This window comes from Nomascus leucogenys, chromosome 11, assembly GCF_006542625.1.
Source record: "Nomascus leucogenys isolate Asia chromosome 11, Asia_NLE_v1, whole genome shotgun sequence".
NCBI lineage: Eukaryota > Metazoa > Chordata > Mammalia > Primates > Hylobatidae > Nomascus > Nomascus leucogenys.
The window spans coordinates 56,618,593-56,759,151 of NC_044391.1; the positions used below are offsets into that span (position 1 = coordinate 56,618,593).

The 140,559-nt window shown below is 47.2% G+C and overlaps 4 protein-coding genes across 16 annotated transcripts; 3 read left to right on the forward strand and 1 right to left on the reverse strand.

Moving 5' to 3' along the window:
* The first annotated feature begins 11,745 nt into the window (after window positions 1-11,745).
* NFE2 (nuclear factor, erythroid 2) lies at window positions 11,746-20,689 on the forward strand. Of its 3 annotated transcripts, XM_030823099.1 has the most exons (4): window positions 11,746-11,982; window positions 12,507-12,636; window positions 17,450-17,619; window positions 19,415-20,689. In XM_030823099.1, the coding sequence occupies exons 3-4, from the start codon at window positions 17,506-17,508 to the stop codon at window positions 20,420-20,422; spliced, it is 1,122 nt and encodes a 373-aa protein (XP_030678959.1). In that variant the 5' UTR covers window positions 11,746-11,982; window positions 12,507-12,636; window positions 17,450-17,505; the 3' UTR covers window positions 20,423-20,689. The 3 variants fall into 3 exon arrangements, with proteins under 3 accessions (XP_030678959.1, XP_003252932.1, XP_030678960.1); XM_003252884.3 differs by lacking the exon at window positions 12,507-12,636 and having other exon boundaries at window positions 11,768-11,982; window positions 19,415-20,685; XM_030823100.1 differs by lacking the exons at window positions 11,746-11,982; window positions 12,507-12,636 and adding an exon at window positions 16,971-17,206.
* Window positions 20,690-26,334: 5,645 nt separating this feature from the next.
* On the reverse strand, window positions 26,335-32,863 carry HNRNPA1 (heterogeneous nuclear ribonucleoprotein A1). 3 transcript variants are annotated; one of them, XR_004032298.1, is made up of 12 exons: window positions 32,637-32,863; window positions 31,956-32,072; window positions 31,517-31,663; window positions 31,148-31,358; window positions 30,960-31,052; window positions 30,781-30,873; window positions 30,571-30,645; window positions 30,211-30,366; window positions 29,486-29,641; window positions 29,132-29,191; window positions 26,695-28,900; window positions 26,335-26,471 (listed from the first exon to the last, which is right to left on the reverse strand). XR_004032298.1 is itself a non-coding variant. In XM_030822509.1 (10 exons), exons 1-10 carry the CDS (start codon window positions 32,649-32,651, stop codon window positions 29,136-29,138), a joined length of 1,119 nt encoding a protein of 372 aa, XP_030678369.1. In that variant the 5' UTR covers window positions 32,652-32,863; the 3' UTR covers window positions 29,131-29,135. The 3 variants fall into 3 exon arrangements, 1 of the variants encoding a protein (XP_030678369.1); XR_004032299.1 differs by lacking the exon at window positions 30,211-30,366; XM_030822509.1 differs by lacking the exons at window positions 26,335-26,471; window positions 26,695-28,900 and having other exon boundaries at window positions 29,131-29,191.
* Window positions 32,864-33,318: 455 nt separating this feature from the next.
* CBX5 (chromobox 5) lies at window positions 33,319-73,519 on the forward strand. Of its 4 annotated transcripts, none has more exons than XM_012510299.2 (5): window positions 33,319-33,448; window positions 56,485-56,663; window positions 62,593-62,779; window positions 68,299-68,396; window positions 72,618-73,519. In XM_012510299.2, the coding sequence occupies exons 2-5, from the start codon at window positions 56,527-56,529 to the stop codon at window positions 72,766-72,768; spliced, it is 573 nt and encodes a 190-aa protein (XP_012365753.1). In that variant the 5' UTR covers window positions 33,319-33,448; window positions 56,485-56,526; the 3' UTR covers window positions 72,769-73,519. The 4 variants fall into 4 exon arrangements, with proteins under 4 accessions (XP_012365753.1, XP_012365751.1, XP_003252930.1 ...); XM_012510297.2 differs by having other exon boundaries at window positions 68,296-68,396; window positions 72,618-73,077; XM_003252882.2 differs by lacking the exon at window positions 33,319-33,448 and adding an exon at window positions 54,598-54,675 and having other exon boundaries at window positions 68,296-68,396; window positions 72,618-73,077.
* Window positions 73,520-128,045: 54,526 nt separating this feature from the next.
* SMUG1 (single-strand-selective monofunctional uracil-DNA glycosylase 1) lies at window positions 128,046-136,914 on the forward strand. Of its 6 annotated transcripts, none has more exons than XM_003252886.3 (4): window positions 128,054-128,097; window positions 129,087-129,173; window positions 133,035-133,338; window positions 134,657-136,914. In XM_003252886.3, the coding sequence occupies exons 3-4, from the start codon at window positions 133,054-133,056 to the stop codon at window positions 135,182-135,184; spliced, it is 813 nt and encodes a 270-aa protein (XP_003252934.1). In that variant the 5' UTR covers window positions 128,054-128,097; window positions 129,087-129,173; window positions 133,035-133,053; the 3' UTR covers window positions 135,185-136,914. The 6 variants fall into 6 exon arrangements, with proteins under 6 accessions (XP_030678375.1, XP_003252934.1, XP_030678372.1 ...); XM_030822512.1 differs by lacking the exon at window positions 129,087-129,173 and adding an exon at window positions 128,763-128,917 and having other exon boundaries at window positions 128,070-128,097; XM_030822515.1 differs by lacking the exon at window positions 133,035-133,338 and having other exon boundaries at window positions 128,046-128,097; window positions 134,657-136,901.
* The last annotated feature ends 3,645 nt before the right edge of the window (window positions 136,915-140,559 follow it).

The window sequence follows — 140,559 nt, forward strand, 5'->3', positions numbered from 1 at the left end:
AAAAGCAATTCAAATTGCCTAGGGCCACACAATTCAATTAGATAAGGCTCTAGACACTAACTCCCAACCCAGGGCTTGCTTTGGCTCTTGCTATAGCAATCATAGATTGCTCCTACTCCAGCCACTGCATAATAGGAAACAGCACAGTGGTCATCACAGCAGAGCTGGGGCAACTACAGCTGTTGACCCAGAGATGTGGGCAAATCCCCTCCACAAAATCAGGTCTTGGGGAGACAATAGAAGGGTGACATTTTTTTTTGAGACTGAGTTTTGCTCTTGTTGCCCAGGCTCGAGTGCAATGGCGCAATCTCGGCTCACTGCAACCACCGCCTCCTGGGTTCAAGTGATTCTCCTGCCTCAGCCTCCCGAGTAGCTGGGATTACAGGCATGTGCCACCACGCCAGGCTAATTTTGTATTTTTAGTAGAGACGGGGTTTCTCCATGTTGGTCAGGCTGGTCTCAAACTCCCAATCTCAGGTGATTGCCCGCCTTGGCCTCCCAAAGTGTTACGATTACAGGTGTAAGCCATGGCACCCAGCATCTTTTTTTTTTTTTTTTTTTTTAATAAGACAAAAAAACCTCTGTTGGCCAGGCTGAAGTGCAGCCTCAACCTCCTGGGCTCAAGTGATCCTTGCACCTCAGCCTCCAAGTAGCTGGGACTACAGGTGTGCGCCACCACAGCTGGCTAATTTTTAAATTTTTTGTTGAGACAGGGTCTCACTATGTTTCCAGGGTCTCACTATGTTTCCCAGGTTGGTCTCAAACCCTTGGCCTCAAGCAATCCTTTTGCCTTGGCCTCCCAAAGTGCTAGGATTACAGGCATAAGCCACCGCACCCAGAGGTGGCATCTAACCTAACAACAACAGTCTGGCTTCGTCTCTGAGGTGCAGGAGGTGTCTCCCTAACATATGACTATGATAAAAATTAAGACCACAAAAAAGAAGATTCCTGGGGTTATGTAGTTGCAACTTTAATCCAGTAGGTTGAGGTGCTACATGGATGAACTCTTTAGACTGCCACCTAAAGATCCACCCCTACCTCTTAACTAATTTATCAGCCTTCCTCAGGACTACATCACACATAGTAACCTGTATAGAGAACAACGTTGCTAGGAGGCAGAATTGAATGTTAGCTATGCACCCAGAGGAATCCAATTTTTTTCATCCCTTCACAGAGCTGTGAGGGGATGACTTTCCTTAGGAAGAGGGATATTTTTTTCATCTTTTTTTCTTTTTTTTTGGAGAGAGGGTCTCATTCTGTCGCCTAGGCTGGAGTGCAGTGGCAAGATCTCAGCTCACTGCAATCTCTGCCTCCTGAGTTCAAGTGATTCTCCTGCCTCAGACTCCTGAGTAGCTGGGATTACAGATGCGTGCCACCATGCCCAGCTAAGTTTTGTATTTTTAGTAGAGATGGGGTTTCACCATGTTGGCCAGGCTGGTCTCGAACTCCTGACCTGAGGTGATCCACCCGCCTAGGCCTCTCCAAGTGCTGGGATTACAGACGTGAGCCACGGTGCCCGGCTGCCTTCTTTCACCTTGATAAGGTAGAAGGCCAAGCATGTGGGAATAGATACAAGTAAACTGGTGGATTTCGTATTGGAAAAAATGAGGTAGTCTCATCTAATTGCATCGATTTTATCAATGAAACATGAAGCAAGATCATCTGCTGAGACTGAAGTGGAGGTGGTATTGGAGATGTTAGAAGAGAGAAGGTGTGAAACAATCATTATGCAGGGTAGAGACGAGAATTTACCAGGGAAATACAGAATTATTTGGGAGTATTGAGTTTCAGGGGCTTTTTTTTTTTTTTTTTTTTGAGACAGAGTCTTGCTCTATCACCCAGGCTAGAGTGCAGTGGTGCGTCTCAGCTCACTGCATCCTCTGCTTCCCGGGTTCAAGCTATTCTCCTGCCTTAGCCTCCCAAATAGCTGGGTTTACGGGCATGCGCCACCACGCCCGCTAATTTTTGTATTTTTAGTAGAAACAGGGTTTCACCATGTTGGCCAGGGTGGTCTCGAACTCCTGATCTCAAGTGATCTGCCCACCTCGGCCTCCCAAAGTGCTAGGATTACAGGCATGAGCCACTGCACCCAGCTTAGGGGCATAAATTTAAAGTGATGCTAGTTAGCCAGATTCTGAGATTTTCTCCTTCAATATTCAGCTACCTAGGTATATATATGGAGAAGCTGAATTGTTGGATTTAACTAGAATTTGATTTTTTTCCGGGAAAGTTCTATGGAGGGCAAGAGGGACCAGGAAGTTAACAATGTCTGCAAGTTTATAGTTCTGGATGTGAAGGGGAGTGAGTGGATTATTTAAAAAATAAAAGGCCAGGCACAGTGATTCACACCTGTAATCCCAACATTTTGGAAGGCGAGGGTTGGGGGATTGCTTGAGTCTGGGAGTCTGAGGCTAGCCTGGGCATCACAGTGAAGCCTTGTCTCTACAAAAAATTTAAAAATTAGCCTGGTGTGGTGGCACACACTTGTAGTCTCAGCTACTTTGGGAGGCTGGGGTGGGAAGATCACTTGAGCCCAAGAGTTTGAGGCTGCAGCGAGCTATGATAGCACTGCTACACGCCAGCCTAGGAGTCAAACCCTGACTCTAAAAAAAAATTAAAAAACGAGGGCTGGGTGCAGTGGCTCACACCTGTAATCCCAGCACTTTGGGAGGCTGAGGCAGGAGGATTACCTGAGGTCAGGAGTTCGAGATCAGCCTGACTAACATGTAGAAACCCCGTCTCTACTAAAAATATAAAATTAGCCAGGCATGGTGGCACATGCCTGTAATCCCAGCTACTCGGGAGGCTGAGGCAGGAGAATTGCTTGAACCCAGGAGGCGGAGGTTGCGGTGAGCCGTCATCATGCCATTGCACTCCAGCCTGGGCAACAAAAGCAAAACTCCATCTCAAAAAATAATAATAATAAGCCGGGAGCGGCGGCTCACACCTGTAATCCCAGCACTTTGGGAAGCCGAGGCGGGCAGATCATGAGGTCAGGAGATTGAGACCATCCTGGCTAACGTGGTGAAACCCCGTATCTACTAAAAATACAAAAGTTTAGCCGGGCATGGTGGCAGATGCCTGTAGTTCCAGCTACTCGGGAGGCTGAGGCAGGAGAATGGCATGAACCTGGGAGGCGGAGCTTGCAGTGAGCCGAGATCACACCACTGCACTCCAGCCTAGGGGACACAGCGAGACTCCGTCTCAAAAAAAAAAAAAGAAAAAAGAAAATAATAATAATAATAATAATTTATTTTATTTTTTTTTAGACAGGGTCTCTCTCTGTTACCCAGTCTGGAGTGCAGTGGCATGATCACAGCTTACTACAGCCTTGACCTCCTAGGCTCAAACAATCCTCCCACTGCAGCCTTCTGAGTAGCTGGGACTACAGTTGCATGCATCCACACCTAGCTAATTAAAAAGAATTTTTTTTTTTTTGTAGAAGGGTCCCACTATGTTTCACAGGCTGGTCTCAACTCCTGAGCTCAAGAGATCCTCCTGCCTCAACCTCTCAAAGTGCTGGGATTATAGGCATAAGCCACCCTACCTGGCCTCAATTTTTATTTTAAATTCAGAGGGTACACGTGCAGGTTTGTTATATGGGTATATTGCATGACACTGAAAGTTTGGGGTATGAATGATCCTGTCACCCAGGTAATGAGCATAGTACCCAATAGGTAGTTTTTCAGCCCTCCCTGCCATCAGTAGTCCCCAGTGTCTATTGTTCCCATCTTCAGATCCAAGATTTGAGTGTAGGCATTTCTGACTCTGAAACTCATGCTCTTAGCCATTGTACTATGGTGCCTTAGACAAATTTTGTTCAATACCGCTTTTACCATCACTATTATAGGATGATATAATAAAATACAAAATCATGTGGTCCAAATAGAAAAATATTTAAATGACGTTATTAATTCTCTGGTACATATTATTGCAAAATAAGTTAGAAAAGAGGAATATGGGCCGGGCGCGGTGGCTCAAGCCTGTAATCCTAGAACTTTGGGAGGCCGAGGTGGGCGAATCACGAGGTCAGGAGTTCAAGACCATCCTGGCCAACATAGTGAAACCCTGTCTCTACTAAAAATACAAAAAAATTAGCAGGGCGTGGTGGGGGGCGCCTGTAGTCCCAGCTACTCGGGAGGCTGAGGCAGGAGAATGGTGTGAACCCGGGAGGCGGAGCTTGCAGTGAGCCGAGATGGTGCCACTGCACTCCAGCCTGGGGGACAGAGCCAGGGTCTGCCTCAAAAAAAAAAAAAAAAAAAAAGAAAAGAGGAATATGGCCAGGTGTGGTGGCTCGGCAGGCAGATCACCTGAGGTCAGGAGTTTGAGACCAGCCTGGCCAACATGGTGAAACCCCATCTCTGCAAAAATTGGCCGGGCATGGTGGCTCACTCCTGTAATCCCAGCAGTTTGGGAGGCTGAGGCAGGTAGATCACAAGGTCAGGGGTTCAAGACCAGCCTGGCCAAGATGTGAAACCCTGTCTCTACTAAAAATACAAAAAATTAGCCAGGTGTGGTGGCGGGCGCCTGTAATCCCAGCTACTCAGGTGGCTGAGGCAGAGAATTGCTTGAACCTGGAAGGCGGAGGTTGCAGTGAGCCGAGATTGCGCCACTGCACTCCAGCCTGGCTGACAAGAGTGATACTCTAGGCCGGGCGCGGTGGTGGCTCACGCCTGTAATCCCAGCATTTTGGGAGGCCGAGGCGGGTGGATCACGAGGTCAGGAGATCGAGACCACGGTGAAACCCCATCTCTACTAAAAATACAAAAAATTAGCCGGGCACTGTGGCGGGCGCCTGTAGTCCCAGCTACTCTGGAGGCTGAGGCAGGAGAATGGCGTGAACCTGGGAGGCGGAGCTTGCAGTGAGCCGAGATTGCGCCACTACACTCCAGGCTGGGCAACAGAGCGAGACTCCGTCTCAAAAAAAAAGACGATACTCTGTCTCAAAAAAAAAAAAAAAAAAAAGAGAGAGAAAGAAAGAAAAGAGGACTATGTGTATGTGCGAAAGTAGTCAGAAAGAGTGTTGTAGACCTAGAGCTTGAAATGAACTCTACTTGGACAGTAGATTATAAGAAGGGAACCAACATTAATGTGTTTCCTGTATAAGCACTGTATGTGCATTGCTTCATCTGATCCCTTACACAATCTGTGATGGAAGCTCTGTTCTCACTCATTACCAAGGGGAAACTGAGGTTCAAGGAGGTTAGATAATTTGCCCAAGTCCACGCTGCTAGGTGCTGAGCTGAGACTCAAACCCAGATCTCTCATCTACTCCATACTGCCTCAGATTGGTAGAACGGGCCAAGGAAGGCATTCCAGGTAGAGGGGAGCAGCAGGGGCAAAGATGGAGGTCTGGAATGAGAAGGATGCCTGTGAAAAGAAGTTGGTAAATGGCCAGGGATCTGACCTTCCATCCTCTAAGGAGGAGCAGAGGGTGGGACTTCCTAGGCAGCTCCACCCACTTTAGAGGGTTGCAACAGTGTGTGGTGGGGTGGAGGTTCTGGGGTTCCTGGAAGGTGACTGAAGCCCATAAGCCTGGCACTGCGCCCATGGCGTGGCTGGAACAAGCCCTGCCCAGTAGTGCTGGGATGGGAGAGCCATGGCCTGCAGGCTAGTTCCTGGAAGTATAGCCACCACCCCTCCCCGCCAACACTAGTGCAGCCTAGCTCTTGCTCTCCCCCAGAATCAGGCTCTTTACTGGCTTCAGTTTGTCCCAAGCATCTCTCTACCAGAGTCTGACCTCCAGATAGGGCATTCGAAGTTCCTCAAGCCCTTGGGTCACTCTGGCCTCCAGGTATCTAAGCTTTCATCTAATAAGTAACAGACTAATTTTTGTATTGATCCCATTTTATCTTCCTAACAACTTCACTAAGTGGGCGTTCTCATTATTGTCTCCATTTTTCAGGTGAGGAAATAAAGCTCAGAAAGGTTGGGATGGCCGTGCTTGGTGGCTCACGCCTGTAATCCCTGCACTTTGGGAGGCTGAGGTGGGTGGATCACCTGAGGTCGGGCATTAGAGACCAGCCTGGTCAATATGATAAAACCACATCTCTACTAAAAAAAAAATACAGAAAATTAGCTGGGCATGGTGGCACGCGCCTGTAATCCCAGCTACTCAGGAGGTTGAGGCAGGAGAATCGCTTGAACCTGGGAGGTGGAGGTTGCAGTGAGCCAAGATCGTGCCATTGCACTCCACACACCAGCCTGGCAACAAGAGCAAAACTCTCTTTCAAAAAAAAAAAAAAAAAAGAACAGAAAGGTGGGGTTACCCAAGGCTACATAGCCAATAAATGCCAGGACCCAAGCCCAAGTTTTTTCATTTGTTTTTTTAGAGATAGAGTCTTGCTCTGTCACCTAGGCTAGAGTACAGTGGTTGGAGTATAGCTCATTGTAACCTCAAACTCTTGGGCTCAAGTGATCCTCCTGGCTCAGCCTCCTGAGTACCTGGCACTACAGGTTCAAGCCACCACACTCAACACCAAGCCCAAGTTTTTTTTTTTTTTTTTTTTTTCAGACAGAGTCTTGCTCTGTTGCCCAGGCTGGAGTGCAGTGGCACAATCTCGGCTCACTGCAACCTCCGCCTCTTGGGTTCAAGCAATTCTCCTGCCTCAGCCTCCCAAGTAGCTGGGACCGCAGGCACCCACCACCACACCCAGCCAATTTTTATATTTTTAGTAGAGACAGGGTTTCGCCATGTTGGCCAGGCTGGTCTCAAACTCCTGACCTCAAGTTATCCACCTGCCTCGGCCTCCCAAAGTGTTGAGATTACAGGCATAAGCCACCATGCCCAGCCCCCAAGTCTTTTTATTTCATTTTATATTTTATTTATTTATTTATTTATTTATTTTTGAAATGGAATATCTCTCTGTCACCCAGGCTGGAGTGCAGTGGCACGATCTCGGCTCACTGCAACCTCTGTCTCACGGGTTCAAGCGATTCTCCTGCCTCAGCCTCCTGAGTAGCTGGGATTACAGGTGTGTGCCACTACACCCGGCTTATTTTTGTATATTTAGTAGAGACGGGGTTTCACCATGTTGGCCAGGCTGATCTCAAACTCCTGACCTCAGGTGATCCACTTGCCTCAGCCTCCCAAAGTGCTGGGATTACAGGCGTGAGCCACCGCGCCCGGCCTATTTTATTTTTGTGAGATAGGGTTTTGCTCTGTCACCCAGGCTGGAGTGCACTGGCACAATCACAGCTCACTGCACACTCAACCTCCTGGGCTCAAGCCATCCTTTCACCTCAGCCTCCTGAGTAGCTAGGAGTACAGGTGCATGCCATCATGCCCGGCTAATTTTTTTAAAATTTTTTGTAGAACCAGGGTCCCACTATGTTGCCCAGGCTGGTCTCAAACTCCTAGGCTGAAATGATTCTCCTGCCTCAGCCTCCCAAAGTGCTGGGATTAGAGGTGTGAGCCACCGTGCCCAGCCTCAAGCCCACGTGTTAAGACTCAAGATCTATTATGCACCGTGAAACTACTTCTCTTTCTAGATTTAGAATTAAGCCCCAGGCCAACATGGTGAAACCCCATCTCTACTAAAAATGCAAAAATTAGCTGGGCGTGGTGGCAGGTGCCTGTAATCCCAGCTACTTGGGAAGCTGAGGCAGGAGAATCGCTTGAAACCGGGAGGCGGAGGCTGCAGTGAGCCGAGATCGCGCCAATGCATTTCAGCCTGGGTGACAGAGTGAGATTCCATTTCAAAATAATAATAATAATAATAACAACAACAATAATAAAATAAAGTAGAATTAGGCCCCAGGGATTATTTCTTCTGGGACTATACTAGGTTTATCTATCAGACTTCATCCATTTTGGTGTTAGTACTAGGCTCTGCTAAAGGGCATAACTCTTAGATGCCAGGGTCTGGGAACCTCAGCCGTATCCAACTCCCTTGAAAGCCCCAAACCCTTTTGTCCTGAGAATGGGGTTCAGTCTCCCCTTAACTCCTGAGTCAATCGTCTAAAAATTCTTATCTGAGGAAAGAAACCTCCTCAAAGACTTTTTTTAATCCTATCCTTACCCAAACTGGAACACAAGGAACAATGAGTTAGATGCTTCAGGAAATCTAGTCCACCATCTGAGCCTCGGTGTATACCAGGGCCCCCCGCTAAGAGGGGCCTCACTATTCCTTGGTCCCAGACCCCTCTACCACCTCCCCCAACCATTGGGGTAACCGCCCAGCTCTGCTGCCTAGGATAACGCCCAGCCCTCCCTTTGCCCCCTGTGGCTGCCTCCCCTTTCCGTCTGTTGAGAGAGGAAGCCAGGGGGTGTTGGGTGCAACCCTGCAGGGCACTGATAAAGGGACAGCCCTGCCCCCACCCTCTGGGGCCACTGCGGTCAGACCAGCAGGCAAGCAGGCAAGGCAGCCAGCTCCCTCTGGGACCCATGGCCCTCCCCTGGTTCCACCTCTACCCACCCCGCCCTTCTCGGGAAGCCGGTTGCATAACTCAGTGGGGTGTTTGGCAACATTGCTTGTGGCTTGACCTGCTGCTGCTGGTGGTGTACACACACATTATGAGGGCGAGGGTAGGGGTGGGTTGACCAGGTGTGACAAGAAGTCAGTCTTTTAGGGGGTGGGTTAGCAGCATACATGGAGAATGATAAAATAGTAAAGATACGCGGCCGTGGTTTTCTCTGTGTCGTATTCTGTCTCTGCTACCTTTGATGAAGTGGGAGAATCTTGAGAACAGGAAAACCTTAGACATCCCTGCTTTACCAAGTCTTAGGCACTATCCAACCCATTCAGGCTGGCTCCTAATGTTTTGCAATTTGTAAATCAAACAAAGGAGACTTAAGGTAAAAGGGTGATTGGTCTGGATTTCAGGAATCTGAGAGGAAGGGGCTAAAGGAACCATCCCTTCCTTTGAGGGCTGTCAAGGGTGTTCTGGAGGCAGAACACAGCCCAAGAACCACAGTGAAGTCCTCTTTTTCTGTAGGAGAGTAGTGAGGGTGAGATGGGAGAGACATCTCCACCTAGCCAGTCACCTTATTGAAGGAAGGCTGTCTCTTCACTTAGAACACCCTACTTGACTATGTCTGTCCCCCCAAATAAGTAGTAGATGACCTCAAACACTTCTATGAATCCCTGTTGTTTATAGGATAAAGTACACTCTCCCTAGATTGACTCTCAAGACATTGTATAATTTAGCCCCTGTCAAATTTTCCGGGCTTATCTTCTCCTACTTCCCATCCCATACCCCAACCTAGTAAACCCAAAGTATTGCTCTGTATTTTATGCCTCCACGCCTTCACATCTTTGCTTGGAATACTCTTTTCCCCTTCTCTGCCTGGGAAATTCCTAGTTTTTCTCCACAGCCTAACTTAATTGTCACCTCCTCTGTAAAGCCTTCCTTGAATTTCACTAGGCGGAATTTATTTCCTCTTCTTCTCCACAGCACTGTATATACACCTTTATTTTTTTAATTCAAATTTTTTTTTTTTTAGATAGAGTCTCGCTCTGTCGCCCAGGTTGGAGTGCAGTGGTGCGATCTCAGCTCACTGCAACCTCTACCTCCTGGGTTCAAACGACTCTCCTGCCTTAGCCTCCTGAGTAGCTGGAATTACAGGCACATGCCACCATGCCTGGCTAATTTTTGCATTTTTAGTAGAGACAGGGTTTCACCATGTTGGTCAGACTGGTCTCGAACTCCCGACCTCAGGTGATCTGCCAGCCTCGGCCTCCCAAAGTGTTGGGATTACAGGCATGAGCCACCGTGCCCGGCCTATTTTATTATATACACCTTATTAATGTAATTCCCTGACTAGACTTGACTGAAGATACAGACTGTCTTGCTCATCTTTGTGTTCCTGGGATGTAAAACATAGTATACACTCAATAAATATTTGTTGAATGAATGAATGATGAGCCTTGTGTTATCCATAATTGTCTATGCAACACCAGTATCCTGAACCGATAATTCTTATTCAATAAATGTTTGTTGACTATCTGTAACCTGATATCATTATATAGTCAGCCACAAGTGTGACTGTTACCACTCTTCATCCCCTCTGAGTGGCCCAAATAAGTATGCAAGTGAGAGAATTATATCTGAGAGCCTACATATGTGACCCAGATTCATGCCCAAGTCTGAAGAGATTCTGAACCCACATGTAACATGAAATGAAGTCATTGGATTGCCTCCTGTCTTACCTTGATCATGCATGTGCAGTCATGATCTACCGGAAAAGGGATGGAATTCAAAGCATTTAACCATAGGTTTGGCATGGGCATTGGCCAATTCCAGCACAAGCAGGCGGCACAGAAGGCTCCTTATGGTACCAGCATTGCCTCTTTACTTCCATGGTTGTGTTGCTGGGTTGTTGGGGATCTTAGAGGAGAACTAGGCTATTGGTGGAGTCATGGGGGACACTTAGAGGGCTCACAGCAGCTGCCTTTTATCAACTAGGACAGAACATTTTCATTATTTTAACAGCAAACACAATCCCATCAGAGCATGCTGGTTGAATGCCAGTCCTACTCCAGAGTGGCACCTATCTGCTTCCCCAGTCTTCAGATGTTTCTAATTTAACTTGAACATTGTAAGAAGAAAAAATGTAAGCCGCAGATGTCAGGATTGAAGCTAGACATACAGAGTTGAAAGCCATTACAAATTAGGAGGAAGAAAGGCTCTTTTCTCATAGTCTCTGGAGAAAGATGTTTGACCTGGGGCTTTGGTTGTGTAGCTTGGAGGCAAAAAGATGAATAAGTGGGATGGGTGAGGTGGCTCATGCCTGTAATCCCAGCACTTTGGGAGGCCAAGTGGGGAGGATTGCTTGAGCCCAAGAATTCAACACCAGCCAAGGCAATATAGTGAGACACCACTTCTACAAAAAAAAAAAAAAAAATTAGCTGGGCATGGTGGCACTGACCTATAGAACCAGCTACTTGGGAGGCTGCGGTGGGAGGATTGCTTAAGCCTGGGAGTTTGAGACTGTAGTGAAACATGTTCATACCACTGCACTCCAGCCTGGGAGACAGAGTGAGCTGCTGTCTGGGAAAAAAAAAAAAAAAAAAAGATGAATAAGGGTACTTACTGGTCTAACAGAGTTGGGTGCCATGTGGCTGGGGTGCTTTGCCTGGGAGAAAGGAGGACAAAGGACACCTGGGGTCCCCTTTACGGGAGGTGAATAATCTCCCTGCTGGGCGGCCCCCCACCTAACTCCCCTCACACACTGACAAAAACCTGGCCAAGAAAGAGGCCTTTGTCCTGGGACATCTGAGGCTGAGGGAGGAGGGGAGAAGGCTACAGGTGAAAGGACACATCAAAGCAGCCAGTTGCCCCTCCTCCTCCAAATAGTTCCCCTGCCCTTGTTCCCAGAGCCCAGGTTTTCCGTAAATGCAGGCTATACCCTAAACGTCCAACTGCCTAGACAGCTGGGAAGCTAGACACCTGGTCCTTACCTTCAGCTGCCTTCCACCTTGATATGACTCAGTTTCCCTGTCCCTAGGAGAGCCGTGGGGACACAAGGCGACGACAACCTGTATAAAGTTTAAAGGTCACATTCGAGTGGACCATCAAGTTGGAATTCATCAAACGCATGGGAGAAACGCAGACCTGGCTGGACTCCTGGGCTGAAAAGGAGGGCTGGGAGAGGCTTGGAGCCATGTGTGCCCCCGCGGGCCAGGAGCAAGGTGGGGGCGGGGTGTGGGCAGAAACCACATCGGGCTCAAGTTTCCTCTCTTGGCCGAAAGGGGCAGGAGGAGAGGAGAGCCACGGGGAAAGGGGAGGGTTGGAGGAAGGACTGAGAACTCAGGCCGAGGGCTTCAGACGCTGGTGCGCCTGCTTGGGGCTCCTGTGCTCCACTCAGCCTGAGCTTCCACACTCAGCGCTCAGCTATGGCCCGGGGGCGGGGCGCGGTCCTCGCAGATTCTCAAAGGTAGCCGGAATCCTCTTCCAGCAGTGTCAGCTCAGGCTCAGCCTCCCCAGAGACAACACCGGGAGCCTCATCTCTCTCCTCACCCTGCTGTGACTCCACCACAGGTGCCTGAAAGGCAGGGTGTGGGGGGGGGGGGCGGATTCCAGTGGGATCCGAGGGGCAGGCTGGGGGGTGAAGGAGGTGAGGGGGGAAAATAACCAACTTTCGGTATCCTAGGAGACCTCAGACTTTCTAGATTGCCCCTGGTTTAGGAATCTGACATATTTGGGAACTCCTCTAGGACGAGACCTAAGTGGTTTCTTGGGTGCTCTGGGATCCTTGGGGTGGAGGCTGTGAATGGGGACCAGAGAGTGGTCTCCGGAGGCAAGGCACCGCTGAGGGGCTGGGGAGTAGCCAGGAGGAATCCTTCAACTGGTGGGCTACCCTGGGGGAGCCAATAGACTAACCTTTCCCCAACTCCATTCCATTACTCTGCCCTGTCTAGGCAGCTGAGAAGGTTTAGGGAAAGCTGAGGAATTGGAAACACTGGATATCTGAACCTCTGAGAAGTGTTGCAAGGTGGGGGGGTTGGATGGGAGCTTGCCTCTGGGTTCTCGCCTCCTTTGCCCTTTCTCTTCTCTGTGCCCAGGGGCAGTAGAGATCAGCTGGACCTGGAGGGAGAAGGAAGACATCCCAACCCCAGCATAGTTGCTTCTAACTGGAACTCTTGGCTGCTTAGGAAATAGGGGCTTGGGAAGCAGTGGAAGAGAAGAGAGGAGGTATCAGAACTGCTGGGGCTGGGATGCCCTAGACATCAGTACCAAAGGACTGGAGTTTGGGGTCCAGGGATGAAGTGACAGCATAGCAGAAACTCATCCCCCTCTTCTTTGTTCTCACACATTTGTTTGAGTCATGCATGTCCCTAGGGCACTGAGCTCACTATACTCAAATCTCTCTCTCTCCTTTTTTTCCCCTTCATTCTGTCTCATCTCTGTGTGTCTCTCTCTCTTTGGGAGTTCTCCCTAATCTTTCTAAATAGGTTGCTTACCGGTTAACCAATACCCCAAATTTTACACATCCCTCCTCATCCTTTCACTGTACCTATTGACACCTGGAGAGGTGAGGTGGTCAAATAAGCCTCAGAAAAGTGATCCTGAGGCAAGCCCCCTCTCATCGTTCCCCCTTGTTAAGGAAGTTAAGAGCCCTGGGGCAGCAGCTAAGGCCAAATGTATTCCTCTCTCCATCATCCCTCTCCAAATGGTCCTCACTCTGTATTCCTAATCTTGAAGCTCCACATCATTCTGTGAGTACTTAGGGATTACGATAAAAATCTTTCTGGGTAGGACCACCAGGATAAGAGTAAGGAGGATGGACTTTAGTCCCTGGTGACAACCCCATTTCTACCTAATCCATAATGTTGGGGAGTAAGAGAAGGAACAGACAACCCAGTGGGAGTAAGATGGTTGTGTGACCTCAAAATGCAAAAGCTAAACTGTAAAGTGGGAGCTTCTTATTGTAAAAGAAAGGGAACACAGGGAAGCCCACTTCACTTTCCCAGTATCTCCCCAGTTTCTATACCCTCTGTGGTGTTCTATTTGATCCAATTCTATCTCCCTGATCTATCCGACTGCCTGCTGGCTCTGCTGTCCTCTGAAAGGTAGGCTCTGGAGACCCAGAGGGACCCTATGCCTGGTGTATAGAACACCACCCATCCTTGAGCGTCTAGGGAAAAGCATCCTGCTCCACCTGCCACCTGGTACAAACTTGCTACTGCACCCAAGAGCTGGTTGGAATGGATCCAGAGGTTCTCCTCAACTCTCTCTCCCCCAAACTCCTGCCTCCCCTTGCTCCCCTTCTTTTTTTTTTTGAGACAGAGTCTTACTCTGTTGCCCAGGCTGGAGTGTAGTGGCATGACCTCAGCTCACCGCAACCTCTACCTCCCGGGTTCAAGCAATTCTCATGCCTCAACCTCCTGAGTAGCTGGGATTACAGGTGTGTGCCATCGGACCTGGATAATTTTTGTATTTTTAGTAGAGATGGGGTTTTGCCATGTTGGCCAGGCTAGTCTCAAATTCCTGACCTCAGGTGATCCACCCACCTCGGCCTCCCAAAGTGCTGGGATTACAGGTGTGAGCCACCACGCCTAGCCACTGAGACTTTTAAAATGCTGATTCCTGGGTTTATGAATTCAATTCGGTAGATTTGAAGTGGCTTTTAGGAATCTGTGTTTTTACATGTAGCCCAGGTGAATGTGGCACACAATGAAGTTTGTGACTCCCTGAGCTAGATGCAACCTACAGCCTTTAACAGCAATTAGGTTCCTAGTCCTGTCTCCATTTAATGGAAGGGGCTGAATGAGAAGCAGTTTGCCCAAGGTCATGTATCTTTTTTTTTTTTTTTTTTTATGTGGAGTTTCACTCTTGTTGCCCAGGCTGGAGTGCAATAGCATGATCTTGGCTCACCACAACCTCCGCCTCCCGGGTTCAAGCGATTCTCCCGCCTCATCCTCCCAAGTAGCTGGGATTACAGGCATGCGCCACCATGCCCAGCTAATTTTGTATTTGTAGTAGAGACAAGGTCTCTCCATGTTGGTCAGGCTGGTCTTGAACTCCCGACCTCAGGTAATCCTCCCACCTTGGCCTCCCAAAGTTCTGGGATTACAGGCATGAGCCACTGTGCCTGGCAAGGTCATGCATCTTAAGTGCCAGAGAACCTAGGTCTTCTGCCTCCTAGGGCAGGTTCTTTGTACTGCACCTTAGAGTCAGATCCAAGAAGATAAAAGGAGAGATAAATGGGGGGGTTGGGGTGAGTAAAGAACTATGAAGCAAGAGTCATTGTCTCTGCCCCCTAAACCCCTTCTCCATTCACTTTGCCTTTGGGCAATTTCCGCCAGAACCTGGGTGGAGGAGGGTGGAGTTCCGGTGTTGAAATGGCATCCTGGACAGACATAAACACCCCACCCACTCTGCCCACTGGCAGAGTTGCCTACACCAACTCACATCTCTGGGAATGGCAGTAAAACAAGGGGATGGAGGCAAGGGCTAGGGGAGATACTCTTTCAAAAGGATCATTTGTAGTTCCTACTAATTTTGTGGTAAGTCGAAGAGAAGATTCCGTATTAAATTGCTGTGGTGGGCCATCCTTGTGGTGAGTGGTCTAAGGTCATGCAATTTGAGGTCATACAATCCTATCCTCTGTCCTTCTTTTTCTTTTCTTTTCTTTTTGAGACAGAGTCTCACTCTGTCGCCCAGGCTGGAGTGCAGTGGTGCGATCTTAGCTCACTGCAACCTCCGCCTCCTGGGTTCAAGCAATTCTCCCTGCCTCAGCCTCCTGAGTAGCTGGGATTACAGGTGCACATCACCATGCCTGGCTAATATTTGTATTTTTAGTAGAGATGGGGGTTTCACCATGATGGCCAGGCTGGTTTTGAACTCCTGACCTCAGGTGATCCACCTGTCTCAGCCTCCCAAAGTGCTAGGATTACAGGTGTGAGCCACTACACCTGGCCTTTTTTTTTTTTTTTTTTTTTTTTTTTTGAGACAGGGTCTTGCTCTGTCACCCAGGCTCGAGTGCGGTGGCACAATCATGGCTCACTGCAGCCTTGACCTTTCAGGTTCAAGTGATCCTCCCACCTCAGCCTCCTGAGTAGCTGGGACCACAGACGTGTGCCACTATGCCTAGCTAATTTCTGCATTTTTAGTAGAGATGGGTTTTCACCATGTTTCTCAGGCTGATCTCAAACTCCTGGGCTCAAGCGATCCTCCCACCTTGGCCTCCCAAAGTGCTTCCCCTCTCTCATGTTTCCCTCATCCTAGCCTGCTTCCCTTTACTAATGTGGCACGGTATGTCTGTGTGCATGCACATACACACAATGTCTGACCGTAGAGATCAGGAAGACCTTGCCAAATCTACTTGGAATCTCTTGCTGACAGCAGGGAAAACAGATGCAAGGAAGGTGGGTGTCAGGGAGTAGGGAGGTAGCATGAGGAGACAGACTGACAGAGAAGAAGATAAAGGCATGGGTGAGGGTTTGCTGAGAATTCTAAGCTATCCAAGCAGAAAGGGACCTCCAAGGTCAATTTGTCCAGCTCCCTGGTTTTACAAATGAGGAAACAGAGGACCAGAGAAGTGAGATGGCTTGCCCAACATTACGCTGCTGCTTTGTGGCAGAGCTGCAACTAGAACCCAGGTCAAAAGAAAAGGGACTGGAGGGCAGTGTATATTCAAGGCTCTAAAGAGACATTGCCGAGAAGGAGAAAGAGAGACTGACACTCCACAGAAAGAACTGATGAATGTAGACTTCCAATAGAGGTTTGGAGTATGAAGATACAGGGGCAGGAGGGGAAGTTGCCTAGAAGACATTATAGTCAAGTACAGTCAGGTTCTAGACCTCATCCTGCTATTATTTATCAGCTTCAGTCTCAGTTTCTGATGTACCTTTACAATCTTTGTGAAAACCAGTCGGTTTTTTTTTTTTTTTTTTTTGAGACATAGTCTAACTTTGTCACCCAGGCTGGAGTGCAATGGCGCGATCTCGGCTCACTGCAGCCTTCACCTCCTGGGTTCAAGTGATTCTCCTGCCTCAGCTTCCCGAGTAGCTGGGACTACAGACATGTGCCACCCCACCATCCCCAGCTAATTTTTGTATTTTTAGTAGAGACAGGGTTTCCATGTTGGCCAGGCTGGTCTCGAACTCGTGACCTCAGGTGATCCACCTGCCTTGGCCTCCCAAAGTGCTGGAATTACAGGCCTGAGCCACCGCGCCCGGTGAAAACCAATCTTATAAACTAAGCTTGCAACACCAGCACAGTTCTTAACAAGTGCTTACTAAGTCTTTACTAAGGTTGTTAAATTACCTCAGAAGAGGAAAGACTTCTGGTTGTATGGGTTAAGGTATGGCCCAAATGACCCTGTGAGGACACAGGACAGAGGTCCAGTGTCTCCAGAGCCCATTCCTTCTGTGCCTCTGCCGCCTGCAGCTGATAAACCTCTTATCTGGCCCAGGCAGGGGAGCCCAGGGCCAGGATAGGAGAGGGCAGAGCTGCTATCAGCCACCAGGCCTGGGCCATATCTTGGAGAGGGGGGGGCTGTCTGCTTGCCTCTTTCCACAGCGTGCTCTTGGGGATCCTCAAGCATATACTGTCATCATCTTGGAAAGAAAAGGCTGAGAACGTACAACTGAGGACAGAGGAGGAAAGCAGGGTGACCCCTGATGTTGCCCTAGAAAATGGAAAACAAAACACAGCAAAACAGAAAAACAGAAGATCTGACTCTGCCTTTAGCCAGGAAAACAGTTTGGGGGAGTAAAAAGTAATAGGGAAAAGAGTGGGCATTTTGCCTGGAAAAAAGGTAAAGACCTCCTGTGCCGCCAAGGGAACTGACTGTGGCCATAGTTGGCGAGGTGGAGATCACACCACAGGAAAAGACTTTCCATCTTAAGGGATTGGTTGATGAATCCAGCATGAGTGAGGATGGGGAGGAGGCGGTTTCTCCTTCGCTCAGGGGAAGCTGGAGGGAGCCCCTCCAAGGAGGTAGTGCAAACTTGCTGACCCTAGCAGGTGTAGCTCTAACACGTCTTTTCCTTTGACACAGGTTTCTAGAGCCATCTGGGCTTTCCGGGAACCTGGACCAGACTCTGGCCCAGTAGGATGTCCCCCTGTCCTCCCCAGCAGAGCAGGAACAGGGTGATACAGCTGTCCACTTCAGAGCTAGGAGAGATGGAACTGACTTGGCAGGAGATCATGTCCATCACTGAGCTGCAGGTGAGTAGGGGGGGTTAGGGCAGGGGAGGCGGTGTGTTGGGGAAGAAAGAAGCAGGGAGTTGGCCTGGACTGAGGCAGAGGGCGGGAGCAAGCAGGGCTCAGGGCTGGTAATGCTCCAGGCCCTGGGAAAGGAAGGGCTGGGAAAGATCTGGATAGAAGACACTGAAGAACGTTGAGGAGGAGGAGTGGAGGAGCAGTGGCGGGGAGGGAATGATCTGATTGGGAGTGCAGGCTCTCTCAGCAGCCACTTGACTCACATATCTCTCTGTCCCACCTCCTGCTCTCCCTCCCTTGCTCACCTTCTTCTCTTCTGACCTGCCTCTCTGATCCTGCCATCTTCTTCCCTCATTACCTCTGCCTGCCCTTAGCAACTGGGCCCGTTTACCCCAGGTAGCAGAGCAGTAGTTCAGGGGCCTCAGGAAGGGGAGTCGGACTATGCCAGGGTCCTCTCCTCCTGCTACTTGGACAAAGGGGTGTCTGTTGGCTTAACAATGATGCCTTTGTCCCCAGCTGGGCTGGAGCAGGGTGGCTCCCCGATGTGGGTTGGGGGCCTTGTTTCTAGCATGTTCTCTACTCCTCGCTGCACCTGGGCAGGGACAGAGGGACTGAAGAGGAGAAGGCAGAGCTTGTGCTGGCTCCCCAAGGTGCTTCTTAACCCCCAGCACCCCCCCTTTTACTGCCCTGCTACCATGCTTAGCACCCTCAGGATCTGCCCTAGGCCCTCTTCCCACACAGCAGCTCCCTCTGCTGGGCATCTGGGGCATGGCCAGGATCTGAACTTGACCCTTTGACCCTAGATAACTGCAGCAGGAAAGGGTTCTGAGGGGTCATCTTGGATAAAAAGGCTTTGACTTCCTGAAGGAAATAAAGGAACATGAGCCATTTCTTTTTTTTTTTTTTTTTTTTTTTTTTTTGAGATGGTGTCTCGCTCTGGCGCCCAGGCTGGAGTGCAGTGGCTCAATCTTGGTTCACTGCAAGCTCTGCCTCCGGGGTTCACATCATTCTCCTGCCTCAGCCTCCCAAGTAGCTGGGACTACAGGCGCTTGCCACCACCCCAGCTAATTTTTTGTATTTTTAATAGACACGGGGTTTCACCGTGTTAGCCAGGATGTTCTCGATCTGATCTCGTGATCCGCCCGCCTTGGCCTCCCAAAGTGCTGGGATTACAGGCCTGAGCCACCACGCCTGGCCGAACATGAGCCATTTCAACCCAGTAAGAGCTTCTCCAAGGAGAGTTCATAATTGTTCCAATGTTAGGCAGTCTTTTCTGCAGTCCAACCTCAGTGACTTCCATTCTTGCTAAAGCTGCATTTTTCGTTTTTTCTTTTTTTGAGAGGGAGTCTTTCTGTGTCGCCCAGGCTGGATAGTGGCACTATCTTGGCTCACTTCAACCTCCGCCTCCGGGGTTCAAGCAGTTCTCCTGCCTCAGCCTCCCAAGTAGCTGGGATTACAGACATTCATCACCATGCCCGGCTCATTTTTGTATTTTTAGCAGAGATGGGGTTTCACCATGTTGTCCAGGCTGGTCTCAAACTCCTGACCTTAGGTGATCTGCCGCCTTGGCCTCCCATAGTGTTGGGATTGTAGGTGTGAGACACCGCTCCTGGCTTTAAGCTGCATTTTTCTTGCAACGACTGTATCATAACTTTGCAGGAAGCTTCCAGTGATTTGTGGCAACTTTGTTTCCTTGTTACTACCTCACTGGGTCTTTCAGAAGAATCCAGCTTGGTCCTGAGAGAGTGTTGGTTTCTCTTCCTTAGTCTATCTCCAAATCTCTTTGTGTCTTTCCTTGCAGGGTCTAAATGCTTCAAGTGAGCCATCGTTTGAGCCCCAAGCCCCAGCTCCATACCTTGGACCTCCACCACCCACAACTTACTGCCCCTGCTCAATCCACCCAGATGCTGGCTTCCCACTTCCTCCACCACCTTATGAGCTCCCAGCATCCACATCCCATGTCCCAGATCCCCCATACTCCTATGGCAACATGGCCATACCAGTCTCCAAGCCACTGAGCCTCTCAGGCCTGCTCAGTGAGCCGCTCCAAGACCCCTTAGCCCTCCTGGACATTGGGCTGCCAGCGGGGCCACCTAAGCCCCAAGAAGACCCAGAATCCGACTCAGGATTATCCCTCAACTATAGCGATGCTGAATCTCTCGAGCTGGAGGGGACAGAGGCTGGTCGGCGGCGCAGCGAGTATGTAGAGATGTACCCAGTGGAGTACCCCTACTCACTCATGCCCAACTCCTTGGCCCACTCCAACTATGCCTTGCCAGCTGCTGAGACTCCCTTGGCCTTAGAGTCCTCCTCAGGCCCTGTGCGGGCTAAGCCCGCTGCACGGGGGGAGGCAGGGAGTCGGGATGAACGTCGGGCCTTGGCCATGAAGATTCCTTTTCCTACGGACAAGATTGTCAACTTGCCGGTAGATGACTTTAATGAGCTATTGGCGAGGTACCCGCTGACAGAGAGCCAGCTGGCGCTAGTCCGGGACATCCGACGACGGGGCAAAAACAAGGTGGCAGCCCAGAACTGCCGCAAGAGGAAGCTGGAAACCATTGTGCAGCTGGAGCGGGAGCTGCAGCGGCTGAGCAATGAACGGGAGCGGCTTCTCAGGGCCCGCGGGGAGGCAGACCGGACCCTGGAGGTCATGCGCCAACAGCTGACAGAGCTGTACCGTGACATTTTCCAGCACCTTCGGGATGAATCAGGCAACAGCTATTCTCCTGAAGAGTACGCGCTGCAACAGGCTGCCGATGGGACCATCTTCCTGGTGCCCCGGGGGACCAATATGGAGGCCACAGACTGAGCTGGCCCAGAGGGGTGGAACTGGTGATGGGATTTCCTTCATTCCCTTCTGATAAAGGTACCCCCCAACCCTGAGACCCAGAAGGAGCTGAGTTCTCTAGACCAGAAGAGGATGACAATGGCAACAGGTGTTTGGAAGTTCCAAGGTGTGTTCAAAGAGGCTTGCCTTGAGGGAGGGCTGGAATCTGTCTTCCCTGACTCAGCTCCTCAGGTCTTCAGCCTCCACCACGTCTAAGCTTTGGTCTATAAAGTGCGCTACAGAAATGGCCTTTCACTGTGTCTTCCTTCTTGAGGGAGGGTGGAAGCTGAGATAACTATCTGTTTGAATTTTACAAAGTTCATTTCATTCTCCCCAGAGCTCTGTATGAGAGGTACCATAAAATTTGGGCTTGAGGCCGACCATGGTGGCTCACACCTGTAATCCCAGCACTGTGGGAGGCCGAGGTGGGCGGATCACAAGGTCAGGAGTTCGAGACCAGCCTGGCCAAAATGGTGAAACCCCATCTCTACTAAAAGTACAAAAATTAGCCGGGCGCGGTGGCGCACGCCTGTAATTCCAGCTCCTCAGGAGGCTGAGGCGGGAGAATCACTGGAATCCGGGAGGCAGAGGTTGCAGTGAGCCGCGATTGTGCCATTGCACTCTAGCCTGGGTGACAGAGCAAGACTCCATCTACATAAATAAATAAATAAATAAATAGGCCGGGTGCGGTGGCTCACGCTTGTAATCCCAGCACTTTGGGAGGCCGAGGCGGGTGGATCACGAGGTCAGGAGATCGAGACCACGGTGAAACCCTGTCTCTACTAAAAATACAAAAAAATTAGCCTTGCGTGGTGGCGGGCGCCTGTAGTCCCAGCTACTCGGAGAGGCTGAGGCAGGAGAATGGCGTGAACCCGGGAGGCGGAGCTTGCAGTGAGCCGAGATTGCGCCACTGCACTCCAGCCTGGGTAACAGAGCGAGACTCCTTCTCAAAAAAATAAAAAAATAAAAAAATAAATAAATAAATAAATAATAAATTTAGGCTTGAGCAGTATGGGGATCTATCACCTTCACCTCCTTTTCAGAGTGAGGGGCCATGGATGATCTGAAGAACCCCACACTCCCTGGTGGTGCCCTATCTGTACAGCTTGGAGAGCTGCCCAAACTAGCTAGACACCCTGTGCAAATGTTCCTGTTTACGTCTCTTTTCTCTCAATTCTTCCAGCACAAAAAAGCCCAGAATGACCATAGGCCTTTCTTTTTTTCTTCCCCTCCTGCTTACCTCTCAGCCTGGGTCCTCCTAATGTGCCAGAGTTCTCTCAGAAGACTGAATGGGCTGTTCTTGGCTGGAATTTATACATCAAAAGTTCAGAAGATTTCACACCCAAGCTTTGGTAAAACCTGCTCCACAATGGAGTAAAATATTCATTCCTGTGAAACGTTTTCTCTGGTTATGTTAGACAAACACTACCCAGATCTTTTTTTTTCTTTTTTCTTTTTTTTGAAAGAGAGTTTTGCTCTTGTTGCCCAGGCTGGAGTGCAATGGCACGATCTTGGCTCACCACAACCTCCACCTCCTGGGTTCAAGCGACTCTCCTGCCTCAGCCTCTGGAGTAGCTGAGATTACAGACATGTGCCACCATGCCCATCTAATTTTGTATTTTTAGTAGAGACGGGGGTTTCTCCATGTTGGTCAGGCTGGTCTTGAACTCCCGACCTCAGGTGATCCATCCGCCTCAGCCTCCTAAAGTGTTGGGATTACAGGAGTGAGCCACCACGCCCGGCCAACACTACCCAATTCTTGTTTTGGGGCCCTCCTTTTCTAGATCCTTAAAGATCTTTTTTGTTGGCTCAAGCTTGTAATCCCAGCACTTTGGGAGGCCGAGGCGGGCTGGTCACGAGGTCAGGAGATCGAGACCATCCTGGCTAACACGGTGAAACCCCGTCTCTACTAAAAATACAAAAAAAATTAGCCGGGCGTGTTGGCGGGCGCCTGTAGTCCCAGCTACTCGGGAGACTGAGGCAGGAGAATCGCTTGAACCCGGGAGGCGGAGCTTGCAGTGAGCCGAGATCGCGCCACTGCACTCCAGCCTGGGGGACAGAGCAAGACTCCGTCTCAAAAAAAAAAAAAGATCTTTTTTGTTTGTTTTCTTTGAGACGGAGTTTCGCTCTTGTTGCCCATGCTGGAGTGCAATGGCGTGATCTCAGCTCATCACAACCTCTGCCTCCCGGGTTCAAGCGATTCTCCTGCCTCAGTCTCCCAAGTAGCTGGGATTACAGGCATCCACTACCATGCCCAGCTAATTTCGCATTTTTAGTAGAGATGGGGTTTCTCCATGTTGGTCAAGCTGGTTTTGAACTCCCGACCTCAGGTGACCTGCCTGCCTCAGCCTCCCAAAGTGCTGGGATTACAGGCTTGAGCCACTGCCCCTGGCTTTTTTTTTTGAGACAGAGTCTCTGTCGCCTAGGCTAGAGTGCAGTGGCGCGATCTCAGCTCATTGCAACCTCAACCTCCACCTTCTCTGCCTCAGCCTCCGGAGTAGCTGGGTTTACAGGCACCTGCCACCACGCCTGGCTATTGTTTGTATTTTTAGTAGAGATGGGTTTCACCATGTTGGCCAGGCTAGTTTCGAACTCCTGACCTCAAATGATCTGCCTGCCTTGGCCTCCCAAAGTGTTGGGATTACAGGCGTGAGCCACCGTGCGCAGCCTAGATATTTTTTATTAGTCTATTTTGCTTCTTCTTGAAACAGAATATAATTCACTAAGTTTCAGATTCCTTAGCCATATCAGTTAAAGTCCAGTCAAACCTCCCTGATACGACCCAATCTCCTTGCTTGGAGTTGTTATGGTCTCCAATATTCCCAGTCACTGAATTACACAGCTTACCTTTTCAGAATATTTTATGTTTACTTTTTATTCAATTTCACTAGCTCCATTCCAACACTAAAATCTTATATCCAAGTTCTGATCTAGACACCACAGGCTGAGGTGGGAGGACTGCTTGAGCCCAGGAGCTTGAGACCAGCCTGGACAACATAGGGAGACCCTGTCTCTACAAAAAAAAAATTAGTGGGTGGGTACAGTGGCATATGCCTGTGGTCCCAGCTATGTTGGAAGCTGAGGTGAGAGAATTGCTTGAGCCTGGGAGTTCGAGGCTACAGTGAGCCAAGATCATGCTACTGTACTCCAGCCTGGGCGACAGAGCGAGACCGTCTCAGACGAAAATGGACACCACAGATACTGAGACCTAAAAGCAGCACAGTGATTAGGGAGATATGGAATGTGGTCTCTAGCCTAAGTTTAGGGAACAAAAACAACTTGAAGTGCTTCCTTTTTTTTTTTGAGATGGAGTCTGTCGCCCAGGCTTGAGGGCAGTGGACTGATCTCAGCCCACTGTAACCTCAACCTCCCAGGCTCAATCAATCTTCCCACCTCAGCCTCCTGAGTAGCTACGACTAAAGGCGCATGCCACCATGCCTGGCTAATATTTGTATTTTTAGTAGCGATGGGTTTCACCATGTTGGTCAGGCAGGTCTCGAACTTCTGGGCTCAAGCAATCTGCACACCTTGGCCTTCCAAAGTGCTAGGATTACAGGCATGAGGCATCCAATGTTTCCACATTTTTTTTTTTTTTTTTTTTTGAGACGGCGTCTCTCGCTCTGTCGCCCAGGCTGGAGTGCAGCAGCAGGATCTTGGCTCACTGCAACCTCCACTTCCCAGGTTCAAGTGATTCTCCTGCCTCAGCCTCCCAAGTAGCTGGGATTACAGGCACCTGCCACCATGCCCAGCTAATTTTTGCATTTTTAGTAGAGACGGGCTTTCACCATGTGGGCCAGGCTGGTTTCAAACTCCTGACCTCAAGTGACCCTCCCGCCTAGGCCTCCCAGAGTGCTGGGATTACAGGTGTTGAGCTACTGTGCTTGGCAATGTTTCCACATTTCTTTTCCTTTTTGAGATGGAGTCTTGCTCCGTTGCCCAGGCTAAGAGTGTAGTGGCACAATCTCGGCTCACTGCAACCTCTGCCTACTGGGTTCAAGTGATTCTCCTGCCTCAGCCTCCAGAGTAGCTGGGATTATAGGTGTGCGCCACCACATCCCGCTAATTTTTGTATATTTTTTTGGGCAGGGGGTACAGAGTCTCACTCTGTCGCCCAGGCTGGAGTGCAGTAGCGCGACCTCGGCTGACTGCAACCTCCGACTCCCCGGTTCAAGCAACTCTTCTGTCTCAGCCTCCTGAGTAGGTGGGACTACAGGCGCCCGCTGCCACGCCCGGCTAATTTTTTTGTATTTTTTAGTAGAGACGGGGTTTCACCGTGTTGCCCAGGCTGGCAACCCGCCCACCTTGGCCTCCCAGTGTTAGGATTACAGGCATGAGCCACCGCGCCTGGCCAATTTTTGTATTTTTAGTAGACATGGGGTTTCACTATGTTGGCCAGGCTGGTCTCGCACTCCTAACATCGTGATCCACCCGCCTCAGCCTCCCAAAGTGTTGGGATTACAAGCATGAGCCATCGCGCCCGGCCATCTTGTTTCCACATTTCAAGCTGCAAAGGGTAGGGGCTTGGGCTAGCTGTTCATAAATTAGTTTACCTAAGAGACGTCAGATCCCCCTGCTCTCATGAAAATCACTAGTGAGGTCTTATATACACACACACACACACACACACACGTTCAGTGTGCTCACCTAAACATGGTGGAACATAGTTTGAAAACAGAGCAATCTGGGTTATATGATCCATTGGTTGCAGGAACTTGGGACAGAATTTTACCTTGAGCCTATTTCCTCATTTAGAAAATAATGGAATTTACTTTTCACAATATTATAATATACAGCAAAGTACATGGAATAAAACAATGTTTCTCTTCAATAGGAATGCTTTTAGGAAACTATCCTTAGGAGTTGTCCTTTCCCTTCAAGGAAATGTGATTGTCTACAATAAAAAACTCTAGCAAATGCCAAGTCACAAACTGAGACCCCTGACATTACTTCCCCCAAGTATCAAAAGGCTGATGGAACTTAGTCCCACAGTTATTTCAAAACAGCATGGGTGTTGAGGCAAAAATTTCCCAAGAATCCTACCTCCACTTTTGTTAGGCTTAAAACTGAGGCTGGATAAACTTTCCTTGAAAATAACAGAAAAATTTTAGTGGCCAGGCACAGTGGCTCACACCTCTCTAATCCCAGCACTTTGAAAGGCCGAGGTGGGCGGGTCACCTAAGGCCAGGAGTTCAAGACCAGCCTGGGCAACACGGTGAAACGCTGTCTCTACTAAAAATACAATTAGCCAGGCACCTCTAGTCCCACCTACACGGGAGGTTGAGGCACAATTGCTTGAACCCGGGAGGCAGAGGTTGCAGTAAGCGGAGTGTCACTGCACTCCACTCTGGGTGGGAGGGACACTTCGTCTCAAACACACACACACAATAACCTAAGCATTTGCTAGAGGGTACAATTATTGCTTCCAAAATAGCCCTTACATTTTTAGGCTATCTTTGAGAGGCTAAGTCTTGCCTCCCATTCAGTTCACTTTCTTACTCCTGGCTTGAGAATTCTACTGAAGTATGAGACAGCTGGCCAATAAACCCAACTTGTTTGCCAAAGATGAAATCCATTATGTCCTTCTGCAACAGATGGTGCGCGTTAAGTCCCATTAGAGACCTACTGAGCTCAATGGCAGTGCTACAACTTGATTTTCCCTTGCCAGGCGAGCTAGAAAAAGGACATGCTCAATTGGATCAATAGTAAAGTTTACTTATAGTGAGCCAAGAATTACTCCTGCAGTGAGAACCCGTTTCTATTTTCATTAAACCATGAAGCTGAATGAGATGAATCTAAATATAGAAATTCACATTAGAATCAACCGTATCCTCTCTAACCTGAATTTCAACGTTATTAACCATAGATATCACAAAGGAGGACAAAACAAGCAGAACTAAGTTAAACACAGTTTATTAAAAAAAAAAAAACCCATTCACAAAATGGAATTTGAGCTGCAGAACAGCTCATATGAACTGCATGGCAGTGATAATGAAGTACAGTGGCTCAGATAAAGGTCTTCACAAGGACGTTCCTGCAAAAGGCAAAAGAGGTTATAAAGTATTTATATAAGCAGAGGTGAATGACTACACAATTATATCCACTGTCACTACTGGGAATACCTGGTTGGCTAATAACTTTTTGCAATTGGATGAGATTACGAAATGTTTTGGTTTGGGGTACAGCTTGTTATTCTCTCGTTTTACTTTGGGAACGCAGGGCATTCTTGTGCTGAGCGCTAATTTGTAAAAACTTACCTTTCTGCCACGAACTTGGACAGATGAGTTTCTGTTTTTAAGAGCTGATAAGACTAGTAGCAGACTCCTCCCTAGAAAAGTAAACAACCTTTAGAACTAGCTCTCTTCTAAGACCAAGTCCCATCTCAAGCTAAACCCCCCATACCTCCCATTAATAACCCACCCATCCCCCCACCATTTGGGGAAGAGTCTATTACTTTGAGCCATTATTTTAAGGAAATGGGTCAAAGGAAGATAAATAAAAGGGCAAAAATTTATATATTCACAGTACAAATAATGTGCTCACTTCCTTCAACTGGGAGCCACCAATAGGGTGTCAATTTAAAACAATTCATCTCCAGAAAAACCAAGTTCAGCTTAACTGGACTAGTTTTGGCTCAATATATTAAGAAAAATGTTTAACAGAAAACTGGACTTTAAGTAACTATATGGATGTAAGTAAAATCTGTTCTTACCTACCCGCATAGCAATAAAACCTTTCCTCCTGGTTCTGACTGCTAGTCCTAAGAGTCAGGTGTGCCTTACTCTTGTCTGCCTCCTTCCTTGCGATGATCACTGAAATTTCGCTCCCTCCTAGCTTTCATGGAGCGTGCCGTGGCCTGCCCCTGGCTTATCTGTACTCCACATACCACAAGTGTCTACTCTCAGCTGTAGAGTGTCTGAGCTCGGAGCCATTCGCGCTATACTTGCTAGCAGTTCCTAGTAGCTGAACATCTCTCCTGGATCTTTAAAGGCATTGTCACGAATCCTGAGGTATCTGCAAACTCCCTCAATAGTTAGGGTTCCACCTGCTATTGCAAACTCAGCCAGTATCATGGAACTATCACCCATGCTTTCCCACCCACCACCACCTCCCACCCACCTCCCACCACCCTCCTCCCCAAACTTCCAACACACCCATGGGATGGAATATACAGTCCTATTGATAGACAAATCTCTATGCTACTACGTACAACAGCACTGAAATTGAGTGCACCAAAGGTAAGGCTCAAAAGAATCTATGTACAAATAACACATTATTGGATATTAACTGTTAAAGGTTTAGAAATCATTTTCTATACAATTAACATTTTAGGTAGGTTGTGTGACCTTGTGCCATAAAGGGAAACTGCAGTTAACATGAAATTATGTAGAAAAATTTAGTTTCTATTGGTATGGTTTCAATCTCCAAATTTATTAGTATAGTTAACTGACAGAACCTCCTCTGAAGGCCCACCCAACCAGAACCCAGTCAAACTGCAGTTTTCCTTTAATGTAAGCCTATCTTTACGTTCATTAAAATGCTTTCTGATATTGGTTATTTTTAAAAGGCCTCCCAGACACTTCAAATCTGTGGATTTATGGAGTGGCATTAGCCAGCAGCTAGTTTCTATTCCCTGGCAGAGCTTTGAACTTGAATTGTGATAGAAGCATTCAACATTATCATCAGGGGGAGTGGGTAGGGAAAAGTCCAAATCTCTGCCAGTCCCAAATCCATACAGTTGTCATTTCATTCAAGAGAATTAAATCGTTTATTGATTACACATGATAATGGATGATACACAAGCTTCATTCCCATCTATAATTTTATCTGGTACCATTATTCAATTTAGATATATTGCATAGGATGTGCCAACAATCACTTTTATAACCAATAATTCCATGATTTTGCTTGGGTAATCCCTCTTAATGGTGAACTTCAGGTCACAACAGTAACTATCAGTTCAACTACACCAAGTTTTCCGAAGACAATGGCTTCTCCACCCAAGCAGGTTGTATATAAATTCCAAATAGAACCTGGCATCACCCTGAAGGAATTCTAACTTCACACTGTTGGGGAAATTTACCAAGATGGCTTCAGAGTAGACTAACTTTACACAGCACATTAAAAAAAAAGACATTTATTCAGCGTCACGATCAGACTATTACATTTAGCAATCAACAGCATGGGTGCAAAAAAAAAAAAAAAAAAAATCTACATTAAAACCCTTTGTTGGAATGCTTTACACTTTCCACAGAACAGAAACTAAAATAACCTGTTATACAATTAGTCACAAATACAGTCCTCGAGTTTTTTGCCCATACACATGAGTATTTGTCTAAAACATGTCTTCTTTGTAGCAGCTAGGCCCTGCCACCACTGTGCTTGGCTGAGTTCACAAATCTGTTGTAACCTGTAGCTTCCCTGTCACTTCTCTGGCTCTCCTCTCCTGCTAAGCTTTGTTTCCTGTTGAACAATATGGAATAAAGTTGTTAATCTAAACATATTAAGACTCAAGGCTACAATCCAATATCAAGTTTGTTTCCCACAAATTTTGCTGATCTGAATATTAACTTTATATCCACAATTACTGCAATTATAATGTTAACTATGTTGCACTGCTCAGCTACATTAGGGTTATTGGGTTCATCAGCAATTAAAAAAATTATGTCAACACACAAAAAGGTGCTTACTTACCTAATTAAAATCTTCTGCCACTGCCATAGCTACTGCTGCTGCTGGAACCGCCATAGCCACCTGAAGAGTACAATTTTTCTTTTAAAGTTTCGAAGTGCCAACAGTAATAATGTTTTCATATTTGAGATAATAAAAGTTAAATTCAAGTGTTTGGCCATTTAAAAATGGCCCCTACTACAAGGGAGGTGGTAAAGAGGTCCCATGATTTTTCTAATTTGTAATCAAATTATTACTTTCTGAAGGTTCTGAACTATAAATGTTTTGCTGCCCAGACATAGCAGTTAAAGGGCTTTCTTCCCAGCAGTAGCTGCAGACACTCTTTTGACATTATCCAAAATTACATAGATACCATACCTTGGTTTCGTGGTTTTGCAAAGTATTGGCCTCCACCGCCATAGGGGCCAGAGCTTCTGCCTCCAAAATTTCCTCCCTTCATGGGTCCAAAATTTGAAGACTGATTGTTGTAATTGCCAAAATCATTGTAGCTTCCACCACCTCCAAAATTGCTTCCTATGAATGGGAAAGAGGGCCTTTATCTGTTACCTGAGGATGATGTTAGTTTCCAATTCTGTTTAGCGGTCAGAATAAAATTGAGTTATCAGCCTTCCTTTCTCCCAAACTATGGTGACTCCAATCTTTGCATTTCATTCTCTGGGAAAAGGCATTCAGTTGAATAATCCAGTAATACAAAGAAAACTGGCCTAACTCACCATGACATAAAATAGATTTTCATAGTGGCACAAGCATACCCTTCAGCCTTGAAGGCCTTCATGGATCCAGGGCCACGGCAAGCAGAAGTATCTTGGATACATCAACTAAGCGCCTAAGGTCCCAAAGGAGTTAAGATACTAAATCCTTCTATGATACTAATCTAACTCAAAGACAACACTATCCACTTATCTCTACTAATTGGGAGTGAGGCGGCCCCAGCTTAAAGCTAGGAGGAGGTAGCATAGCAAGCCCATTTGTTTTTAATATACCATGCAGTGTACCACACAATGCTTTAACAGCACCAGAACCCAAGCTCTAAAAGGCTAATCTAGCTGTCACACCAAGTACTTGGATCACTGGATACCTACCACTACCACCGCCAAAGCCGCCTCCGCCTCCGTTGTTATAGCTGTCATAGCTGCCACTCCCGCCATAGCCACTGCCCTGGTTTCCATAACCCTGTCCACCACTTCCATAGCCTCTGCTTCCTCCAGTGTAACCAGGGCCGCCTCCTCCATAACCACCTACAAGAATACAATTCTTCTCAATAAGACAAAAGTATTTGACAATGAAAACTTGTGCAAGTGTAACGGCTGAAGGCCTGCTCACAGCATGCGTGTTACGGGCAAAGTTGAGTTCGTCATGCACCAGAATTTTAGTCTCTACTAACCTATTCTAAAGATCCAGGTTGCCGGGAATTTTTCTCTACTTATTCCTAAAAAACTTACCATCATTACCAAATCCATTATAGCCATCCCCACTGCCACCATATCCACCACCACCACGGCTGCCACCAAAGCCACCTGTAAGAAATAGTTTCAAGTTTTAAGTATGACTTGCACTTAAAAGTGACATTCTGAATGCACTTCCTGTGCTGTAAAATCTTCATAGCAAAGATGGCAAAAAGTCAGAGCTACATGTAGATAAACCATACATACCACGACCACTGAAGTTTCCTCCACGACCAAAGTTGTCATTCCCACCAAAACCACCGCCACGACCACCACCGAAGTTTCCAGAACCACTTCGACCTTAAAAGATGAAGTTTAAGCATTAAATCATTCATACTGGAGTAACTCAAAGTTACCTTTAAGGTTTAATTAAGCAACAAGCATACCTCTTTGGCTGGATGAAGCACTAGCCATCTCTTGCTTTGACAGGGCTTTTCTAACTTCACAGTTGTGGCCATTCACAGTATGGTATTTCTGAACTAAAAAAAAAAACCACAGATACAACATGGTATCAGGGTTTAGAATGCCACATGGATTGTGGAACCCTTACTAAATGCCACTATCTGATACTTACTGACAATCTTATCCACGGAGTCATGGTCGTCAAAGGTTACAAAGGCAAAGCCCCTTTTCTTGCCACTGCCTCGGTCAGTCATGATTTCAATCACTTCAATTTTTCCATACTGTTCAAAATAATCTCTTAGGTGATGTTCTTCAGTGTCTTCTTTAATGCCACCAACAAATATCTTTTTCACAGTTAAGTGGGCACCTGGTCTTTGAGAATCCTAATAGGAGAAAAACCATAGGTTTAGATTAGCAAAGCCTATACTCAAATCAAAAATTTTGATAAGTTTAGAAAACTCCCGAATCTTAAGTCCATAGCGGAACATATCCAAATGAGTTTAAGAAAACAACAACAACAACAACAAAAAACCCCACTCACTTCTCTCGAGACAGCTCTCTTTGGTTCCACAACTCTTCCATCCACCTTGTGTGGCCTTGCATTCATAGCTGCATCCACCTCCTCCACAGTGGCGTATGTGACAAACCCAAAGCCCCTGGAGCGCTTGGTGTTTGGATCTCTCATTACCTGAGAACAGTGTTAATTTATGTAACACAAAGTCTGACCGCAGAAGCTTTTGTCATTTTAACTTTGAATAGGGCAATAGGAAACTTTACACCAGCCTTTTATAAAAAACAGTCCAGTTTCCCATTACCCTAGATTTAAGAGGTAGCTTTTAAAATCAAAGCAGGACGTTCCTTTGTCAACAAAGCTCTAACTATAATGCTATTAACAACTTTCATAAGCATTCAGAGAGGACTGCACCAAGATAAGCCAAGGAAATCGGCTGTTTTACTGCTTTGTCCCTTCCAAATCTTACCACACAGTCCGTGAGCGTTCCCCATTGCTCAAAATGGCTCCTCAGGCTCTCATCGGTTGTTTCAAAGCTCAACCCTCCAATGAAGAGCTTCCTCAGCTGTTCGGGCTCTTTAGGAGACTAGAGTGGGGGGAGGGGGAAGTGTTAAATGGGCTACAACATGAAACAATTTCCATCGAGGAAAAGAAAAACTAGACACCAACTGGGTCCCTAGCACTTATTGTTCGTTCAGGTCACAACAAGACACGTGCTTCTCCCTACCAAGGGTGGCCCTATGCTGGGGGTTGGGAGTGCTGGGAAATCGCAAGCGCATGCGTCCCTAGTCGCTTTCCGACGCAGGCGCAACAAAGGCTTGGGCGGTAGGGGTGCGTCTCCATAATGGGACTAATCGCTCTTCAGAAAACTCGTTCACCAAGGCAAGATTTAAAAAAAGACAAAGATCCTGTGTGCCTAAGAATTTTGCTACGAGTAACCAGTCCCGCGTGGTAACTCATGGTTGGCGGAGAGCGGCCTCATGGTGATCAAGAGGACAAAATGGCGACTTGAACTTTGGGAGGGGTAGGCCGTGGCAGCGACCGAAGGAACTGTAGAATGGGCTGGTGCAAGGAACGAAACCAAGCAGCATCTTACCGATTCAGGAAAGGTAGAGGAAAAAATTCAAGTTGGAAAGCGCGCCTAACTCACCTCTGACTTAGACATGACGGCAGGGTGAAGAGAGACTTTAACGATGCTTCTTCGGCGGCGTCCACGGACAGAAAGGAGCAAGCTGACGAACGTATCTGCCAGCCTACCTTCGCCCTCTCTTTTTTACCCCGCCTCCTCTCTTTCGGCATTGGTAGACTCCGCCCTGGATCAGCTCTGATTGGATACTTGAAATCGCTTCCCCTGCTATTGGCCTCTGGTGCCACATTGCTGTGTAACGTCATTCCTTCGGTCGTTCTACGCCGTCTCCACCCTTTGGAGTCCATTGGTTCCCGAGTAATGTTATTGTTAACCAGCTTGATTGGCCAACCGACCAATCATTCATATTTGAATCTACCTTGGGTGTTTAACGCCTTTTTAATCTTCCACGCGCAAATATTACAGTCAAGTCGCTTGGCAAAGCATGATTAACGCTATGTATTAGACAAGCAGCCAGGTCACAATTTTTTTGCAATGAACGCTTGTTGACCGCACGTGTAGTAAAATGGCGAGTTTTGCGCAGGCGCATTAAGAAGTTCCACCTGCCTCTGAGAACACGTGAAATGGCGGGCAGGACTAGGCAGTGAATCTACGGCGCCTGCGTGTTGGCGGGAGTTGGTCCTAGCTTTGCGCATGCGTAGTGGGCGGAGAAAAAAAGGTCCGGTCCCAGGATTGGTTGCGCAGGCGCAGGGAAGGATCCGTTTTGGCGGGCGGTTGGCGTTGCGCAGAAGGCGGCGGCGGTGGTGGCTTGTGGTGCGGCCTCACCATACAGGAACAGGGCAGACGTTAGCGTGAGTGATCACTCTCAATCCCGGGTAAGTGGCAGACAGTCTTATCTACCCATAGTAGGTCTTGAACTGACTCCATTTGGGCCCGTTATTGTGTGAAATGAATGGACCGCGGGGTGGGGGGATAGTGAAGGGGCAGCGGTGGGTCGGGCCAACCAATAGAAGAACAGGGGGCGGGATGTTTTAATCCCCGTAGGTTCTTTGGAGCTGTGCAGCCGAAGACTTTGACTGGCTTGTGTATAGGCCAATTGGGTCTGCCTTGAGCTGCCGACTGATCGGCCCTTGGGCCATCGGAATGTGGGAGACGGGTTTTCCCCTTCTGAGCAGCGTCTCACTGAGCCAGTGAGCAGGAAGCGCGCGGTAGGTTGGGCTTCTCCAGGAGGCAGCTGTTTGACTCCAATGGGGAATGCGGGATCGGGCGGTTAAACGAATGGAACGAATCTGGAGCCAGTAGACGGACAGCCTAAGGAAAGCGCTGGGACCAGTCGTCCAATCGGCTCTCCAAAAGAGGGAGGTCTTCGATTTGGGGTTGTGAGGAAGGGGAGTCGGTGCCTGTAATGGCGTGTGAGGGTGGATGTTTTATCCACGATGACTTCTCTAACGAAGCCTTTAGGCCTCAGTCCCATAAACCTCTTTGAAAGCGCAAGTTTGCTCCTGTATTCCTCGACTTGAGCATTTTTTCCCCCGCCTCCCCACTTGAGGTGTGGGGAACGGGAGTTTTTTTGTTTTTTTTTTTTTAAATAATACTTTCAGAAGTCGCTTCTTTAGGAAGACTTAAAATATTAGAACGAATAGGAGAAATCTCTATGTACTGTCATGGAAAGGCGTTCGAGAAATATCTCCTTCCTGATAGTGCATATTGCTACTGCCAAATATGTTTGTAGGTCCATAGAAAAGTTTTGGAAAGCTACACACCAAAGTGTGTCAATCCTAGGGACACAGTAGGATCGAGGCAGGTTGGATCTTTAATGTTTAAAACTTCGCAAGGTTAATAATTTGTGATTAAAATTAAATAAAAAATGAAGTCGATTGTTTTGTGTTTCTAGTCATAATCACAAACTTACCACCCCTTTTCTGTTTTATGTAATCCATGTGCCCAGTGCTTTTATTTTAGTCTCTTTCTCCCAGGAACTTTCATATATTTCTTTTCTTTACACCATTAAAGATATCCTAAAGTCCCTCTTTTTGCTGTTCCTTTGAGGATATCTGACTTTGGAATAAAAAAGAAACACTTAAAGAGGGTAATATTTAGGGTTCTGGGGACAGAAGATTCATCTATCACCTGGATTATTCCTTGCCTTTTAATTAGATTTCCTTCGAAGTGTGTTTTACATGCAGTCTATCTCCTTTTGGTAATGCCCACTCTGCTTATTCCAGGATCTTTTGGAGAAATAAATAAATTTTGATAACATTGGCTGTATCAGAGTCTTACTGCTTTATTCAATAATTTATTCAGGATCAAGGGAAAATATTTAAATACTGAAAATCAACGACCTATGAAGTACACTTACAATTAGAGACCTTTCCGACTTTATACCAAAGACAGACGATTTTAACAGCAGTTTATGAACAGAGGAGAGATTTCCATGTTCTCTGGCACTAGCAAAAGGACAAACCTATAATTTATACCTGGCTTTAAGCCTATTTGTAGTATGCTAGTAATGGAGTTGCTGAGCTTCTGAGAACTAAAGTGATACTGGTTAAGGGTATCTGTCCTGGATTTATTTAGGTTTGAAAGGAATACAGTCTTGACCTACAGCAAGGTTTCTCAGCGTTAGCACTTGATATTTTGAGGCAGATAATTCTTTGTTGAGGGTGCTCGGGGTGTCCTGTGCATAGTAAAATATTTAGCAACATTCCTGGCCTCTACCCACTGTATGCCAGTAACATCGCATCTCTTGCCACATCCCTATTTGTGACAGATTGTTTCCAGACATTGCCAAATGTCTGGGGAGGTAGGGATGGGGGATAAAATCTCCCTCAGTTGAAAACCATTCATTTAAAATACTGGAGTATGCAGGGCACAGTTTCGTGTTCCTGTAGTCCCAGCTACTCTGGAAGCTGAGGCTGAGGTAGGAGGCATGAGTTCAGGATGTCAAGGCTGCAGTGTGAGATGATTATGCCTGTGAATAGCCACTGCACTCCAGTCTGGGCAGCACAACAAGATCCCATTGCTAAAAAAATAAAAATAGAACGCTAGAGTTTATTATTTTTTCAAAATCCGTTATTTTACCAATTGGAAAATAGGTAAAGGTGAGAGAAGATGGTTGAAATGTTTAGGGAGTGGCCTTTGGTAAATGGATCACTAAATCCTGATGTTTATCTCCTTAGATACAGAATTGATCATTGTTCCATTTAATAAAAGGACATTTTTATTAAAATTTTTACCACTTGGTCTGGCGCCGGTGGCTCATGTCTGTAATCCCAGCACTTTGGGAGGCCGAGGTGGGCGGGTCACTTGAGGCCAGGAGTTTTGAGACCAGCCTGGCCAACATGGTGAAACCCGTCTCTACTAAAAAACAAAAATTGGGCCGGGCATGGTGGCTCATGTCTGTAGTCCCAGCACTTTGGGAGGCCGAGGCGGGTGGATCACTTCAGGTCAGGAGTTTGAGACCGGCCTGGCCAACATCGTGAAACCCTGTCTCTACCAAAAATACAAAAAATTAGCCAGATGTGGTGGTGGGTGCCTGTAATTCCAGCTACTTTGGAGGCAGAGACAGGAGAATTGCTTGAACCCAGGAAGCAGAGGTTGCAGTGAGCTGAGATTGCGCCACTGCACTCCAGCCTGGGCGACAGAGCAAGACTCTGTCTCAAAACAATAAAAACAAAACAAAAAAACCCACAATAATTAGCCAGTCATGGTGGTGGGCGCCTGTAATCCCAGCTACTCAGGAGGCCGAGACGGGATAATCGCTTGAACCCAGGAGGCAGAGTTTGCAGTGAGCCAAGATCATGCCACTGCACCCCAGTCTGGGCGACAGAGTGAGACCTTGTCTCAGAAAAAAAAAAGTTTTTACCACTTTTTGCAGCTTAAACTTACACATATGATTGATTGCATCTTGTCCTTGCTTGGCTTCCTAAAATAACGGCAAATATGTTTTTGAAGAAGGTAGACTTTGCCTCACATCCTTCTTTTTCACTTGATTCTAGCTAGCCTCTTTCCTGGGATTCTTTTGGATCCATGTCTCAAAACTTTTTTGACCTCAATAAGAAATATATTTTACACTAATCCTGTACACATTGAAACAGATTTCACTAAACAAATGTGCAGAGTACTCTGATATTCTTTTGTCTGCAGTATACTGTTTCATTGTCTTAAGAATCTTAGCAGTCAGTTTCCACTGAACTGATTTCACAGCTGTTTATAGACCCAGGGTTTTGGGGGGAAAAAGACTGCTGATCTGAACAATAGGTCACCAAGTCATGCCACCTTTACTTTCTGAGTCAGTTCCTTCCATCTCCAGCCCCAGCCCCTTGTACAGATGGTCCCTTACTTGTGATATTTCGACTTAAGATTTTTCACCTTTACAATGGTGTGGAAAGCAATTTGCATTCAGTAGAAAGCATATTTCAAGTATCCACATAGCCATTCTGTTTTTCACTTTCGGTACAGTAATCAACCAATTACATGAGATATTCAACACTTTATTATAAAATAGGCTTTGTGTTAGGTGATTTTGTCCAACAGTAGGCTAATGTAAGTATTCTGAACACATTTAAGGTAGGCTAGGCTAAGCTATGATGTTCAGTAGATTAGGTGTAGGAAATGAATTTTCAATTTTTCATATTTTCAATCTGTGATGGGTTTATCAGGACATAACCCCGTCATAAGTCAAGGAGTATCTATGTAAACAGGTTTAGCAGTGACCCGTTATTTGGTGTTTTTACTCATGTGTTTTACTTTGAAAGATTATAGGAGCCAAACCGAGACTTTGTAGTTTACTGTGGTGTGCAAGTGAAAACTGCTTGTTTTATTGTGAAGTCTCACGATGCTTAAAGAGGGAAAACAATAAAAATATTGCAAAATCTCTCCCAATGTGATAGATTTTGTTTTTTTTGGGGGGGATGGAGTCTTGCTCTTGTTGCCCAGTCTGGAGTGCGGTGACACGATCTTGGCTCACCTCAACCTCCGCCTCCCGGGTTCAAGCAATTCTCCTGCTCCAGCCTCCTGAGTAGCTGGGATTACAGGCATACACCCGGCTAATTTTTAGTAGAGACGGGGTTTCTCCATGTTGGTCAGGCTGGCCTCGAACTCCTGACCTTAGGTGATCCGCCTGCCTTGGCCTCCCAAAGTGCTGGGATTACAGGCGTGAGCCACTGTGCCCAGCCTCCAATGTGATAGTTAATAGATATGATGAACTTTTCTCTCTGGTGGTGGAATTTTACTGGGTAATTTTTCATTGAAATTGTGGTACTATCACAGAGTTAGAAATCCTAACTTCCAATGTGATACGTGTTGGGCCTCCAATTACAGAAGTTATAACGCTTGTGATTAGGATTTAGAGACATACTGGCTGGGTGCAGTGGCTTATGCCTGTAATCCCAGCACTTTGGGAGGCCGAGGCGGGCGGATCATGAGTTCAGGAGATTGAGACCATCCTGGCTAACACGGTGAAACCCCATCCCTACTAAAAATACAAAAAATTAGCCAGGCGTGGTGGCACGTGCCTGTAGCCCCAGCTACTCTGGAGGCTGAGGCAGGAGAATTGCTGAGCCTGGGAGGCGGAGGTTACAGTGAGCCGAGATTGCACCACTGCACTCCAGCCTGGGTGACAGAGCGAGACTGTCTCAAAAGAAAAAAAAAAAAACTTAGAGACATACCTCTATTGCAACCAAATCTAAAAGGGGTGTTTACTAAAGGGGAATATATTTTTTCACTGTTGGGTCTGAAAACTAATAAGTGGAAAGCTTCAATTTGGGTAGTCGGTAAGCAGGATGATAGTTGGGGAAAGAAAGAGAGCCTACATTTGAAGCGGCTGGATTTGTATATGGCTAGGGAAATTCTGGAGATTCTCAGAGCCCTTAACAATACTCTAGAAAAGAGAACGGTTTGGTATCAGGGTACAAAGATTTTTGAGGAAGACCAAGTCGTTTTTTGCTTCTATTGAGATTTGTTTGTTTTTGAGACAGAGTCGCGCTCTGTCACCCAGGCTGGAGTGCAGTGGCGTGATCTCAGCTCACTGCAACCTCTGCCTCTCGGGTTCAAGTGATCCTCCTGCCTCAGCCTCCCGAGTAGCTGGGACTACAGGTGCGTGCCACCATGCCTGGCTATTTTTTTTGTATTTTTAGTAGAGACAGGGTTTCACTGTGTTAGCCAGGATGGTCTCAATCTACTCATGATCCAACTGCCTCGGCCTCCCAAAGTGTTTGGATTATAGGCATGAGCCACTGTGCCTGGCTATATTGAGGTCTTTAATCACATAGCATGATTTCCATATATTATTGGTGTAGCCCATTTAATTAATAACTGTCCTGGTAAAGCATTTCTAGTCTTTATTTTGTCCTTTTACTTGGATTATTTTTATTTCCATTCACCTTACATGAAACTGGGCCTAAAGCTGTGTTACGGATATTGATTTTAAAAGTAATAAATTACAACATAAGATACCACTTGACTCAGTATGGATGTTTACATATCTGCTATTCATGAACTTGGACTCTGGGCAATCATCTTTTTCTCCTGACATAAACTTATTTTTCTTCCTTGCTTATAGAGAATGATTTTAACTGATCATTGTACTAATAGGAAGGAGTCCAGGTCATCCTGAGAAGAGTTCGCTTGTCCAGAGTCCAAGATGCAGATTTGTTGGATTTCTGTAAGCCACTCGAAGCCACATATTCATTTCTGATGACAGCTTTACACTTGTGCTGGAAGAACACCCACTGTGACAACTGCTGCCTATGTTTAGTCTGTCCAGGAGCTCTACCAACTAGCATGTTTGCAGAAAAACCTACACTGTTCTTGTTAGCAGCTATGTAAATATTAGATCTTTCTGAGTTTCTCTTCTCAGATGTGCCAATTTCTTTGGAGCAAATTGTATCCTGCAGTTGCCTCAATTTACCCTTTGAAATGAGGGATTAAAGGTTTTAGACATTCTTTGGGTTATCTGAAACACAATTCTTTTTGGATCAGTAATGTTTTATATATGTCCACTTTATGATTTTTAAAATTTTATTCCCCCTGTGTATTAGTTTCCTGTGGCTGCTATAACAAATTACCACAGACTTGGTTTAAAACGAGGAATTTATTCTTCTCACAATTTTGGAGCCCAGAAGTCTGCAATCAAGATATTGAGGCCCCTCTGGAGGCTCTAGGAGAGAGACTGTTCTTTGCCTCTTTTAGCTTCTGATTATGGTCAGCATTCCTTGGCATATCTCTCTGCTCTGTTTTCACATTGTCTTCTCTTTTGAGTACTTGCATCAGAACTCTCCCTCTACTTGTGTGTTATAAGGATACATATGATTGCAATTAAGAAACCACTTGGATGAACCAGGATAAATTTTTCCAATCCCATCTTTTAATTCAACCTGAGAGAGCAGATTTAAAATACATTTTATTCCTAAAGTGGCAGGTCCCTGAAAAAAAAATGTAGATTCATGTTTATTTTATTTTGAGACAGAGTCTTGCTTTATCACCCAGTCTGGAGTGCATTGGTGTGATCTTGGCTCACTGCAACCTCCGCCTCCCAGGTTCAAGCTATTCTCCTGCTTCAGCCTCCTGAGTAGCTGGGATTATAGGCACCTGCCACCGTGCCCAGCTAATTTATGTATTTTTAATAGAGACAGGATTTCACCATTTTGCCAGGCTGGTCTCAAACCCCTGGCCTCAGGTGATCTGCCTGCCTCAGCCTCCCAAAATGCTGGGATTACAGGCATAAGTCACAGCACCCAGCCAGATTCATCATTTTTTTTTTTTTTTTTTTTTTGAGACGGAGTCTTGCTCTGTTGCCCAGGCTGGAGTGCAGTGGCGCGATCTCGGCTCACTGCAAGCTCCGCCTCCCGGGTTCACGCCATTCTCCTGCCTCAGCCTCCGGAGTAGCTGGGACTACAGGCGCCCGCCACCACGCCCGGCTAATTTTTTGTATTTTTTTTAGTAGAGATGGGGTTTCACCGTGGTCTCGATCTCCTGACCTCATGATCCACCCGCCTCGGCCTCCCAAAGTGCTGGGATTACAGGTGTGAGCCACCACACCTGGCCCAGATTCATCTTTTAATCACATCTTTTGCTATATAAAATAACATTTATAGGTTCAAGGGATTAAGATATGAATTTCTTTGGGGGAGGGCCATCATTCAGACCACTACACATTAGTTCCCTAACCTCTACCCAAATAGATTTGAGCTAATTCAGAAAAGAAAAGGTTATTTTTAAAGAAACAGAGGCAAGTGAAAAAAGGCTTAGAAACCTGGGTTCTTGTCCTGCCTCTGCCGTTATCTAGTGATGTAACCATGGGTGAGCCATTTGCCCTCTTTAGTCCTTAGTTTCTTCATCTTATAGGGAAGGAGTTGGATAAGTGATCATTAACAAGACTTCTAGACCTAAGACTTTATGAAGTGATTCCTAAGTCATCTTGGAGTTTGTTTTTTAAGTCAATAATTTAAAATGTGAATCAAAACATTACAAATTAAACATTTTGGGTGAGGGTAGTCCTGTTCTTGCCTAGGACTTGAAGGATGGAAGACTGAGCTGTTGGCTGACTGTCAAGTCCTTGGGATATTAACACAGGATAACTAGCCTGTATTTGTTAGCTGTGTGCTTAAACCTTTCTGAAGAAAAGATTTTCTACAAGGGATGTTATAGACTAGCTGGAACATTTTCACTATATTTCTAGTGAGACTATAGACTGTGTAGCCTGGATTTTCTTTCCAGTAGTAGTACTTCATCAAAATTAAACACTGACAGATTTTTTTCTACCTGAAACTAGGTCATAGAGTAAAAATTTTCACTTGCAGTCTTACTCTTCAGACTCACTGAATGCCTGTTCCATCCTGTTTCATTGCTAGGAAGGACACTAGATAAAGCCATGAGCTTGAGATGGTGTACTTGAAAGGACCGTTTCAAGATCAGGTTTTATAACACACTCATTATTTATTTCTTCTGTGGAGAGGAGGAACCAAATTGGATTCAAGTATTTTTCTGATAGTAATCTGTGTTTCTTAGAATAAAGCAAGTTCATATCTGAGCCAGAGGGCATAATTATGTCAGAATAAAATATAATTATGTCGGAATAAAATGCCCTGTACTGAAGAGGTCAACTAACAGGCTGGGAAATCTTAAGTTTTGTTTTTAAGACAAATCCTTGAACTCTTTGTGCCTTGTTTCTCATCCCTAAATCTGTACAACTCACCTCACAGGGAGTTGTGGCGGGTAATGTACTGCTAATTTGTTCAGTGTTTCACCACAATAAATTATGCCTAAGATCTGATAAAACATAGCAAACCTCATTTATATAAGTAGAGACAAGCATAGATAAGACTTACAGATAATAAAGAAAATTCATTAAAATTTTTTTAACTTCCTTGATTATTAAACATTTTTCCTTCTGTTTCCTATATATTTTCCAAAGTATTTTCCTAATATTTTTCCATAGTAGACTTATGAGATAGGGCAAATAACAAACACCAGGTTATATAATAAATGAATAAATCCATCAAGAGGACATAACAGTCCTAAATGTCCTAAAAGCTAATAATAAAGCTTCAACATACACAAAGGAAAACAGAAATGAAGTAACAAGCCAGGTGCGGTGGCTCATGCCTGTAATCCCAGCACTTTGGGAGGCTGAGGTGGGTGGATTACCTGAGGTCAGGAGTTCCAGACCAGCCTGGCCAACATGGTGAAACCCTGTCTACTAAAAATACAAAAATTATCTGGGCATGGTGGCGTGCGCCTGTAATCCCAGCTACTTGGGAGGCTGAGGCAGGAGAATCGCTTGAACCTGGGAGGTGGAGGTTGCAGTGAGCCGAGATCGTGCCACTGCACTCCAGCCTGGGTGACAGAGCAAGACTCCGTCTCAAAAAAAAAAAAAAAAAAAAGAAAAGAAAAAGGAAATAACAGACATCTGCAATTATATTTGGAAATTTCAGTGCCTCTCAGTAATTGATAAAACAGGTAGATAAAATCAGTAAGGAAACAGAAGACCTGAACAACACTACCAACAACCTGATATAAGTGACATTTATAGAATAGTACAAGCAACAACAGAATACATGTGCTTTTCAAGAGCACATGGAACGTTTACACAGACAGTTTATCTTCTGGGTCAATAAGTCTCAAATTCAAAAGGATTCAATCATAAAGGTTTTTTTTTTTTTTTTTTTTAATTTAAACAGGGTCTTGTTCTGTCACCCAAGCTGGAGTGCAGTGACACAGTCAACTCACTGCAGCCTGAAACTCCTGGGCTCAAGTGATCTCCTGCCTCAGCCTTCTGAAAAGCTGGAACCACTGGCATGTGCCACCATGCTCAGCCACCCATCCTTTTTTCTTTTTTTGTAGAGACAGGGTCTCGTTATGTTGCCCAGATTGGTGTCAGACCCCTGGGCTCAAGTGATCCTCTCATCTCAGCCTCCCAAAGTGCTGGGATTACAGGCATGAGCCACTGTGCTTGGCCAAGGTATGTTTATTTCCTGATCATAGTGCAATTAAATAAAAAATCAGTAACAAAAACATCAAGAAAAATCCCTAAATACTTTGAAATTACACAACACACTTCAAAGTAACCCACCTACAAAGAGGAAATTGCAAAGAAAACTAATACTTGGAACTGAATGAAAATGAAAAGATGATATATCAAAACTTTTAGGATGAGGCTGGGTGGTGGGACTGATTCCTGTAAACCCAGCACTTTGAGAAGCTGAGGCGAGAGGATCACTTGAGCCCAGGAGTTCAAGACCAGCCTGGGCAACATAATGAGACCTAGTCTCTAGAAAAAATAAAAAAGTATCCAGGAGTGGTGTTTCACCAGTAGTCCCAGCTAGTTGGGAGGCTGAGGTGGGACGCTTACTGGAGCCTGGGAGATCAAGGCTGCAGTGAGCTGTGATCCTGCTACTGCATTTGAGCCTGGGTGACAGAGACCCTATCTCAAAAACAAAACAAAACAAAATTGTGGGATGCAGTTAAGGCAGTGCTTAAAGGGAAATTTATAGCATTAAGTACTTTAACAACAAAAGCAGCCGGGCGTGGTGGCTCACGCTTGTAATCCCAGCACTTTGGGAGGCCGAGGCGGGCGGATCACGAGGTCAGGAGATTGAGACCACAGTGAAACCCCATCTCTACTAAAAATACAAAAAAAATTAGCCGGGCATGGTGGCGGGCGCCTGTAGTCCCAGCTACTCGGAGAGGCTGAGGCAGGAGAATGGCGCGAACCCAGGAGGCAGAGCTTGCAGTGAGCGGAGATCGCGCCACTGCACTCCAGCCTGGGCGACAGAGTGAGACTCCGTCTCAAAAAAAAAAAAAAAAAAAAAAAAAAACAACAAAAGCAGGTCACTGACAGGTTTGGCCCTATGAACCTAGAAAAAGAACAAATTAAATCCAAAATAAACAGAAGAAAATAGTAATGATAAAAGCAGCAATTAATGGGATATAGAACAATAGAGAATAGAAAAAAAGGAAAGTTCTTTGAAAAGATTAATAAAATTGATAAATCAGGAAAAAATACTAATTAACAATATTAGGAACTAAGGAATATCACTACTGATCCTACAGATAATAAGGGAATATTTTGAAAAGCAATATGAATACATTCAATGTCTTAGTTGAAGTTACTAACTTCCTTGAAGACAAACTACCAAAACTCACTTAAATACAGAACCTTGGGTGGGCATGGAGGCTTACACATGTAATCTCAACATTTTGGGAGGCCAAGAGTTCAAGACCAGCCCAGGAAACATAATGAGACCTCTCTACAGGCAAAAAGAAAAAAACGTCAGAACCTTACTAGCCCTATCTCTATTAAGGAAAAGGAATTTTTAGATAAAAATAATCCCACAAAGAAAGCGCTAGGCCCAGGTCAAGCGCGATGGCTCATGCCTGTAATCCCAGCACTCTGGGAGGCTGAGGTGGGCGGATCACGAGGTCGTGAGTTCAAGACCAGCCTGGCTAGCATGGTGAAGCCCCGTCTCTACTAAAAATACAAAAATTAGCCAGTCATGGTGGTGTGCTCCTGTAGTCCCAGCTACTCGGGAGGCTGAGGCAGGAGAATCGCTGGAATCCCAGAGGCATAGGGTGCAGTGAGCTGAGATTGCACCACCGCACTCCAGCCTGGGCAACAGAGCAATCTCTGTCTCAAAAGAGAAAGAAAACTCTGAGCCCAGATGGCTTCACTGAAGAATTTTACCAAACCTTTTAGGAAGAAATACCAATTTTATACAACAAACTCTTCCAGAAAACAGAAGCAGGAATGCTTAAAACAGTTATTTATTTATTTTGAGACAGAGCCTTGCTCTGTCACCCAGGCTGGAGTGCACTCTGTCACCCAGGCTGGAGTGCAGTGGTGCAATCTCGACTCACTGCAACCTCCGCCTCCTGGGGGGTTCAAGCGATTCTCCTGCCTCAGCGTCCTGAGTAGCTGGGACTACAGGCACGTGCCACCACGCCTGGCTGATGTTTTTTACTTTAAGTAGAGACAGGCTTTCACCGTGTTAGCTAGGATGGTCTCTTTCTCCTGACCTCGTGATGCGCCCACCTCAGCCTCCCAAAGTGCTGGGATTACAGGCGTGAGCCACTGTGCCTGGCCCAAAACAGTTATTTTTAACTTCATCTACTATCATTTAACTTCTATTTGCTTTATATTTTTCAAGTATTTTCTTGTTTTTCCCACAACAGATGTTTAAGTAGGGCTAATAACTAACACCCATGAGAGTCAATGAAGTTGTCCAATTTGACCTTTTAATGATCTAGTTGGGTTAGGACCCACATGTACTTATTCCTGTCCTGATCTTTCCACTATTGACAAGTTACCTTTTACCTTTTCTATAACAACCTTTGGAGAAGGTGCTAACTTGACCAAGGAGAAACTTCAAAAATCCTTGCCTTAAAATTGAAAACTGTAATAGACTGTGCTCATGCAATGCTTGACACTTTTTAGGCCCTCAAGGAGTATCCCATAATCAACCAGTTTTAGAACAAAGATCAGAATTACTATATTAATCATGTCTTTGGCATAGGATTTGAATTGGGAATGTAGTTGGAAACTGGACAAAAAGGGAGTCAGAAAAATCTCATGTAACACATCAAAACACTCACTTGAAGAGCTGAGTGGTCTGAGATTGTCCATCCCTTTAGCCATTTATCTGAAGCCTTTCTTTGCATTTAACTATCAATATAGCTGAAGTGTAGAGCACACTTTTATAAGATATTGTGGCATAGTAACTCAACTTAAATGTCAATAGAGACACTTGAAAAGACCTGCAAGGTTCGATAACTTCTGGTGTGGGTTTGTTTCTCCTGTCATCACCCATTATGTATTTTTTTACAGCTTTTAAATTCCCACAGAGAGAAATTGGTCAGGATCATAATACATGGCCCAGGAGCTGCCAAGGATACCCTTGTATTTTTTTTGTTGTTTGTTCGAGATGAAGTCTCGCTCTGTCGCCCAGTCTGGAGTGCAATGGCGCAATCTTGGTTCACTGTAACCTCCGTCTCCTGGGTTCCTGTGATTCTCCTGCCTCAGCCTCCTGAGTAGCTGGGATTACAGGCACCCACCACCACGCCTGACTAATTTTTGTATTTTTAGTAGAGATAGGGTTTCGCCATGTTGGCCAGGCTGGTCTCGAACTCCTGGCTTCTAGTGATCCGCCTGCCTCCGCCTCCCAAAGTGCTGGGATTATAGGCGTGAACTACCATGCCCAGCCAAATGTCTTCTTTAAACTGATGCTAAGAAAACATAAATTGTCAGCTGTGTGCTGTGGCTCACGCCTGTAATCCCAGCACTTTGGGAGGCCGAGGTGGGTGGATCACAACACAAGGTCAGGAGATCAAGACCATCCTGGCTAACACGGTGAAACCCCGTCTCTACTAAAAATACACAAAGAAAATTAGCCGGGCGTGGTGGCGGACGCCTGTATTTCCAGCTACTCGGGAGGCTGAGGCAGGAGAATGGCATGAACCTGGGACGTGCAGCTCGCAGTGAGCCGAGATCATGCCACTGCACTCCAGCCTGGGTGATAGAGCTAGACTCCGTCTCAAAAAAAAAAAAAAAAAGAAAAATTTCCTGACTTAACACAGGCTCTTCATTAAAATGGATGATTTGTTGAAATGACCTGAAGGAGGCTTTGTAACCCTTAAGCTACTGATGTCTAAAATCTGCAAGCTAGATGATGCCATGGTAAGGACTGAGTCTTAATTTTATGGCTGATGTTTGGAAAATGCTTTATGACCATAATTTTATTTGGGGACGAGCATTTCCAGTATTCTTTTAATCCTTCCATATTTTGTGAACATGATCTGCCAAAGTGGTATGTATAAATCTAAGATTCATGATAATCTACTCAAATGTTGCTGTTACCCATTTTTCTCAAGGTTTACTTAGGATGGAATTGCCAGGTTCTTTGTGAAAGGTGACGAGGTCTCCAAATTCATGTTTCATTACACTTAAGAAGAGTGGATGTGAGATTAACACCCACCTGAGAGTGTGGTGCTTTGAGATGAGTTCAGTACATTTCCAAGGATAAAGTTGTTGGAAAACACCATCTGGAAGGCATTTTCCCATGGTGGTGCCAAATTCTGCTTTCTCATAAATCTTGAAACAATTGGATATTTAACCTCTTGCCCAGTGGTGGGTTTAGGTGTACCCTAACTAAATTTAAAGAAAACTGATAGTTTTTTTTTAATAGGGCAACATCTTATTCTATAAAATAGAATGCGTGTTTCTGAAAACTGATAGTTGAGAGAAGAAATTGAGTGGATTTTAATAAGAGGGTGAAAAAAAAAAGAAAATCCAATATAAAATGATGAGATATCAAGCAAGAATTTTTGTGTTACTGCTAAATACACCAGTTTACCAGACTGATACCTTCAAGCAATTCTGAAAATTGAGTCTTGTAGCCCACATTCATTTGTAATATATTAATAATCAGAGCTTGGGGGACATACAACCAAATGGAATTTATAGGGCAGCCTTTATCGTCATTTAGAACGTGTATATATACAATTATTATTTTAAATATTGGGGAGGTCTCACTATGTTTGTTCATGCTGGTCTTGAACTCTGGGCCCAAGCTGTCCTCCTGCTTCAACCTCCCAAATTGTTGGGATTACAGGTGTAAGCCATGGCACCCAGCCAAGTATATGTTTATTTTATATATATATATATATATATATATATATATTTTTTTTTTTTTTTTTTTTTTTTTGAGATGAAGTCTCGCTCTGTCGCCCAGGCTGGAGTGCAGTGGCGGGATCTCAGCTCACTGCAACCTCTGCTTCCCAGGTTCCAGCAATTCTCCTGCCTCAGCCTCCTGAGTAGCTGGGATTACAGATGCCCACCACCACGCCCGGCTAATTTTTGTATTTTTAGTAGAGACGTGGTTTCGCCATGTTGGCCAGGCTAGTCTTGAACTCCTAACCTCAGGTGATCTGCCTCCCAAAGTGCTGGGATTACAGGGTGAGCCACCGCACACAGCCGTTTTTATCTAAAGGAACAAAAGGCCCTTTACTCCCTTGCTCACTGTAGCAGGAGGTTTCCCCTGATTTTTTTTTTTTTTTTTTTTTTTTAAGACAGAGTCTGCCTCTGTTGCCCAGGCTGGAGTGCAGTGGCACCATCTCCGCTCACTGCAACCTCCACCTCCCAGGTTCAAGCGCTTCTCCTGCCTAGGCCTCCTGAGTAGCTGGGATTATAGATGTGGACCGCCTTACCTTTTGTATTTTTAGTAAAGATGGGGTTTCACCATGTTGGCCACGCTGGTCTTGAACTCCTGACGCCAAGTGATCTGCCTGCCTCAGCCTCCCAAAGTGCTGGGATTACAGCTGTGAGCCGTTGTGCCCAGCCTCTTGGCCTGATTTTTAAAGGATCATAAACTAGAGCTATGCTAGCCAATGGGAGAACATTTCTTGCCTCCATGCTCTCTTCTATTAATAAAGTTTGTGTTGTCTATATCTGGCTTGTTAATGATAGGGTTGTTAACGACCATAGTTAATCTTTCTCTTCAACTCTTTCCTAATCTAGTCTCTTAAATAGACATTTAAAAAGCTTTTAACTCCTCTTGAATTGGGTGCTCATGGGCTTTTGGTGGAGGTGGAGTGATAGTTATCAGCCCATTTAACAAAACCTGAGACAGCCGGGACAGCTGTAATGTGCATCTCTATGCTGTGTTTTTGTTAAAATGCCACATGGCTAGTACTTTGGAAATCATAAATCCACTGCAAGAAAACGTCTTTATAGAGGGTATTTTAGTTTTATGCTGTTTCTGTTACATACCTAAAACCATCAGTACTTCAAGCTCCATAAAGAGCAAAGAACATAGAGCAGATTAAAATGTTTCTGTAAGTTTGGTTTATCTTCATCTGTTTTATTTGCTGCAATAAGGCTATACAGAGGATGCCTTGAAGACAGTGCTGTAGCTGACAATTTAATCTTCACCTAAGGGCCTTAAGGAGAAGTGGGAATTTCGCAAGTCTGGGCCAACTGCAGCCACTCATCCATGGCATATTTAATTAATCCATGTGATGGGGAGCTCTGCATATACACTCTCCTCTGCTCTTTAACCCTGGCTTACTTCCTAAAGGATTTTGCCTAGTTAGGGGGCTTACAGAATTTATGTTGAAACTCTACAATGGAGAGCTCATTGATTATGCATCTTGACATTTAGTTTGATTACCATCTTTAAATAATTGAGTGGGTAGTTCCGTGAGGCAGCTTACCAATTGGCTTTCTTTCTTTTCTGTTTTTTTTTTTTTTTTTCGAGACAGTTTCACTCTTGTCTCCTAGGCTAGAGTGCAGTGGCGCAATCTTGGCTCACCGCAACCTCTACCTCCCAGATTCAAGCGATTCTCCTACCTCAACCTCCCCAGTAGCTGGTATTACAGGCACCTGCCACCACACCTGGCTAATTTTTGTATTTTTAGTAGAGACGGGGTTTTGCCATGTTGGCCAGCCTGGTCTCAAACTCCTCACCTCAGGTGATCTACCCACCTTGGCCTCCCAAAGTGCTGGGATTACAGGCGTGAGCCACTGTGCCCGGCTGGCTTTCATCCTTAATAAAAAGAAAGCTTAGTGAAAGATGTAGAATTATGTGTACTTTTGCTCATAAGTGGTGATGAAAATAAAATGACTATAACAAGATAAAAGAAAAGCCACCAGAATTGGTATTGAGAAGTAGTGACTGCTTTGTGGGGGTAAGGCAGGAGGATTGCTTCAGCCCAGGAGTTTGAGACCAGCTTGGGCAACACAGTGAGACTGCATCTCACCAAAAAATAAAAAAATGTAGCCAGGCATGGTGGCGTGCCCCTATGGTCCCAGCTGCTCAGGAGGCTGAGGTGAGAGGATTGCTTGAGTCCAGGAGTTTGAGACTGCAATAAACTGTCCGCGCCACTGCACTACAGCCTGAACAACAGAACGAGGCCCTGTCTCAAAAGTAATGACTGGAGGGATGAGAGTAGAACCTGAACTGGACAAAGCAGACAGATACCAGGGACCCTATGTGGGTTCTTCTAGGATTAAATGGTTAATGCCGAGGGCTAACCATTACCTCTTTTTTATTTGAGATGGATTCTCACACTGTCTCCCAGGCTGGAGTGCAGTGGTGCAATCTTGGCTCACTGCAAGCCCCGCCTCCTGGGTTCACACCATTCTTTTGCCTCAGCCTCCCGAGTAGCTGGGACTACAGGTGCCCGCCACCCACGCCTGGCTAATTTTTTGTATTTTTAGTAGAGACGGGGTTTCACCATGTTAGCCAGTATGGTCTCGATCTCCTGACCTTGTGAGCCACCGTGCCTGGCCTTTTTTTTCTTTTTCTTTTTTTTTTTTTTTTTTTTTTTTTTGAGATGGAGTCTTGCCCCGTTGCCGAGGCTGGAGTGCAGTGGCGCGATCTCAGCTCACTGCAACCTCCGCCTCCCGTTTAAGCGATTCTCCTGCCTCATCCTCCTGAGTAGCTGGGATTACAGGTGCGTAACTGCCTTAGCCTCCCGAGTAGCTGGGATTACACCACGCCTCACTAATTTTTTTGTGTCTTTAGTAGAGATGGGGTTTCACCATGTTGGCCAGGCTCGTCTCAAACTCCTGACCTCATGATCCACCTACCTTGGCCTCCCAAAGTGCTAGGATTACAGGCGAGAGCCACTGTGCTGGCCTACCTCTTGTTTTTCTGGGTTGCCCTAGCTTGCTTGTGATGCCCTCTCTAATTGCTGGGGACTGATAAGTTTTTTTTCCTTTTTTTTTTTTTTTTTTTTTTTTTTTTGAGACAGAGTTTTGCCCTTGTTGCCCAGGCTGGAGTGCAATGGCTCTATCTTGGCTCACTGCAACCTCCACGTTCTGGGTTCAAGCGATTCTCCTGCCTCAGCCTCCCAAGTAGCTGAGATAACAGGCACCTGCCACCACGCCTGGCTAATTTTTGTATTTTTAGTAGAGACAGGGTTTCACCATGTTGGCCAGGTTGGTCTGGAGCTCCTGACCTCAGGAGATCTGCCCGCCTCGGCCTGCCAAAGTGCTGGGATTACAGGCGTGAGCCACCGCACCCAGCCTCTTTTCTCATCTCAGTGGGCCTTAGGTGCTGTAATCTATCTATAGTTATTGGTAGCTTTACCAGATAGTTCCTATGTATATTTAAGAGAGAAGGCTGAGAGCTGTTAAGCCTGAAAGACTAGAAATTTGAGAAGCTGCTCACCCTTTCCCTTGGAGATTTCCACAAGTATAAGGTTGTGTTCAGAGGCTCATCTTCTTTTCCTCTGTCATGGTATTGGGATTCTACCTTAATCACTCCATCATCCTGCCAGCCATGTCTCATTTCTCATGCTGGAAAGCTCCCTCCTCCTAAGCTCAGTGTGAACCACCAGTCTTGATGCTTTATCTGGTCCAGGCTCTAGCCCTTAAATTGTTTGACTGGCTTTGTGTTTCATTTGACCCTAATACTCTGGGTCGCACTGTCTAAGAGAGAATTATGTCCCCTCCGATGTCTGAGTGCATTTCTCATTTCTTACTGCTGCTCCTGAGCAGATCTGTAACTTCAAGGTTAAGATAAGACACATTCCATCAGAACTATGTCGTCATCCTTGCCAGCTTCTGATCTGTGACTGTCTAGGAGATTTACAAGACAATTGCATGCCATCCTTTAAAGAATATTATGGTTGGACTCTGACTCCTGGCATCAGGCCCAATTCGATTTGTCAGTGGTTACAAAACCCATTTCCCAAAAAGAAAAGGACCTTAGCCCACGTGCTCTTTAGGCAGTTCTTAAGGGTGGAAAGGAGGGAATTGAACTCAATCTTTATTTCCTGATGTTTTGTGGGGAGGGGTGGACACCAGAATATTTTTGTCTCTTTCCTCATTAAATTCACTTTTCTTTCTCTGAAAGGTTTCCCCAAAATGTTAGTATTGCTGTCATTCTTTCCTGTTCCTTATTCCTTCACAGAGTTACTATTAGTCTTTTCATTCTGCCATCTTTAAAGTTTGTCTGAGTTTTAAGGAATAAGTATTTTGCCCTTGAGAGAGAACATACCTACCCTGTTCTCTGAAGGTTTATTAGTTTTCCAGTGCCTAGTTAACAAAGACACCGTTCCTCTTTTTCTTGCTATCTACTAACGTGTTGAGCTGCAGGAGTTACTGCATGTGATATGGTTTACTAGCTTAGGAATTTGGAAGGTCACATATTTTCTTCTGCTGTTGTATTCAGCCCTGACATATTTTTACAGAAGGTTCTCTTTGGGGGACTTAATAGATCTTTGGTTTCAACATAAACTCACTTTTTCCCTAGGAGGTAGGTAGGGCAGGTAGTACAGATTTATTTAGCCTGTTTAAATGATGCCGGGGTTAGATAGGAAATTTATTTACTCAAGATAACACATGGCAAGTTAATCAGAGTCAGGATCCTATTCAAATGTTTGGTATTGTTTTCATATCCCTTAATTATGAAAAGTTTAAAACAAAAGGTAAGAAGAGTTGAAAAATGCCGTTTTTAATCAGAGGTTTGCTGATGATCCATTCAAATCTGAGGAAATCTTTTGTAATTAAAAAATTTCTGGCCAGGTGCAGTGGCTCATGCCTGTAATCCCAGCACTTTGGGAGGCCCAGGCGGGCGGATCACAAGATGAGGAAATCGAGACCATCCTGGCCAACACGATGAAACCCCATCTCTACTAAAAATACAAAAATTAGCTGGGCGTGGTGGCGCATGCCTGTAATCCCAGCTACTCGGGAGGCTGAAGCAGGAGAATCTCTTGAACCAGGGAGTTGGAGGTTGCAGTAAGCCGAGATCACGCCACAGCACTGTAGCCTGGTGACAGAGCGAGACTGCGTCTCAAAAAAAAAAAACAGAAAAAAAAATTTCTACTTTGGTCTTACACGCTATGGTTTCTTCTGTTTGACAGCCATAATAGTCACCATTGTGCTTCTTCTCGAGTTCTTTTTTTTTTTGAGATGGTTTCGCTCTTGTTGCCCAGGCTGGAGTGCAGTGGCGCAGTTTCAGCTCACTGCAACCTCTGCCTCCCAGGTTCAAGCGATTCTTCTGCCTTAGCCTCCCAAGTAGCTGGGATTACAGGCAAGTGCTACTATGCCTGGCTAATTTTTGTATTTTTAGTAGAGATGGGGTTTCACCATGTTGGTCAGGCTGGTCTCGAACTCCTGACCTCAGGTAATCCACCCGCCTCAGCTTCCCAACGTGCTGGGATTACAGGTGTGAGCCACCATGCCTGGCTCAGCTGAGTTCTTTGCTTTTGATTGTCCCTTTTTCTTACTCTCCTATGGCAGCCACTTCTGGCTTTAAAGTTCCATATCTATAAAGCAGAGTAGAGTTTTGGAGCTCTCTAAAATGTTCTTTAAAGCCAGAAGAATGGAAAACTTATAGTATTTCAAGTCTATATATATCTTTTTTATTTATCCCAGTACTCCTTTTCTCAAGTATTGAGACATACTGATACAGAGAGTTGTACATTAATAATGTATCAGGTGATGAATAATTATTTAAAAATCTGTTTTATAACATTATAGAACAACCTAGAAGTGGTTTTAATTTATCAACCATTAGGTTGTGGCAGAACTGCTCTCCTTTTTTTTTTTTTTTTAAGCTGCTTAGGAATTTTTTTCCACCTAAATTTATTTTGTTTTATTTTTTCGAGACAGAGTCTCACTCTTGTCGCCCAGGCTGTAGTGCAGGGGTGGATCTAGGCTCACTGCAACCTCTGCCTCCTGGGTTCAAGCGATTTCTCCTCCCTCAGCCCCCTGAGGAGCTGGGAGTATATGCGCCTGCCACCACGCCTGGCTAATTTTTTGTATTTTTAGTAGAGATGGGGTTTCATCACGTTGGTCAGGCTAGTCTCGAACACCTGACCTCAAATGATTGCCCCCGCCCTGGCCTCCCAAAAAGTTCTGGGATTACAGGCATGAGCCACTGCGCCTGGCCCTCCACCTCTAATTTTAGTTAAAAGGTTTTTTTTTTTTTTTTTTTTTTTTTTGGTTGTTGTTTTGGTAGTGCTTCATGTCTTTGGATTTTGTCTCTAGTAATCCCCCCAAAGAAGGAAAGTTATATAGTGTCTTTAAAATACTTCTCCGCCCCTGTTTCCTGTTATTTTTCCCTCAAGCAATTTTAATTAACTGTTCTGTGACAGATGGTAAAATGGGATTGCCCAAAGTGCTCTGGTGGGCTGGATTAAGTGATGGGTGGTTTGTACTGATCGTGTTGTAGAAGGATCGAGCCTTTCCCCTCCCCCCTTCAATTGAGCTGTAATCTTGTTAGATGATCTTAAAATGTTATTGATTAATTCACAGTGCTGTTAGAGGAATAAGCATAAATACTGGATTTAAAACCTAAGAAGTAATTCCCTTGAGCTCTGAATGCCTTAGCCTTAAGGCCAAGAGAGGTACCTTCCAACTTCTCCACCCAGTCTTCACTGAAAAGGAAAGTTAAGCCTTTTAACTTTTCCATTTGCTTCTCCCCCTTAGTGTAGTACTGCTGCCAGTTGCTATGGCAACGGACTGGGACAGCTGCGCAGTGGCGCCCAGGCAGCTGGGTGGGGGCGGGGGAGCTGCCAGCCCGCCAAGACCCAGACCTGGGAGGGGAGGCCCCTCCTGTTAGCCCAGAGGGAAAGAAAGAACTGGGGCGATCCGGTAGGTAAAGGAGGGAACCCCCATTCATTTTATACCTTTGGGGCTCCTCTTCTGCATGAAGGTGTGAAGGGAGATTTTCCTTTTCTCTCCCTCAAAATGAAGAACACATGTAAATCCTTGTTTTTCCTGGTGAGGCAGGGGAGGCCATAGCCACAATGCTTAACTGCATGCATCTAACATGGGGCTGGTTTTAACCCCAGCGCTCTGACCTAAACTGCTCAGCTCCCGGAAATTCCAAGGTGAGTGGGGGTGGGGGTGGGGTACTCTCCCTGGAATATGACATTTCCTGTCTCTGGTGAGGTCGGAGGCTGTTTTATTTTAAATAAACCACATAAGATATTTTCTTGAAGCTTAGGATTCTTCTAAATTAATGGAAAAATTATTTTAACCCCCTGCACCTACATTTTGCTACTACCTCCTCTTCCAAATAGAGTATTTTAATAAAAACTTAGTCTTATAGGGCAGTAATGGATATAGGCAGTTTTTTAGGTGGGCAGACCTATTGCTAGTAAGTTCTGGAGATATGGTTTCCAACTATATATTCTTGTAATAACTTTAAAATTTTGCTAATTTGAAGTGAATTGATAATTGCCACTTTTTATGTGACTTGAACATCATTCTGAGATTAGTAGTGGGCCCTCCCTGACCCAGTGGTTTTCTGGTCAGGGTGGAAATATTTAGAGGGTGCTGATAAACATCTTTAAAGATTACAGGAAAATAATAATGGATTTCAGCTAAGAAAACAATTTCTGCTACTCTCTAATCCAGACTGTAGGCACCATTTAGCATGGTTAAGGAAGAATTCTTAAAAATGATTATGGAACAATAACACAGGAATTTTTAAAACTAGATTCTCTGTTGAGTACCCCCTGGTGTGCATATTTCTGAGCTTAACTCAATTTCCATTTGTGTTTCCTTGCTTCAGCTTTCCTTGGGCCTATGAATGGTTCCTCTGTATTTTGAGGAGACTTCATGTTGATGCTGAGTCTGGGGCCAGACTTCTTTTTCCTCCTCCTCTTCCTTTGGCCCTGAGTCAACTTCAGTTAAGAGGGAGAAGTACCTTCTTAACTATTTGGGTTAGTTGCATCTTGGGAATTACTGAACAATCTAGTGACTAATTTTGAATTTTAGGACTGAAAAATTTTTTCTCCTTTCTGCCTCCCTCCCATCCCCAAATTAGCTTTCTAAAAAAGAAGATTAGTGTGTTTGAGATGTCAGCCTTGCTTTTGTGAGCTGATGGATGCTTTGAAGGGACAAGCTCAATTTGTTTAAGGGAAATGTACCAAGTCACTGAAAATGTGGTGAAAGATGCCTGAGCAAGCCTTTTTTGTGTTCTGGTAAGAGACTGGGCAAGATGCTCAGAGCACAGAAAACTCATATTTTAGTGGCTTTTCTTTTTTCATTTTTATAAAGACTCTTATTCACCTTGGAGAAAAAGGTTTTAATTTTATCTTGGTTCATTTAACTGAAGATTTTGCACATTTCCGTTTGAGTTCCTGGCTTGTAAACAGTTATAAACATAGCCAGGAATAACATACCACACTACTAGTCTTGTGGAATCTGAAATAGAAGAGTTAGACAGTTGTGCCTTCTAATAGTTTTGGTCTCTTTAGCCGAAGAGAAGGTTGTAGTTGAGGAAGTGAAGACTGATTCATTTTTAAATTAAACTCTTAGGACTCATCTGTAGAATGATTTGAGACTCAAAAGCAGGGCACGTGGCAACTTAAGTGTTATCCCCTTTTCATCCCATCAAGAAAAGTTTTTAACTCCTCACATGGATTCTAACCATTTTGTCCTTTGCCTTTGCAGGGACCCGGTGGCCTTAGTCTTTCAGGTGGAACGGTGTGCGACATGGGAAAGAAAACCAAGCGGACAGCTGACAGTTCTTCTTCAGAGGATGAGGAGGAGTACGTTGTGGAGAAGGTGCTAGACAGGCGCGTGGTTAAGGGACAAGTGGAATATCTACTGAAGTGGAAAGGCTTTTCTGAGTAAGTTCCTTTTTTTCCCCAGGCGTTGGGACTCTGTAGAGATAGATACCTTTGGTTTACTTCCTTAGGAATCACAAGCATCTTTGTCTTTTTCTTCCCCCTCCTGCACTCTTCCTAAGAGTTAGAAGACACAGCAGTAAAGAAAACAAAATCTCTCCGCTTGTGGAGCTTACGTTCTAATGATACTGCTTTTGAAAGGCAGTATAATGAATTGGTTAGGAGCACAGAATCGGGAGTCAGATTGCCTGGGCCTAGATTCTAACTCCACCACTTATGATACAAACTGGATGGCCTTGGCTAATTTCCTTAATCATTTTATCTCCTCAGTGAAATAAGGATAAACAGTAGTGCTTATAAGGCCAGGCACGGTGGCTTGCACTCTAATCTCAGCAGTTTGGGAGCCTGAGGCAGGCGGATCACCTGAGGTCAGGAGTTTGAGACCAGCCTGGCCAACATGGCGAAACCCCGTCTACTAAAAATAAAAAAATTAGATGTGGTGGCGGGACCCTGTAATCCCAGCTACTCCAGAGGCTGAGGTAGGAGAATCACTTGAACCCAGGAGGCGGAGGTTGCAGTGAGCCAAGATCACGCCACTGCACTCCAGCCTCAGTGACTGTTTTTAGTAGAGGCACGGTTTTGTCATGTTACTCAGGCTGGTCTCGAACTTCCAGGCTCAAGTGAGCCACCTGCCTTGGCCTCCCAAAGTGCTGGGATTACAGGCGTGAGCCACCGTGCCCGGCTGTGAAATTAATTTTAGTAATATTTTATTTAACCTAATACATGAAAAATACTATTTCAGCGTTAATCAGTACAAAAGTTATTAATGAAATTTTTTTGTGTGTGAGTGCTAAGACTTGAAAATCTGGGATATATATATATATATATATTTTTTTTTTTTTTTTTTTTTTTTGGAGACAGAGTCTCGCTCTGTCACCCAGGCTGGAGTGCGGTGGCGCGATCTCGGCTCACTGCAAGCTCCGCCTCCCGGGTTCACGCCATTCTCCTGCCTCAGCCTCTCCGAGTAGCTGGGACTACAGGCGCCCGCCACCATGCCCAGCTAATGTTTTTTTGTATTTTTAGTAGAGACGGGGTTTCACCGTGGTCTCGATCTCCTGACCTCGTGATCCGCCCGCCTCGGCCTCCCAAAGTGCTGGGATTACAAGCGTGAGCCACCGCGCCCGGCTGATATATTTTATACTTTATAGTGCATCTCCATTCAAACTAGCTGCATTTCAAATAGGCACATGTGGCTAGTGGTTACCATATTGGATGGCACAGCTCTGCAATATGGGACCTAAATACACTAAAAGATACAGTGGTTTACCAATACTTTTGGATAAAGGCTATGTGTCAGGAACCTTCGAAACATACTGGAGGTTATTTCATTACATGAATCAAGGTTTCTCATCTGGAGAATTATTGGCATTGTAGGTGGGATCATTCATGCATTGCAGGATGCTTAGCATCTCTAGCACCCAGAGTGCAAGTATGGGTAGCACAACAATCAGAAGATGCCCTCTGTTTCTAGAGAGGAGTGGTATCACAGCTTCTACTAGAGATAAGAACTGTTAAGTTTGAGAGACCTCTAGAGCACTAACAGATAGGAACTAAAGTAACACCAGAAGATTTTGAAGATGTTTATTGGGCCCATTGAATCACCACTGGAAATATTTGGGTGTTTGAAAGATACTTGAAGCTCTTTTTCTGTCGTTGAGCTACTGGTACCTTACCATAGATGAAAGGGGAAAAGATAAGGTTTGGGGTAGACAAATTAAACATTGGTCCTTTTTCAGAAATGCTCTGGATTTCTTTTTTTTTTTTTTTTTTTTTTTTGAGACGGAGTCTCGCTCTGTCGCCCAGGCTGGAGTGCAGTGGCACAATCTCGGCTCACTGCAAGCTCCGCCTCCCGGGTTCACGCCATTCTCCTGCCTCAGCCTCTCTGAGTAGCTGGGACTACAGGTGCCCGCCACCATGCCCGGCTAATTTTTTGTATTTTTAGTAGAGACGGGGTTTCACCGTGGTCTCGATCTCCTGACCTCGTGATCCGCCCGCCTCGGCCTCCCAAAGTGCTGGGATTACAAGCGTGAGCCACCGTGCCCGGCAATGCTCTGGATTTCATAAAAGACTGGAACAAATCAGCATTGTCTATAACTAAACGCCTACTTTGTGCTAGACAGTGATCAGATTCTACCTCTTGTGCTCTCTTTGATTCTCATAAAAGCATTTAGAGTCCAGGCATGGTGGTGTGTACCTGTAGTCCCAGCTACTAGGGAGGTTGAAGTGGGAGGATTGCTTGAGTCCAGGAATTCTGGGCTGTAGTGCACTAAACCGAACAGGTGTCTGCATTAAGTTTGGCATCAATACAGTGACCTCCCAGGAGTGAGGGACCACCAGGTTGCCTAAGGAGGAGTGAACCAGAGCAGGTCAGAACTCCCGTTTTGAGCATTCGTAGGATCATGCCTGTGAATAGCCACTGCACTCCTGTCTGGTTAACATAGCAAGACCCTTGCCTCTTCCAAAACTTTAATTATTTTTTTAATTTAAATGTTTACATATTTTTATCTTTTTTTTTTTTTTGAGACAGAGTCTGTCACTATTGCTCACGCTGGAGTGCAGTGGCACGATCTTGGCTCACTGCAACCTCCGCCTCCCGGGTTCAAGCGATTCTCCTGCCTCAGCCTCCCGAGTAGCTGGGATTACAGGTGCCCACCACCACGCCCAGCTAACTTTTTGTATTTTTAGTAGAGCTGGCGTTTCACCATGTTGGCCAGGCTGGTCTCGAACTCCTGACCTTGTGATTCACCCGCCTCAGCCTCCCAAAGTGCTGAGATTACAGGCGTGAGCCACCGTGCCCTGCCTTTTTATCTTTAAAATAGAGACAGGGTCTCACCGTGTTACCCAGGCTGGTCTCGCACTCTTGGGTTCAAGCGATCTGCCTGCCTTGGCCTCTTGAAGTGCTGGGATTATAGGTGTGAATCACTGTCCCTGGCCAACCCAGGCTCTTTTTAAATCATACTGTGTTGTCTTTTGGGTGGAAACTGAAGTAGAAGCAGCAGTACCAAAGTGTTAGGAAAAGGGATAATCGCATTATAGGACTGGCTTTCCTATCAGCAGACTCTTCCCAACCGCCAAGTCTATTCAGCTTGTATAATAGTCTTGGTACACCTTTTGATATTGGTATGTTAATTTCCTCTGGGATGGTAAACTATATGGTCTGTAGGTTTTGGGGAAAGTTACTGTGTGAGGAATTTTTTTTCTTGACTTCTTTTCTTTTTTCGAGACAAGTTTCACTCTTATTGCCCAGGCTGGTGTGCAATGGCATGATCTTGGCTCACTGCAACCTCCCTTTCCCGGGTTCAAACGATTCTCCTGCCTCAGCCTCCCGAGTAGATGGGATTACAGGTGCCCACCACCACGCCCATCTAAATTTTGTATTTTTAGTAGAGATGGGGTTTCATCGTGTTGGCCAGGCTGGTCTCGAACCCCTGACCTCAGGTGATCCACCTGCTTCTGCCTCCCGAAGTGCTGGGATTAGAGACGTGAGCCACCGTGCCAGGCTGAGGAATTTTTTTTCTGCTGAGAGAAGGGATATAAAGGAGAAACTTTCCCATATTAGCTCAAATGATTTAGAAATAAATTTTATCTCAATATTATGTTCCTTTTGTAGAAAGTTGTTTAGGTCAAGAGTAAATAGCTCAGATTTTTCCATCTTTCTGCTTTCTACTTGAGTCAGGTTATTATGGCATGTGTTCAAATCATTCCCATCTAAAGAAACCTTTTTTTTTTTTTTTTTTTTTTTTTTTGAGATGGCGTTTTACTTTTGTTGCCCAGGCTGGAGTGCAATAGCTCGAACTCAGCTCACCACAACCTCTTGCCTCCCGGGTTCAAGCGATTCTCCCGCCTTAGCCTCCTGAGTAGCTGGGATTACAGGCAGGCGCCACCATGCCCAACTGCTTCAGCCTCCCAAAGTACTGGGATTACATGCATGAGCCACCGTGCCTGGCTGAAATTTGGGTTTTTAAAAAGCTTTATCGAGGTATAATTCAAACACCATAAAATTCACCCATTGAAACTGTACAATTTAGGCTGGATGCGGTGGCTCACACCTGTAATTCCAGCACTTTGAGTGACCGGGGCAGGCGGATCACTTGAGGTCAGGAGTTTGAGACCAGCCTGGCCAACATGGTGAAACCCCATCTCTACTAAAAATACAAAAATTGGTGGCGCATGCCTGTAATTCCAGTTACTGGGGAGGCTGAGGCCAGAGAATCGCTTGAACCCAGGAGACGGAGGTTGCAGTGAGCCAGTATCACACCACTGCACTCCAGCCTGCAAGACAGAGTAAGACTCCATCTCAAAAAAAAAAAAAAAAAATTGTACAATTCAGTAATTTTTTTTTTTTTTTTTTTGAGACAGTATCTCACTCTGTTACCCAAGTGGGAGTGCAGTGGTACAATCACGGTTCACTGCAGCCTCAACTTTCTGGGCTCAAGGGATCCTCTCATTTCAGCCTCCCAAGTAGCGGGGCTACAGGTGCAAGCCACCATGTCTGAGTAATTTTTAAATTTTCTGTGGAGACAGAGTCTTGCTATATTGCTTAGGCTGGTCTTGAACTGGTGGGCCCAAGTGATCTGCTCACCTTGGCCTCCCAAAGTGCTGAGATTACAGGTGTGAGCCACTGTGCCCAGCCCAATTAAATTATTATTATTATTTTTTTTTGAGATGGAGTCTCCCTCTGTTGCCCAGACTGGAATGCAATGGTGCAATCTTGGCTTACTACAACCGCAGCCTCCCAGATTCAAGCAGTTCTCCTGCCCTAGCCTCCTGTGTAGCTGGGACTGCAGGTGTGCACCACCAAGCCCAGCTAATTTTTGTATTTTTAGTGGAGACAGGGTTTTGCAATATTGACCAAGCTGGTCTCGAACTCCTGAGTGCCTCTCAAAGTGCTGGGATTACAGGCGTTAGCCACTGTGCCTGGCTCCAATTAAATGATTTGTAGTAAATTTATAGAGCTATGCAACCACCACTATGATCCAGTTTCAGAACATTTTCGTGTCCCCCAAAATTCTCTTGATTCCCATTTGTAGTTAATTACAACTCCCTCAGCCCCGGGCAATCACTGATCTGCTATTTTTTTTTTTTTTTTTTTTTGAGACAAAGTCTGGCTTTTTCTCCCAGGCAGGAGTGCAGTGGTGCAATCTCAGCTCACTGCAACCTCCCCTTCCCGGGCTCAAGCGATTCTCCTGCCTCAGCCTCCTGAGTAGCTGGGACTACAGATGTGTACCACCACACCAAGCTAATTTTTGTAATTTTAGTAGAGACACGGTTTCACTGTGTTGGCCAGGCTGGTCTCAAACTCCTGACCTCAAGTGATCTGCCTGCGTTGGCCTCCCAGAGTGCTGGGATTACAGGTGTGAGCCACCGTGCCCCGCTGATCTGCTTTCTGTCTCTATAAATTTGTCTTTCCCAGACATTTCATGTAAATGGAATTAGACAGTATGTAGTATCTTGTGTCTTATTTCTTTCACTTAGTATAATGTTTTTGGGGTTCTTCCAAGTTGTAGCATGTTTTAATATTTTGTTTATTGTTGTTGGATAATATTCCTTTGTATGGATGTACCACATTTTGTTTTTCCGTGTCACCATCCATTGATGAACATTTGAATTTGTTTTCTGTTTTTGGCTATTAAAATGCTGCTGTAAACAATTGTAAATAAGTCTTTGTGTGGGCTTTTTTTAAATTTTATTTCATTTTTCCTGGGTAGAAATCTACGATCAAATTTGTTATCTGTTTTAAAACATAGGGTTTCTCTGTCCTTTTTGTCTGAATGTCCTCTTTAAAATAAGGCATTGGATTTTTTTCCTCATTCTTTACTACCCCCCCACCTTTTTTTTTTTTTTTTTTAATTTTCCTGTTTTTCTTACCCAGGGAGCACAATACTTGGGAACCTGAGAAAAACTTGGATTGCCCTGAGCTAATTTCTGAATTTATGAAAAAGTATAAGAAGATGAAGGAGGGTGAAAATAATAAACCCAGGGAGAAGTCAGAAAGTAACAAGAGGAAATCCAATTTCTCAAACAGTGCTGATGATATCAAATCTAAAAAAAAGAGAGAGGTAAGCTTCCTTTCCCTTTTTCCCCACAAACTATTCTTTTGCCACCAAAATAATAATAATAAATGAAAGTATCATATTTTGGTTATTTCTGTTGTAAGGATGGACCTATAAGGTAAATTGTGGAACAAAAGAGCTTCCAGGGAGGTATGTTGATTACAGCTCCCTCTCCTGGCTAAGTGAGAAATGTAATTTGTGGCCACTGAATTGTATTATGGGGGCAAAATTAAATCTTTGTAAAATGTTAAGCCACTCCTCTGCCTTCTCCATAAGTAGAAGACTTAGTTATCATAGAGAAGGAGGATCATTGGTGAATTTTTTTAAGAATAGAAAGGGGCTTTGAAATGTTTTGTTTTGTTTTGAGACAGAGTCTTGCCCTGTTGCCCAGGCTGGAGTGCAGTGGCTTGATCTCAGCTCACTGCAATCTCTGCCTCCTGGCTTCAAGCGATTCTCATGCCTCAGTAGTAGCTGGGATTACAGGCACGTGCCACCACGCCTGGCTGATTTTTTTTTTTTTTTTTTTTTTTTTGAGATGGAGTCTCACTCTGTCACCTAGGCTGGAGTGCAGTGGCGCTATCTCTGCTCACTGCAAGCTCCGCCTCCCAGGTTCACGCCATTCTCCTGCCTCAGCCTCCTGAGTAGCTGGGACTACAGGCACCCGCCACCACGCCTGGCTAATTTTTTTCTATTTTTAGTAGAGACGGGGTTTTATCATGTTAGCCAGGATGGTCTCGATAATTTTTGTATTTTTAGTAGAGACGGGGTTTTGCCATGTTGGTCAGGCTGGTCTTGAACTCCTGACCTCGTGATCCGCCTGCCTCAGCCTCCCAAAGTGTTGAGATTACAGATGTGAGCCACCATGCCCAGTCGGGGCTTTGAAATGTTTACCACTTCACTTCCTTTTTTCTTTTTTTTTTTGGAGACAGAATATCGCTCTGTTGCTCAGGCTTGAGTGCAATAGTGCGATCTTGGTTCATTGGAACCTCCACCTCCTGTGTTCAAGCGATTCTCCTGCCTCAGCCTCCCAAGTAGCTGGGATTACAGGCACATGCCACCATGCCCGGCTAATTTTTTGTAGCTTTAGTAGAGACGGGGTTTCACCATGTTGGCCGGGCTGGTCTCAAACCCCTTACCTCGCCTCGTGATCCACCAGCCTTGGCCTCCCAAAGTGTTGGGATTACAGGCGTGAGCCACCATGCCCAGCCCTTTCTTTTGTTCCAGTGATAGCATTTGCTTTCAATCCTTGATAATCTTTTTTTTTGCAGTGAAAATCATATAATATACAATTAAATATTTTATTTATTTATTTATTTTTTGAGATAGTCTTGCTCTTTCACTCAGGCTGGAGTGCATGGGCGTGATCTCGGCTTACTGCAACCTTGACCTCCTGGGTTCTAGTGATTCTCCTGTTTCAGCCTCCTGAGTAGTTGGGATTACAGTTAGGTGCCACCATAGTCTGCTAATTTTTGTATTTTTATTTTTATTTTTTATTTATTTATTTTTTTGAGACGGAGTTTCACTCTTGTTGCCCAGGCTGGAGTTCAATGGCATGATCTTGGCTCACCGCACCCTCTGTCTCCTGGGTTCAAGTGATTCTCCTGCCTCAGCCTTCCAGAGCAGCTGGGATTACAGGCATGCAACACCATGCCCAGCTAATTTTGTATTTTTAGTAGAGAGGGTGTTTCTCCATGTTGGTCAGGCTAGTCTTGAACTCCCTAACTCAGGTGATCCACCTGCCTTGGCCTCCCAAAGTGTTGAGATTACAGGTGTGAGCCACTATGCCTGGCTCAATTAACAATTTTAAAATGTACAGTTCAGTGGCATTTATATTCTCTTGATCTATTATTTCTACATACTTGGCGTACAAAATTAATTTTTGTCTTTTGAATCTTCCTCAGTTTGGGAAGTGTATTTATGAAATTTTGGTTTGATTTAGTTGCTTTAATCCTTCTGATCTTTAGCTCTCAAGTAAGTAGCATAAGCGCTGTTATTGCCTCTCTTTTTTCATCTATGTGTGGGCGCATAAATACGCACACTCTACCACCTCCTCCCGCCCCCAGCTTCCACTCCTTTTATTATTTCAAGATTATGAAGCCTTTTGTGGTGAAGGATGTATCATACACTTTACATTTAATAAAAGCGTAAGTCTACTTCGGAATCTTCCAGCCTTCCAGAGTAGCTGCCACAATCATCCCTATGTATCTTCATTCTAATTAGATTTATACCTTTCTAGAGCATTAGTTCTCAACCCTGGCTACACATTATAATCACCGGGGGCGGGGGTATGTTAAAAAAAAAAAATCTCCAGTGCCTAAGATGCACCCCAGACCAGTAAAATTAGAATTTTTTCTTTTTTTTTTGAGACATAGTCTCATTCTGTTGCCCAGGCTGGAGTGCAGTGGCACGATCTCACTGCAACCTCCGCCTCCTGGGTTCAAGCGATTCTCCTGCTTCAGCCTCCCTAGTAGCTGGGACTACAGGCACATGCCACCATGCTTGGCTAATTTTTTGTATTTTTAGTAGAGATGGGGTTTCACCATGTTAGCCAGAATGGTCTCAATCTCCTGACCTTGTGATCCACCTGTCTCGGCCTCTCAAAGTGCTGTGATTACAGGCGTGAGCCACCACACCTGGCCTCTGTCATTTTTAAAAAGGAGCAGTCTGAATAATCTGGCTTAGAGCCACTGGCCAGTGCAGAGAGTTTTGTTCCTAGGCCAGATTCTGAAGGTGCCGACCTTGAAAACAACCCCCACATGGCCCTTACATCATAATGTTCATCTGGGGCCCCTGATAGCATTCTTAGCAGTACTGGCTGCTGTCAGGTAGACAGCTGGAAAGATAGGTGATTGTATGTTTTAAAGGTATAGGAGGGGATTGCGTTTCTTTCTTAAGACCACTGGAGAAGAAATTTGTTAGTTTGCATTATGCCTGATTTAAGATTACTGCCTGTGTGATGATTTTAGCATTTTCTTCGCCCCGGCTCCTTTTCAGCAGCTTGAACGTTTTTCTTCCATTCGCCTCCTCTTCCCTCCCTATGTAGCAAACTGTTTTCAGTTGCCAGTTATGATTTACAACTTAGTCCATGCGCCAGCATTCCAGCTGTGAGCAGCTGTGTGCACATCTGGGAACTTCTTCCCCTTAAGCGCCCCCAAAAGAGGCTGTGTTTTTAAAAGTCAGTATCTCTCATTGATCCACGCATGGAATTTCCTTCCAATTGTGGATTTTGGTATCTTTGGGGACCACCCAGACCCCAAATGCTTTGTATGTCTCAGAGGAAAGCAGGTGAACATAAGATCAAAGAGATTTTATTATGAAAATCAGGCAGTAGAGATTTAGTTCATTTGGGCATCTCTAAATCTTTTTTTTTGTGTTGCCACTAGAGAGGCTAGCATTATCTTCCATAATAAAGTTTTTTTAAATTACCTAGTTTGGGCCGGGTGCAGTGGCTCACACCTGTAATCCCAGCACTTTGGGAGGCTGAGGCATGTGGATCACTTGAGGCCAGGAGTTCAAGACCAGTGTGGTCAACATGGTGAAACCCTGTCTCGACTAAAAATACAAAAAATTAGCCAGGCGTAGCCGGGTGCGATGGCTCACACCTGTAATCTCAGCACTTTGGGAGGCCGAGGCGGGGCGGATCACCTGAGGCTAGGAGTTTGAGACCAGCCTGGCGAACATGGTGAGACCCCTGTCTCTACTAAAAATGGAAAAATTAGCCAGGTGCAGTGGCATGCACCTGTAATCCCAACTACTCAGGAGGCTGAGGCAGGAGAATCGCTTGAATCTAGGAGGCAGAGGTTGCAGTGAGCTGAGACTGTGGCACTGTGCTCTAGCCTGGGCAACAGATCCAGACTCTGTCTCCAAAAAAAAAAAAAAAAAAAAAAAATTAGCCAGGGGTGGTGGCAGGCACCTATAATCCCAGCTACTCGGGAAACTGAGGCAGGAGAATCACTTGAACCTGGAAGGTGGAGGTTGCAGTGAGCTGAGATTGCGCCACTGCACTTTAACCTAGGCAACAAAGGGAGACTGTCTAAAAAAAAAAAATTACCTGGCTTGTATAAAATTTTGCTTTTTGGCTCTCTTCAGTGTTACTACACATGGATTTGAACCTATGCTCCTTGTCTAGATTGTATTACTGCATTTAGACCAAGTTTCAATACTCATCTCATGAATTATCAAATTTTTTCTTTCTTAAGAGACAGGTTCTCACTGTGTTGCCCACCATGGAGCACAGTGGCATGATCATAGCTCACTGCAGCCTTGAACTCCTGGGCCCAAGGGATCCTCCCACCTCAGCCTCCTGAGTCGGAGTAGCACACTTCAGGTGTGCACCACTGTGCCCAGCTAATTTGCAGAGACAGTTGCCCATGCTGGTCTCCAATTCCTTGTCTCAAGCAATCCTATGTCAGCCTCCCAAAGTGCTGGGATTACAGGCATGAGTCACTGCACCAGGCCAGTTTTTTGTTTTTGTTTTTGTTTTCTTTTTTGTTTGTTTGTTTTTGTTTTCAGTCACAGTCCAGTTCTGCCTTCTAATGCTAACAATCATCTACATCCAGAGGGGATAGGCACTGACCAGGGCCTTCTCTCTAACCAAGCATATAGGTATTGGTGTTTGTGATCTCTGAAATTTTGCTATTTAATAGTATTGGCCTTACATAATTCTTACCTCTATTCTTCCATAAATACAGGTGACTGTGAAATGTGTCAAAATTATTGTTTAGTGTTAAGGTAAACTAAAAGTCTAAAAAAATAAAGATTGAGAGAGAGGTAGTATATTTGAAGTTTGTAAAATGAAAAGATACAGTTAGGGTAAACATGGTATTCTTTATCATTTCAGAAGTTTATTTACAATATTAAGGAGATTCCAAGTGAGTGGGATTAGAGGAATTCTTAGATGTTGACTCCAGAGTATCTTTCTTTTCTTTCCTTTTCTTTTCTTTTTTTTTTTTTTTTTGAGACGGACTCTTGCTGTGTTGCCCAGGCTGGAATGCAGTGGTGCGGTCTCGGCTCACTGCAACCTCCACATCCCAAGTTCAAAGAATTCTCCTGCCTCAGCCTCCCGAGTAGCTGGGGTTACAGGCACCTGCCACCACGCCTGGCTAATTTTTTGTATTTTTAGTAGAGATGGGGTTTCACCATGTTGGCCAGGCTGGTCTTGAACTCTTGAGCTTGTGATCCGCCTGCCTCAGCCTCCTAAAGTGCTGAGATTACAGGCGTGAGCCACCGTGCTTCTGACTCCGGAGTATCTTATAGGACATTAGAGACTTTTAGGGTTCACCACCAATCTTCTGGAGGAATTCCAGGAAAGATAATCACATCTTACAAAAATATCTCTTGGCATCACTGTCACTTCATTGTCACTGTCAGTACTTAGTATTAAGTTCTAAAAATTTTTCTGAATTTGTGAAAGAAATGATATCAGGAGCTATTAACTTAGGTTATGTTTTGTTGAGCCTAGAAGCAGGGAGTTTCTTTACTCTTTCCACAAGCTGTAACCTTTCTTTATCTTCTATTTATAGCAGAGCAATGATATCGCTCGGGGCTTTGAGAGAGGACTGGAACCAGAAAAGATCATTGGGGCAACAGATTCCTGTGGTGATTTAATGTTCCTAATGAAATGGTGAGAGAGATTTGGCTTCACTTTACAGTTGTGTTTCTTCGCCAGTGACTTGAATTTGTGTGGAAGATAGGATGGCAAGACTGCATATTCCCAAACCGTGAATGTCAGAGATCTTGTTTTTTTTTTTTTGAGACAGTGTTTTGCCGTTTGTTGCCCATGCTGGAGTACAGTGGCGCGATCTCACTCAGCTCACTGCAACCTCCGCCTCCTGGGTTCAAGTGATTCTCCTGTCTCAGCCTCCCGAGTAGCTGGGATTACAGGTGCCCACCACCATGCCTGGCTAATTTTTGTATTTTTATTATTTATTTATTTATTTTTTATTTTTTTGAGACAAAGTCTCTTGTTGCCCAGGCTGGAGTGCAATGGTACAATCTCGGCTTACCGCAACCTCCGCCTCTGGGTTCAAGCGATACTCCTGCCTCAGCCTCCCAAGTAGCTGGGATTACAGGCATGTGCCAACATACCTGGCTAATTTTATATTTTTAGTAGAGACAGGGTTTCTCTATGTTGGTCAGGCTGGTCTCGAACTCCCGACCTCAGGTAATCCGCCTGCCTTGGCCTCCCAAAGTACTGGGATTACAGGCATGAGCCACTGCGCCTGGCCCATTTTTGTATTTTTAGTAGAACAGGGTTTTGCTGTGTTGGCCAGGCTGGTCTTGAACTCCTGGAATGTCAGAGATCCTTAACTGATACCAATTATTGGTGTTAAATGGGAATTATGCTTCAGAATGGATTGCTATTAAGCCAAATTATAGTACTATATATCAGAAAAAAAGATAAATTTGAGGTAGAAAATATATAAAGGTCGGGTGCAGTGGCTCACACCTATAATCCCAACACTTTGGGTGGCCAAGGCAGGTGGATTGCTTGGAGTCAGGAGTTTGAGGCTAGCCTGGTTAACATGGCGAACTCCCATCTCTACTAAAAATACAAAAATTAGCTGGGCGTGGTGGCGCATGCCTGTAGTCCAGTTACTTAAGAGGCTGAGGAAGGATAATCGCTTAAACCTGGGAGGCAGAGGTTGCAGTGAGCTGAGATCGAGCCACTGCACTCCTGCCTGAGTGACAGAGCAAGACTCCGTCTCTAAAAAAAAAAAAATATATATATATATATATATATATCTATATATAAACATGACTTAACCATTTGTTTACACAGTTCTGAATTACTTACTGTGAGACCATGGGCCTGTGACCCTGGGCTAGGAATCAAATGAGGCTTTCTGCCATCACTGAGGGCCAAACCTGCTGAATAATGTCTAAAAGAGAAAAATAATCTCAGCAAAAAGCATTAAAGCTAATACTGGCCAAAGCACAAGTTATTTCATCCAGCAGAGAGAGGACGGCTCTTAGATGAAAAGGAAGTAGTTCTTCTCAATTTGATTTTTTTTTTTTTTTTTTTGAGACAGAGTCTTTTTCACCTGGAGTGCAGTGGCGCGATCTTGGCTCACTGCAATCTTCGCCTCCTGGGTTCAAGTGATTCTCCTGCCTCAGCCTCCCAAGTAGCTGGGATTACAGGTGCCTACTACCATGCCTGGCTAATTTTTGTATTTTTAGTAGAGATGGGGTTTTGCCATGTTGGTCAGGCTGGTCTCAAACTCCTGACCTCAAGCAATCTGTCTGCCTTGGCCTCCCAAAATGCTGGGATTACAGGCATGAGCCACTGCGCCCAGCCCTAATTTGATCTCTTAAAGACAGGGTGATTTATGGTGTGGTCCTCACTACCTCTCTGTTTCCAAGTATTCTGAATTTGTGATACATAGAGGGTTTGTGTTGCAGTGCCACTAAAGAAACATGTTACCTTAAAAGTTGTATAATCAAGGCCGGGCGCGGTGGCTCACATCTGTAATCGCAGCACTTTTGGAGGCCGAGACGCCAAGATGGGCGGATCACAAGGTCAGGAGATCGAGACCATCCTGGCTAACAAGGTGAAACCCTGTCTCTACTAAAAATACAAAAAAAAAAATTAGCCGGGCTTGGTGGCAGGCGCCTGTAGTCCCAGCTACTCGGGAGGCTGAGGCAGGAGAATGGCTTGAACCCGGGAGGTGGAGCTTGCAGTGAGCCGAGATCACGTCACTGCACTCTAGGTTGGGCAACAGAGCAAGACTGTGTCTCAGAAAAAAAAAAAAAGGTTGTGTAATCAAAAGGCTTAGCATTTTATCTGATGAGAGTACTGCTGGTAAATTACCCAGAAACCTGTATTTGAAGAATTGCCATATTCTGTCAGAAGTGAGGAGCTATATGGACTGCTTGTTTTGTTTTGTTTTTTGAGACAGAGTCTTGCTTTATCACCCAGGCTGGAGTGCAGTGGTACCATCTCGGCTTACTGCAACCTTCGCCTCCCAGGTTCAAGCAGTTCTCATCCCTCAGTCACCTAAGTAGCTGGGATTATAGGCATGTGCCACCACACCTGGGTAATTTTTATATTTTTAGTAGAGACAGGGTTTCATCATGTTGGCCAGGCTGGTCTCGAACTCCTGAGCTCAAGCAATCCACCTGCCTCGGCTTCCCAAAGTGCTGGGATTACAGATGTGAGCCAGCACATCGAGGCTGGACTGCTTTTAAAAATTTTATTTTAGGCAGTGTCTTGTCCTTTCACCCAGGCTGGAGTGCAGTGGCGTGATCACAGCTCACTGCAGCCTTGACCTCCTGAGCTCAAGTTATCCTCCTACCTCAGTCTCCTGAGTAGCTGGGACTACAGGTGCATGCCACCATGGCCTGCTAATTTTTTAAAATTTTTTTGAAGAGATCAGGTCTTCCTATGTTGCCCCGGGCTCAAGTGCTTCTCTCACCTTGGCCTCCCAAAGTGCTGGGATTATAGGTATGAGGCACTGTGTCTGGGCTGGACTGCTTTTTCCTACTCAGCTATATATGGTTACTTAAAATTTACATTAACATTAATTGGCTTTTTCCACCATAGTCCAAATTTGAGTATCTGCTCCAATAAGGTGGTAATTTTTCTTGTCCACATCTCAGGATAATGTTATTTTGTTTTTTATTATTTATTTATTTTGAGACGGGGTCTCACTCTGTTGCCCAGGCTGGAGTGCAGTGGTTCAATCTCAGCTCACTGCAACCTCCACCTCCCAAGCCCAAGTGATCCTCCCACCTCAGCCTCCCAAGTAGCTGGGACCACAAGCATGCACCACCATGCCTAGCTGATTTTTGTATTTTTTGTAGAGATGGGTTTTGCCATGTTGCCCAGGCTGGTCTCGAACTCCTGGGCTCAAGCGATCCACCTGCCTCAGCCTCCCAAAGTGCTAGGATTACAGGCATGAGCTGCTGTGCCTGAGCTTCTCAGGATAATTTTAATTTTTTTTAATTGATTTGGAATCATGCTTAAGGAACCATGTGGCTAGATTTTTTTTGTTATACTTGGTAGTAGAGGTTGGTAACTGAGATAATTGAAATTTGTAGCTAAATTTTTATTTGCTTGTTGTTCCAATCCACAGTTCTGGCCAGAGGGGTAATGACTATTTAAACGGACACAAAATGAGGAGGGTTAAGACCCCTTCACTTACATGATTTGGAAACTGGATTGACCAACCTGTGTATAATTGACTTGTGCATAATCAATAGAGCTGAATGTGGGTTTTTTTTTTTTTTTGAGACGGAGTCTTGCACTGTTGCTCAGGCTGGAGTGCAGTGGCGCTATCTCAGCTCACTGCAAGCTCTGCCTCCCGGGTTCACGCCATTCTCCTGCCTCAGCCTCCCGAGTAGCTGGGACTACAGGCTCCCGCCACCACACTCGGCTAATTTTTTGTACTTTTAGTAGAGTCAGGGTTTCACTGTGTGAGCCAGGATGGTCTCGATCTCCTGACCTCATGATCCACCCGCCTCGGCCTCCCAAAGTGCTGGGATTACAGGTCTGAGCCACCGTGCCCAGCCCCTGAATGTAGGTTTGATTGGGTTCACTCACATGCTCATATTCACAAATAAAAATTTTGGAAGCAGATTAATATTATTTATTATTCATCTTTTTAACCTAAGCCTACCATGGTTTACATCTGAATTCTAGCTACAGACATCTGTTTCTGTATAATATATTAGCTATTAATCCATTTACTTAAATTTCTTCTTGAAAATAAAGGGTCCTTTTCACCTTGAAACCAAGGTGAGGAGGAAATCAAGTCAACTAAATCCATACAAGGAGATAAACGTAAGTCTGGACAGATTCTTTCACTCTTCCTCTCCTTTTAAGCCTCATATTCTTTCTCTCCAGGAAAGACACAGATGAAGCTGACCTGGTTCTTGCAAAAGAAGCTAATGTGAAATGTCCACAAATTGTGATAGCATTTTATGAAGAGAGACTGACATGGCATGCATATCCCGAGGATGCGGAAAACAAAGAGAAAGAAACAGCAAAGAGCTAAAGGAGGGGATGGTCTCTGTCATTTCTCTTTGTACATAATACATTCACCTCCCTGCCTCCTCTCCTTTCTACCCACCCCTTTCTATCCTAAACACATCCATAAAAAATGTGCTTATCACTGTGCTCCACAGGAGAAATGTTGGTATTGGTTCTCTTGTAACATAACTGATGGTCTGATTAATGATAAGTGTCTCTCTGTGAAGACCAGGCATTTACATAGAGTGTAATACCCACAATTTTTTTTTCCTTTGCCCTAATCTCTTCCTTCTGCTCCCCTGTGACCTCAAGATGAGTTTTAACTTTTTAATCACCTTAGAGTCTTGATCTTTTCAGGGTTGGTCACTTTTTAGATTGGGGGATTTTGTTACAATGATGTTGAATTTTGGTTTCTTGCTTTGGTTCTTAGAACATGTTGCTGACTAGCTGGCCTTTGTTCTGACGTGTTGAGATGGAAAGGATGTTGCCCATCTGTTAAAAAGCTAATAGCAACTGCCTACCTGTTGGGGCTTTCCCAACCTTGTTCAGCTCTACCCAGTAGAATACAGGGTTTCTGGTGTGGTCTTCTGGGCCACCTTCTGTTGTTCATCCTCACTCATCCTCCCAGAATTACTCCATCCTTTGGAAGATTTGAAATTTTACACTGAAATTTGACAAGACACTCTTTTTGCCCCAGGACTTTTGGTATCGCTTTTAGCACTCCCTACTTCTGCTTCTGTAAAGTGATATCAATTTGTGATAAAATGACAAGATTATTAACTGTGGAGATTTTTAGCTATAGTACATGAGGATGATGGGGTAGGGTACAATTGTCTTTATTATCACATATGGTATGTATGTATGATTTCTTTCCATTCCTCATATTTAGACTGTATATTTATGTAGGTGTGAGTGATTGCCTGGTGCTTGCTTGTGCCAAGGTGCTAGGCACCCTCCAACCCTGCCAACTTTTGTGGCCTCCCAAAGCATTCCTGTTACCAAAGAGGCTTCAAACCTGACCCTCACTTCTCAGTGGACCCGAGTTTCCTTTCCATGCCGTTATTTTCGATGGGGAAGTTTTAGAGGTGAGCTGTTGGCCGCAATACCAATTTTAAGTGTTCATAGCAGTTATGTCTCCTGCATTCTTGGCTCCTGGATTTACCATCAAGAGTCCCCAAAATATTAATGCTCTTCCCTTTTTCTACCCTCAAACTTATAGTTGTATCTTATTTTTTAAAATGAATTTTCATGGCCAGGCACAGTGGCTACCGCCTGTCATCTCAGCACTTTGGGAGGCTGAGGCAGGAGAATTGCTTGAAGCCAGAAGTTTGAGACCAGCCTGGGCAATGTAGTGAGACCCCCTGTTTCTAAAAAATATAAATAAAAATAAAGGCATGTTCCTGAAAGACTGTCACCTTGGAAAGTGACAGGCCCTGGCATTAGCAGGTTGACACAACCTTTTCTCCTTACTCAGCAAAATACTTCGTTTTGGCTTCTTCTTGCGTTGCTTTTATATTGAGAAATTTGTCTGATCGTATCCTTCTGCCTTTGTCGCCCAAGAAATGCCCTACTTTATCCTTTTCTTTTTGTAGTTGAGGAGGGCTAGAGAATCACCATTAAAAGTAAGGAAATAGCAGGGTTTTGAGGATCCTTGTCCCAGCCCCAAAGCTGAGGAAATAAGAATAAATGCTTAATATAGCCTTAATTCTAGAGCGCACTAGCCATGAGGCTGCTTTTCTTGTTGCTTTTGATTTTTAAAACATACAGCTGTCTGGCCAGGAGCATCTACCATTTCTAGATTATTCACAGTAATGAGGGGAATGGATGGATTGCTCCAGTCCACAGATGAGCCACATAATATGCAAATCATATACCCATTCATAGCATTTGTTAACATTGCTTCCCTGCTCAGCTGCTGATTGAATTCTGTGTGCTTATATAAATTATGTCAAAAATTATACTGCATAATTGAGGTGACAGCTGTTGCTGCAGTGACATGACAGACTGGAACAATGAAGCTTTTGGTTTAAGTCAGCCAGGAAAATCCTTCTGAATGGTAATGTGATTGGGCAAGAGCTCATAAACCATACCTCAAGTGGGTGGGAGTTTTATCTCTATATTCTTTCTCTCTCTGAAGGAATTAAAGGCCTAGATCAAGTGCTGGATAATTGACAATTGCTTGTACTTAATCTGATCGGTATCTAAAAGAAGGAAAGAATGGTCAGGAAACAGATTTATCATAAATGTAGCCAAGGATATCAGTTAGGACAAGAATAGGACAAAAATAGGCCAGAGCTCCTGAGGAGGTGATTTGGGTCACTTGATTTGCAGAAAATGACAGCCTATCCAAGTGGCCCAGTGTATGCCTCCCAGTAGCAGTGGGCATGTAAACTGCAGCGACCATATTTTTAAAACCAAAAACCTAGTATGTGGACAAAGAACATGACAATATTTGGTACTGAGATTGGTTCTGAGAAACCTGGGGCACGTGGCTGCTGTGGTTATAGGTAATATTTAAGACATTCATAAAAATCTGATTTTTTTTTTTTTTTTTGAGATGGAGTCTTGCTCTGTAGCCCAAGCTGGAGTACAGTGGTGCAATCTCAGCTCACTGCAAGCTCTGCCTCCCAGGTTCAGGCCATTCTCCTGCCTTAGCCTCCCGAGTAGCTGGGACTACAGGCGCCCGCCACCATGCCCGGCTCATTTTTTGTACTTTTAGTAGAAACGGGGTTTCACCGTGTTAGCCAGGATGGTCTCCATCTCCTGACCTCATGATCCGCCCGCCTCGGCCTCCCAAAGTGCTAGGATTACAGGCGTGAGCCACCGTGCCCGGCCAAATCTGATATTCTTTTACTGAAATAACCCCTGTATCATCTACTACTTATCATCTCTTTAATAGACTTTACTCTGTCTTTTTTTGTCTTCGGTTTATTGTACTGAGTGCCACCAAAACAACTTTTGTTCTCTTCCTGCCTACCTGCAGCTGGTTCTATAGGAATGTAGGGAGCCAGAGGCCAGTATTGATTTCAGCCCTTAGCACAAAGGAAATCAGATGCCTGCTTCCAGCATTTGTTAGTGTTGAGTAGATGTTCTTGCCCTCGAAGAATTACAGCCTCAAACAGAAACCTGTTTCATGGAGCTTTCTCCCCTCAGAAGAGTTAATAGTTAAGAGCTAAGCACCCTTAAACACCTAGGTCTCAAATGCTAAAAATTTATTTTTCTTGTGTTTAGTCCTCTTTCACAACATCTTTCTAATCCTTTCAGTAATCAACGTTAAGAGATCTCCCTTTCTTCAGAGTTAGTTATAGCACAGCTTTGCCCAGTAGAGTCTACCAAGGACAGCTTAGCAGCTCTTTGATCACTGGGCTGGGCAGATGGCCTTCAAGTTAAGATCAAATGCCAGGAAAATCAGCCTGCATGGGAACACCCATTTTAAACCTGGAGAGAACCATGATGTTTTCTTCTTTATATAACAATCTAGTTTTTTTTCCCCCAGTACTAAAATTGTATTGTCTTTCAGACAATATAATTTTTATTTAAAATTGGAACATACTATCTTCATGCTTTCTAAGCTAAATCTTAATTTAGATTTCAACCCTCAGTAGATCCCAGAGGAGAAGCTATGTAGGATCCAGATTCAAATTTAACAGTGTCTTCTACTGTTTTTTATGTTTTCTATCAACTCCTGCTGCCTCTTCAAATAAGGATATTTCTCAGGAGACTCTTCTACTTGTCCACTGACTGTATTTTTTCCTTTTTGATCTGTACCCCTTGTTAAATGGCTGACTGACATCCTTCCGTGGATGATTCTTGGAGGTAGTCTCAGAATTCCAAGGTGATTGTCTGTCTTCCTCTTGTCTTGATCCTAATGCAGACATTCACCTCTATTATTTATTTGTTTTTTTTAGACGGAGTCTCGCTCTGTCACCAGGCTGGAGTGCAGTGGCACAATCTTGGCTTACTGCACCCTCCACCTCCTGGGTTCAAGCGATCCTCCTGCCTCAGCCTCTCGAGTAGCTGGGACTACAGGTGTGCGTCACCATGCCCAGCTAATTTTTGTATTTTTGGTAGAGATGGGGTTTTACCATGTTTGCCAGGATGGTCTCAATTTCTTGACCTCGTGATCTGCCCACCTTGGCCTCCCAAAGTGCTGGTATTACAGGTGTGAGCCACTGTGCCTGGCCACCTCTATTAATTTTTGTGCACAAAAATAAAATTATCATTATTTGTTTGCTCTCCTGGAGCACTTTCAGTAATACACTTTTTTTAAATTCCAGTTGCCCTCTTTGTTGCTCTGTCCTCTGTAATTCCTGACTTTGCTAAAGACTTGAGGGGTGGTTTCAGAAGAGGGTCAGGTGATGGGAATGCAGGATGAGAAAAGCCCTGGACTTGCATGTTTGAGAAGGCTTCCAACCACATCTTCACTCAGACTCTCAGAATTCCCGTCCCCAAAACAAGCTTCTGTTTTTTGCTCACAATGCTATATTTGTTTCTAAATTTTTCCTGAATTGCTGAGAAGCATTCATTAGCTTTGTTAAGTTTGGTTTGGGGACATTGTTGGTATCAAAATCGAAGTCTTCTTCATTTGATGTAGGCCATGGTTGCTGGAAAGCTGGACTACCATCCACAGGGGTGCTATTTTGAGAAGGATTTTTGAGTATCTTTTCTTTATACTCTGCAATTAGTTGATGATTGCTTTCTAGTTTATCAGCTGCATTTATATTTGCTTTTCTGTTCATGAAAAATCCATTATTTGCTGGGGTTTTTTGTTTGTTTCTTTCTCCCACTTACAGCAAGTAAAAGTGGTCTGAGGTTCTCCTTGTTTTTCTTCGCAGTTTGCCATGTGTGAAAGCAGTTTTCCTGCTATTGGTATATTCTCATTATAGACAGAATAGTGGAGAACAGTGTTGCCATGGACAAAATCCAGTTTTGGTCCACTCTGCGGAGCATTTGGACCTGTGGTGCTTCTAACACTTAAAAGTCTAGATGGTCCTTGACTGTCCCCCAGCCATACCACATACTCCTTTGTGCATTCTATTTTGTGTCATTAATGAAGGATTGGTCCTGTCCCCGTAACTTAGGTATTTATTATTCTTAACTCTTCGTTCCTGTTCTGTAGCCACCCTGCAGTCCATTTTCCCTATGTTCAGGCCAAACCACAGGGCATTGGGGAAGGTTTTTGGGATTTTCATATTGAGATTTTATTGAATCTGTAGTTTACCCCAGCTTTCCTAAGGTACAGTGAGGGGTTGGAGGGATCTGTGTTTGGCCTGGGGAGCAATTGTCTCTACCTTAAGGTTCAATTTTGAGGGCATAAAATACTACTTTGCAATGTCATGAGAACCCCATTAGATCTGAAATGTGGAAATGGTTTCTCACAATTTAAAGGAAAAACCCACTTTGCACCCATGATCCCATCCTTTTGGTTGAGATTTTAGAATAAAAATTATAGTGTTGAGATCCATACTTTTGTAATCAGACCACCAAGCATGCCTGTGGCAAGGCAGAGAGGAAAGGTCCGGAGCCAGAGTATTGCAGTTTCATGCCTCTTTTACCTACTAATCATAAAAATTATGTTTTCAAAAGTAGATGATACTAGCCTTACACCCAAAAACATGTTCTGAATTAGATGCCCCTCTCACCCAATTTTTATTAAGCTTTCTAAATTCCAGCCACATTGCCGTACATCAGCATTGGTTTCATTCAACAGACATTTTTTTGGCCTGAAGATACAAAGTTCAGAAAGAGGCCATCCCTGCCCTCAAATAACTTTCATACTGTTGTGTGATGAACTGACCATTAATAGTTTAAGTGCTTACAAACTGTTTCTGTTAAAAAAAAAAATAGTTTGGTATAATAAATGCTATAAACACATTTCTGACTTGGGGGCAGAGACAGACTGGCTGATGTTGTATAGTTTGTAGCCCTGGAGTAAGAAGTTGACATTAATTTTGGCTTATATGTGGAAAAGACCTATAACATTGGGTGAACTGAGCCAGCTGGCCATAGAACACAAGAACATATTCCAGGAAATAAATATAGCTGGAGGGTTGGAAATGCTGTTATTACTGAAAGAGAAAACAGGTGAGTTGGGATTGAGAACTCCTCATTTTTTTTTTTGAGACGGAGTCTCGCTTTTTCACCCAGGCTGGAGTGCAGTGGCTCAATCTCGGCTCACTGCAAGCTCCGCCTTCCGGGTTCACGCCATTCTCCTGCCTCAGCCTCTCCGAGTAGCTGGGACTACAGGCGCCCGCCACCACGCCCGGCTAATTTTTTGTATTTTTAGTAGAGACGGGGTTTCACCATGGTCTCGATATCCTGACCTCGTGATCCACCCGCCTCGGCCTCTCAAAGTGCTGGGATTACAAGCGTGAGCCACGGCGCCCGGCCGAAAACTCCTCATTTTCATCCCTGGTTTAGATTCTTGGCCAAAGTAGTGGTAGAGTTAATCTTTGCTTGTGGAAAGCATTAACTATGTTGCAGATTGAGTTGTGTTACATTATTGTGGGTTCTATAACAACATATTCCTTATGGACACTTTACCAGAGTTGCTCACACCTTTTTCAATTTCTCATCCCTTTTGGAGAAATGAACATGAGACTTACTGCCTTTAAGCCTAAAACAGGGACATGCTTTCCAATGACAAGAGATTTTCTAAAGAGAAGGCTTGGAGCACATCTGTTAATACCTGAGCATCTACTCTGAGCAGTGCAGTTTTATTCAATAGTGAAGACAGGGTGGTTTTTTTTTTTTTTTTTTTTGAGACAGAGTTTAGCTCTGTCGCCCAGGCTGGAGTGCAGTGGCGCAATCTCGGCTCACTGCAAGCTCCGCCTCCTGGGTTCACGCCATTCTCCTGCCTCAGCCTCCTGAGGAGCTGGGACTACAGGCGCCTGCCACCACGCCCGGCTAATTTTTTTATTTTTAGTAGAGACGGGGTTTCACCATGTTAGCCAGGATGGTCTCGATCTCCTGACCTCATGATCCACCCGCCTCGGCCTCCCAGAGTGCTGGGATTACAGGCGTGAGCCACCGTGCCGGGCCAAGAGGGTGATTTCTAAGCAGAGAATTGTATCATTTATGTGGAAACCTTTGCCAGAAATACATATACCTTGTATATTAAATCTGAGTCTCAGATTTAATCATCGAAGCCTAGCTGGATTAAGAAACAGTCTGAGCGTAAGGATGTTGTCGATTCTGACCCACGGGTGACCACAAGAAAAAGATATTTATTTCTGCCTGGATAATTGAGAGTTGACTAACTTTGGAAGTCAAAATTCCCAGGAATTAAGAGTAACTGTTCTGGAAAGTTAAAGTGTGAAGTTTTTTAGATAGTTTCATAAAAACAATTCTGGTTTCTTTTTGCTTGTGCTGACTTTCTTGGATTTTAATCTACCTCATCTTGTCTTTTTAGAGTTACTTCAACTTGTTGTCACTTTAACATTGTGCTTGACTTTGGTTGTTTTCTAAGATGGAATTTTTCCTATTCATTGACAGCTTGTTCTCTTGCCTTTTCATTCTGATCTTCATTTCATCTAACATCATCTCATATTGCTTCTCTGTCAAGAGAAATGTTTTAAAATAGTTTAAAGTCTTGTTTTATGGGAAGAAAGTGATCCTCCAATGCTATTTGTTTCTGAGGTCAGTAAGAGAAGGAGTTAAAACAAGGCAGTGGGGAAGGGAATGAATCCTGCACTGGAGGCAAAAGCTGACAAGGAAAGAGCCATTAATTAAGACAATTTCAAAGTCAACTGATTGTGATCATTAATGTCACAATAGATCAAAACCTAATTATCACAGCCTAGGTAAGAGCCAGCAGTATTAATCAGAAAATCTAATAGGAAACTATTATCAAGAAGTTGGGCCAAATTGAATGCAGTGAACTTTTTATCTTGCCATTCTCTATTTTTTTGTGAAGTCCCCTGGCATTGGCAGGTGTGACCCTAACAGTCGATTCAAGGCCAAGTGGCCAGTTTGTCAACCTTTTTTAAGGGATTTCTTTTTATTTTTAGGAATTCCAGAGTTAACCTAAACTGTCATTGCCAAAAGATCAGTCTTAAAGTTTCTTAGCACCTGTACCTGTTTAATGTGATCAGCTATCAGTGAGAAAAAAAAAAAATTCTATTTAGGTCTTGGAATGGTTCCTGTACCTAGAGTATCCATATTGAACCTTTTTTTTTTTTTTTTTTTTTTTGAGATAGAGTCTTGCTCTTTTACCCAGGCTGGAGTGCAGTGGCGTGATCTTGGCTCATTGCAACCTCCGCCTCCTGGGTTCAAGCAGTTCTTTGCCTCAGCCTCCCGAGCAGCTGGGATTATAGGCTCCTGCCGCCACGCCCGGCTTATTTTTGTATTTTTAGTAGAGACGGGGTTCACCATCTTGGCCATGCTGGTCTTGAACTCCTGACCTTGTGATCCACCCGCCTTGGCCACTCAAAGTGCTGGGATTGCAGGCGTGAGCCAGCGCCCGGCCGCAGTATCTTTATTACAGCTCACTGCAGCCTCAATCTCCTGGGCTCAAATGATCCTCCTGCCTCAGCCTCCCAAGTAGCTGGGACTACAGGCGCACACCACGGTGCCTGGCTAATTTTATTATTTAAAAAATTTTTTGTAGAGACAGAGTCTCCCTGTGTTGCCCAGGCTGGTCTCCAACTCCTAGGCTCAAATGATCCACCTGCCTCAGCCTCCCAAAGTGCTGGGGTTACAAGCATGAGCCACCACACCGGGCCCCTAGTGAACATTTTACTGTATGTGTTGATAAATCATCTTTTGAGTTTCTGTTGTATGTGGGGACTTGCTACACTGGCTGCTGTGAAGAGGTATGGAAGAAAGGAGAGGCTTTCTGCCTAGAAATTCTTTGAGAACACCTGAAAAGACAGTTTAATGTCACAACACTCTTAAGGCTCAAGTCAGTGTTTTCTGGTTTCCGGTAGCTTTAGGATTGGATTCTAAACCAGGGCTGGTGGTGGGTTTAGTGTCTGTCTCGTATCACCCTCACCCCTCACCTCCTCGGTTTAGGATAAGAGACATAATGATTTCTACCAGAATCCAAAGTAAATCCAAAGGGGGAGAAAATACATAACTTTTTTCTTCTACCTTTTTTTTTTTGTTAAAGAGTTAACGTCTCTGGCAGGAGGAAAGAATTCAAGAGTCTATATGATTAGTTACAGAGAATATTTTCATCCCCTCTCCCTGAATAGAAAAGCAGGGGTCACCATTTGTATCTTTACCCTTGAGGTGTTTTTGAAGATGCTGAAACTCTTGAAGTTGAGCTGAGGCAGAAAGATTGGAAAAATGCAGCCCTCTGGGTATTGTGGGGAGGGATGTGATGTAGTAAGAGGGTGTTTTGTGGTGCTAGGATTCCCACGCCACCAACCTTGCAGCTTTATAAGAGCGCTACCAAGAACCACCACTGGGGAAAAGGTTCTTATTCGTTGTTTCTGTTGGAATGTGATCTTGCTTTCTGGATTTTAGGAATTCAGGTTACTCAATATAAAACTTTGAGAAATCAGTGTGACTTAGTCCTTCACCTCTTAAGATAAAGTGAATATTTCTTTACAAAAGAATTCATGTCCTTAATGTTAAAGATGTAATTTTATTTTCAAAACATCTATAACATGACTTTCAGAAGCAGTTCATTTTTCCAAGATTCCTTACATTATACTAGATAAATAATAGGCCCTCAGTTAATATCCTTCAGTTATTGAATTAATCTAGTTTGCAGAATGAGGTGTATCCTGCCAATTTCCCTCTGCTCCCAAGTATACTCTGAGAAGTAAAATGCTCTGGGAAATGGAACAAGAATTGAGTGGATGCTGACTCTGTGTGCCCACCTCCTCAACTGATTGATAATGGTTGACCTTGGGCAAGTCACTTCTTTCAATGCCTCAGTTCCCCATCTGTCAAATGGGGTTAATAATACTGACCTACCTCACAGGGGTGTTGTTGTGAGGCATTGTAAATCCAAGTTAATAGAATACTTCAGGGTCCTCTGTGGAGGATGTCTTGAGCTGGAGTTTAAGCCTGACACACAGGCTTTGGTCCTCACTGAGCTGTCTCCAAGACTGGAACTACTTAGTGACTCGGCAAATTTTCTGCCCCCCACCCCTCATCAAAGCTGCTAGTTCAGATGTTGACAGTGTTTTCATGAATGTTGGAATCTTACTAGTCCAGACTTACTTAGGATGTTGTTGGGGAAGGCACTTGGGATTTTCTGTGTCTTGCATTCACAGAGGGAGGCCATTTCAGATTCAAGAGCATTGGATTAGGGAATCGTGAGGCAGGGATGCTACTGCTTATTTCTCTCTGCAGGTTGGGGATTAAAGTTCCATTCCCCATGGGTTTGAAGCAGACTCAGACTGTCTCAGGATCAAAGCAACCCTCAATGGTTTTGATTTATGTCATTGCTTACCACTCCCCAACCAGTCCCAGGACAGCTGGGTCACTGTACCCCTTTGTGGTATCTGTACCCGGGCCTCTCCTTCCTCATAGGGACCAGCTGATTGAATAAATGTGACCACCTTATTTCTACCCACCCCCCCAAAAAAAAGCTACATTGGAATTATTTTTCCTAGAAATGTGTATAACATTCAGAATTGGGCATTGATCCTTAAAGCTTCATCCGATTCACTGTATTCAACATCTGTCATCTCTTAGTGTCTGCAGTCTGAACCTAACCTTGACCTTTTCTCCCTCTGGTTTGAGAAAACTTTGGACACTATTTCTACTTGCCCAGGTGTGGGCTCAAGAGCCTTACTCTTTCCATCTCAGTTTAGGGGCACAGCCAGCTCCTCTTCCCAATAGGGCTCTTTCTGCTTTCCCTCTCCTTGGCCCTAGGTTTGTAATCCATGAAAAAGCACAAGGTCCTGGCTCCTTGCGGTCACATTCTGGTTCTCTGTGTTTGTGGACTCTGCTCTCACTGTTCACCCAGCACTAGCAGTACCAGATGGTTCTGTGGAGTCCTGGGGAATGGAGAGAGCACAGTCTGACTCCCTGTCAAGTAGCCAGGAGTTGACTTGCCCATGGTCCGCTGGCTTTCCCACCACTTCCTACAGGATGGGATCTAAGAGATTCAAGAGCTGGGTTTCTTTCAGCACTCTGTACTGTCCCAAGTAGCAAACGAATCACTTTGTAGCCAGATTTCTGAATGGAAACGAGAAATTGAATTCTCCATGGACTTTTAGGTTTATGGGGAGTTTTGGTTGTGTTTCTTGGTTTTATTTCAGCCAAACATGTCTGCTTTAGATTTTTTTTTTTAAATGTATAAGTGGTCTATATATATGTTCACCTTTTAAATGTAAATGTTTAAAAAGTAAGCATTTATGTGTTTCCATAACTGACATCTGATGCAGACCTCATTCCCTCCCCCTCTTCTACCCTCCTCTTTTCCCCCTTTTCATACTCTTGTATTGGTTCTAATAAATGGTTGCTTTTCAAATATGGATTCTGAGTGGTGGTTTAAAGATCTGGGTCTTATGCCCCTTCTTTAATTTGGGCCCTGGAGTGTCAGCTCAATTTCTGAAAGAGCAACAAGACTTGGAGAACATGGGCTTCTTTTCTAAGGATTACTGGTGTCTGACTTTCTTTTTTTTTTTTTTTTTTGAGACGGAGTCTTGCTCTGTCACCCAGGCTTGAGTGCAGTGGCGCAATCTCGGCTCACTGCAAGCTCCGCCTCCCGGGTTCACGCCATTCTCCTGCCTCAGCCTCTCCGAGTAGCTGGGACTACAGGCGCCCGCCACCACGCCCGGCTAATTTTTTGTATTTTTAGTAGAGACGGGGTTTCACCGTGGTCTCGATCTCCTGACCTCGCGATCCGCCCGCCTCGGCCTCCCAAAGTGCTGGGATTACAAGCGTGAGCCACCGCGCCCGGCCTGGTGTCTGACTTTCTAAAATAACCACAGGTTGGCGCAAGCCTGAGGAAATAGGATAATGCTTATCCTGTTTCCTACTCTTATTTCCTTAACTGGTTCAGTGTGTACCTTTCCTGGTTTCCATGCTCTTCTCTGCTCCTAATGGTTCAGATAATAAATATTAGCCTTCAGCAACCTAGGGATCCCTAGAAGAGTCATCTCATGGCTATTAGAATTTATGGAATACCACATCAAGCAAATACAATCTAAATCAGGTTTGAAAATAAGTGAATTTGTAAACTTTGTATTTTATCTTTCTGATTTGCTTCACAAATACCAAAGAAACTGGCCGGGCGCGGTGGCTCACGCTTGTAATCCCAGCACTTTGGGAGGCCGAGGCGGGCGGATCGCGAGGTCAGGAGATCGAGACCACGGTGAAACCCTGTCTCTACTAAAAATAGAAAAAAAATAGCTGGGCGTGGTGGCGGGTGCCTGTAGTCCCAGCTACTCGGAGAGGCTGAGGCAGGAGAATGGCGTGAACCCAGGAGGCGGAGCTTGCAGTGAGCCGAGATCGCGCCACTGCACTCAAGCCTGGGTGACAGAGCAAGACTCCGTCTCAAAAAAAAAAAAAAAAAAAAATACGAAAGAAACTTCTCTGAGGACGGAAGGCTTGCAGGTCAGGAACATGGTGTGAGGTCAGTTGGAAGTTAGGAGGAGAAAAGTATGTGGATAATCAAGAAATTATTGAATAATATAAGCCTGATGTAGCCCTGAATCTAATGGAGATAGACAGAAACTCAAGAGAGAAGTGAGGAAGATGAAGGGGTCCCCAAACCCAGACATCCTCCCACTGATACGTGAGGCTTCTGGAGCGGAGCACTTGTTTCTACCATCTCTTATCTGCAATTCGCCCCTCTTGTTTTCCTTTCTTGCTGAGTTATAGGGTTTCCCCAGTCTAATCTCGTAAAGTCTTATGAAGACATCTGTAGGTTGGCTGGCTTAATGGTCCATGACCTCGTAAACATGGGACAGGAGAGCCATTTGGTCCACTTCAGAGCCAGTCCCTTCTGGACATTATTTATTTCCTACCACGGAAGCCTGAGACTGCTTGCCCTCTTCCCTTTCGATCTCTTTCTTGCTCTCTAAACATCATGTCACTTTGTCTCTGTCTCAGGCCCACTGGAAAGCACAACTCTAGGGTTTTGACACCCACGCTCGTATTCCTAAACAACTATATCTTGGTCTTTGTTTCCCTTCAGTGAGGGGCTGTGCCTGCATGGCACTCATTCAGATGACCTCATCATTGCTCATAGCTCTCCTCCCAGAAATCTTGCCTCGGTGTGCTGGAGAAGTCAGGAACTGGGCAATTTTGCCTCTCCTTTTGTCTTCATGAAAGAGCTTCAGAGCTTGTGAAACCAGTGCAGCACTGGCAGCCTGGGGAAAATGGAGGATCACTGTGTGGGAATCCCCTTCATTGGATCACTGAGCACACAGTTCTATGTTTTTTTTGTTTTTTGTTTTTTTTGAAACAGAGTCTCGCTGTGTTGCCCAGGCTGGAGTGCAGTGGTGTAATCTTGGCTCACTGCAACCTCTGCCTCCCAGGTTCAAGCGATTCTCCTGCCTCAACCTCCCGAGTAGCTGGGACTATAGGCACCCGCCACCACGCCTGGCTAATTTTTGTTTTGTTTTGTTTGAGACAGTCTTGCTCTTGTTGCCTAGGCTGAAGTGCAATGGCATGATCTTGACTCACTGCAACCTCCGCCTCCCAGGTTCAAGTGATTCTTCTGCCTCAGCCTCCTGAGTAGCTAGGATTACAGGCGTGAGCCACCGTGCCCAGCCTAATTTTTTTTTTTTTTTTTTTTTTTTAGTAGAGACAGGGTTTCCCCATGTTGACAAGGCTGGTCTTGAACTCCTGACCTCAAGTGATCTGCCCGCCTCGGCCTCCCAAAGTGTTGGGATTACAGGTGTTAGCCACAGCGCCTGGCCTGAGCACACAGTTCTAAATCGCTCTGTTAAGAGTCAGCAGCCCTCAGCCTCTGCTCTTTGGAAGTAAGTGTGAGCTGGGGTTGAAAGCCCCAGTACTGAGGGCTGCTGAACGTGAGTGTGTGCAGAGGAGAGCCCATTATATCCTGTGGACACCAGGGTGCTCCCCAAGCCTTGAAAGTGACTCGTGCGTCTGTGTTGGGGGACAGGAAGACAAGGTGAAAGCTGGGGACCAACTGGTGTGTGTGGGCATGCCACACAGGCATTGCGGGGGTTCTGTTGTTCAGGCCAAGATGAGGCAGCAGCCCCTGTGAGAATACCCCAAGAATTCACCGGCTTAAAGTCACAGAGAAGATGAAGACAGATGAAGGGAAGGGTCTGATTCTCAGCTCTTTGGCTACTTGGCCTTTTTTCCTCTTCCTTGTTGCTCTCCTACTTTCCCCTCCCCCTCCGCAGCTGTAACATCTTGCTTTCCAGGTGCTGGCTCCCTCCTCTCTCTTAGCTTCTGCGTTTATTTGTGAGGCTGTATTTTTTATGGTTTCTCCCCTTTGTCTACTATATTGTGTGTATTTTTCTCTTTGTCTTCTTTTCTTCCTTTTCTAGTCTCTCCACCCCATGTTCTCAACATCCCCTTTAAATTCCATAAGCAACCTCAATTTGGACATTTAATTTTAACCCCATCAAATTATTATCTTTCTTGTAACAATCTGGGACTCTTTATGAGCTCTTTCTCCCCCATGCTGCCTCTGGAAACAGGTGCTTCTGTTTATGTGTATAATGTGATGCCCCTTCCCACTCTGGGAGAGGTGATGCTGGCTCAACAGCCTCATGCCTCCTCTCAGCAAAGTGGTGTTTGATCATTTGGTTATGAGCCAAGGAGGGAAGAAGAGATGGTGAGAATCGAGCTTGCTGATATATTTGGGGGCTGCTGAGATGAAAAGGTTTAGGGTTATTATTGTACCCTTTCCTTTTAATTCCTCTTTCTGCCGCTGCTGTCTTCTGGAGAAGGAAGCTGGTGGGAAGTTGGGGTATTGACCACAGCTGCTGCAGCTTATGAAATTCTTACAAAATTAGCTACTAGGGAGGCTGAGGCAGGAGAATTGCTTGAACCCGGGAGGCAGAGATTGCGGTGAGCCGAGATCTCACCACTGCACTCCAGCCTGGGCAACAAGAGCGAAACTCTGTCTCAAAAAAAAAGAACAAAAAGAAATTCTGCTTCTACTTCTGCAGCAAGGGTGGGGGTAGGGATAGGGGGTGGAGATGGGGATGAGGTAGGAGGGCAGGTAAACTAGGGTCCTTGCCTTTGCTGTGTAGGAAGGAATGAGAGGGGCCATTCCTTCAGACTGTTTCCATGCAGCACTTACTTATGCAGCCTGTTTGCCCTTTGCTTCTCTCCACTCCACTCCACACTATAATCCTCTGCTTCTGTATACATTTCAGTTATTCCTGGTAGGAGCCAGGACAGCCCAGCTCGTAGACGCCTGGGCCTGTCCTCTGTCACATACCTCCTTGCTCTATTCCTGCCTTACCCTTCTAGTCCTGTGTGCGCATGGAGCTGGGAGATAGAGAGGATGGGACTGCCACAATGCTCCAGGAGAGAGCAGGGCTCCCTGCAGCTCAAGGGTGTGGTGCAGCCACATATCTTGCTTCTGGAGCAGGTCACAGGATGCTTCCTCCCTCTGTGTTTTTTCTGCCCTTTTAATTTCCCTCTCCCTGACCTTTTCACTGTTCATTGTCCTTTCTGGTTACTGTATTTTCCTTTTTATCGTCTTCTCAGTTCTTCCCATTTTCCTCTCCCTTTTTTTTTTTGATATGGAGTCTTTCTCTTGTTGCCCAGGCTGGAGTGCAATGGTGCGATATCGCCTCACTACACCTTCCGCCTCCTGGGTTCAAGTGGTTTTCCTACCTCAGCCTCCCGAATAGCTGGGATTACAGGTGCCCACCACTACGCCCAACTAGTTTTTGTATTTTTAGTAGAGACAGGGTTTCGCCATGTTGGCCAGACTGGTCTCGAACTCCTGATCTCTGGTGAGCCGCCCACCTCGGACTCCCAAAGTGCTGGGATTACAGGTGTGAGCCACCGCGCCCGGCCCCTGTTTTTTATTTTCATGTGTCAGAGAGTACAGAGCTAATAAGGGAGAGTGAGGGAAAGGTTTAAGATGGAAAGAAAAGTATAGATGGTTTTTCCTCATTTCCTTTGGAAATGTGGGAAAGCGGGGAGACTACCATCTTTCTCTTCCTGAGAACTGGAGCATCTCTCCATCCCCAACACTCCTGATTCTCTCAGCAATGATGTCTAAAACAGGGATTCATTATCTTGAAAAATAGTTCCAATTCTTATTTTTTGTGTGTGGGTGTGATTACATATTTGTGAGAGAGAACACAGTCAGTTATCTGTGTGGTATATTTCTGTTAAAAATTTAAAGATGATCACTTTTGAGAATTTTATAACCCTCCTTGACATGATTGGAGCCATCTGGTTGTTGCAACAAGACTAGAAATTACTGGTCTCCAATGTCCCACTAAACCAGTTGGGTCCTTATTTCTGTCTGAAATTTTTGCTGCCTTATTTAGCATGGGCATGCAAACCTTCTTTGGGGATCTTCTATTGTCTCATTCATCAGCCTAAAGGATCATGGGGCAGGTAGAAACCATTTCCCTGATTCCTCTTCCCACCAACCCCATCACCCACTGCCCAACCCCGCAAAAGACAGGCCCAGCCTGCCTGTAGAGGGAGGTGAGGAACAGTGCCTGGGCTCAGAGATTGGATCTCTCATCCCCACCCTTTACTTCTCCCCATACTTCTTACACTCAAAACAGAGAAGAGGGGTGGTTGGAGACCCAACTTATAAGCTTGGATAGAGGAGGTGGAAGAGAGGCACAAGGTTGTCCCTGCGAAAAACTAGGAGACTCTGGAATAAAATGAAAAAGGATAGCCAAGGATGGTGGCTCAAGCCTGTAATCCCAGCACTTTGGGAAGCTGAGGCAGGAGGATTGCTTGAGTCCAGGAGTTCGAGGTTACACTTATCTATGATGGCGCCACTGCCCTTGGCCTGGGCGACAAAAGCAAGCTCCTGTCTCCAAAAAAAAGAGTGGAGATGAAGGAGTTGGAAAAATAGATGTTGTTCAGGGACATGTATGCACCACAACACAGATGCTAGGAATGTAGAAGCTCATGAAAGGGCAAGTGAGGCCCTCTGAGGCTGTGTATCCTCTGCCTCCAGGCAGTATCTTCTTCACTCAAACAGATAGTTAGAACTTCACTTCTGAAGAGCTCTGGACGATGAGTCAATTTAGCATCCACTCTCATGTGTTCTGAGTTAGAATAATCTTTGCTCTGGACTGTATCACCTTCCTGAAAATCTGAGAAATACTTGGATTATTTCTGCATCCTGAATGACTTCAATTTTTATCCTAGTATGAGGAGTTGGAGGGCCTGGAATCCCAATGCTTTCTTAATTCCCAAGCCTGCTTTAGGCGGTCCCAGGAAGGGAATGAGAAGGGGGTGTGTATAAAAGAGGGAAGTTGAGGGGATGGCAGTGCAGGTAGCTGCAGGTAAGGATTCCCCAATCCTCATTAGAGATCTCAGTTGAATAACTGTTGCTATCTTCAAAAAAGAGATGGGGCAGACAGCCCCCTTTACTCCACAAGGAAATGGCAGGTCTGTGTGTATATGAGTTGGAAGGCTGTATTCATTTGAATATAACTCTCTGAATACATTTTTGTCCTCATCTGAATATCTTAAATTTCATTGAGTCCAAGTTGAGTCACTTTAATGGAGGGGAAGCAATGGCCTAAATAATTCAAGGCAGTAGATAATCCCCAAATCATTTATGAATGTGATTGAAAGACACTTGGAAGGGGCTTTGGAAGGTGCTTTGTGGACTTCCAAAAGGAAGAAATCATTAATGGAGGCAAATGAAAAGCTACTCTTAGGCCTGTACCAGAATAGCTGTACAGACCCCATGCTATTGGAAGAGCAACAAGCAGGTTGGAAGTCTGAGGGCACAAAGAGAATCGCAGTTATGTGTGGATTGAGAGAAGCTAGGAAACAGTAAGCTCACAGCTGGCATCACTTCCGAATTAACCAACATACCAGCTCAGAACAGCCCAGGCACTGGGCAAAATCCTTAGGTAAGAATTTAAGTCTGGCTTTGTTATTCACAGGTTGAGTAATATTGGCTAAATTAATTCCCCTCTCTGGGTATCAGTTTCCTAAGGCGACTCAGCTCAAATACGGGATAATTATTTCATTTTTCATAAAGTATTTTATCTTATTGTAATCATAGCAAAAAAATTGACAAAAGTAGACACTGGGAAAACTATAATCCTATGATGTTAATATGACATATTCTTACATTTGTTTGCTTGACCAGATTTTCATCCATATGAAACAAAATCCCGTTTTTACATAGTGTGGGTACCATTTTGTATTATTATTTTCTGAGATAGGGTCTCACTCTCTCTCAGGCTGGAGTGCAGTGGCATGATCACAGCTCACTGCAGCCTCGACCTCCCAGACTCAAGCGATCTTTCCACATCCTGGGCTAAGCCTCCCTCCCAAGTAGCTGGGACTACAGATTCATGCCACCATGCCCTGCTTTTTTTTTTTTTCCTAAGAGATGGGGCCTCCCTGGCTGGGACGCCTGCAATCCCAGCACTTTGGGAGGCCAAGGCGGGCGGATCACAAGGTCAGGAGATTGAGACCATCCTGGCTAACACGGTGAAACCCCACTCTACTAAAAATATAAAAAACTAGTTGGGCGTGGTGGTGGGCACCTATAGTCCCAGCTACTCGGGAGGCTGAGGCAGGAGAATGGCGTGAACCTGGGAGGCAGAGCTTGCAGTGAGCCAAGATCACGCCACTGCACTCCAGCCTGGGGGGCAGAGTGAGACTCTGCCTCAAAAAAAAAAAAAAAAAAAAAAAAAAAAAAAAAGAGATGGGGCCTCCCTATGTTGCCCAGGCTGGCCTGGAACTCCTGTGCTCAAGAGATCCTCCTGCCTGGACCAATGTTGGGATTACAGACATGAGCCACTGTGCCCGTCCCTAGTTTGTACTGTTTTTCACTTAACATAAAAAACAGTTCTGGGCTGGGCGTGGTGGCTCACGCCTGTAATAATCCCAACACTTTGGGAGGCCGAGGCATGAGGATCGTTTGAGCCCAGGAGTTCGAGACCACCTTGGGCATCAAAGTGGTACCCCCATCTCTACAAATAACACAAAAATTAGCTGAATATAGTGGTGCACGCCTGCAGTCCCAGCTACTCGGAGAGCTGAGGTGGGATTATCGCTTGAACCGGGGAGGTTGGGACTGCAGTAAGTGTTGTTCATACCAGTGCACTCCAGCTTGGGCAACAGAGTAAGACCTTGTCTCTTAAAAAAAAAAAGTATCAATGTACTGTGTATGGATTCTACCAGGATCCATGGTCTGGAGGGCCCCCTGGCCACTTCATGTTAGTCTCATACCTTTGAAACAGTAGTGGTTCCAGTGTTCCATTCTCAGGTTTTTTTTTGTTTTTTGTTTTTTTTGAGACGGAGTCTCACTCTGTCGCCCAGGCTGGAGTGCAGTGGCACGATCTTGGCTCACTGCAAGCTCCGCCTCCTGGGTTCAAGTCATTCTCCTGCCTCAGCCTCCTGAGTAGCTGAGACTACAGGCGCCCGCCACCACGCCCGGCTAATTTTTTGTATTTTTAGTAGAGACAGGGTTTCACCGTGTTAGCCAGGATGGTCTCGATCTCACGATCTCGTGATCCCCCCGCCTCGGCCTCCCAAAGTGCTGGGATTACAGGCGTGAGCCACCGTGCCCAGCCTCAGCTGTTGTTCTTACCCCAGTTTGTTCCCATCTTCTAAAACAGCTTCTATACTTTCATTATTTCAACCATTACTTATGGACTTATGACCCCCCACACCGGTATCTCTGGGCCTTGACTGTATGGCTGTTCTCTCTGTATCCATTTGCCCTTTGCTACCTCCTCCTGAGAATCCTGGAAACTCCTCAAATGCAGACCCTTCAAAGTCTGCCCCAGGCCTGCCTTTACTGCATTTTCCTCCACTTCTATTCTCCTTATCCCTCCCAGCATTTCACAGAACTATGCTCCAAGCCCCAACAAGCTGGTCTCTTGTATTTCAATGCCTCTGCCCCCACAATCCACTCTGCATATTTTGGTTTCTTCCTCCCTGATGCCTTCATGGGTTCCTCCAAGTAAAATTACTTATTCTTTCTTTGGTGCTTTCACAACTTCTTATGCCTCGTCTGTATTATAAAATAAACTGTAAATTCCTGTGGACAGAGTCCATTTCTACTTCATCTCTGGATCTTCAATTCCTGGCTGAGTGTGTAGCACATAGCAGATGCTTATTAAATAATTGTGGGATGAATCAGTGGTCAAGTCATGGTTCCCACTTGCTTCATTTTCACCAATGCTGTCATTGTCACCACTGATCAGTGCCCTTACTGTTATCATCATTAACTTGATCATGATCACACTTCCTTCATGGTCGCTATTATTAACTCCATTGACCACACCATCTCATCATTTACACCAACAAAAAAAAAAACCTTTATTAAACATCTGTTCCCAGAGGATAATATGCAAAGAGCTTTTAATGGAGTTACATGTCATCCCTGCCTTCCAGAGCTCATAGTCTAAAACATAGTTTGTGCTGGGAAATGGTCATTATAGACTTTCTGAAGGATGAACAGTGAACAAGAAAGTAAAAATTATTTAAAGAATGACATGAGGCCAGGTATGGTGGCTCATCCCTATAATATCAGCACTTTGCGAGGCTGGGGAAGATTGCTTGAGGCCAGGAGTTTGAGACCAGCCTGGGCAACTAGCAAGACATCTTTAAAAAAATTAAAAATTTGCTGGTTGTTGTGGTGCAGACCTATAGTCCTAGCTACTTGGGAGGCTGAGATGAGAGGGTCACTTGAGCTCAAGAGGTTGAGGCTGCAGTGACCCAGATCATACCACTGCACTCCAGCCTAAATGTCTGTCCCCTACCCCACCAAAAAAGACATGATGTGACATTTAGAGAGGCACCATGGAATCCCCAGCCCTCTTACCTCCTACTTGGACTTGTCTCCATCATCACCCACAGTGTGAAACTCACCAAAAACACTAATAATGGTTAGTAAGACTTCACTGCCCAGACTTTCTGGCCAGTCCCAGCCCCAGCTCCATAGTCTTCCCTTCTGCCTTCCTGCTTTCTCCATGAGAATGTCTTGGTCTAGATATGCTTACCAGTGAGTCTGATCACAGCAGTAAGACTGCACAGTATGCCCCTTGAAGCACCAGAAGTTTTTGGTTTCTAAGTTTACAATCTCCAAAAGGTGGCTCATAAATCACGTATGCCCTTGTGGTGCCTCAGGCCTGGGAGGGGAAGGACAGAGAGGGGTGATGGAGAGCTGTTGCTGGTGGTGGTAGTTATAGAGGAAAGCATTTGGGATGGAAAGAGGACAGGATTTCTAGAGGGTGAGAAGGATGGGAAGAAACCAAGCCCCAGAGGAAAAAGGGGAGAGGAAATGTAAGTAGAAAGGGTGGGTGCATAAAACGAGAGGAAAATAAAAGGCAGTAAAAAGGCAGGAATGATGTGAGGTATGGTAGGCAGTGAGAGAAAAGGCACTATGTGAGGGAGAGCCACCTGAGTGTGTCCAGGCATCTCCTGGGCACCACAGCATGAACGAAAGGTGAGATCAGAGTCTCAGCAGGGAAATTCCCCAAGCCCTCCTGTTTGTAGGGTGGGAAGTGAGAAGGCTGGGGATTCCAAAAGTGCCCAGCATCTTGGATGTCACACACACACCAGCCTCCTGTAAGGTAATTGAGTTTTCTGTTGTTTCACTCAGAAAACAGGTGTGGTGGGAGTGGGAGCCTTATATTAATATCAGTTCCCTCAGTGTTGGACACACCCATGAGTGATGTGATGCTGGGTCCTGACTGTATCTCTGGTGCGGTAGGACTTGGTACATGTAGCCAAGGGGGAGTTAGGGTTAAGGGTGATAGATCTTTGTCATTAGTTCGAGGAGTTAAGAAGACCAGAAATAGGGCTAGTATGAGGGAGGCTCTGGCCTGCGCAGGGATAGGGTGAAGCCTGGGTGGAGTGAGAGGGAACAATAATGGATCAAACAGAGAGCAAAGTGGAGCTTTCCATGCAATGAATGCATGTATATCTAACAATTCTGAGAGAAATTGAGCCCAGGGGAAGGATCTGAGTAGCCCAAAACGTCACAGTTGTCCCTAGGCCTGGAACTCAGGTCTGTCTTCCTGAGCACCCCCGACTGTGTTCTGTCCTCAGAAGCTTTGACTGTGCCCCTCCCAACCCTGGAATGCACACTTAGGGCATAATTGACCATAAGTAAGGGCAGTCTGGACAGTTAGGAGGCCTGGACATTTTTTTCCCTTTCCTTTTGAGATGGAGTGGCGCTGTCTTGGCTCACTGCAACCTCCACCTCCTGGGTTCAAGAGAGTCTCCTACCTCAGCCTCCTGAGTAGCTGGGATTACAGATGTGCTGGGTTAATTTTTGTATTTGTAGTAGAGACAGGGTTTCACCATGTTGGCCAGACTGGTCTCAAACTCCTGACCTCAAGCGATCCGTCCACCTCGGTCTCCCAAAGTGCTGGGATTACAGGCGTGAGCCACCGAGCCCTGCTGGACATTTATTATAAATTGACCAAGGGAACACAAAACCAGAGAAGACAGGAAGCACTGGGGGAGGCGTGGTTTGCACACCAAGACCTGTCTGGGAGAAGACGGTGGGGACAGGGGAGGCATGTTCAGACTAGGGCTCAATACTCAGAGGGAAGTCCAGAAGGGTCCTTACTTCTAGCCCCTTTAGGCAGCCTGAGGTGATTTGGGGGGGGTTTGTGCTGCCCCCTGGTAGCCACTGTGGGAATAGCACTGAGAACTATGCTCAGCAGAAGAACCGGTATGAACCCCATCCTACAGGATGAATTCTTGCTGTCTCATACTTTTTCTTTCTCTCTCTCTCTTTTTTTTTTTTTTTTTTTTGAGACGGAGTCTCGCTCTGTCACCCAGGCTGGAGTGACAGATCTCGGCTCACTGCAAGCTCCGCCTCCCGGGTTCATGCCATTCTCCTGCCTCCGCCTCCCGAGTAGCTGAGACTACAGGGGCCTGCCACCGCGCCCGGCTAATTTTTTTGTATTTTTAGTAAAGACAGGGTTTCACCATGTTAGCCAGGATGGTCTCGATTTCCTGACCTTGTGATCCGCCCGCCTCGGCCTCCCAAAGTGCTAGGATTCCAGGCGTGAGCCACCGCGCCCGGCCTTCTCTTTTCGTTTCGTTTCGTTTCGTTTCTTTTCTTTGTCTCGCTCTGTCACCCAGGCTGGAGTGCAGTGGCACGATCTCGGCTCACTGCAAGCTCCGCCTCCCGGATTCACGCCATTCTCCTGCCTCAGCCTCCCGAATAGCTGGGACTACAGGCGCCAGCCACAACGCCCGGCTAATTTTTGTTTTTTTTTGTATTTTTAGTAGAGACGAGGTTTCACCGTGTTAGCCAGGATGGTCTCGATCTCCTGACCTCATGATCCGCCGCCTCGGCCTCTCAAAGTGCTGGGATTACAGGCGTGAGCCACCGCGCCCAGCCGCTGTCTCATACTTTCTTGCAGAATGCATACTGGTAAAATTCCTTAAGCCTCTTGGCCTGGATTGTTAGTGGAGCTGCTCTCCTTCCGGGGGGCAAGGGAGTGAGATGGAAACTCATGTCACCTGTCTGGACTCTCAAGACATGTAGTAAGCATTTTATGTACTATTCTCACTCCATCATTACAAAGTCCCTATTAAGTAGTCACTATTATTCCCATTTTAAGGTGAGGAAACAGCCTTCGAAGGAGGCAGTTACTTCTCCAAGATCATGCAGTGCCAGAGTTTGAACCTCAGCCTCTTGGCTCTCGGAGTCCAGTGCTTTTTTACGGCATCAGCTCTCCACTCATAATCCCCCTGGTTTCTCATCCCTCACAATCTTGGGCCAAGATGCGTAAGGACCCAAAAAGTACCAAGAGGAGGGGCTCTCCCATGGGATCGCAGATGTCATGTAAAGGCTGCTTGGGACCACCAGAGCCCTGGGTATCTGTGTGCCTGAAATAATCAAGGCCTCACTCATTTATTCAGTATTTGAGTATCTCCTGGTCTTCAGACTTTGTGCCCAGAAGTGGGATACAGCAAAGAACAGACATGTTCTCTGTCTTAAGTGAGAGCTCACAATTTGGCAAGTGCAACTGACCAAATGTTTTTGCAGTAAGTGCTAATAGATGTCATTATCAATTGCCAGGGGTGAGAGGAATCTCGGAGGTCTTTCCAAAGGAAAGAACGTCTGAGCACTGATTTTCAAAGAATGTGTCTGTCAAACAGACAAGAGGGCAGAAGAGCAGTCCAGGTGGTAGCAAGGTGCAGGTAAGTCCAGGCAGAGTGAGAGGGCTCATGAGGAGCTTAGGGACCCTCAGAGCAGTTTTGTGTAACCGAAGCGCTGGCTGTTGTGTGCCTGAGTCTGGCCATGATGCAGAAGATAAGGCTAGAGAAGGGGGATGCTGACAGAATGTGAGGGGCTTTCTTTGGCAAGGGTGAACAATATAAGCTTTATTCTGCAAGCCTGGAAGTCCAGAGTTTTTAGCTGTTGACCTCCATTAGACCAATTTTTTAGCAAGGTAACCCCAGAGGCAGGACTACCACCTAGGAGGCTATGCACCAGTCCTGGCAGGAAAATCCCACCAGAAGCCCCTGGTCCAAGGCGTCAGGTAAAGATGAGCGCATTCAGGAGACATTGACCAAGTCGAGTCCAAGAGAAATGGAGGAACCAGAATCTGAGATTGCAGGCTTGGCCTGCGCCAGTGCGAGACAGACATACCCAGAAGGTGACGAGAGCCGGAGGAGCCGGGTCAGGGCAGGACTGATCCAGCGGTTACTCAGGGAGGCGTGAGAACGCGCCAGTACCCGGGGCGTGAACAGCCGCGGCGGAGGCGCTCAGGGAGAACGCCTGCCCCGCGTGGGGCCTGCTCGCCCGGAGCCGCCAGCCACGAATTTATGGCCCAAAGCCGAATGCAGCTGTGCGCAGCTGGGTATGCAAATGTATGCAAATCCGCGCTGCCCGACCTGGGCTAGGTTGCTAGCGGAGTCAAAAGGTGGGGGAAGGGGCGCAGCATTGTTACTGTTCTTCCGCTCCCAGAGGAGTTCAGACGCTGTGCGGGAGGGGATGCAGGGGGAAGAAATACATCTTCCCTGTCCTGACCGTCCCGCCTCAGGACCGTGACAATCTATCGGGACGAGCGTGGGTTCCCTCCATGTCTTCAATGACTTGTGCCCCCACGCCCTCAGCCCCATCCTGCGTAAGATGCGTGCAGGGGGAAGGGCCCTGACACCCAGAATACCTGACCCCCTGGTCAGAGCGTCCTTCCTTCACTGCGAGCGGGAAGGAGCCGCAGGGTGGGAAGATGATCCCACACCCGCCCCGGTCTCGCAGAATCACCCCTCCCCATAGCCAGGGAAGGGGTCGTCCGGAAGACCTGATTTCTTTCATCCCTTTATTGTGACCCGTCCTTCTGCCTCCCATCCGCTTCTTGAGAAGTCCCTACAGAAGTCTAACCATAGTCACACTTGCTATTGTTTCTGTTTTATTTTTCCGGGTGGTTTAGTGAGAAGACTCTATTCCCAAAGGCTCAAATGTTGGGTTCTGAGGGTGTGGGAGTGGGGCCCGGGCATCAACTCCCACCCCCTCTCCCTCACCCAACGACCAGAGAATAAGTCCCCACCCTAGGCAAGAACTGGAAGGGAATCTGGGCTGGGGCTGTCATCTCCCGGCTCTGGCTTTTTTTTTCCCGCTTTTTTTTTTTTTTTTTTTTTTTGCCTTGCTGACTCTTCCCACAATGGCCACAAGGGGTCTTCCTTGCGCTAAGAATGGGAAATCCGGCGTTAGGTTTGAGCGCTGTGAGGGTGGGGCGCCTAGCGATGCTTCCTCTCCGCGGTTTCCGAGCGCAGAGACCTGCAGGCGTCCCACCTCCTCGACCCTCCTCGGTGGCTTCACTCAGTCGCAGACGACGTCAATTTTCTTACCCCACGCTCCAGACTGGAGATTGGTATTTCAGGATCTCCTGCTCCTTCCCCTAAGCCTATGGAGCAACCGGAGGGCTGTGAGCTGAGACAAGAATTCGCGCCAGCCATATAGTAGGAGCTCAATAAATGCTTTTCAGATGAATGACAATGTGGCAGTGTCCTGTTCAGAAGCTTGGGGAGGGAAGAGATGACTCGGGTGAGTTGAGCAGGACACCCCTCCTCCCAAAGCAAGAGGGTGCCAAGAGGCGGCCCAACTCCCTACCAGGGAAACTGAGGCCATCTGTAGGACTTACATATTGATACAGCAGGGGAGGTCCTGAAGTGACAGGGGCAATTAGAAGGGAGGGGTTAGCCAATCAGAAAGCTGTCATGGATTGATCTGACGTCGGAAGGCGGGAAAAACGGAAGATCCAGGCCCCTAAAGGGAAGCCTTGTTAGAACGGGAAAATGAGATGTGAGCGTGGAAAAGGGACTGGAGATTTGGATTGTTTAGCTCAGAGAAGGAAAGTTAAGGCAACCCCTTTCTCCTGTGAGGGCAGAACTTGTTAGTTTTAGCTGAAGCTGCAGCAGGAGGAAGGGCGGTCAGACACCAGGAAGGACTTCCCCGTTGTAGTCAGATGTGGTGGCAGAGGGTGAAGGGGTGATGACGTCGTTCCCGGGGTGGGAGGTGAGTTATCTGAAACCCTCTTATAATGGGAACCCGTCAGGGGTGATGGGGGCGGGAGATACAGTTAAGGGTTAGATGCAGTAGGTGGAAGCTTAGGTGAAGTCGGCTGCCCTTCCCCCACGGAAGCGGCTGCAGGGCCCGAGAGGTGGGAGGTTCCTGACCAGGTGCTCTCACGCTCACTGCCCACCTGGACGGACACCTGGGTGGTCCCGCCACACACCCCCACCCAGGGCTTGCAGGAAGTCCTTCCCCAGCCGGATGGGGCGAGGTGTGTTTGGATGAACCGTAGCCTCGGGCTGCACCCGGGTGGCGCAGACCTCCTCGAAGACCCTCACGTGGGCTCCCGTGGCAACTCGCCAGTCCCATCCCCAAGCTTTGGCGCATTCAGGGCCGCTCCTGAAATGTCCTCCCTGCAACCCTAGAAAAGGCTCCTCTGGGAAGCTTGCCCTGCTCTCGCCAGCCTGGTCAGAAATCCTATGGCTCTTCTACTTTGTTTCTCTGGGTGACCTGGATGAGCAGGAACCACACCTTGATTAGCACATAGTAGGGACACCAAATAAAATTTTGGGTGGAGGCCTGGTTTTAAATCATGCACTGTCCTAGCTGTGTGACCTCGGTTTGAAGCCCATGTCCTGATCCGTGAAATGGGTAATTCTGTCTTGCCCACTTCTTAGGCTTTTTTTTTTTTTTTTTTTTTTTTTTGAGACAGTTTTGCTCTTGTCGTCCAGGTTGGAGTGCAATGGCACGGTCTCGGCCCACTGCAACCTCTGCCTCCCAGGTTCAAGCGATCCTCCTGCCTCAGCCTCCCAAGTAACTGGGATTACAGGTGCGTGCCACCACGCCCAGCCAATTTTTGTATTTTTAGTAGAGACAGGGGTTTCACCATGTTGGCCAGGCTGGTCTCAAACTCCTGACCTCAGGTAATCTACCGGCACCGGGCTCCCAAAATGGTGGGATTACAGGCGTGAGCCACCGTGCCCGGCCTTCTTAGGCTATTTAAAGGACTATGTGCCTGAAATAACGAAAGGGAAAGCATTTTGTTTTATGCAAATGCAGGCTGTGGGAGTCCAAGCCATGCAGACACCCGTGTGCACAGGGGTGGGTACACCCACATTCACACAGGTTGAATCTCTTGGAGGGGCTAGGTCCGCGTCTCTGGAGGCAATCAAGCAAAAGCTGGAGACGGTAGGCAGGGGGGCCAGCTAGGGTGAGCTAGCTGTTAGATGCCAGAGAGGGAACCCAAGAATGCGAGGGGTGGTCCCCAGAACTGGCTATCCTAGACCCAGGATCCGATTCTCCAGGGCGGGATTCCAGTTCCCTGGAGGATTCTGGGTACAGGCCAGTGGGCCTGGACCCTGGCGCGGAAACACCGGACAGAAGACCCCGCTGTAGGAGCCCCGAGTCGGGGCTGCCCGGCAGAGGGCGCCCAGGCTGACTCGGGCACAGCGCTATAGCCCTCTTTGGGTGCGGCCCGCCTCCCATTGCGCCCTCTGCTGGCCAACAAGGACACTATCGCGCTGCCTGTCTTCTGTGGCCACAAAATGGGCGGGGTTCTGCTAATTCAGGGGCTCTTGGCCACGTCTCTCCTGCTGAGGCGTGGCCTCTCCTGCTGAAGCCTCGTGCATCCTGGACGCCAGAACTCCCAGCCAAGCCTGGCTCTAACTCCTCCACCCTTAAACTCCTTGTGGAGAAGGGAGCTCCTCTCCATCCCTCAAAAGGTGAATCCAAGTACCAGGTTTCCTGCCCAGCTCCACACTCACGCTCGACGGGGGAGGGTGGTGAGAAGAATCCCCAGCAGCGTCACGCTTAGGGTATCTTTATATCCAGATTATGGAGGTTTAAAATTCAACCTCCCTGCTCCCAGCTCCCTGGCCACTGCCTGGTCCCAGCCTGTCAGTCCTTCAGGATGTCTTAGCTTGGGCATGTTCCAGCCTTCTCATTGGACCCCCTGCCTACTGTCTCTCCTCTCCACTTACCAAAATTATCTTTCTAAAACACAAATTGGCCGGGCGCGGTGGCTCACGCCTGTAATCCCAGCACTCTGGGAGGCCGAAGTGGGTGGATCACTTGAGGTCAGGAATACGAGACCAGCCTGTCAACATGGCAAAACCCCGTCTCTACTAAAAATACAAAAATTAGCTGGGTGTGGTGGCGTGCCCCTGTAATCCCAGCTACTCGGGAAGCTGAGGCCGGAGAATCGCTTGAACCCGAGAGGTGGAGGTTGCAGTGAGCCGAGATGGCACCATTGCACTCTAGCCTGGGTGACAGAGCCAGACTCCGTCTCAAACAAAACAAAACAAAACAAAACAAAAGCAATAACAAAAAACACAAATCAGTGTAGGTCACTCTTTTACTTTACTCTCCAGTAGATCCCCATTCCCTAGGAGAAAAGGTCCAGACTCCTTCTTAGCCCATCTCCATCTTTTACGTTTTGCCAAATCTAAGCCTCTGATCTCATCAGATCACCTCTTTGCCTACTCGAAATTCTCCAAACACATCCTGCTCTTTCTTTCTTTTTTTTCTTTCTTTCTTTCTTTTCTTTCTTTCTTTCTTTTTTTGACAGGGTCTTGATCTGTCACTCAGGCTGGAGTGCAGTGGTGCGATCTCAGCTCACTGCAGGCTCAGCCTCTGGGTCTCAAGCCATCCTCCTGCCTCAGCCTTCCTAGTAGCTGGGACTACATACGCGCTCCACTGTGCTCAGCTAATCACATCCTGGATTTTGGTCTTTATTTGGCAAATTTCTACTCATTCCTCAAGGCCTAGTTCAAATATCCCCTTGCTGGGCATTCTTTTCTCTAACATCCCCAGGAAGCATATTTCTGTTTCCCCATGGACTTCGTACTCACCTCCTTTTTATGGCATTTATCCTGGGGCATTATCTATTCACAAATCGGTTCCCCCCCCCCCCCTCCCCGCTCCACTAGAACTTGAGCATTGCTAGGTCCAAGTCTGATTCTTATCCATCCTGGTACATACTGGGAATCCAATCTAGAGCTGCTTGGCCAAGGACCCACTGGTGCCTCAGCCCCAGATTGGGAGAAGTGGTGTCTCATGTCTGCCTCTGGGCCTAGAACATGGCAGAGATGCCTCTGCCTGTTCAAAAACTGACTAGACAAGCCAGTTTTCTCATTCCATCACTCCTGGGGTGAGCCTCTGCTTCTCTCCTCACTTCCCAGGAGATCAGCCATCCTGTCTTTCTCCTTGCTATTTGCTCCCTTCCCAGCTAGGGGGCAGGTACTCCAGAGCCTCTGGGTCCTGGGGACCTAAATTAAAGTCTGATCCAGAGGTTTATTTCTTAAGAGCTCAGAAACTGATGGTAGGGGAGGCTTCTCCCCTCTGCAGAGTCCCAAAGATTCCTCACTGATTCTCGGACCCCACTCCAAGTCAGCTTCCCCACCCCAGAATTTACCTAGTCCTTGCTTGTCTAGCCTGGGGCTTGGGGGCAAAATCATAAATTTGGGAGACAAGAGGCGAGATAAAGATCATTTGTTGAAAATGGTGTCATCGATCATTTGCTGGAGAGAATACATCTAAGAATTCCCCAAACCAGATGCACCCCCTCAAGCTCCCTGTTATGCTCCCCTACCCCAATGTCCCTGGCCTCCCTGGTCAGCTCTTTTCCTGGGCTTGAGGTTGCCTGGTCATTTTTGTTTCATTCTTTCCAGTCTGCATTCTCAGAAAGCCCTCGGGCCCTTTCCTACCTTGGGAGGGTCTCAGGATGGAGAATTTCATCCCCCACCCTTCGCAGCCCACACTAATGATCATATTTCTGAAAGAGCCTGGAGGGGAGATTCCTAAACTCCTAGTTGTAGAGTTTCAGGCTGAGGATGAACAGATAAATAATGGCTTGCCAAATTAATTAATTATTTTATTAGCCTGAGTAATTATTAATCAGGTCATTAATCACCCAGTTGTGCACTATGAATAGTAATTATGTGGTTGGGGGTGGGGGACGACAGTGGTGGAGCCAGTTATGGTTTTAAGGTCTGGCAATGTATGGACCTTCTCTTGGTCATAGGAAGATTTCGGAGGATTTATGAGCTCCATCTCTCCCCTCACCCTCACACCCATGCTTAGAGATTAGGAACAGAATGGGATCTACCTGGATCCTTTTGCAAAGGCAGACATCAATTTCATCCTTCCCCTTTTGACTTCCAGAGTTCAGAAGGATGGAGAACGTGGAGGCAGAGACATGTACATGGAGATGAAAGGAAAGTGAAGAGAACGTGCTCTTGTGAGTGTGAGTGTGTGTGCGAGTGTGTGTGTGTGAGTGTGTGGTGTGTGAGTGTGAGTGTGTGTGGTGTGTGTGTGAACGTGTGTGCGAGTGTGTGGTGTGAGTGTATGTGAGTGTGTGATGTGTGTGAATGTGCGAGTGTGTGGAGTGTGTGTGAGTGCCTGAATGTGTGTGAGCGTGTGTGAGTGTGTGTGTGTCAATGTGTGTGAGTGTGAATTAACCAGGGTGAGACTGAGACAGAAGCAATTCCTAAATGTGCCAGACGTCTCCATGGCCTCAATTTGACTGGTCATTTGATGTAAGAGAGCAATGCTGGGATTCACTAAAAATTTTGCCTTTGAACCTGATGTTTTGGGAGGTATAGATGCCACCTGAAGCAAGGAAAAATAGATGAGGCTGAGAACAGAGACAGGAGGAAGTACAAGGTGAGACAGGAAATAAGGGGAAGAGGGAAGGAGGAAAAGTAGAATGGGCTCTTTACCTTTGAATTGACTTTATGTTTTTGTCTTGCTGGGATGGGTGGTATTCCCTTCGGGGCCTTCTTTTCCACACTCCCCATCCTACTCAGGACCTTCTCTTTCCTGAGATTTGGAGTGGGCTCCAGCTTCGGAATCTTTCTCCTTGAGCTATTTCCCAAGACTCTGTCCACTGCCCTGTAGGGTTGGAAGGAGGGGAGTGAGGATAAAAAGAGTTGGTGAAGTGATGGCAGGTTACTGTGTCATCCTCGACACCAGGAAATCATTCTGCAAGTCTGACCTCCATGCCTCCTGCTGTTTGGAGATCCCATCAACTCATATCCCTGTGTGTTATCCCTTTGGATAACAGTAAACTCCTGCCTCTCAAGGTGCCCCTTTCCCCAGACCTCCTTTTCCCTGGGCCAGGTGCTCCCAGATCCCCTTCCTTCCACTGCTCACTTGGGGAGGGGGCACTGATCATGCTTTTCACCCCCCTGAGGCCCTCTGCCCATAGTCCCTTTTACTTTCTGTTTATGGTAAATTTCACCCTTTATTTACGGTGGGTCCTGCTTTGTTTATGACCTGCTTGAGGTCAGTTTTATTTTGTATCTCCAGTTCCTCTCCCATGCACTGTTTGTTTATGCCTCCTCTTGGTGCCCCCTTTGCAGGCTCCTCCCCAGGACCCCACTCTGAGAGGGCGCAGGGGAAGGGGAAGGCCTGGGTCTGAGAACCTGGGTCCTGCAGCTCCAGGATATGGTTGGGCTAAGGTGGGGGCTGAGGGGTGGCCATGGCAACTCCATCTCCTGGGTCTTACATCAAATGACCAGTCAAATTGAGGCTGTGGAGAAATAGAAAGATACCTAGGAACAGGAAGGAACTGGAGGTGGCCCCTGGGTCCTGAGAAGCCCTTGCAGAAACTGGCCAGGGAAGAGGCCCTCACATGGCCGGTCCCACCTGTTTGGGGCTCAGGCTGCTGTGAGAATATGGAATCTCCGTGCTCCTCAGGCCCCAGTCCTTGCAGGCCTGTCCACTGGGCATCTCTGTTCAGTGTATCCTCTCAGCAGAGCTTTGGGGGCAGGGCAGGGGGTCAGACTCAGGGGCAGCTCCTGACATGACAGAGCCTGCCATGAGATAAACATGGGGCCTGGAACCCAGCCTCTTGTTTGGAATTGTTGGTGGTTGGGGAGGGTGGTGGTATGGGGAGGGAGTGGTTGGTGGGAAAATGAGTGGAGCGGGAAGAGCAGACCTCATGGAGGGTCTGTGGGTGCTGAAAGAGGAGACCATAGCCTGGCGGCCCTTGACGTCACTCAGGGACTTGTTGCTAATGGCTCTGGGGAAAGGGCTAGCATCCAAAGTCCCTTGAGATTGACTTAACCTCTTATGAAATCACCCAGCACCCCCTCTGAGTAAGCACCTGATGGGCACTGGGGAGGGAAGAACGGAGGATGGAAAGAGCTGTGGCTTCTCAGCACCTTAGGGTAGCGCAGCAGCGCTCACAAGTTCTTCCTCTCTGACTTCCACCTCCCTCTGTAAGGGATGGGGGCGTAGGGAGGGTGGAGTGAGAGTGGCTGAGATTTCTTGCTCTTCCCTCTAGAGTTTCCCTGGGAGTTGTTCATCTTCAGCCAGGTTCTGAGCATTATCTAGAAGACACTCCAGGGAACTAGCTCCAGCTCTGTCGGAGCCTTATCTTGCCTGCAGACAGACTCAATTAACCTCTTCTCGCCCTCAGTGCATGTGTGGAGGGCATCTTCCTCCCATCCCTGGTGGCTGTCCTTTCTTTTTCTTTTTCTTTCTTTCTTTTTTTTTTTTTTTTTTTTTTTGAGACAGAGTCTCACACTGTCGCCCAGGCTGGAAGGCATTGGCACGATCTCGGCTCACTGCAAGCTCTGCCTCCCAGGTTCAGGCCATTCTCCTGCCTCAGCCTCCTGAGTAGCTGGGATTACAGGTGCCCGCCACCATGCCTGGCTAATTTTTTGTACTTTTTTAGTAGAGACGGGGTTTCACCATATTAGCCAAGATGGTCTCGATTTCCTGACCTCGTGATCCACCCACCTCAGCCTTCCAAAGTGCTGGGATTACAGGCGTGAGCCACCGCGCCCGGCCTGGCCCTCCTTTCTGTATGTCTGTAGGGGCATCCCAGATATTCCTCCATCTCCACGTCCTCCCCTCCCCAGTATTTATCAGGCTAGGACACCTCTGGAAAGGAGGTATCTTCTATTTTCTCTTGCTTCTTTCCCCTGAGCTAACCCTGCCCTTCATCCCTGCTAAGCCCTTCTTAGGATCTTCCCTTCATCTCGCCTCTTCCATTCATCCTTTCCTTAGAACACAGGCATTCTATGGCAAGGCACAGTGGCTCACTCCTGTAATCAATTCCGGCACTTTGGCAGGCCGATGCCGGCAGATCACTTGAGGTCAGGAGTTCGAGACTAGGCTGGCCAACATTGCAAAACCCTGTCTCTACTAAAAATACAGTAATTAGCTGGGCGTGGTGGCGCGCACCTGTAATCCAAGCTACTCGGGAGTCTGAGGCAGGAGAATCGCTTGAACCTGGGAGGCTGAGGTTGCAGTGAGCCGAGATCGTGCCGCTGCACACCAGCCTGAGCGACAGAGTGAAACTCCGTCTCCAAAACAACAACAACAACAACAAAACACACACACACAAAACACAGGCACTCTAGTTTCTGACTCCTACTCCAAAACCTTTCTGGGGCCTATTGTCTACGGTTCTTTTATGGATTTCACAGTGGTACCTCTTCTCCACTCCGTCCAAAGCCTCAGCTTTCTGGGCTGCAGAGGGGAGAAGAATGTGCAGTTCTTCCCATTGCCAGCAGAGGGCAACACACACACAAAACCAGGCAGAAGGGTGGGGAGGTGGAGAGGCCTGGGGTAGGACCACCCTATTGAGAGGTGGGACAGAGGACACTTGCAGCCTAGGGACTGCCTTGGGAGCAGGATTAGCGAAACATTTCTAGGACCATTAAGTGGGGTGGGAATCTCTAGTTTTTTGCCTTATTTACAAACTCTGTAATAGCTAATAATATCAGCTACGTGTTTTTTTTTTTTTTTTTTGTTTGTTTTTTTAAATGGAGTCTTGCTCTGTTGCCTGGGCTGGAGTGCAGTGGTGCGATCTTGGCTCACTGCAACCTCCGCCTCCCAGGATCAAGCAGTTCTTCTGCCTCAGCCTCCTGAGTAGCTGGGACTACAGGCGCCCACCAACACCCCTGGCTAATTTTTGTATTTTTGTAGAGATGAGGTTTCACCATGTTGGCCAGGCTGGTCTTGAACTCCTGACCTCAGGTGATCCTCCTGCCTTGGTCTCCCAAAGTGCTGTGATTACAGGCGTGAGCCACCGCACCTGGCACAACATCAGCTACAATTTGAGGCAGACACTTTATATATAATATGTCAAATTCTCGGCCGGGCACGGTGGCTCACGCCTGTAATCCCAGCACTTTGGGAGGCCAAGGCAGGTGGATCACAAGATCAGGTGTTCGAGACCAGCCTGGCCAAGATGGTGAAACCCCTAAAAATACAAAAATTATCTGGGCGTGGTAGTGTGCGCCTGTATCCCAGCTACTCGGGAGGCTGAGGCAGGAGAATCACTTGAACCCAGCAGGCGGAGGTTGCTGTGAGCCAAGATTGGGCCACTGCACTCCAGCCTGGGCAAAAAAGCGAGACTCCGTCTGAAAAAAAAATTATATATATATATGTGTCGAATTCTCAAAATAACCATGAGGAACTATTATGTCCATTTTACAGAAGAGTAAACTGAGGCTAAGGAAGGTCAAATCATGCTAAATCATGTGCCCAAGATCATACAGCCAGGAACTGGCAGAGGTGGGATTCAGTGGTCCTTTCGAGGTGGCCCATGCCTGGGGGAGTCGGTCCCCTCCCTCCTAGACTCGACGTAAGGAGCCTGGAAGGGGCCCCTGTGGTGCCCAGGCAGCCCCCTCCTTCCGGCACCCAGCAGGGTTCAAAGGAGGGGCTGGGAAGCTGGGCGGGGGACCCCTGCCTCCACAAGCCTCCCCCAGCCTGGCCAGATGCCTTTGGGGCCTGGAGACAAGGGGCAGAGAATGGGGCTGCCATAAACAGTGTCCGGCTGCACCATGGGGCTGTAAAACCAGCCCAGCAGAGCTGGAATGTGGAGGGATCAAGGAAGGATTTTCCGGTGGGTCTGGCCTGATAGCATCTTTGGGGCCTGGGGTCAAAAGGGAGCCCACCTCCCTTCCTTCCCTCTTCCCAGCCATCCTGCTGCCCTCTCTTTTCCCCTTTCCCCACCTCCTTTGCTTCCACTTCTCCCCCCATCTTCCTCCTCTCTTCTAGAGACTTCTGCCATGTTTCTGTAGCTGTGTCTAAGTGTCTCCACCCCTACTTGGTCTCTCTTGGCCCCTTCCTCTCTGGGAGGTGGCACAGCACCCACTTGAATCTGTTGGCTGTGTAACTTTGGGGCTCCTCTGCCTTATTCCCCCTCATCTGTAAAATGGGAATTATGTGGCACCTATCTCAGAGGCTAGATGAGGTAAGATCTGTAAAGTACTTAGGACAGTGCCTAAGTCATATTAAATACGATCTAATTGTCTGTTAATGTAATACATATCTGTGTGTCTGTTTATTCTGGTTTCTCTTCCCTGCAGAGAGATCTGGGTCAGCTGGTGGGCTTTCCTCTGCTTATTCCTTCTCACAACCTTCACTTGGGTCCAGGAGGCGGCTGGTGGTGCGACTCTGAGGACAGGATGAATGCTGGACATCCCACCTCCCACCAGGCCAGGCCCCCAAGTCTAGCTTTGCAGACCAGGTTGCCATCCCTTCTCTGGCCAGCAGGGGGAAGCAGATGCCCGGACTGTGACCTCCAGGAAGGGGTGTGCGCTCACCTGGCCCTGCTGAAGGCCGAGGAGGGCGAGGGGAAGGGCCCCAGTGGTTGTGTGTCTGGGTTAATTCCCAGATGCCTCGCTCCTGCTCCTGCGCTTCCGTGTGTGAGGATGAGGTGGGGAAGGGGTGTCTTGCCTTGTTACCCACGTTGTGACATGTACAAGGGCAGTCGTGTGTTTTAGAATGTACCAGGACCACCAAATCAGCGTCCTGTGGCCCCAAACGACTCAGAGATTGTCTAATGGGCCAATCCCCTTATCTTCAGCTGGGGAGACCGAGCCCAGGGAGGGCAACGTGCTTGTTCAGGCTTGCGCGGTGAGCTTGTGGCCGAGCTTTCAGACGCTTACTGCACCACTCTTACTGGTGTGCGTCTGTGAGTTGATGAGAAGTGGGTGTGTCTGTTGTACCACACAGAAACCCAGGTCTCAGAACAAGTGCCTGCTTCCGCCCGCCTCCACTGCTGGGGCTAACTCCTGGAAGAGGCCTTGTCCTCCCCTTCTCTGGCTTCCCTGTCTCTGCACCAGCCTCTTCCTCATGGCCCAACTGACCAGCTGAATGAAGGATATTCACTTCCTTCCCTAGAATCTAGGTGTCTGGAGATTGGGGCTCTTGTAATGATAGTGAAAGCTGCTGTGTTTACTGTTGTGGCCAACCTTTGTAGACTAGTCATTGCCATGCATCAGATCATTTAATTACTTAATCCCGCATCAATCTTTCAAGGGAGGCACTCTAGCTATTCTCACTGTACCCATGAGGAAATTGAGGCACAGAAAGGTCGAGGACCTTGTCCAAGACTGCACAGCCAGCAGGCAACCAGGCCGTCCCAATCCAGCGACGAGTACTAAGCAGGATGGATCCCATGCGATGGTGCTAGCCATACCCCCAGTAACCACCTCTGGCTGCTTGTGGAATGCTCAGCATGTGCCCAGCACTTCTCATTTGATCTTGGCTGCTCACAATAACCCTGTGACATATGTTTTATCTCCACTTTGCAGACGAATGAACAGAAGCTCAGCTGGTAAGCAGAAGGGCCGGGCCTCTATCGGAGCTCTGCGGGGCTCTGTGTTAAACCCATGCACTTAGTCATCCACTGGTCTGGTGCTCTCAAACTTTACATCACTTTAGGATTTGTCAAAATGCAGATTCTGACTCAGTAGGTCTGGGGGCAGGGCCTGAGATGCTGCATTTCCTTTTTCCTTTCCCCCTTTTTTCTTCTTTTTTTTGAGATGGAGTCTCGTTCTTGGCACCCAGGCTGGAGCGCAGTGGCGTGACCTCAGCTCACTGCAACCTCCGCCTCCCGGGTTCAAGTGATTCTCCTGCCTCAGCCTCCCGAGTAGCTGGGATTACAGGGGTGCGCCACCACCACTGAGTCACCTGGGAGTAGGCTGCACTCCTTTTTTTGGCCTCATCCTGTTTGTCTGGGGTTCTCCCTTCTTCTTCCCCACCTCCTCTGCTTCTTGCTGTCTCTACTCTCCCAGCCCTGGCATTTCATCTCATCTCTGTTCTCTGGTTGACTCTGTTCCCAGCCCTCCAGGACTCAGAGTCACAGGTGTGATTTTGAATGGTCATTGACCAGTTGCATGGCCAGCTCCACTCTCCCTTTCTCCAGCTCAATCTGACCTTCTCATGACCTGAGCCTGGCTTTCTTCAGCAGGAGACCTTTAGGGCAAACACCCAGAGGCTGACAGAAGGGATCTCCCTATCTGAGAGGTCCTAGAACAGGAAAGTGGGTCTCATCCAGGCTGAGGGGATGGACCTTCTGCAGGAGCCAGACTGGATGGGGGCCTCTAGAACCTCCCCCCTGCATTCAGTGGCAGCAGTCAGATTAATCTCTCTCCTGGCCTTCAGCTGGGAGTGCGGTGGAGTGTTCACAACCCTTGGTCTTTTCATGCCAATGATACTGTCTGTCATTCTGGGAGGTCTGCTGGCCTCACATTTACCTGGAGAATGAGCTGCTCGTCAAGTCGCTTACCAGGGCAACCACTCCACAGAGCAGGCATGCAGAGCTGGGTCCTGCGGCTCTCCTGGCCCCGGGTGGGACTCAGGTGGCTGAGGGAATGAAGGTATCCCAGCTCTCAGCTGGGACTCAGACTGGAGAATATAGGAGCAAGCAGCTCTCTTCCTGGCCTTTTCCTGGGTACTCTAGGAAAGTTCCTGCCCCCTGGGTAGAGACCCGATAGTTGTTCATCCCACAGATGCCTACTGAGCACTGCCTATGTGTGAGGTGCTCTGATGGCCATCAGAGCTTGAGCCCACCTCAGGTCTCAGTGCCTGAAAGAGGAGGGCTCTGTCCATGGGCCAGAGAGTGGGAGGGAGGTCCCAGCAGCAACAGACAGAGAGGAAAGGCCAGACAGACCTTTTCTGGAGTCAGGAGCTGAGGAGGCATGGAGGAGGAGTGAGATGCCTCCCTGCCCTCTCTAACTAACACCCTCTTGCACATGGGGGGTCCGGTCTGTATATGGTGAGCTGGGCAGGTTGCTCTCTCTGCCTCTTCTGGTCCCATTTCTCTACTTTGAAATATGACAGCATGAGGCTAAGCCAGGAGTTCTCAGGAGATGACTTAGAAGCACCTGGGAGCATTACAATTCTGATTCCTCGACCCCTCTGATCTAAGTGCTCTGAGGTCCTGGGGTCAGGACCTAGCGTTTGCTCCCCTAAGCCCTGCCTGATTCCAATGGGCAGCCAGGTGAAGGGTAGTGGAGGCAGAAGGCTGGAGGACCTCCTACAACCCCTCCTGAAGGCTAAGGGGGGCACCCAGGGCCCTTCTTTCTCTGTCAGGCTGCAGTTCGGGGGAAGCCACTGTGCTTGAGTTTTTATAGTGCTAGGCACTAAGTGGCATTCATTTAGACCCCAGACAGGCACTTACTATCCCCATCGTGGGAAGGAAACTGAAGCCCAGAAAGGTAAGTGGAACAACCCTGAGCTTTTTATTTATTTTTTTTATTTTCATTTTTTTTTATTTTTATTTTTTGAGACGGAGTTTTGCACTTGTCACCTAGCCTGGAGTACAATGGTGTGATCTCCGCTCACTGCAACCTCTGTCTCCTGGGTTCAAGCAATTCTCCTGCCTCAGCCTCCTGAGTAGCTGGGATTGCAGGTGCTTGCAATTTTTGTATTTGTAGTAGAGACAGGGATTCCCCATGTTGGCCAGGCTGGTCTCGAACTCCTGACCTCAGGTGATCCACCCACCTTGGCCTCCCAAAGTGCTGGGATTATAGGTGTGAGCCACCGACCACGCCCAGCCAATCCTAAGCTTTTAAAATCTTAGGTCCCCACCACTGCAGGTCTATAGCTTTTTTCTCCACTTTCTCTGCATTGGTTTCTCTTCCCTTGACGGACAAGACACTTTCTTTTTCCATCTCTTGCCCTCTTACCTACCTCTTCCTCTCTTCTCGCTCCCTCTAATCTCCAGATAAGATGCTTATCAACTATTTTCTGAGAAGTCCTCCCTGTCATCTGTCCCAAGTTTCTTCTCCAAGGAGAGTCCATATTCCCTGGTCTCCCCTTGTAGGTGGGGAGGAGAGAGCGCTGCAGACGTTGCCTCTCTGAATGTCACTGCTGTTCCTGGTTACCCTGGCCTCCTGCTCCCTTCTTCTAATCTATCACCAGTTTTTGCCCTTCCTTCCTCTTCAGAATTCTTTGTTTGGTTTATAACAGAGGTAAAAACCCAGAGTAATTAATTCCCAGAGAGAAATCCTCTCCAATTCCAGCAGGAAGGATTGAGGCTAGATGCCTGGAAAAACTTCCAAAAGCCGAAGTGAGTAGTTCTGAATAAGGGTGTGGATCCAAGGGGAAAGACTGGTCTCTCTCCAGGCTTATAATCCTCTTCTTCTTCCTGGTCCCCCTTTTCTCATGCCCACAAACCCCTGCTAGGGTGACTTTGTGCCCATCCCCTGACCTCTTCATGAATGCTGCCAGAGGGTCAGAGGTCATGGGCTCCTCAGGGCCACACTGATGCTGAAGGATGGGTTGGGGCACCCTCCTATCCTGGCCTTGCCCATTGTCCCTGCTCTGGGCCCTGTGGCCTCACCATCCACTCCAACCATCCCTCATCTTCTCAGGATGGGATGCTTGGAGGGTCTGTGTGTGGGAGATATGAGGGTGTGCCAGGTCCATCTGTGGAGCCAGCCGTGTGTGTGGCTGTGCATGGGGTGAAGGCATGCCTTGGGGTCTCGGTGTGCCTTTGCCTCAGCCCTTGCCCCAGAGCTCCAGAAGGCCCCTCTGGTCTTTATCCTGCCTCTGGCCCTGGGGTCAGCTGGTAGGTGGGATGAGTTGGTGAGTGCACAAGCTTGGGAGAGCCACTGACACTATGAGGTAGGCACGCCGGCACCTGAGGCTTCCCCAATGTTGCACTGAATGCCCTCAGGCCCCAGGCCAGCTCTGCTGTCCACTATCTGGCTAAATGGGCCCTTACCAACCAGGCCCACCCTTCTGAAAGTAGGCACTGGTGGAGGGTTGAAGGGCTGTGTTGGGGACCCTTTGGCTCTTCCTTCTAAGGGCTCCTAGTCTGCCTCCCTTCAGGAGCTCTGGAGTGGTGGGTTTCGAGATGGGCAGAACCCATCAGTCCCATCTGCACCCTCCATTGCAGGTCCAGAATTATTCTGTAGTGGGTCAGTTCCTGACCCCTCTCTCCACACCTTTGTTTTTTGTTTTCTTTTTCTGAGACGGAGTCTCGCTCTGTTGCCTAGGCTGGAGTGCGGTGGTGCGATCTTGGCTCACACTGCAAGCTCCGCCTCCCGGGTTCACGCCATTCTCCTGCCTCAGCCTCCCGAGTAGCTGGGACTACAGGCACCCGCCACCACGCCTGCTAATTTTTTGTATTTTTAGTAGAGACCATGTTGGCCAGGATGGTTTTGATCTCCTGACCTCATGATCCGCCCGCCTCGGCCTCCCAAAGTGCTGGGATTACAGGCGTGGGCCACTGCGCCTGGCCCACACCTTTGTTTTTATTTTAATTTTATTTTTTGAGACAGGGTCTTGCTCTGTCAATCAGACTGGAGTGTAGTGGCTTGATTACGATTCACTGCAGCCTCGACCTCCTAGACTCAAGTGATCCTTCTGCCTTGGCCTCCCACGTAGCTGGGACTACAAGTGCACCCGCCATGCCTAGCTTTTTTTTTTTTTTTGTAGAGATGAGGTCTCATGTTGTTGCCCAAGCTGGTCTTGAACTCTTGGGCTCAAGCGATCCTCCCACCCTGGCCTCCCAAAGTGTTGGGATTACAGAAGTTAGCCACTGCGCTTAGCCTTTATCGAACTCCCGGCCTCAAGTGATCTTCCAGCTTCAGTCTCCCCAAATGCTGAGATTATAGGTGCGAGCCACTGTGCCCAACTCTTCCCATATATTTCAAGAAGGGTGTTTGTTTGTTTGTTTGTTTTTTGAGACGGGGTCTCGCTCTATTGCCCAGGCTGGAATGTAGTGGCGTGGTCTTGGCTCACTGCAACCTCCGCCTCCTGGGTTCAGGCAATTCTCCTGCCTCAACCTCCTAAGTAGCTGGGATTACACGTGTGCACCAGTACACATGGCTAATTTTTGTATTTTTAGTAGACGAGGTTTCACCATGTTTGCCAGGCTGGTCTCAAACTCCTGACCTCAAGTGATCTGCCCGCCTTGGCCTCCTAAAGTGCTGGGATTACAGGCATGATGGCGCCTGGCCTGAAGAGGAGTTTTAAAAATGATTCAAGTTCATGTATAGAACATTATCATTGCATTTGGTTCTTTCCACACTTCTTTAAGGTAAAATGGTGGGCCGGGGGGAGTTTTACTTCTTTTTTTTTTTTTTTTTGAGACGGAGTCTCGCTCTGTTGCCTAGGCTGGAGTGCAGTGGCACGATCTCAGCTCACTGCAACCTCCGCCTCCCTGGTTCAAGCAATTCTCCTGCCTCAGCCTCCTGAGTAGCTGGGACAGGCACGTGCCACCACGCCCAGCTAATTTTTGTATTTTTTGTAGAGACGGGGTTTCACCATGTTAGCCAGGATGGTCTCGATCTCCTGACCTCGTGATCAGCCTGCCTTGGCCTCCCAAAGTGCTGGGATTACAGGTGTGAGCCACCGTGCCCGGCTTTTTCTTCCTTTTAATGAATGAGGTCACTGAGGCTCTGCGGGGAGGTGTGTCCAGGGTCACTAGCTGGAGAGTGGCAGATTAGGAACAGAATGGGGTTAGCCTGTGTCCTCTTCCAGTGCTCCTTCTGGGCCCTACTCCTTCCTGATCAGTTGCCCTCGGGGCTGGGGCTGCCGATTTGGCCTCTCACAGAAGGTGGGGCCCTGGGTTCCCTGTCCTCTGCATCAGTAACCCTTGGCCCCAGCTCTAAGCACGGGTGTGGTGGTGGGAGGTGGAACTGCCTGTCCTGCCTCTGCGTGGCCACAAGGGGGCTCCAGGACCAGGTTTTTCTTTTTGCTGGAGCTGCAAGGGTTCCCAGCAATCCCAGCACCCTGAGCTTTTCTGGAAGTGCCGGTTATCCTTCTGAAGCTGCCACTGAAGGGTCTCTGCCAGGCTGGGAGGCCACCAGAAAGGGCGCAGCCTTTGCACTTTATAATCCTATTCCAGAAGTACCTCCCTTCGCTCGGCTAGGAAGTCCTTCCAGTTGTCTACCCTCCATTTCTACTGCTACAGACAGGAAGAGATGAGGCTGAGTGAGCCACTCTTCTTTCTTTGCATTACTACTCCCCTACCCAAGGCTTGAAGGGAAGTACTTGTTCTTGTCCCTATTCCCTGACCATTAGAGTTCAGACTGCTCTCCTGTCACTGCTAAGGGCTGGATAGACAGCAGCAGGAAAGACGTAAGTTAGACATCAGGAAGGACTTCCTGACAGAGAAGGCCATGGGCTGCTGGGTTTGAGTATCTGAGGAAGGCTGAACAAAGGGAAGTTGGCTGTTCATCTGGGGTGAGGCTCTGGGAAAAGTCCTCTGTGCTCCACACCCCGAAGCTATACATCCTTGGAGGTGGGGAGTGGGGCCTAGGTACAGTTATTTGCTACTGTGTCTCTCCGAATCTCAGGGAACCACAGATATTGCTGGCTCCTTGGGCTTCTGGGATGGGGAGGAGATCAGCGTGGGGGCTTACAAAGGGGTGGAAAGGAAAACACCTGAGCCACTCCCTCCCTTGGCTGGTGACCCAAGGCAGAGGGAAGGATGACATGATGGAACAGTTTTCTGCATCTACTTCAGTTGGCCTTCAGAGCCCCTGTGTGGTCTTCAGATTCTTAGGTTATCATCAACCTACACGGCAAAGACTGAGTCATGCGGGTGGGGTGCTTCTTACGGCAGGTGGGGTGCTTCTTGCGGCAGGAGATGACGCTGCGCAGGATATGAAGGAGTCTGGTCCCCTCTGTTTTCTGCACCTTGACTTTCTTTTTTTTTTTTTTTTTTTTTGAGACAGAGTCTCGCTGTCGCCCAGGCTGGAGTACCGTGGCGCGATCGCGGCTCACTGTAGGCTCCGCCCCCCGGGGTTCACGCCATTCTCCTGCCTCAGCCTCCCCCGTAGCTGGGACTACAGGCGCCCGCCACCTCGCCCGGCTAAGTTTTTGTATTTTTAGTAGAGACGGGGTTTCACCGTGTTAGCCAGGATGGTCTCGATCTTCTGACCTTGTGATCCGCCCGCCTCGGCCTCCCAAAGTGCTGGGATTACAGGCGTGAGCCACCGCGCCCGGCCTGCACCTTGACTTTCCAAGTGGGACATGAAATGTCATCTGCCTCTTTTTCCCATCTGACTTCAATGCTGAGGGGACCCTGGGGTCAAGGGAAGAGCAGGCCTTTGGAGTCAGACTCTACCTGCTGGAGCCCCATGGCGGACCGCTCTGTCTCAGTCCCTGCATCAGAAGGGAAGGGTGGAATAAGAACTCCTACTTCCCAGGGCTGTGGTGAGCTTCGGGAGATGGCGGATGTGAAAGGGCCTCTAGGGGCGGAGCACAGCACAGCAGGTGCTCCCTGCCCCAGACTCCTTTGTTCCTGGAGAAGGGGAGATGTGTCCATTTCCCAGATTGGAACATGGTGGCAGGAATGATACTAAGGCTCAAGGCCAGGATCTCTGCTGGACATGCTCCAGAGTCAAAAGTTTGGCCTCCCGCTCCCCTGGCTCCTCCTGTTTCCTCCACTCCCTCTTCCCACAAGGCCCTTCTCTGGCTCTTCTTTCTACCCTGCATCCACCTCTTTTCTTACTTTTTTTTTTTTTAATTCTCCCTTCCTTCTTTCTTCCCCTTTCCCCTTCAGTTCTATTTCCTATTTCCTCTGTTCCTTTACTTTCCTCTCTTCCTTCCTACCTTCCTTCTCTTTTTTTTTTTTTTTTTTTTTTTATGAGACGGAGTCTCACTCTGTCGCCCAGGCTGGAGTACAGTGGCGCTGTCTCCGCTTACTGCAAGCTCCACCTCCCGGGTTCACGCCATTCTCCTGCCTCAGCCTCCTGAGTAGCTGGGACTACAGGAGCCCGCCACCACGCCCAGCTAATTTTTTGTATTTTTAGTAGAGATGGGGTTTCACCATGTTAGCCAGGATGGTCTCGATATCCTGACCTCATGATCCGCCCGCCTTGGCCTCCCAAAGTGCTGGGATTACAGGCGTGAGCCACCGCACCCAGCCCCTTCCTTCCTTTACTAAGCATTAAGTTAGGTGAAAGAGATGATCAAGAGCACTAAGTAATGCACGTGCTGTACCCCTGATCATCTCCTGAGGTGTTTTCTTCTTAGTCTTTCTTTCTGACCTCCCCACTAGGCTGATGCTTCTGTTCTGTGGGCCTGGGATGGGAAGGAAGTTGGTAATAAAATCCGGTTCAATTAAATGTGTGCCTGTATTTGTGTGTATCCTGGGGAGAGAGCTGAATAGCACATGGTGGTACCTGCCCTTGAAGGACTTGTGGCTAGGGAGGGAGGCTGCGCTGTCAGCAGCAGTGTGACAAGTGCTGCCTCAGACATTTGAATATGTTGCTGGGATCTGAAGAAGAACATCAGAAAAGGCTTCACAGAGGAGGTGATAGTTGAGATGGGTTTTGAGGGATGATTTGGAGTTTGCCAGGTCCAGCAGTGGGTGGAGAAAAAGGCAGTCCTGTCAGAGGGATTACCACAGGCAAAGACATGTTACTAAGAAAGGGCAAGGAGAATTTAGGGAACCGGCAGTAGTTCTGTATGGCTGAAGCCTAGGGAGTCATGGGAGACTGAAATCCCAACCCAGAAGGGGAGCAACGATGCCCAATGGTCAGCTCACTAGCCATGCGAGAGTGGTGCAGAACAGGGCATTGCTCCCTGCTCAATGAATGACAAGGGGCAGTGGGAGCTGGGGGTGTGGAGAGGTGTGCCCTGGGCCCTCATCTCCTCCCTACTTGCTGGCTATTCTGCTCTGGGAAACCTACATTAACTGATCCTGGGCTTCGGTTGCCTCATCTATAAAATGGAGATGGTGAAGCCTTATCTCCTGAAGATGGGTAAGACAGACCTGGTTTCTTTAGGTGCCTTTCAGCATTGAGAGCTGTAGGATTATGATCACTTGGGGTTTGTGTGATCAGAGAAGCCTTCACGGAAGTGGAGGACTTGGTATCTGGCTTTAAAAGATGTCTAGGCTGCGGCCGGGTGCAGTGGCTCATGCCTGAAATCCCAGCACTTTGGGAGGCCGAGGTGGGCAGATCACGAGGTCAGGAGATCCAGACCGTCCTGGCTAACACAGTGAAAACTCGTTTGTACTAAAAATACAAAAAAAAAAAAAAAAAAAATTAGCCAGGCGTGGTGGCGGGCGCCTGTAGTCCCAGCTACTCGGGAGGCTGAGACAGGAGAATGGCGTGAACTCGGGAGGCGGAGCTTGCAGTGAGCCGAGATTGCGTCACTGCACTCCAACCTGGGCAACAGAGCGAGATTACATCTCAAACAACAACAACAACAAAAAACCAAAAAAAACAAAAGAAAAAAGAAAAAGATGGCTAGGCCGGGCACGGTGGCTCACGCCTGTAATCCCAGCACTTTGGGAGGCCAAGGCAAGCGGATCACGAGGTCAGGAGTTCAAGATCAGCCTGGCCAAGATGGTGAAACCCCGTCTCTACTAAAAATACAAAAAATTAGCGGGGCGTGGTGGTGGGTGCCTGTAATCCTAGCTACTCGGGAGGCTGAGGCAGAGAATTGCTTGAAACCAGGAGGCAGAGGTTGCAGTGAGCCGAGATCGTACCATTGCACTCCAGCCTGGGTGACAAGAGTGGAACTCTGTCTCAAAAAAAAAAAAAAAGATGGCTAATATTGAGCGAAATTGAGAGGAGTGGGGAAGACTGGGGGGACCATGACAAAAGTTGGAGACAGGACAGTACAGGGCATGTCTGGAGGATGGTGTGTCCAGCTGGCTTTTGGGGTTGAGGCTGGCTCTAAGGTAGGAGAGGACAGGAACACGCCTTGTGCTGTCAGGAGGTACATGAGAGTCATGGACTCTGGTGCATGATCCCCTCCCTGCCCCCAAGCCTTTTGGGACCAGACTGAACTGGGAGCCAGAAACATGCAAATGAGATGCAAACAGCAGGTGCACCCACTGCCTGAGGCCTGTTTTGTGTGGGTTTGAGCCACATGACAGAGGGTCCTGTACCCTTTACCTTCCCTGCCTGGGCTTTTCTTGCCTTACTGGCTAAGCCTGTTAGATTTTGGGGACACAGGCCTATCAGCTCTTTCCCTTCTCCAGGCCCAAGAACTATTCCTCCCCCACCCCTCCCCTGCTACAGCCCTCGCCCCTCCCGTTCATTCCGGGAGGACTGGCTCGGTTCCTGTGGAAGCTTCCCAAAGCCCGCAGGAAGTGTCTGAATTTCTCTAACAGGGAGAGTGAAGAGCAGGTCAGAAAGATGACCTGAGACAGAGGGAGTGACTGGGATGGGGTCTCAGACAGGGGAGACCAGAAGGTAAGGGACAGTCTGTTGAGAGGCCCGAGAAAAACAGAGATTTCCAGGGAAGTGGATAGATGCAAACCCAGTGAGCAAAAAGCGCCCGAGACCCTGAGAGACACATTCCAGCAGAGACCCTGAGTGACAGAGACAGACGGAGAGAGCCCTTCTCATGTGTCCAGCCTGGGACATGCTGTACCAGCGCCTCTGTCGGCTTTCTCTTGCCTGTCTGCCTGTCCCTGGCTGACGGTCCCTTTGTCTGTCTAGTTCTTTGTTTGTCTCTTTGTTTGCCTGTCTCCCTCCTGGTTCCCCCTTTCTTTCCCCTCTGCTGTCTATCTGTTGGTCCAGACTTCTCCGTCTGTCATTGCCCTCTGCCTGTCCACTCTCTATGGAGAGCAAACTGCCCACTGGGATCATGGGGCCCCTGTGTCCTTGCCTCCTGATCTTGGACAGGTTCTTGCTTTTCCTTCTCCTGATTTTGGGTCTCAATTTCCTCCTTTCTAAGGTGGCCCTACTTTCTGCCTCCTATCATGTTTATGAGCCTCAGGAGTGTGGAAAAGTGACTGTATTTATGGTTGCTCAGGCATCCTAACAAAGGGTTTAATGCATTTGAGGAACAATATTGCTCTTCAACCTTCTAAGGACAAAGCAAGAAGGCAATAGTGGCTGCAGCATAGAGCACAGTGGTTAGACATTCAGAGGGGCTTCCTAAAAGGGCAGTGTGGAAAATATTAGCGAAGGCCTGCTAAGAGGTTAAACAACCCCTTTCATAATCTCCTGAGGAGGAGTCCCATGGCAGGAAGATACGCAACATGACCTTCCTTAGTCTGTGTGGTCTGAGAAAAAGGCTTTTGATGTTATGAGATGCAGTGACTGGCAGGAGGAGGCTAGGGTACAACAGTTGCCATCAGCTATCCTAGGCTCCCACCTGCACAGCCTCTCAGGTGGCTGGGGATTGGGCACTGAGGGAAAAAGGGTGTGGAGGAAGTGCTATCTATCTCCGCACCTCCACCTTGTTTCCCTGTCACCTCCCCAAGCTGAGGACCACCCCGCCCTCGCCCCCCGACAATCCATGAGAGATGGCTGCTGGGGACGGAGTGATGTATGTAATGCAGATAAAATGTCAGCAATTCTAAATGGGTCCGGAGATGCAGCCGTGGGTGGGGGCGAGGGAGAGAGGGCGGAGCAGGCGGGGAGAGGAAGGGAAAATGAGATGTGGTCCTTACCAGGGATGGCAGCAGGGACAGACCTACCCTCCTCCCCCCAGCAAAGGCCAGAGGAGAGGTGGGCCCAGGAGGCAGGAGCCCAAATGAGATTTTGAAGAGGAGCTGGAGGGTGGGGGGTAGAGAGGAGGAGGAGGCAGGCCGGGGCAGTGGGGCCGAAGCTGCTGATGTATAGCGGTTTCATAACTTCCTCAGTATTAAAGGCAGGTTCATGGGGAGGGCAGCACCATTAATCACCAGGCTGAATGGGGCTGGGATTTGCTGAGAGGCGCGCTTGCTGTCTGCTGCGCCTGCTCAGCTCAGGGTGGGAGGGGGCAGGCAGGGATGTCCCTCCTGAACTAAGGGATGAGACCCCAGGATGCTATTCTGGATGTTGAGCAAGTGGGTCCTTGCCTGTAGAAGGGGGGAGCCAGGGGCTGGGGACTCTGGCAGGAAGAAAGAGAAGGATGAGGAAGGTTGTGGCAGGGGCTAGGAGAGGAGGGTCAGGGGCTGTGGGGAATGATGGGGGCAGAGGCTGAGAGGATTCTAGGGGAGGAAAACTGGGGAGGGAGGATTGTGCATTTGAACATGAAATTGATCACATGTAAATATAATGCAAATGACATGCAAACGAGCATAGGATTTCTCTGGGTCCACAGCTCAAGCATTCTTTTTCTTGGATTGAGCACTGGGGCCAATTTGCATTCAGTTCTAGGCCCAGTGCCTTGTTTCTTTATTATTCATATTTTCAGAGGGAGAATTCAAATCTCGCTTGTTAAGGGAGTGGTGGGGCCAACGTGGGCTGGTCCTCTGGACTTCTTGGAAAAGGGTGAAACATCAGGAAAATCAACATGCTTGAGTGACAGTGAGTGACAGTGAGGGAGCTGAGTGGTAGGACTCCTGGGCTACATGCCTGAACTAATGGGGGTCAAAGAGGCAGAGGCTCAACAGTAAGGTAGAAAGGTGGAGAGAACAGACATATCCCCACAGCTTATCTGATAGACTCAGAGCAGATAAGACGAGGATGCATCATGTGTCCCGTGAAGTAGGCATTGTCATCCTCTCTTCCAGGTGAAGAACAAAATGATTAGCCCAGGGTTCACAGAGGTCATGAGCTTCCTAAGGTCACACTGCTGGCAAGTGGCAGACTCCCAGCTCCAAATTTCCTTGAAAGTTCAGTGCTCTTTTCAACCTACTATCAGAGCATCCTTGAGCTGGACATGGTGGCTCATGCCTGTAATTTCAGCACTTTGGGAAGCTGAGGTGGGAGGATCACTTGAGCTCAGGAGTTCGGGACCAGCCTGGGCAATATAGTGAGACCCCTGTCTCTACAGAAAAGTTTAAAAATTAGCAGGGTGTGGTGGTGCACATCTGTAGTCCCAGCTACTTGGGAGGCTGAGGTGGGAGGATTGCTTGAGTCTGGGAGGTGAAGGTTGCATTGAGCTAAGATTGTGCCACTTCCCTCCAGCCTGGGCAACACAGTGAGACTTTGTCTCAAAAAAAAAAAAAAAAAAAAAAGGCTGGGCACGGTGGCTTACTTACGCCTGTAATCCCAGCACTTTGGGAGGCTGAGGCAGGTGGATCACCTGAGGTCAGGAGTTCAAGACCAGCCTGGCCAAAACAGTGAAACCCTGTCTCTTCTAAAAATAGAAAAATTAGCCGGGCGTGGTGGCAGGTGCCTGTAATCCCAGCTACTCAGGAGGCTGAGGCAGGAGAATCCCTTGAACCTGGGAGGCAGAGGTTGCAGTGAGCCGACATTGCGCCACTGCACTCCAGCCTGGGCAACAGAGCAAAACTCTGTCTCAAAAAAGAAAAAAAAAAAAAGAGTATGTCCCTCAAAGTGCTGCTGAGAGGAGTAAAATAAACAATCCACATAAAGCACTCAGGGTGGTGTCTGGCGTGGATAAAGCACTCAGTAACGGTTAGTTATTGTTGTTGTCACCCTTACCACTATTCTGAAAGATGTGGAATGGAGGACAGAGACAGAGAGAGGGATCATTAGAGAGATGAGAGGGGCAGTATGGGTGGGAAAGAAAGGACAGGTTCAAGAGGGCTGCAGGAGCAAGAGAAGGCAAATGACAGAGCCAGGGCCAGAGGCAAGGAAATTGTCTTTTGGGAACATTGCAGGGGAAGGAGCAGGGCTCAGAAGAATCACCCTAGGTTCAAGTTCCTGCTCTGTGACTGGTTCCCTGGGAGTGCAGGGCAAGGCAGGGCTGGGCGTTGGTGTTGAGTAGGCTGGAAGCTAGGATTCTTGGGTCATCCTCCCACTTGGTCCCATGGCCACTCTCTCAGACTCATCTTGACTCCTCTTCTAGTTGCTTAATTTGGCTCAACCTGTGGGAGATGCTCCTCCTATTCTCCAAGTCTCACTTCCATCCTTCCTGCTAAAGGACTTGGGGATCAGTCCCATTCCCTCGGCTGGCTGTCTGTCTGATGTTTGTGTGGTCCCTCAGGATAATTGCTCTGGACAACTCTAACACCACTCAGACAGATTGTCCGGGCTCCTGGCCCCGACATCTCCCACCACTGCATCAAGCCAAATTACTCAGCCCCCCCAAGCCCCGGGCTCTGGTGAAATCCGATTAGTGAGGAGAGAGCTGCACTGAGCTGACAGCTCCTCCGATAATTGCTTCCCAAGTAAGTGATGCAAATCAGCCCATCCAGCCTATTCCTGCTCCTCTCTTGAGGACCCAGGCGTCCAGGCCCCAGGAGATGAAGGACACCAGAGTTGAGGAGACCTAGACGCTGTCATCTGCCTCCAGTTAAGTGGGCACAATCCATAAAGCTAGGTTGTGCTGCCTTGGGGCTGAGGTGTGCATAACAGGGTAGCGAGGCTGAGCCAGGGACCCCACTGTCTCTGCATTTCTGTCTTAACTGAGAGGGTGTCACTTTGTCACCTTATTCTCACCCCTTGGAAAATAATCCCATTTCCTTGTAAGGCAGATGAAGGCAGAGATATAGAAGATACAGAGACAGCAAGATGGCTGAACCTGTTGAGAAACAAATCAGGCAGGTGCGGTGGCTTACACCTGTAATCCCAACATTTTGGGAGGCCGAGGTGGGAAGATCACTTGAGCCCAGCAGTTCAAGACCCTGTCTCTACAAAAAAAATTTTTAATTAGCTGGGTGTGGTGGTGTGCACCTGTAGTCCCAGCTACTGGAGAGGCTGAGGCGGGAGGATTGCTTGAGCCTAGGAGTGCAGTGAGCCATGATCACACCACTGCATTCCAGAGTGAGACCCTGTCTCAAAAAAAAAAAAAAAAAAAAAAAAAAAGACACAAATGGATGAACTCACAGCCTAGCTCCTCAGTTTGTGGGCCCTGCAGATAGCTTTCTCTCCTTGTAAGTGCCCCTCCTCACTAGGCTGAGGAAAAGACATTGAGTGTTAAGTCCCCACAGATGAAATGGGGAAGCATGGGGAATCTGATCAAGTCTGGAGACTTTTGCACCTGTGCCAAGGACATGTCCTTGGGATGCAGTGGCCCTTGCTTAACTCACACATCAAGGAGCCCTTTTCCCTTCCCCAAATCAGGGCCCTTTAAAGGGCCCGTTAATGCTTCTTCCTTAATGCATTTCCTTCCTACATCTTTACTTCAGGTTCTTTCTTGCTGTGACTTCCTTATCTCAACTCCTGCTGACCTTGGAGACCTGAAGAGTTACTTTCCTTGCAATCCTGAACCTCCAACTCCAAACCTAACCCTGCATGCAGGTCACCGTCTTTGGGAAATCTACAGGATGAGCTCCCCAGTCCTGTCCTCCATGCTTGTGTGTCTGATAGGGCTTCATGGACTGGGTCTTGGGTACTCAGACTAGCATCTGCCTGAGACCCTGGCAAAGCAACAGCAATAACTACCCTTTGTGGAGCCCAAATTGTGTAATAAGCACTTAATGTAATTAAGTCATTTAAACATCACAAAAGAAGATGGAGCTTACAATGATTATCCCATTTTACAACTAAGATAACTGAGGCACAGAGAAATTAAGTAGCATGCCCAAGGTCACCATGAGTAAGTGGCAGAGCTTGGATTCAAATGCAGCAGTCTGATTCCAGAGCCCACAGTCCTGAGGCCTCTGCTATGCTGCCTTCACTGTCCTATGCTCTTTTGATGTTTGTTGGGCTAATCGAGACAGGGCCCAGTGTAGTGGAAGTGGGGAAGGTGGCTACACTGAAAGTTAAACACCAGAACCCCCTTTGGGGCTCCCCAGGTCAGAAACAGTGAGTGGGAACTGAGCAGGGTGACACTTGGTGTCTAGGAAGGGGGAAACATGGCCTTCACCTTCTCCAATTCCCGATCTTTGTTTTCTGCAGTGGGAGGCCCTTCCCCGTGAGAAGCGGCGAGGGAAGGGAAAGGCTGAAAGATCCGCCTAGAAGCCCAAGTGAGCAAAGTCGGAGCTAGGACCCGAAGAGGCCGATAGATGGCGCTCATGGCCCAACACAGCTCCAGCAGCTCGAGGAAACCAAAGGAAAACAAGTGAGCCGGTTAACCCCTTCCCTCCCGGGCTCAGGACGGAGGAGCTGGCTGGTGGGTATGCCTGGAGCCCTGCCCCAGGCCCGGTGACTCAACTCTCTAGGCTTTTACCCAGGCGATAACCTGGGTCATCTTCTGTTCCTGCCCTACAAGGCTCTACCCGTAAATCACAGTCAGCAGCCTCCTGAAGACTTCCCAGAAGACATGAAGACTAATAAATGGAAGAGACTGGTTGGGAGGGCTGCACCCAAGCCCATGTTTCATCTCTTGGGCTCTATCTCTTGAAAGCCTCAGGGTCTCTGTTTCTAAGCACCCCTACTTCAGGAGAGCGCCTCACCTCCATCTTTCCTGGGAGTGACTCACTGGGTGGGGAGGAATAGCATGGACTAGAGACAGAGAAGGCCCCAGGTCCCTCTGGCATTAGCTGTAGGGACTTACTGTGGGCTGCCTAAGCCTCAGTTTCTCCTTATATCTGGACTTCCTGTCTCTGGGTTCCCTGGGGTGGATGGGCTTATAGGGACAGAAACAGTTATTCAAGTCTTCTAGGAAATTGAAATCAGGGGTGGGGAGGTGGAGGTCCTGGGGGATCTCTGCTTGCGTGTTACTCATTTCACTCATTACTCTTCTGCCAGAAGCTGACTTTGAATGTGGAGGGGCTGCCAAGATGACAAACTAGAACAGAAGTGCTGGGCAAGCAAGTGACAGAGGGGTCGGGGGTGGGCAGGAGGGTTGTCCAAGGGATGGTGGAAATCCTGGAATTTTTAAGCAACGAGATGACACCACAATGAGGTCCTCTCACCTTATTTTTTGGTCAGAAACACAGAAATACATAGATACACAGAGATGGGGGAACTTGTTCTAGAAGCTCAGATTCTCTTATTCCAGTCATTCTAGGGTAAGAAGCAGAAACAGGGAGATGTTCACAGAGGGAGACAGAGACATGCAGATACAGAGAGAAAGCTACACAAAAGACTAGAAATAGAGATAAATGTACATAAGTAGAGAGGGGAAAATAAGATAGGCAGAGAGAGACACAGAGAGGGAGAGGATCTGGTAAAAATTAAAGCTCAGGAAATTATGGGCTTCTTGAGGTGGACGATTAATTCCATTTCCAAAGTCTTGCAAGGGTCAGGGTAGTTTCTCACCCTTGATGTCAGCAGGTCACTGCTCACAGCTCCCTGAAGCTCCTACTGCACCCATTAAGTTTTTGTTGATAGGAGATCAGACAAGTCCTGGGAAGGGAGTGGCATCCTTTTTCTCTCACTTCTTCCTGTTCTGGGGTTTATAGGTCTCCTTCTCTACCACTCACAGGGATACCTTGCTTCTGTGATTAGAGCCTTGGCTGTGCTAAGGTGTGTGGAGATTGTGGGGTGGGAGGAATATAGAAGATAACTAACCTTAGGGGGTTCCCAGTCTAATGAAAGTTTTAGAGTCAGGACACAGAACCAGACCCAGATAGAGCACAAGAACAAAACTAGGAATAGGACAGATTTGGACATAGATATTGGGATGGGGGAATGGTGGGGGAATGGACTGTTAGGTGCAGCCATGGGATGAGGATTGATCAGGGAAGCCTTCATGGACAAAGTATTTGAGGGAGAAGATTTGGATGGAAGAGTGATAGCTAACTTTATGTGTCTACTTGAGTGGTCTAAGGGACACCCAGATAGCCGGTAAAACATTATTTCCGGATATGTCTGTGGAGTGTTTCTGGAAGAGATTCGCATTTGCACTGGTAAACTGAGTTAAGAAGATCACCCTCATTAATATGGGTGGGAACCATCCAATCCCTTGGGGGCCAGTAGAACAAAAGGGTGGAGGAAGGCAAATTCTCTTTCTTCATGAGCTGGGACATCTATTTTACCTGCCTTTGGACATCATTGGAGTTCCTGGTTCTTCATCCTTCAGGCTCTGGGACTTAGCAGTGAGCCCCCTCCCCTGCTTTGGACTTTCCTGAATTATACCACCTGTTTTCCTGGTTCTCCAGTGTATAGACAGCAGAGCAGGAGACTGTGGGACTTCTTGGCCTCCACAATCCTGTGAGCCAATTCTTGGGATAAATCTCGTCATATAGATAGATATCCTGTTAGTTCTGTTTCTCTGGAAAACTCTTGACTAATACTGAGGTTATAGGGTTGGGCAGATAGCAAGGCAGAGAAAGAAGTCAAAATGGTGACACTCTGGAGATGGGCTTGGACAGTAATGGGGGATGCTCCTTGCTAAAGAGTTGTTAGGAGCTACCAGAAATGTCTTCGTGGATGTTCTATATAGTAATGGCAGGCTGCAAAGGAGAGGTCTCTTATACCCAGGGTGGCAGGGGGCCTAGAAATGGTCTTTAGCTATTGTTAATACCCTCAGGTGGCTGAGGGATTGGGGATGGTTGAAGCTTCCTGATTTGCAATCCCTTTGGGAAAACAGTGAATGAACTTTTGGAAGGGCGATGCCCTTTAGGGATAGAATCCAGGATTTTCTAGGTACTTACAGGCTCTGGCCTTTCACTTCTCAAGACTTCCTGATTTAATGCTGATGGAAAGATTAAACTACAATTCCCAGCGATATTTAGGGCTAATTTAGCGCGCCTTCCGGGATTGGAGCATTTCCGGCGGATGTGGCTGCGGGTACGCCAATCTCCTTCCCTAAACAATGTAGACTACGACTCCCACTGTCCTTAGCGCCGGGGGTTGGGTTTGGGCGGGGGAAAGGAACCGGAAACGGGATGGGGAGCTGGACCAGGTGAGGAAGTAGGAGGCTGGGAAACCGGGACTGTGGGGGCAAGTTGAGGGCTCCCAGGGTCGTCGGGGCTGAGCCCAGAGAGTAGTTAGAATTTCTGTGTTTTGGGGTCCCTCCCTCCGTATGGGGTTAGACTCAGTGCAGGGAGAGCCCAGCCTGTGAAACCGCCTGGGAGGTCTGCAGGATCAAGGCTTTCCAGTCGGCCGGAGCCAGCGGGCGCCCCCGGAGGTTTTGCCTGGTGCCTTAGTAGTCGGCCCCTTTGGAACCAGATGAAATGGTCTTTTTGAGTTTATGCATTATTATTATTATTGTTTATTTATTTATTTTTCCGAGACGGAATTTTGCCCTGTCTTCAGGCTGGAGTGCAATGGCGCGATCTCAGCTCACTGCAACCTCCGCCTCCCGGGTTCAAGCGATTCTCCTGCCTCAGCCTCCCGAGTAGGTGGGATTACAGGCGCGCGCCACCATGCCCGGCTAATTTTTGTATTTTTAGTAGAGACTGGGTTTCACCATGTTGGTCAGGCTAGTCTCGAACTCCTAACCTCGTGATCTGCCTACCTCGGCCTCCCAAAGTGCTCGGATTATGGGCGTGAGCCACCGCGCCCGGCCTATGCATTATTATTATTATTTAACTTAAGGATATTTATTATTGTCCCTTGGACTCCCAGAGTGCCTCCAAGGGACAGGGGAGTGCATATGTATCTTCGATTCCTTCCTCACTTCCTGGATTTGATGTCAGAGAAGTCTGACATCAGTCTGAAGTCGGCCCTTGGTGGTCAGCCTTATCACTGGGTCCAACTCCGCTGCCTTTGTGCTTAATGTAGTATGACACCGTATTTTATAAAATATCTACATTTCTTAAGCCTCTGGCTCTTGGGGCGAATTTCAGTAGAACTTATAAGTTCCTCCTTTGGGTTCTCTTAGTGTTTTGTTCCGGGTATTAAAGCTCACATCACACTATATTACAGTTAGTTGTTTATTTGCCCTCACAGCCGATTATGAGCTTACGGAAAGCCTGGCCTACATTTTACTCTTTCTGGATTTCTTCCTCACCAAGAGACTGCTGCAGTGCCTGTCATGTAAGAGACTCATAAGTATTGAAAAAAATAAATGAGTTAACAGGTGGTAGGTTGGATGGAGTATGTGATTTTCATAGAGAAGAGAGTTAAATGAGTTGCTCAAGAGAACCTTCTTAGAGATGAAACAGGAGTAGAATTCAAATCAATTGACTTCCAGCCTGTGGCTCTTGCTATGAGATCAGGCTTTGAAGTTATGGAACAATGCAAGTAGTGTCTTGCCACTCTTTTTCCCAGCCTTGCTGTTTGCAACACAGGTGTCTAAATGTCAAAGGTAGGCTCAAGACTTCTCGAGATTCTAGAGCTGGAGCAGCCAATCTGCTAATGTTGGTGTTGCATGGGGAGATGCAAAGCAAGGTCCCCTGAAACACTGGCGTTCTCCACAGCACCCTTCTCAGCTTTTGTATGAGCCCAGTTTGTCCTGGGTAGCCACCTGGACAACAGATCAGTTAAAGACTACTGAGATTAGTCAGGGAAGGACTTTGTAAGTTGGGCCTCTGATTTTTTTTCTCTCCCACTTCCCCTAGGCTAGGGTGAGAAAACAGGTTTATCAAGCTGTTGTGTCAACCTTGAGTTCTCATCTGGGAGAAAAGGTCACTCCTGACCCAGGCAGAAAGTTGAGAGGAAGGAATGACAATGGTCCTTGTCACATGGGAGATGCACATATGATGGCCACAGACCCGGAGCCTGGAAAACAAGCAGAGTGCAAAGTGGGCAGCTGAGCCTTGAGTGAACTCAGGATATAGAAGTGGAGAAGGATCTATCAGGAGTGCCTCCTTGGTAAAAGGTGTTTATTTTATTTTTATTTTTTAGAGATGGGGTCTCATTATGTCAGCCAGGCTGGTCTTGAACTCCTGGCCTCAAGCAATTCTTCTGCCTTGGCCTCCCAAAGTGCTGGGATTACAGGCATGAGCCACTGCGCCCAGCACAGAAGGTAGTTTTAAACAAACGTGAAAAAGAAGATGGACATTGCTGAGCAGGTGTTTGTTGAGTACCTAATAAGGGCCAGGACCTTGGGCTTATGGAGGGAGATTGAACAAGGCCTGGCTCTTGATCTGCCCAAGTTTAGCTGGGGAGGCAAAAGGAATTCATTAAGACGGCGGTAACCATGGTGACACACAGTGGTTCTCAGCCTTCACCAACCATCAGAATCACCCTGGGAAGCTTGTTTAAAATACAGATTCTCAGGCTGAGCACGGTAGCTCAGTTTGTAATTCCAGCACTTTGGGAGGCTGAGGCGGGCAGATCATGAGGTCAGGAGTTCGACACCAGCCTGACCAACATGGTGAAACCCTGTCTCTACTAAAAATACGAAAATTAGCTGGGCATGGTGGTGCGCACCTGTAATCTCAGTACCCAGGAGGCTGAGGTGGGAGAATCACTTGAACCCGGGAGGCAGAGGTTGCGGTGAGCTGAGATCTCACCACTGCACTTCAGTCTGGACAACAGAGCGAGACTCTGTCTCAAAAAAAAAAAAAAAAAAAAAAAAACCAACCAAAAGCACAGATTCCCAGGCCTCACACGGGACCTACTTGTGTTGGGGGTGGGGTTGGGACACTATGGCAAATACTGCAGTGTTCTGAGGAGGGAAGACTTTATTAAAGGGATGGTTTGAGCTGCATTTTGAGGGATGGGAGTGATTTGGATATGTGGACAGTTTGGGGAATCACAGTCCTAGTTGACTGGATGACTGCTGGATGATGTCCTGGTTGACTTAAGGAGTGTATTTGGTTGGACTGCAGAAATGGTTTGTGCAAGGTTTTGAGAGTTGAGGTAGGAAAGGCATTTTGAAAATGTGAGTAGAATGGTCAGGTTGGAACACTGGGTTTGAATGGGAGTGGAGTGAAGCAATGGCCTTTGCAGTTTACAAAGCTTGCTGTCATGTTCCTCTCCTTCCACCCCTGCCCCCTCCCTTCTCCTTCCTCCCACCTCCCTTCTCCTTCCTCCCACCTCCCTTCTCTCTTCCCTTTCTTCTTCCTCTCCCATTTCTTCCTTTTCTTCCTTCACCTAAACATAACATCTCATTCCATCCTTACGTCTATTTGTTTGTTTTGAGACAGAGTCTCCCTCTGTAGCCCAGGCTGGAGTGCAGTGGCACGATCTCGGCTCACTGCAACCTCTGCCTCCCAGGTCCTGGTTCAAGTAATTCTCCTGCCTCAGCCTCCCGACTAGCTGGAATTACAGGCACGTGCCACCATGCCCAGCTAATTTTTGTATTTTTAGTTTAGACGGGGGTTTCACCATGTTGGCCAGGTTGATCTTGAACTCCTGACCTTGTGATCCACCTGCCTCAGCCTCCCAAAGTACTGGGATTACAGGCATGAGCTGCTGCGCCCGGCAAATTTTTTTTTTTTGAGACGGAGTCTTGCTCTTTTGCCCAGGCTTGAGTGCAGTGGCGCGATCTTGGCTCACTGCAACCTCAGCCTCCCGGGTTCAAGCAGTTCTCCCTGCCTCAGCCTCCCGAGTAGCTGGGATTACAGGCGCCCACCACAACGCCCAGCTAATTTTTTTTTTTTTTGAGACAGAGTTTCGCTGTTGTTGCCCAGGCTGGAGTGCAATGGCACGATCTCGGCTCATCGCAACCTCCACCTTTTGGGTTCAAATGATTCTGCCTTAGCCTCCAGAGTAGCTGGGATTATAGGCGCGCACCACCATGCCTGACTAATTGTATTTTTAGTAGAGGTGGGGTTTCTCCATTTTAGTCAGGCTGGTCTCGAACTCCCGACCTCAGGTGATCTGCCCACCTCAGCCTCCTAAAGTGCTGGGATTACAGGCTTGAGCCACCGCGCCCAGCATGCCCAGCTAATTTTTGTAATTTTTAGTAGAGACGGGGTTTCGCCATGTTAGCCAGGCTGGTTTTGAACTCCTGACCTAAGGTGATTCACCAGCCTTGGCCTCCCAAAGTGCTGGGATTACAGGCATGAGCCACCGTGCCTGGCCTTCCTTATGTCAACATTATTAAGTGGATATTATTATTCTTTGTATTTGAAGGCGGAAACCTGAGGCTCTGGCCATGGTTGTGTAGCTTGTAAGATTCTATGAGGAGTCTGTAATCATCCTACTCGGTATTCCTGAGTATGGGAAAGAAGCTAGGCTGGGGTTAGGGGGTTGTAGAATTAGCAGGGTGGCTGATCAAACCATCTAAGGCAAGATGGCGTGGGTGGTTAAAGCATAGTCTTGAGCCAGAGAGATTGGGCTCAATCAAATCCAGCTTTATTACTTACTAACTGTAAGACCTTGGGCAAGTTGCTTAATCTTGCTAAGCCTCAGTGTCCTCACTTATAACAGGGGAGCAGTAATACCCACCTCATGGGATTGTTGTGAGGATCAATGAGGTGTACCTGGCGCAGAGCAGTCGCTCACCACCTGGAAGCTATTGTAATTAGCCTTCCCAGGTCTCTGAGCTGTGGCTGTGCACTTGCATTTCATTCTTCAGCACTGCGCTTTCCAGAACACGGTCCCTTCTGGCTGGGCTTTTCTTTTTTAGGATGACCTTAAAGGTTCTGAAAGGATGCCACCAGTAAATGTTTATTGAAAACCTACTATGTGCTCAGCATAGCCCAGGAACTAGTGACCTATGCCTGATGGAAAGGAGATTTGGAGTGGGAGATGTTTGGTGGCTATGGCTTATCCTCACCAGGTGCCTTGTGAAGAGGACAGATACTGGAAGTGGGGAGGGAAAGGGCCCTTCATTACCAAGAATTGAGATGAGTTCAGTCCTACTTGGTGGTTGGTAGATGACTGACATGGTCTCTTAGGATCCCTTCTGAGCCCAGGAAATGGTAGTGGGGGCCCTGGCAAGCATGGATCCCTCCTACTCTGTGGCTGAGGGATGATGGGGCTTCTGTCCATCTCTTTTCCTAGGTGACAGCGGCATGGCCATATGCCCCAGGCTTTCCTGCTGGGGTCCATCCATGAACCTGTAGGTGCCCTGATGGAGCCCCAGCCCTGCCCTGGAAGCTTGGCTGAGAGCTTCCTGGAGGAGGAGCTTCGGCTCAATGCTGAGCTGAGCCAGCTGCAGTTTTCAGAGCCTGTGGGCATCATCTACAATCCCGTGGAGTATGCATGGGAGCCACATCGCAACTACGTGACTCGCTACTGCCAGAGCCCCAAGGAAGTGCTCTTCCTGGGCATGAATCCTGGACCTTTTGGCATGGCCCAGACTGGGGTAAAGGGTTTGGCTTCCCCGGTGGGTGGAGTGGGGGGTTCTAGGTGGATGCTTGGCTGGGTGTGCTGTGGAGAAGGAGCATGTGCATGGCTGTAGACATGTGTAGGTCCCCCCGCCCCATTCTCTCTCAACACACATACTGGCTGCTGTGGTCTGGGGCCCTCTCCCAGCGTCTCTGCCTGTAATTAACCAAGCACATTAATGGTAGTTTCGTTTTCCCTGTGAGCTGGCCACTAATTGCCTCTGAGAGCCCTTCCTTCCGCCAGCCCCATCCTTACTTTACTGGATCTCCCCTGTCCCTGGAGTGTGGTTGGGGTCAGAAGAGGGACTAGGACTGCTGGGTCTTCAGAAGAGACTGGTCAGCCGGGCGCGGTGGCTCACGCTTGTAATCACAGCACTTTGGGAGGCCGAGGCGGGCGGATCACGAGGTCAGGAGATCGAGACTACGGTGAAACCCTGTCTCTACTAAAAATACAAAAAATTAGCCGGGCGTGGTGGCGGGCGCCTGTAGTCCCAGTTACTCGGAGAGGCTGAGGCAGGAGAATGGCATGAACCCGGGAGGCGGAGCTTGCAGTGAACCGAGATTGCGCCACTGCACTCCAGCCTGGGCGACAGAGCGAGACTCCGTCTCAAAAAAAAAAACAAGAGACTGGTTGACAGGGGTGGGTATGTAAGAGATGCAGGGCGTTCTGGGAACCTGGGTTCTGTTTCCTAGCTAAGGCGAGGTTCAAAACGGAGCCTGGCTCCAGTGCCTGCCCGCTTTTCTTTCAGGGCTCTGGATGAGTGACTGCCCCTCAGTGGGGGTGCTTGGCAGGTGGGGGAGGGGAAGAGGCTTCAGGGCAGAAGGCTCAATCGCTTTTATTGACCCCAACTGGGTGATGAAAGGTGATCAATGATGATCGATGGAAATGACAGCCTGAGGCTTGGGGCTGAGAGGGCACCCAGAGAGCAGTGGTCAGCCCGTCCTTGTGCCTCCTTTAACCCTGGCTGCCTTTCTGTCTCAGACCATCTGTCTCTCCCCAGTACTAACCTGTATAGGGCTAGATATCTCAATGTAGTCCCTGTACTTGGTCCCAAAGGCTAGTTGGGCTAGAGGCAAACAGATTCTTCTGGACCACAGTTCACAATGAAGAACTGGAAAAAGATGGACAGGCTCAAACCGTAGGGCCAAGAATCCTTGTCTCAGGCCTTTGGGTGAAGGTGGGGGTGGGGGGTGCAGGCTGGATCCTCATGGAAGGTATAAAGAAGTCATTTGGTCCAGAGCCCGGGCCTCAGGTGTCCGGTTTGAAGCCTTTCATGTCTCTCTCCTTCCTCACAGGTGCCCTTTGGGGAAGTAAGCATGGTCCGGGACTGGTTGGGCATTGTGGGGCCTGTGCTGACCCCTCCCCAAGAGCATCCTAAACGACCAGTGCTAGGACTGGAGTGCCCACAGTCAGAAGTGAGTGGTGCCCGATTCTGGGGCTTTTTCCGGAACCTCTGTGGACAGCCTGAGGTCTTCTTCCATCACTGTTTTGTCCACAATCTATGCCCTCTGCTTTTCCTGGCTCCCAGCGGGCGCAACCTCACCCCTGCTGAGCTGCCTGCCAAGCAGCGAGAACAGCTTCTTGGGATCTGTGATGCAGCCCTCTGCCGGCAGGTGCAGCTGCTGGGGGTGCGGCTGGTGGTAGGAGTTGGGCGACTGGCAGAGCAGCGGGCACGACGGGCTCTGGCAGGCCTGATGCCAGAGGTCCAGGTGGAAGGGCTCCTGCATCCCTCTCCCCGTAACCCACAGGCCAACAAGGGCTGGGAGGCAGTGGCCAAGGAAAGATTGAATGAGCTGGGGCTGCTGCCACTGCTGTTGAAATGAGTGCCCTTGGGGCCTTGCATGGGACACATTCAAGACCTCGAAGTCATTCTTGGCCAAGCAGATGACAACACATCTCCTGGACTGGAGCAAAAGGTCCTTCTGTGCTCCCTGGTCGCTGGGAAACGTATTCTTTGATCTGTTGAACTGTCTTCCAACCTGCCATGGCAGTTTTGACACTACTCCTGTTTGCCCTCCTGATTCCTGCTTTCTTTACCTTTGAACATTGCCCCTTTCAGGGGACCTCACTTTGTAGGGAATCCACAGAAGGTGTGCTTTTGCACTTGGCAGACTGCTCTACCTCAGTGTTTCCTTGGGAGACTTTATTCAGCTGAGAGTGCCCTAGACAGTTAACTTCTAAGGTCACGTTTACTATTTCAGAGGAAATATCTTGCCAGGATACCTACCCATCCTTATAGAACAGCTGCCTTCAGCCGACCCCTTTCGTCACAGGGACCAAGACAAAGCATGGGACATGAAATTAAGAGTGAACTTATGGGAGGCTGCAGCTGGATCAGAGGAAAAATCCAGTATGGCAGAGTGAAAGTCAGAAGACCTGGCTTTTCATCCCAGCTTTGAGACTTGGAACTTTTTGATTGGCATATTAATAAACCTCTCTAAGCCTCAGGCTCCTCATCTGTAAAATGGGGATGCCTACCTTATGGGGTTGGTGTGAGGATTAACTGAGATAATACTCGAAAGTGCCTTGCATGGCCTTGGCATGTGGGTGCTCATCACATAGTCTTCTTGTTTTCTTGCCTCTGGGTTGAGGATTCACAGCACTGCACTACAAGGGTAGCCGCTCTCCATTCTGGATACCTTGCTAGGGGAGAGTCTGGCCTTCCACCTGCGGCCAGGGTGAAGGGAAAATTCTTGCCTTGTCAGAGATGGATCAATGACTATGAAAAACCTAGCCTGTGATTTTTTTCACTCTAAGCATTAAAAGCTCCTAAAGCCTTTTGTCTTGTTACTTTTTTCCCCCTCTTGCATGCTAGAGGTGGAAGGTAGTCATTTAGATTCCCCCCCTTCCCTCTTCATTGTTGGCCAGGGGTTCTCTTGGGTAGCTGGGGGAAGGATATAGTAGATCTCTCTTTTTTTTTTTTTTGAGATGGAGTCTCATTCTGTTGCCCAGGCTGGAGTGCAGTGGCGTGATCTCAGCTCACTGCAACATCTGCCTTCCGGGTTCAAGTGGTTCTCCTGCCTCAGCCTTCTGAGTAGCTGGAATTACAGGCATGTGCCACCATGCCTGGCTAATTTTTGTATTTTTAGTAAAGACAGGGTTTCACCATGTTGGCCAGGCTGGTCTCAAACTCCTGACTTCAAGTAATCCACCTGCCTTGGCCTCCCAAAGTGCTGCTGCCTGGCTGGATGTAGCAGATCTCTAATTACCTTACCAAACCTGCAGGGTCTCTGTTAAGTGTCTGTTAGGGGTCTTATATGATACTCTGGACACTGAGAAACAGGTGATGGGGCAGATAGGAACCTGGTATCCAACTCATTTTTTGTGTCTGCTGAATGGTTGACTGGGTGCCCCTTTGGTAAGGGCTGGGAAAGTGAACCAAGTTGGGAGCAGAGCAGGTCTTGAGAACACCTTAATGAGGAACACATGGTCTACTTCCTATCTGCTGGGACACAGGTCATTTCCAGCTTCCAAAATTAGTAAGATTTTTCGTATAAATCCTCCCCTACTTCATTGTATAATAAAGAATTTGGCCTTTGTCTTCAGTTCCTGAGAAGGAGACTCTAAATCCTTGGAATTTCCCAAGTAATAGGAGTATCTTTGTTTTTCGTGGCGGGTCCCTGACACTACACCTGAATTTATGTTGAGATTTGACCTTAGGCTGCACCTAATTTTATATTGAATTTGATCTCAGACCACACCTGAGTGTGTGGTAAGATTTGACTGAGGATGGAGGGTGACCATGCCAGAATGACCAACCATATAGTTACAGGGCTGGGACTTTGAGCTGGATGATACCAGCTTGATCCCCAGGGAAGGGAGAGGGGCTAGAGATTGAGTTCAGCCACATGCCCATGATTTTAACCAATTATATCTATGGTAAAACTCTATATATAAAAACTAAAGACACTGAGGTTTTGGTCAGCTTCCTGGCTGGTGAACACATGGATGTGCTGAGGGATGTGCAATGGTATCCTGTTTCTATGAGCAGAGGGCACACATCTGTGCCTGGGACACTCCTGGACCCTACCATATATTTGTCTTCATTTGGCTGGTTCTGATTTGTATCTTTTGTAATAGAACTATAATCATAAGTATAGAGTTTTCCTGAGTTCCGTGAGTCATTCTAGGAAATTCTCCAACCTCAGGGTGGGCGGCGGGGGGTTGTGGAGACTCCTGAATTTATAGCCAGTTGGTCAGAAGTGCAGGTGGTCTGGGGATCCTCGAGCTTGCAACTGACATCTGAAGTGAGAGCAGTCTTTTTGGGGAGTATGCCCTTAAACCCATAGGGTATGCACTAACTCCCTGTAGTTAGCATCAGAATTGCATTACAGTATTGAACCTCCACATGCCGTAGACTCCTTTCCTTCTCTTTTTGCTGTCAGTGCTACGTAGTGAGTGCGCCATGTTGCAGAGCACTGGATTAGGTACTGTGGAATAACTGCACAGAGATAGAAGCCATCATTTCATTAGATATTTAGCTGAGATAGTCAAGGAAAGCTCTCTGGAGGAGGTGGCATTTCAGGTGGTCTTAAGACTGGGAAAGTTGTGGATAACTTAGAGAACAGCATTGTTATGTTCAAGGGGTGGCAAGTTGTATTAGGGTCTAGAGAGATAGAACTAATGATACATGTATATATGAAAAGGAGTTTATTAAGGATAATTGACTCACACGATCACAGGGTGAAGTCCCACAATAGGCCGTCTGCAAGCTGAGGAGCAAGGAAGCCAGTAGTGGCTCAGTCCAAGTCCCAAATCCTCAAAAGTAGGGAAGCTGACAGGGCAGCCTTCTGTCTGTGGCCTAAGGCCCAAGAGCCCCTGGCAAACTACTGGTGTAAGTCCAAGAGTCCAAAAGCTGAAGAACTTAAGAGTCTAATGTGTGAGGGCAGGAAGCATCCAGCATGGGAGAAAGATGAGGGCTGGAAGACTCAGCAAGTCAGCTTCTTTCACCTTTTTCTGCCTGCTTTTTCTAGCCGCCCTAGCAGCCAGTTGGATGGTGCCCACCCACATTCTGGGTGGGTTTTCCTGTGGGTGGGTCTTCCACTCCCAGTCTACTAACTGAAATGTTAATCTCTTCTGCCAATACCCAGAAACACCCAGAAACAGTACTTTGCATCCATTAATCAAGTTAACACTTAATATTTACCAACACACAAGTAGATTCCTGTTGGCTTGGCCCAGTTTGGAGAAAAAGATGAAGAAGTAGATTGAAGCTAGCTTGTGAAGGGCCTTGAATGCTAGAATAATCTTTGAGAATTTAAAGTGTAGTGGGGGAAGTGAGATGCACAGAACACACACACTGAAAATACCCAACAGTAGGTAGAAACCCATAGAAGGAGATGAAGGGGCAAACCATGTAGGAGGCAGTGTGGGTGCAGTGGGGAAAGGGATGGGAAGGGAGGGGATGAGTCTATAGGGAGGACATCTAGGGGCATAGCAGGTCTGGTTGAAAGCCTAGAGTTGGGGTCTCTAGGTGATGAGATAGTGGGATAGGATTGGGTAGTACACAGAGGGTACCTTAGGTGCCTCTTTAAAGGCCCTATATCCAAATATAGTCATATTGGGGCTTCAACATACAAATCGGTGGGGGGGGGCATAATTCAGACTATAACAGGCACACAAAGTCATGTCACTGCTTTTTTTGTCCCCAACCAATGCCAACCGTAAACAAAATAGGGTACTTAGGAGTGCGTTTTTTCCAGTCTGGAGGATTGGAAGCTGGTCTAGGGGCTTAGGTAGCTGATCAGACTTAGTCTCACCAGACTGGCTTTTACCCTTCAATTCATTCTAGAGCAGTTTCTTCAGTGCAAATGAGAGTGTCCTTAGGGAAAGGAAGTTCATTGTTTTTTTTTTTTTTTTTTTTTCCTGAGTGGAAGAGAGTGGAGCCTTTCTTTAACTGCTACAAAACAGCATTGTGAGAATTATTCTAAAGCCAAACTGAAATAATTTGGTGTCATCTAGACTTTTGTAGACCAATACAGTAGCCACTAGCCATGTGTGGCTGTTTTAGTTCAAAGTGATTAAGGAAAAAAACTCAGTTCTTCAGCTCATATTTCAAGTGCTCAATAGACACACATGGCTAGTGACTACTGATTGGATGACACAGAAATTGAACATTTCCATTATCACAGAAATTTGTGTTGGGCAGCACTGATCTAGAGATCAGTGGCTTACAACCCTGCCAATGAATCCGAATTAACCGGTGGAGGTTTAAAAAAACAAGTGTCTCAGCTCCACTTCAAGATATTTTGATTTGTGAGGTGCGAGGGGCATCCTGCTATCTGTCTTCAACAGAATCTCTCCATGCTACCAATATGCAGCCAAGGTTCAGGCAGGAGTGTCCCGAGTGTCTTGAAGGCAAAGGCCAGGGTCTCCTTTTTCTTTCCCCAGTATATAATCCCACACCTGGCACAAAGTAGGTATTCAGAGCAGACATGGAAGTAATGCATGAATCTGGTCTGGGAAAGCTACCCATGTGCCATCCAGAAACACTAGTTTCTCTAGTTTGTTCTTTTTGCCCAGTGATGGTGTTTCAAGTTCTGATTCAGAGGAATGATGGAGGTCCCACCCCAAAACATACAAACTCAACTTGGTAGAGACCAAGGGTGTGCTTGGGGTGGGGATGCTTCTGAGCTTCTGGGGGGTAGATTGTGTTGGTGAAGAAAGAGAATTTTCTTACCTGTTTTTTGTTTTTTTTTTTTTAGTTTTTATTTTTTTGACACGGAGTCTTGCTCTGTCGCCCAGGCTGGAGTGCAGTGGCACGATCTCTGCTCACTGCAAGCTCCGCCTCCCGGGTTCACGCCATTCTCCTGCCTCAGCCTCCTGAGTAGCTGGGACTACAGGCCCGTGCCACCACGCCCGGCTAATTTTTTTGTATTTTTAGTAGAGACGGGGTTTCACCGTGTTAGCCAGGATGGTCTTGATCTCCTGACCTTGTGATCCGCCCATCTCGGCCTCCCAAAGTGCTGGGATTACAGACATGAGCCACCGCGCCCAGCCTTTTTTTTTTTGGGGGGGGTGGGGACAGAATCTTCTTCTCTTTCCCAGGCTGGAGTGCAGTGGCATGATCATGGCTCACTGCAGCCTTGACTTCCTGGGCTCAGGTGTCCTCCCACCTTAGCCTCCCAAGTAGCTGGGAGACTATAGGCATGCATCACCACACCTGGCTAATTTTTTGCAGAGACGGGGTTTCACTATG

Bases quoted from the DNA above. Each gene is read 5' to 3' on its own strand.
- NFE2 (XM_030823099.1), top strand. From the start codon at position 17,506: ATGTCCCCCTGTCCTCCCCAGCAGAGCAGGAACAGGGTGATACAGCTG. The intron at 17,620-19,414 runs GTGAGTAGGGGG...CTTTCCTTGCAG, and splicing joins TGTCCATCACTGAGCTGCAG to GGTCTAAATGCTTCAAGTGA.
- HNRNPA1 (XM_030822509.1), bottom strand. The intron at 30,874-30,959 runs GTATGCTTGTTG...TCATCTTTTAAG, and splicing joins TGCTTCATCCAGCCAAAGAG to GTCGAAGTGGTTCTGGAAAC. The intron at 30,646-30,780 runs GTATGTATGGTT...TATTTCTTACAG, and splicing joins AGGAAACTTCAGTGGTCGTG to GTGGCTTTGGTGGCAGCCGT.
- CBX5 (XM_012510297.2), top strand. From the start codon at position 56,527: ATGGGAAAGAAAACCAAGCGGACAGCTGACAGTTCTTCTTCAGAGGAT. The intron at 56,664-62,592 runs GTAAGTTCCTTT...TTTCTTACCCAG, and splicing joins AAGTGGAAAGGCTTTTCTGA to GGAGCACAATACTTGGGAAC. The intron at 68,397-72,617 runs GTGAGAGAGATT...CTTTCTCTCCAG, and splicing joins TTAATGTTCCTAATGAAATG to GAAAGACACAGATGAAGCTG.
- SMUG1 (XM_003252886.3), top strand. From the start codon at position 133,054: ATGCCCCAGGCTTTCCTGCTGGGGTCCATCCATGAACCTGTAGGTGCC. The intron at 133,339-134,656 runs GTAAAGGGTTTG...CCTTCCTCACAG, and splicing joins TTGGCATGGCCCAGACTGGG to GTGCCCTTTGGGGAAGTAAG.